The sequence below is a fragment of the Acartia tonsa genome, chromosome 4, assembly GCF_053477335.1.
Source record: "Acartia tonsa isolate MP-2025a chromosome 4, ASM5347733v1, whole genome shotgun sequence".
Lineage (NCBI taxonomy): Eukaryota > Metazoa > Arthropoda > Copepoda > Calanoida > Acartiidae > Acartia > Acartia tonsa.
The window spans coordinates 9643084-9748810 of NC_137263.1; the positions used below are offsets into that span (position 1 = coordinate 9643084).

Consider the following 105727-nt stretch of genomic DNA (forward strand, 5'->3'; position numbering starts at 1 on the left):
TTTCTTAATTTTTTTCTTCAAATTCAAGCTCCCTGAATCTTACATTATGACGTCAAAGAAAAATATTAAAAATAATTATGCTTCCTCCTCCCCCTCCTCTTCCTCTTTCCCCCTAACAATGCATCTAGTGCAATTGCAACAAGAGTATGTACAAAGGGGGAAGCGGTGTCAATCGTTTACGCGTATTCACGTAAATGGGAAACATTAGTGTGTGTGTTGATGTAAGTACCATGCGTGTATTTGCGCGAGTTTCAAAATTTCCAATTCTAGAAAGCAAGTAATTGTTGGAAAATAAACTTTTGGGTCTTTTAGTTCCAATCGGGAAGTCGCGATGAAAAGTCATTTTTTAAGCAACATCCTCCAAAGCCCTGTTCTAACAGAGTATCCAAAGAAGTCGCCACTTGATAGGATAAATCAGTGTATGACTGTTTCAGATTCACAAGAAAATATAGTACAGGCAGAAACAATGAACGAGACTACTACTGGGAGCAAGAATCCTGCCTACAAAGATGATGAGCCGGTAATTATTGAAGTGAACAGCAACCACCCAAAGCCCGGCATACCTGTAATTTCAATTGATATTGAAGAAGATCCAGTCTTTCCACCAGAACTTCAGGCAGAACTCGACAAAAAAGATGACAGTGGCAATACAGATTTTCTTTCAGTGCCGGAACATGGCCACAAAAGAAGTTCATCTCGATCCTCAAGTAGACTTTCATCAGCTTCAAGCAGACTTTCATCCACAATCTCAGTTATTTCCTTAGCCTCGTCAAATATTTCAAGTCGGGTGGACTTTGAGGCAACAAGAAGTCTGTGTATGCGATCCCTTGGACTCTTATTGGCTTTCATGTCTGGGGTGCTAATGACTGCGTACTCCAGCATGATTAAGATGCTGGACGAGATGGACAGTTTGCAAGTTGTTGTCATGCGTGGTGCTTTACAAATAGCTGTTATGCTTGTTGTTGCCATGTACAAGAATTTAAGTTTTTGTGGTGACAAGAAACGGATGACTTTGATATTCTTATTCCTTGTCGCCGTCACTGGTGGACTTAGATTGGTTTTCATTTTTTCATCATTTTCTCGCCTACCACTGGGAGATTCAACAACTATCATCTTTTCCTCACCCGTGTTGGTTATGCTCTTTTCTATATGTATTTTAAAGGTAAGTCAAGAAGATATGAGACTTAGAGTTTATATATAAAGATACAAAAATATAAAAAGTTTAGACAAAACAAGATGCTTTGAACAACATCCATAACCATCAACCAATAATTGAGTGTAAAAGCAAAGTTGTTGAATTTTGAATAAAATAAGAAACAAGGAAGTTCGGATCATGGAAAGAAAAAGAAGTAGTGGGTCTCGTCGTATTTTCTCCTATTTTCTCCTGCGGGGCAATCCTTAACATTTACCTAACCTAAAATAACGTATCAAAAGCTAATTTGAAAATACGATGAAACCTGCTACTTCGTTTTCTTTCCATAATCCGAAAGTTCTTCCATTATCTTATCCAAATAATGGAAATGTCTACCTATGTTTAACCACACATATTGAAATAGGTTTATCGCTTCTAATAAGTGTTTCTGAGCTATCTTAGTATTCCTTATTTATGTTCTAATTACAAATAATAACTAGCATACAAGACAAAAAATTATGACCAATTTGGTGGAAAATTTTCCCTTCTATGTCCAAAAGTCTATACCAAGCTTAGCTTTAATTTCAAATGAAAGCTGAAAGCATTACATAAGGTTTTATTTGATTGTTGAAAATATAAAAAAAATTTAAAAATATTATCATACATCATTCATCTAAAGTTTCATAAGCACGTTCTCTCGTTTGTTGACATAGAAACTTTTATTAATCCCTGATTAGTAGGTATACTCTAGCAGTGTCCAACTTTTGCACCAATAATTTCAATTTACAGAAAATACCATTTGTTTAAAATTGGTGGTGTGCAATATATCAACTTATGGTTCATTGTATTATCCCTTAAGATTCATGTTAATTGCAATAAGTGAATTAACGTACAGAAAGTGCAGCAGTTCTATAGTCATAGCAAAGATGTCAGCACGTCCATTTAAAATAATTTTATTCATTACCTTTCTTGATAAAAAAAATTTAAGTTGACATAATTATCCCATTATTTGATTTTGAAATGTTGAATACTAGGTCAATAAGAATAATGTTAAAAGCGTAGCAATTCTATAATTATGTCTTAAAATGTAAGTACTTATATTTTATATATCCTGTATTCAAACAGTTCACGACTACAGATTTCTGTAGAATTTTTGTCCATACTTGTTTAATTATATATATAATAATTGGATTTGACCCCCGACCCTTTTTTTTTGTTTTGAAATATTGTTTTGGTTTTAAGGCAGGTTTTTTTTCTTAGGGAGTCAACACACCTCCCCCTTCCCTCAATCGTTAAAACTAAAAGTGTGTGCAATCGACTAATTTCCCTTAATTTTCTATTTTATTCAATCACAATAAACAGAAAAGACTTATAAGTATATTCACAAAAACATGTACTGTACATATAACTTCTAGATTTTTGGTGAATGATTAACAAATCTAGATTAATAAGTTTTACTTTCACTTCAAGTTAAAAGGAATAATTAAATTTAGTTAGACAAGACCATCTGATGACACATTAACCTCTCAAATTTGATATTTTAAAGCATACTTATTACTTATATGGTTTTTAAAAGCGAAGCTTTTCTTTAATTAGGGTCGGTCCGTCCGTACGTCCGTCCGAGATAGATAGCTTTTATTCGTTAATTTAGGCATGTTAGAATTGTCCTATCGATTTTAAACTTTGCATGATGATTCCTGTAGTAGTTAGGTACGATTTAGAAAGCGTAGCAACTCTATAATCATTACCAGAATGTCCATACGTCCATTTTAAACATGTTTATTTTTCTACTTTTTAAACAACAAATTTTTATGTGAACTATTTATCCGTTTGATCTGATTTTTGGTATATTGATTCCTGGAACAACAAAGAACAATATTATAAGCGAAGCAATTCTATAATAAAGTCCTAAAAATGTAAGTATGTCCATAAATATTATCCTATATCAAGCAGTTTTTCAACAAATTTACTTACAATTTTGCTTTGACTCTTATACTTTTATATTCTGATTATTCAGTTCAGACACTATACAAGTGTTAATGTCCGTTTGTCCTACCGTTTCAGTGCTTCGCTTTTATGGATGTTGTCATCCTTGTTTTTTTAAATTCTGTGAGGAAATAAGAAGGCATGACTGCCAATTTTTGACATAAAAAAATAAAAGACGTCTGGATGACCAACTTTTTAATTTGATCAATAATAACAAGTAAAAAAAGTCCCACTCTCCTCACTTTCAATTTTAGTTGTCGGCACCCTTTTAGGAAGGGAAAACCAGTAAGTCATACAGTGTCGCCGCCTGTAAATATTTTTTGGCTTGAGGGTGCAGTGGTGTTTCCTTTCCCCAAAATATCTATAAACCTGCTAAGGACCTATGAGAAGCTACACTGTAAAGGAGAACCATATCTGCTCAGCAGTATTAGAGAGATCCTTCAGTACAGACAGACAAATAGAAAATCTGTTACATGTATATAATATTATGTTTCTAGGAACCATGCGGACTGTTCCGTATTTGTGCTGGTGCCAGTTTGTTGACCGGTGTAGTTCTGATCGCCAAGCCACCATTCATTTTTGGTTCAGCCGACACCACTTATGACTTCATAGGTAAGAGTTATTTGGTTAATGTCTGCAAAATGTCCAGGAGGTGATGTGCATGAGTCTCAGTGCCAACCATTCCTTTACAAATGACGTATAACAGAGTTTGCTACTACAATATGCTTGTCAATCCTTCTAATAAAGTAACAGTATGTCTGTTTGTCTGTGTGTTTGTGAGTATGTTTGTACCGAAGGATCTCGCTAACCGCCGAACCGATCGGGTTTTCCTTAAAAGGGTAGAGACTTGAACGCAACATAGACAATTCCCCCCCCCCCCTAAAATTAGATATTTGAAATAAAAAACAAACATTTAAAGTGCCACTATAGGCCTCTAGGAGCGTAGCTGCTAGTAATATATATAGTAAAAGGAATGCCTAAAAGTGTTCCAATTTTTTACATTCATAGTTAGGACTTGCAAACAAATGTTGTGCAATCTAGGGAATGGTTTTCTAAAATTCTACGCTTAGGATGTATCAAGTCTAAGAAACAAGATTATTTCTAATAAATGTAAAAAAAAATATAAAAAAACGGGTAAAAGAAGCAAAACAAGTAGTAAACAGTAATGTATTCGTGGAACTAACTGATAAATAATTCTAGGTTACACAATGGTTTGCCTTGCCTGCTTCATGTCTGCACTCGGCATCGTCCTCACCAAGAAGATCTCCAAGAAGGTTGAGAAGACTGTCATCCTCTTCTACATGGGCATTGCTTATGTCATCTGCGGATGTGCCGGACTGTTCAGCGTTGGAACCCCGAGCAACCCCGCCCTGTGGGAGTGGGGCCTGGCCTCTGCCATCTCAGTGCTGGGTGTTATCCAGCAGTACTGCCTCATCTATGCCGTCACTCTGGAGTCTCCTGCCAGAGTCACTATCATCAGACAACTTCAAATTGTTCTGGCTTACGTTGTTCAGGTAATTTTATGCATTCTTTAAGCAGAAAATCTCGTTGCTATGCTCTCTAATTTTTAAAAGCGAAGCTTTTCTATAATTAGGGTCGGTCCGTACGTCCGTACGTCCGTCCGTACGTCCGTTCGAGATAGATAGCTTTTATTCGTTAATTTAGGCATGTTAGAATTGTCTTATCGATTTCAAACTTTGCATGATGGTTCCTGTAGTAGTTGGGTACGATTAAGAAAGCGTAGCAACTCTATAATCATTACCAGAATGTCCGTACGTCCATTTTAAACATGTCGATTTTTCTACTTTTTAACAACAAATTTTTAAGTGATCTAATTATCCGTTTGATCTGATTTTTGGTATATTGATTCCTGGAACAACAAATAACAATATTATAAGCGAAGCAACTCTATAATAAAGTCCTAAAAATGTAAGTATGTCCATAAACATTATCCTGTATCAAGCAGCTTTTCAACAAATATACTTACAATTTTCCTTCGACCCTTATACTTTTATGTTCAGATTATTCAATTCAGACACTATACAAGTGTTAATGTCCGTTTGTCCCACCGTTTCGGTGCGTCGCTTTTATGGATGTTGTCATCCTTGTTTTAGCCAAATTTTGTTAATAGTAACAAAAAGTTGTTTTAGACGTTATGAAATCTTCTAGTCTGAAAATGTCAAATGATATTGGGAATTTCTAGGGACGTGTTGGATGGTTCTTCTAAATAAAAACTATAAAACTTTACTCTACCCCCCCCCCTTAAATTTAAAATTGGCTGTTCCAGACTATCTTTCAAAAAAATTTTTAGTTTCTCTCAAAATATTAATATATGTTGCCTAAGTCACTTATGTACCCCCCTCTATTTTTTGTATCGTCTAAAATTGGATTCTGGACAATTTTTTCAAATGTCAGGAATTTCAAGTTAAACGTTTTGTTTTGATTTTGTACATAAATTATAATTTAAATTTACTTTTTTTTGGCATATTTATACTTAATTTTATGATAGGTTTTGGATGTTTTTGGTTTAAATTTTAATATATCGGCCAATGTCATAAGTATCTATAAGAATTGCATTTTATTTGTATTTGGGTGTGTTCGCTATAGATGTACTTGTACACAAAAATAAACTTTCTTTTTGGGGTTCGAGAAATTTTGGGGGGAGGGGGGTTGTTGACCTTGTGTACGCACTTATACACAGCTTACACTGCTTTTAAAAGATGCGTTATGCTTCCCATAAGTTTCTTTTATGCTTTCCCTCGACTGTCCCCTCCCTCCCTTCTCCTTCTTTGTGCATGAAAAACCATTGATGTTTAATTGAAGATGCGTAACAATGCGTATACCACATATCACCCTTCGGCCACCTACTCCCCTCTACCCCTACACACACACACACACACACACACACACACACACACACACATACATGATACCATATGATATCGGCCAATAATTTTTCCTGTTCTTTGTGGAACAGAACTAGTTTCTAACGCCGGGATCTTCTATAATTTTCTTATTTTTATGCTGCTTTCCTTATGGGTACTTGAACAATTTTGTGGATGTTTGTAGGGTCAATAAACCAAAATTAATGTTAAATAATTTCAAAATAAATTTACAATCTTCAAATAAGAAGACGTTAAAGATTTAATCTTTATACATTATACAGTGATCATAATATTATATCTTAATTAAAATCCTGATGGATTCGAAAAAAGAGTATTTTTATATCTCTTAAGTCATCGAATTTTTTACTAGGCAGAAGTACATTAATCCCTTGGTCATATAATTACAAATTGCCATCCCTTTAGCTAAATACTTGACATTTTTCACATATTGTTGATTTTGTGTCTAAGCATTTGATGATTTTTAATGTCAACTATTTAACATTTCTTATTTTTTTTTACAAGACTGTAGTAGAAGTATATTATTTTTGTTCCTTTCACAATATTTAACAGAATTTAGAATTTAACAACAAGGATGACAACATCAATAAGTAGCGAAGCACAAAAAATTGTGGATGGGAATACGTAGAAGTAGATTTAAAGTGTATTTATTAAATCAAGAATAGATTTATTGGAGAAAATAAACACGAAACCTTGTTTTATTTTGTATGATGAAGACGGTTAAAGTAAATTACATACTAGATGCACATAACAATGGAAAAAATATTTTAAAACTGTTAATGCAAAAAAGTTTTAAATTTTTGGAATTTTCCAGATATATCTGGTTTTGAGGATATTGAGTTAAAACTCTAAAATTGAATTAATTGCCCATTGTCCCCTCCCTTCCTCCCTGCAGTCTGACCGTCATTGTTGTTTTCTTCAAATGACGGAAAATTTAATTTTGATATCTTAATTTGAAAAAAATTTTAAAATTGGACCTTAAACACCAAAGATATGGGGAAAATTTTGAAAATATAAAAAATAGCCTAAAACCTCCTAAAAAGCAGTCCGACCGCCATTTATATATATTTTATAGTTAATTGTGCTCCTTAATGATGGGAATGTTGTCAAAAAATCAGCTCTCTATCTTTTATAGGAGCCGAGAAAATCACGTTTCCCCCAATTCATTAATTACGGACGGAAGGACATTGTGAATTATAGAGTAGCTTCGCTACTAAATAGAGTAGCTTCGCTACTAATAAGAAGCCTGAAAATCAATTGTTCTCATATACGTGCATAGACCCCTCTAAATCTAATCTCAAAATTTTATTTTTATGTTAATAATGTATTCTTTTTATAGATCTTCATGTTTGATGTGATGCCCATGTGGACAGATGTGATGGGGGCTGGACTCGTACTCATAACCGTCATTACCATCACCTTTGAGAAGAAAATCGTCAACATGAGAATCTTCAGATGCTTCAACAGAAACTCTGATAAAACTGTCAAGGAAGAGAAAGAGAAAACTGAACATAATGTTGATACAGACATTGAAAAGGAGAAAGAGTGTATTACTGAAAAGCCCGAAAAAATATAGGCTGTTATTTAGTATATTTAAAAAGCAAATTCTTTGTTGTTATTATTTCACTAGAGGCATTTTTAGCATTAAGTAATGTACATTTTATCTAAAACTCATGAAGATAAAATAATTATGTATTTTTATTTCTTGACTAATATTATTTGTTGTTTTTGTGATACTTCATTATGAATATTAGATTGTTTAGATACAGTAAAAACTAGGGTTGGGCCGGATATCCGGTTTGGCCGGATATCCGGCCATTTTCGATATCCGGCCGGTTACTGGATATTAAATATCAGGATACCGGATATCCGGCTGATTTTTACTGCCGGATATTCGTTTATCCGGTAATTTGCCGGATATCGAGCGTTGGCCAGATATCCGGCCGGATACCGGATATTGAAACTATCCGGATACCGGATATCCGATATCCGGCCAAAAAGTTTACGGCCCAACCCTAGTAAAAACATCACTGCTATCTTTATAAAGAAAAATTTTCTCCTTACCATCCAAGCGAAATTTGTGTCTGAGGGAAATGAGAAATTTTTTCTTTATTTCACAAATGTGTATATTATTTATTAAAATTAGTCTTTCTTTTTTGTAAGTTATGTAATTATTTATGTATTTATTTGGTATTTAAACCATAGTCCTCATATCAATCAAAAATAATTTTATTTATCTTTGACCAAAGCTTTAATACCTGGCTTTCAAAATATTTTTAAAATATATTTTTATTCCTTATAGGAATTTACACAAATTGACAATAATTGTTAACTTCTTCACTACTTATATATTTTTTACTTAAAAAGTTTATTTTATTTATATGTAACATTATGGCCGCACCCTGTATATAAGTGTTCACATTCTTTCAGTAGTCATGGATTTCATACAGTATAATATTTATATGTATTTATTCTAAAAAAAACTTTATAATTTTAAATCAATAAAAAATAAAAAAGTATTAAATCTTTGTTATGAACCATTTATTATTTCGTACACAAACATGAATATAACATATTATTGTAGCGTAGTTTTAAACTAAATTTAAAGCAATAATATTATAATTACGACAATTACAAAAAAATAATGAAAATTTTAAATAAAAAGCTTTAGTTTGTGATCTCTTGCTGTAGTTCTCCCTAATAAAGCTACCAGAAAAGCGTTATAAAAAAGTGATGTAATTGTAAATTTAGGGAGTCTTACAAACTTTCTTTAAAATAATATATAATATATATATAAAGTGAGCTTATTTTTAAAAATCCACAGATGTGGCTAGTTAACGCAAATTGGACTTAACTTATAAATTATGAGACCGGTCAAATATTCAGTTCTTATCAGTAAAAAATGTTGGGTGATGGTTTTTCTCACTAAATGTGCCATAATTATTTCAAATAATATTGATTACTTACACAATAACACTTAAATTTTGCTGATTATTCAAATAGAATGTCATATACATGCAAAACTATTTTTATGATTCAAATCCAATCTAGCAAGAAAATCATTTGGTATACCTATAGTGAGAAATACCATCTCCTCCAATGTATTATTATTGTAGCAGTGCTGCTACTCTAAATATCTTTCTTCAACCCTTCGAAGAATCTTATTATTTGGTGGCTCTTCTTAAAAAATAATGTGTTCCCCACACAAAAAATCTGTATAGTCTAAAAAAGAATCTTGAAAATTGGCCAAGTACCCAATTTTTCAAAATTTTCAGTTGTCTTTGAAATCGATTGATAACGGCTGTATTAGAACCAGTTCTCATTCATACTGAAAAAAATACGACGCGATAAATAACTTTAATACGGTCGAAGCCATTAAGATTGAATTAAAAACTTGCTTGCTGCGCTACTAAGTAATACTGCAAGTCCTTGTGTTTGTATTTTTCCTTATTTCACAAACCTATCTTATTTCTGACTACATAAAATATAAATTATACATATTGATGGGAAAATGTGTGATACTAGAGATAAGAAAATTATTACAATTATTTGTTTAAAGCCAAAATATAAAAAATACATGATAACTATTTTCTTCATGATGGTTTTGTTACTAAAGCTGTCATGTTGAGATATATTGATTATCTAATATTTTTGGGGAGGTCATTGGTTCGAGTCTCAGACCAAAACGCATCTTAAATTGCTTAAGATGATTTATATTTTTAAAAGTTCGGCGTGTGATGTAAATTATTATTAAAGAGGAAAGAAAAGTATTGGCCTATTACTATGGAGCACGTTTGGAACTTCAAGACAAAAGTAATGCCACCAAAGGTTTGAAAAACGTTGACCACATGATCATATTCTTCATTAACAGATCATACAGGTTGTATAATTTAATGAATTTTAGAGAAAATTTTTTTTTTTCATTCATTCTCTGTGTAATTTCTAAAAATATTATTAAAACAGGAGAAACATTGACCCATTTTAGAATAGTTTGTCTAAAAATCCCATGAATTCTGAATTAATGTTTGTTTGAAATGGTCCACTGGTTCATATGTGAACTATGTATGAAGGTTTATGAAGATAGTATAGCAAAGTCATTCTAATTCAATGAATGCTTTATTTCTGTCTACACGAGACCTAGAAACTATATAAAATTTGTACTTTGTATAGTTAGGTTACAATTTAACCTTTCTATTTTCTATTTTAACTTTTTTCGTCTGACAGTTTAAAGTAGAACAAAAGTTTTTTAAAATGGGGATTTTAGAGTTCATTTTTTGAAATTATTGTTGAGAAAAATCGTTGAAAGTATTTGAAAAATCTTCGTAAATAATAAAAATTTACATATTTCTCAATATTTTTAGTTTTAAATTTCAATGTTTCGACACTTCGATATTTTTGTATCAACTCTTTGTTAACTTTTGAAATAAAAATCCCATCTCCTATGGCCTTTCTAAAAATTAGGAAAGTACGTGTCTATTTATGAAAAAAGAGCATCTTTCTAATTGTCCAAAAAATCCCTATAATTTTAAGTGTTAGAGACCCAATTGATTTTTAAATTGTAATGATTTTTTGCTTTAACTTAACTACGTTTTAATAAAATTAGAAAATCAATATATCTTTAAGGAAGACATCAAAGATTTTTGGTTAAAAAATTCTCATATGAAATGTCTTTATACTAAAAAAAGTACAGAAGTAAAAGATATGTCCAAAAAGTTTTTTAACCTGGAATGTTTGGTTCTAAAAAAGGTATGAGGGGCAGCTTAATGATTTTCTTTATATCTTTTTTGTTGAAATAAATCAAAAACTGCTTATTTAAAAAAAAAAATAAATATGTTTTAATAATTTTGAATAACTAAAACTATATAAGCTGCACCTTCTTGCTCCTAAATTTGATTATGTTTATGACATTTTCATATGAGAATAAAGTATAATAATGATAAAAATGCACACATATATATCAACATAATGTTTGCAAAAATTTAAGTTCGCAGACTTTAAAATTATAGTGAATTTATACACATAAAGGAAAGCTAAAACATTATTTACTAACTATAATATCATTTATTGCCCTTCTGAAAATTTTCAAAATTATACAAAAAATATAAGTTGTTAGAAAATTTTAAAAATACAGTTTAATCTAATAAATTGAAATTGACTTTTTAAAGACATAAAGGGCAGAAATATTTATTATCCTAACCGTTCAGTAGAAAAGAACAAATTTTATAAATAAATTATGTATAAGTCTTTAATTATGTTAATATTTTTGATTCTAAGCATACCTTGTATAATTTCAATAAACTCGTTATAACTTTATCTATTTTATAAAGATTTTTTGCGCATTTTTAATAAATTCTAAATATTAAGTCTTTATAAAAAGATAAAGTATTTTCAATTAAACCTAAATATTTGTTCTTTTCTACTTAAGTAGATTAGCTAGTGATACAATATTTTTATACCATCCAGTTGTACTAGTAAGAATATTCATAATAATAATAATGTAATAATAATTAAAAATCACAAAATATTTGGGGAAGCCGAGCATTTTTATTTCACATTATGTATGTTGTAAAGCATTTTAAAACTAATTCTATCTATCTTTACTTTGAGTTCATGAGATCGAATTCCAGCACTAATTCAACTACAATTTTTCCATATATTTACACAACAAATTTTAATATTTAGTCTTAAACAAACTCTTTTTCTATGTAGCAATATTAACAAAATATTTTAAATAAGTTTTAAGTTGAGTATTGTTTAGACCATTATATAATTTACAAAAAAAAGTTGTCTATTTACATACCATTGAATAATCTAAGTAGTTATGAAATATATTAAGTACTATAAAAGAAGAATACAATAAGAGTGAGTCTGTGTGTGTGTATGAGCGCTGGGAGAGTTGCACACAGTGCACGCGCGCGTCCTTGTTCAGAGCACATATCATGGCGATAAATTACTGTCACTGTGCCGCCCTTTAAATTGTTTTAAATTTGTATAAAATTAAATTTAAACGCCAGTAAACGGTGTATCGCCGAAGCTGGGCCGTTGATCCGCAGAATGGATCCCGTGCAGCTGGCGGATTGTTTGTTCAAGCTTGTAACGGCTAAAGATGTCTGCCCCGGCGGCCTGGTGATAGGCGGTAGTTGAGGCGGGAGGCGTCTCCGAGGCTGGCGGATGGTGCTCCTGCTGGCCCTGGAAGCTTTGCTCAGCTGAATATTTTGTCTCCTGTCCGTTTCCAAAACCGTTCATTCCCTGATAAAAAAAAATTTAGATTGTATATCTATGATACAAAGTAGCTTGATGTCTGTCCGTCCGTCCGTCTAAAGCTTAAGATCTCAGTAACCACTGAACCGATCGGATTCTACTCTTCAGGGAATATACCTACTGGTCCTGTGGTGATTTTAGGCTATTTTCTTGGGGGTGGGGCACCCCCAACCCCCCAAAAAACAAAAAAAAATCCCCCCCAATTTTTTTTTGTAGGAGATATCCTTGGTCCTTTTTTATTTACGAATTTCACCTTAACTTTTTTTTATCATCTCTTGGGGCAAAGCCCCTAGAGGCTAGGGGCGAAGCCGCTAGTATGAATAATTGAATATAATTTATCGTATTTAGTATGTTGTCAATGTCATTATTGTTAATTTACATAGCCAGTAAAAATTATATCCTTAATCCATTCATAGTCGCGGGGACATTCATAATTACAGTAAGGGAGATGCCTTTGTCTTAAACAGGCACAAAAACTTCATAACTTCCAGACAAAATTTGTGCTACCTCCCCTCCCCCAAAACATTTTCCAAGATGGATGAAACACTTTTGACACTTTTATCCTCCCTTAAGCAAAAAAGTCTTAAGACAATGGAGGTATTAATCAGATTCAGGGTTTCTTTAAATTCAAAAAGAGCTAAATTGGTTGGTGAAATAAGGAATTTTAGCAATAAAGTTTACCTGTTTAAAAATATTATTCTCCCCAGCTGTGTGATGTCTAGTCTCATGTCCCCCCTCCTCACCTCCCTCCCCAGCGATGGGTCTAATTGTGGTCTCCGGATGATTTCTCAGGGCCAGGTAGGCAGCGTTGTTGGGGTCCATGCTGTTTGCTGCTGCAGCCGCGGCCGTTGGCGAGTCTGATACACCTTCCCTGGCGTCAGACACGGCTGATGGCGCGGAACCAGGTGCTCCCATCTCACCGTTTACAACCCTGATGTAATACAGGCATTGGAATATTTAAGTTTCACCAAAAAAATCAGATAAGATAGAATAAAAAAAACTTGTTTTTAATGTACATTTTTGTTTCATTTTTTTTATCCCTATAACAGTTAGGGAGTTGAATCCATTTTTATAGAAGCAGAAATATAATCTATGATTATGGTTTGGACCCTCTAAAACTGTAATCTACCCTTCCACTTTCCCCTCTCTTGGTGAAGATATCTTCAACGGCGATACGATTTTTGAAATATAAGATTCCACTTTTGTCTCTCTTGTTGAAGATATCTTCACTAAGAGAGGCAAATGTGGAATCTTAAATTTCAAAAATCGTATCGGCGTTAAAGATATCTTCACCAAGAGAGGGGAAAGTGGAATCTTACATTTCAAAAATCGTATCGGTGTTGAAGATATCTTCACCAAGAGAAGGGAAAGTAGAATCTTACATTTCAAAAATCGTATCGGCGTTGAAGATATCTTCACCAAGAGAGGGGAAAGTGGAAAGGTAGATTACAGTTTTAGAGGGTCCAAACCATAATCGTAGATTATATTTCTGCTTCTATAAAAATGGATTCAACTCCCTAACTGTATAATGTATAATTAACCAATAACAATGTATTTACTTGCACATAGTAACATCATTACATCAATTTAAAAATATAATATTATTGATATGAGTGGGAAACATTTTTGTATGTCGTCGTGAGTATTAGAAAATATTTCAGAAATGATAATTTTTCAGTAGCTAAGTATAGATTAGACACAATTCAATACAATAGAGCCTTAAGATTTCGTCATCTCTTTTTTATATTCTTATTTTTTGTGGTGCTAAACTTAAATATTGATAGCAAATTAAAGTGATGCATACCTATTTTCTTGTGGATTTCTAGCATGTTCCTGTCCTGGACTCATCAAGTGGCCAGCCATGTTGGCCGCGCTCTGCTGGATATCAGCCTCCCCGCTGTTCAATCTGTTAAGGTTGTCGCGGTTTTGAGCTGCAGGCTCCTGCTGCGGATGGGGATGCCCGGCTGCCTGGCCACCAGCTAATCCGCTAAAATAGACAGATAGTTATAGCAGGTTTATAATGTAGAAAACAGGCAATATATCCTTTAGATCAATTGGTATACCATTTAAGAACTCAAATGTCATTATACGTCAATTCAAGTACTTTTTCCCATCAAATTTACGTTATCAGTGTTATTTTTGAACAAATGCAATAAAATAGATTTGACTTCCAAACGAACGTTCTGGCATAATTAAAAAGCAGCTGAGGTACAATTTTGATACATAAAGTAAGTATTAATACATGAAATTTAAATTGCAAATAAATCTCTAAATTAATATTTAAGATTAAAATTGTAACAAATTTGCATTGATCCTGTCTTCATTGCAAATGTAATAAGATTGTGCCCGGACTATTTAAACGTTTATTTATTGAACATCTATTTAAATTAATTGCATTGAGAGTGCATACATGTGTATATACAACATCATTTACACACACACACACACACACACACACACACACACAAACACACACACACTCACTCACACACACACACAAGATTAAACACCCATTAAAACCCACCAGTCAATGCGATGTTAACATATTTGTATCCAACCATAATTAAAGCAATTACTTTTAAAGACATGATATTTTTCAAAACATTAAATTTAGGGTAGTTAAATATTCATTGTCTATACCTTGAATGATTTTGCATGGAGTGAAAGCCGGAAAATGGCATCCTGGCCATGTATCCATCCATGTTGGACTGGTGGTGGGTCAGCGGAGACCTCAGCGACGGCGGCGCGTTCTCCATCTTCATCTCCTGTGGCGTTGAGATTCGCGTGGACGCGTCTGAGTGAATGGGACTGCCAGTCATTCCCATTCCCCCCATTCCGCCCATTCCACCCATTCCTCCCATGCCACCCATGCCCCAGGCAGACATTCCGGCCGACATTGCGGCGGCCAACAAGGCTTCGCGGTCCCGACGCTCTGCGGCTGCCCGCTGCAACACGTACTGTGCTGCAAACTGATGTTTTGGGTCCATTCGCATTTGGTCCATATGTGCCAGTAAACCTATAAATAAAAAAATAAATGTAATTCAAAGCAAAAAATTTAAGTATTTATTATATTTTAAAACTTTAGGGGGGAGGGGTAATATTGATTCTTATATAATCTTAATGAACACTGCACAGTACAGTGTATCAGTGTATAAATTTTTCCACCAATAATTATCATCTACATAAATGTAATTTGGTTATCAAAATTTGGGGGTATATTAATTAATCGACAATAGATTATCCCTCTCTTAAAGTCTATGTTATTACAGTAAGTTGGAGTATGTTTCAGTATAGGTCTTTTAGAATACCATCATAAAAGTTCAGATAAAATAAGTTAATAATAACCGTTTTCATGAGTGAATACAGCAGTGCAGACCGTGCAGGGCCACATCCTGAGGCTGGATGCCAGCTGGCTGGTCATCTCGGGGTGGCAGGCCAGATGTTTCCTCAGACTGCCCTCGTTAACATAGAATTTTCCACACACCGGACACGGATGGTTTGCACTGCGCCTCTTTGCTGAAATTAAATGTCGTCTTTTATATTAAAAATTAATTTTCTGGAAATGAATATTCTCAAAAATATCACATTCAAATTCAAAAGAAAATGAAAAAAATGCATAACAATATTTTTTGTCTATCTACACTTTCATGATGATTTTAATAAAAAAAAACCTGACAGATATGATTTTGTGAAAGGTTTCGTGATTTTTCATAAAAAGGAAAAAATTGTTCGTTACCTGGAACACCAGAGGCATTCGGATCCTTATGAACATACTTCATATGCTCCATCAAGAGCTCACCACTCATACACAATTTGTTACACAGAGGACAACAGCTGGGATTCGGACCACCAACCAGAGACTGATGCTAAACATTTCATTATTATATTTTATTTCATTATATAAAAAATCAAAAGATAAAATGTCATTCTTTGAAGCGAAATGAATAATTAAATCTAACAAATAGAAAAAAAAGAAATCTTTTTCCAGTATGGCTCCGAAACCAATTAATATCCGCTGAATTATAACTGGTTCTTATCCACACTGAAAAATCATGTATAGCATCGTTTTACAGACAATTTTCCACGAATAATAAAATAAAAATTTAGTTTTGTTAGCCCGAGACTTTGGCATCTCGAGTCTAACAAAACTGGTTTTAATGTTTTAGTTTTTTTTTATATCCGCGGAAAGTTGTCCATAATTCGATTCGATAAATGACTATGATCTGTTTATAATGTTAAAATAAAAATGTATGTACTTTTTCGATTACTTGTCTTACACTTTATGGCAATTTTTTTGCGGTTGCTTTTATTTCACAAGTAAAATATCTTTGCATGTTATTGGAGCGCGACTTATTTATATAACTGTCCTTGTTGCAAAACTTTCATAATGTAAATTTCATTTTTCTAAAAAGTTGAAAGATAATTTAACTATACACGGTTGGACCCTCAGATGTCAAAACTTTATTTTAGTGTTTGGCCAAAATGACTTAGCAATTGTATCTGTAAGTACGTCTAATAACACCCTTTGCTATTTTTAAAATCCTAGAAAATTTTTTTTGCAAGAAAATTTCATAAATTCGCAACCTATTTTAGAACCACTACATAACTCGAGTTTTAAAACTTTTTATATAAAATCCTTTTTACAAAAAATATCAATAATTACTTAAAATTAAACCTGAAAGAAAAAAAATCTCATTACACATGTTAATTTGCATGTTTTAGGTCTTTTTTTGAGGAAAGTATAACTTCCACATTTTTGACAATAATATATTTTTTTAACATTTCAAAGTAAAATATAATAAAACTTAAACGATTTTTCTTGAATTATCAGTTGAAAATTTCATCAAACATGCAATTTAAGTGATGAAAATTTAATAAAATCATTTTTTGAATGTTTAGAATTACCAAATTTCTACATTTAAAACAAAATGTTAACAAAATTTAAAAACATTCTAATATATAACTTTAAAAATCAATAACATTTTATAAAATGATGTTTTAAAAAATAAATCATTAAAAGGTATTAAAATGCATTTTAAGTTGCTTAAAATTAAAACGAGAATATCTTTTTACACTTTATTCTTTGTAATAGAGATTAATCGTCATTTGCTGAAAATGAAACATTTAATAAACTAATTGAATCTTTTTGTGACCATGTTTAAACTTTTTAATTTTTACACTAAGGTGTTTTTTAATGAAAATCTTTGTTGAATTCTCTTTTGCGACAAAAAAAGAAAGGGAATTTTTTACTATTTCTAGGTTATCTTATGTACTTTAAACTATATAATATGAAATAATTTTTAATTGTCTTTCTTTTGAGCCACAAAACACTGTAAAATGTAACATATATGCAAAAATAACAATTTTTTTAATGAATATTATAATATCCTTATATGACATTGCGTCAGAGCTTATTCTTTAGATCATATGTTCATGAAAAGTAGTCATAAACTTGGAGGGTTGCGCTATTTATTAGAATATTAAATAAACTTGAATGGTAAAAATATTAGCATAGCCTTTGTCAATTCAAATGCTTTAGGTATATTATTCGGAAAGTTAGTTAAAAAAGAGAGAATTTGTTGTGTATACTGTTAAAAGACTTTCAAAAATGTAAATTACAAAGCAATCCTAAAAGATCGGGTCGTAGGCAAGTCTTAGTCGGGGGTTTTCTGATAGCAAATATTGCGTTATTGGTATACAATGTAAAAAAAAAACATTTTTAAGAAATTCTTTAAATAAAACCCAACGAGTATTGGCAGTACAAACATCTTAATGCTAGCAGACATATGTTTATCAACATTTGCAGAAAACTATTTCCACAAGAAAAATTATTCAGGTTTCTACTTCACAATTTTAAATATTTCTTTTTGATAAAATGTTTGACATATATCGTATAATCATTTACCAAAAAAAATATTTTGATAATTTAGATTTCAGAGAAGATTAATCCTTTCAAAAAACTAAGACGACATTTTGCATCTTCTGTCATGACATTTTAGAAAAAATATAAAAAACCAAAATTTAGTATGAAAACTATTTTCATCGATTTTTCTGAAGGTATTATCGTATTCTGTGGCTTTGTTATTATCATTTACTTATATCGAAAGTGCCAAACATTGTACCCTAACTTATTCATTTAATAAAAAATCAACCGTGTATAATAAAAATCATTTCAAAAAGCGAAATTGTAATAAATAAAATAAAATATGCAATTAACCATGCTTTAATTTTAAATATTTAGATTATACTTGGTATATATTAGATTTTACTCTTCCTCATAACAAATTTGTCTCCAATATCTCTGAAACCCACCGATGCTTTTATTTTAAAAAAATATGCTGGACGCTTCGCGCGTTATTTACTTTAACAGGAGTGACAAACGTCGGAGTGGACAAAAAGTGTCTGAAATATTAAATCAATTAAACATTTCTATAAAGGTTAGTTAGGTTAGGTTAAGTATCCACTCCGACGTTTGTCACTCCTGCGTTTAAATAATTCAGAAATAAATATTAAAATCTTTTTTTTTTCAGACATAATAGAATTTAAAAGAGCCCTTTCATAGTTTGGACAAAAGTGTCCGAATTTAAACACACAAGTTTAATCATCTCCCCCCAAAATTGTTTAATTTGTTTTAAAAGCTTGCTGCGCCTAAAAGCTGACAAAATGTAATTATAATTTGATGAATAGTTGTGCATAGTTAATACACTTTTAAACTTAATATGTCCTTCTCAATTTAGTCACACCACCACCACCAAGGGAAAATATGGACATAGAGTAAATACTTTCAGAGGGGAAATACACAAAAAGACTTTTTTTAAGTTTCTAAAATTAAAACAATTTTTTTTAGAGATATATAAAAAGGAACATTTTTTTATCAATAAGTAATCATAATTCAATTATGTTAATGTAAATAATTATGTAAGATTATTCTTATTTTATTTTGTCGAGAATGTTATGTTATAGTCAAATGTTTAAAATTTGATACAAGAAAGCAATATTATATTTCTTTAGCCTAAGAAAAAAATTATTTTTAAAATAATTTTAGTTCAAAAGATTAAAATTTTTAAAAGAAATAAATTTTTATTTTTATATACATATTTAAATCTAAGCTAAAGTATCAATTATAATACACCATCTTAAAAAGAATAAATTATTACTATTAAGCTACTTAAAAAAATAAATTCTATAGTAAAATGCAAAAATAAAAAATAATGCTATTTAAATTGCATGCTATTAAACTTAAACTCAAGGCCTAAGAGTATTTATAAATAAAAGAAAAAATCGCGCAACCTCTCTCCAGAAATTGCCGCTACATAATGATAATAAACTATCCACTACAAGAACATTTAATAATATGGAAGAAAGAGAAATATGAATAAAAAAACATAAATGTAGCAAGCCTAGACTGATTCTTCCCCTCTTTGGTTGAAGTTGTTCTATTCTTTTAATTAATAGCATTATTTTATAGTGAAAAATTATCACTTTGTCTTTGGATTTAAATTTTTCATGTGAAATGTAGTAATTATATATAGCATGGGTTGACTACGAAAAATTGTATGAAAAACCTATTTTTCTAAAAGTGTAAATGATTAATATTATGGTTGTAATAAGAAGACTGAATAGATCTGCCTAGGCTTACTTTTGATGAAGAGAAACCAAAGCCATCGTTCACCTTTATCGCGGTACAATTCTGAAATATAAATAACAATTATATGATATAACACAAATATTTCCGCTTTAAACTTTTTGAAATTTTGAGAAAAATATGTTTGTAGCCCCTGGAAATGTTTTAACCCTTCAGGACCTATCCTTATGGGGTACTATTTCATAAAGGTTCTTTACCAAACCTAAAATAAGCATAAAAAACATACGATCTATACGGGAAACCGCCAATAAAAAAAGACACATATAAAACTTGTCATTATTTAAAAACAAATCTAGACTTAGAAAATAAAGTACATTTTAAAAAAAATTTTATGCCGAAGGTTGTAAAAAGATTGACTTTAATGCTAATTAGTTTAAAGTAAAAAAAAATCAAGGCGACAAAAAAAAACTGTTAAAAATGAGGGAATTTTTGATAGAAGCATTTTTTCGTCACTTGCCGCCACTGCACAGTGTGGTTTCAACACACACACACAGATCCCCTCACACACACACACACACACACACACACATACACACACACACAGAAAAAAAAGTTTTTCTAACCAACTTGAAATTTGTTTGCCTCGGATTGGAAAGGATAACATTTGCTGGAGAAACTTTCATATTTACAATTCATTTTTGCAAAAAAAATATTATTAATGGTATGACATCAATAACTTCAATTAAATGGAGGGTTTATTAGCATGTTTTTTTTTGTATTGACAGACGAAAACTATTTCAAAAATAAAAAAATAAAAGATTTGTTATAATGACTGCAAAAATATGGAAGACTGGTTTAATTTAATTTAAGTTCTTTTCGCCGCCTTGGAAAATATAATTTTTAGTTTTTTATATACAATTACATATGTTAATCTTGATATTTAACATGTTATTCATATTAAAAGCCAAAAACAAATATATATATATATATATATATAGTTAATTTCATTACATAATTAGTATGATATCATATTTTCATCTCAGTAATAACCATATGAAGTGATTCTAAAAACATGACATTACATTTTTTTCCTCATTAAACAACGAAAAATACCACAGGGGAGAAGACAATGACGGTTGATTTAATTAATTCATTCCTGTCTATCCTATTTGCAAGCTACCAAAGGCATAATATACCCATACATGGTAAAAAAACTAATAAGTTCTTTATTTATCCATTTAAAATTGATGGAACGGAGAATTTTACATTTATTGAAGATTGATTTATTCGCTTTTTTTTCTATGCGTACAAGATTGCCATTGGAAAATATAAAAATAAATCTAAAAGTTACCTTGCCAGTATGTGTTCTCAGACTAGACTCTGTGGCAAATCCTTTACCACAAATATTACAATGAAATGGCCGATTCTTGAGCCGCTCTATCTGGGACTCGTGGTTTCTCAGGTGTTGTTGCAGATTTGACAGCTGGATGAAGGCGCGCCCGCACTCAGGAATGTGACATTTGTATGGTCGCTCACCTGACATACACACACACATACAATGCTTTATAATTGTAATTGACTGGATGCACTTTAGTCGTGAAGAAACTTTTAAATGTTTTTTTTTATAGTTTGGTGGTGAGGCAATTTACGACTTTTACATTTATACACATATTATATGTTAATTTGATCAATAAAACGTAAAATGCTAGGAAAATATAAGACAAAACCATTGATGGGTTGCTTATAAAGAAGATACATTATATATAATACACTTTTATTGGGCGAGCCTTAAACTTTCCCTACTTTTAAATTTTAGCAAAAGAATAAGCTTTTATGAATATGTTTTTTAGAGACACAATCTTTTTCATTCAATCAGGAAAGCTATCAAATCAAATAACCCGCATAATAAAGAATCAGATAAGACAAAATTTTAATGTTTATACAGGACTCCGATTTTCTCTTCGTTCAGGGGTTAAAATGGATATCTTATTACTTTTATCTTACACCAGATTTTCATGTTCTCTTTTAAAGCAGAACACACAGCAGGCTAAAACGACGTTTCACCCTTCCCCTTCCTTTACCCTATCCTTTACTCTCCCACTGAATAACCGACTTGACATATAAATGATAGGGGAAATAGCAACCTAAATTGGCGAAAAATTTTCCTCTGTCATAATATCCACATATATTCTGTATCAAGAGCTTGCTATGGAATAAAATTTACCTGTATGGAGTCTTGTATGCTGTTGTACATGAGATAATTGTTTGAACCTTCTGTCGCAGTACGAACACTTGTACGGTTTCTCCCCGGTGTGAACCCTATAGTAATATAAACATTATTATTTGAACCCTGTGTCGCAGTACGAGCACTTGTACGGTTTCTCCCCAGTGTGAACCCTATAGTAATATAAACATTATTATTTGAACCCTATGTCACAGTACGAGCACTTGTACGGTTTCTCCCCAGTGTGAACCCTATAGTAATATAAACATTATTATTTGAACCCTATGTCACAGTACGAGCACTTGTACGGTTTCTCCCCAGTGTGAACCCTATAGTAATATAAACATTATTATTTGAACCCTATGTCGCAGTACGAGCACTTGTACGGTTTCTCCCCAGTGTGAACCCTATAGTAATATAAATATTATTATTTGAACCTTCTGTCGCAGTACGAGCACTTGTACGGTTTCTCCCCGGTGTGAACCCTATAGTAATATAAATATTATTATTTTAACCCTATATTGCAGTCCGGACACTTGTACGGTTTCTCCCCAATGTGAACCCTATAGTAATATAAACAGTATTATTTGAACACTATGTCGTAGTACGAGCACTTGTACGGTTTCTCCCCAGTGTGAACCCTATAGTAATATAAACATTATTATTTGAACCCTATGTTCTGAATCATTTTATAAGCTCAACCAATGGTTGATTTCAAACCTATTTGACCAAATTACAACATTAAATAATTAAATTTTAAATCAATGAAAAAAAAGTCCAGGCAAATTATTGAGAGAAAAAATTATTTTGCATAAGGCTGGCAAACGGCCTGTACTTAGTAATACTAGTGAAAGATTTATGCGCTGCCAAAATTAATAAAATTTGGCTCTCTTTCTCTGAATTTACGCTTGGGCACACAATTATGCAGCAGGCTAGTGGCTACACCATCTTATTGTCATCTTTAATTCATATTAAATATCAAATATGTAATTGCATTTATAGACAGGGGTTGCAACGATATTTCATAATTTAAATTGAATGTCAAGCTTTCTCTATTTAAAAAATAAAAATTCGGTATTTTAAGCATTTTTTTCGGTAAATTGTTAAATCAAAATAACCCTCCTTCTAACAAAAAAATAAAATTCCCAGTACGGCTACGAACCGCTGGATTAGAACTAGTTCTCTGCCATACTAAAAAATTAAGTATACTAACAATCTCCATGAGTATTCAAATAAAAATCATAAAATTAATACCAGTTTTGTTTTAATTTTAATATCTGCGAAAAGCTATCTATTACAATGCGATTAATAACTATTAAAAGATCAATTCAAATCGTCCCCAAAGAGTGAGGATTAATCTGTATAAATTGTTATAAAGATGATTGATAAATGAAACAAACTTCCAACTACACTATTATTCAAGAATATTTGAATATTTTGATAATATCGACACAAGCCTGATAACATATGTGTAGCAAATGTATCAATGAACGAGAAATGCATTTTTTCAACAGAATTTTAAGTCACACTTGAAATCATTTTTTTTAAAATCGGGGTTGGACAATTCAGAATTTTATTGTATTCATAATATTTTAATACTGAACCTTTTTGTTTTTCTTTTCTCTCGATTTTGTAAATTTATTTCAAGTATGGATTCGAAAACGATTAATGCCTTTTAATTAGAACTAGTTCTTATTCCTACTTAAAAATCATATATTGTATCGTTTACTACGATTAATTAATTAATCTAAGGGACTTGAGCCCCTTAATTTTAAAAAAATAAAGAATGAGCTTACAGTCTGTCAATCCGTCCGTCTATTTCCGGAGCCTTTTCCTGCAGGGCTCCCCTGTACTGAATATAACCTAACCTATCAATACTTAAAGTAAAAAAAAAAAAAACACGAGTAACTACCCAATAATTTTAAATTGATGCGTTGATGGAAACCACTAATAAATAATTTGTTTAATACCCTATTAATCCTTATTTATTAAAACTAGTGCGCTACGTATGGACATATAATTGTCCTTGTATGCAAATGCATAGAAGAGAAATTGAATTGTGTGGGAATCATATAAAATACATATTATAGTACATATATATACATACATGTGTATTTACTTGTTGCTTAATGACACATAAACCTAATAGCTTCATTACAAGTCACGTATCACAATTCCTTCCCTTCACTAATTTGGTCCCTAACTAGACCCATGTTAAACTTTGGAGGTTTTATTATATCAACATAAGAATATGTTGACGGCAGCCGATTACTGGTTTAAGGTAAGTAATAGAATTACAGATATATTTAGGTGCTTTAACTCAAATGTAATTCTTTACCACCAAACCATCCCACCCCATTTCCTTTAAAAGCCATAGATTTTTAGGTGTGTGCCGAGGGGGTTGGGGTAGGGTTCTACTCTGACGGTGTACTATCCCTGAGGGGTTCTTTTAACCTTTACTTAACCTAACCTAACATAAGTATCAAATGTGGTCCAGTTATAATATGAGTGAAAGCGCCCAGATTGATCTTTCTTAAAATATTGCCAATTTTTTTACATTTGTAGTCGACTTTTTGAAAGGCAATTTGATCTTTTATTGAAAATGTTAATATTTTTCTCCCTTACAACTTCAATATATAACATTAAGTCGACATAAACCCATGAAATTGAAGGTCAACCCAATGCTTCTTGGCTTAACAGGGATGAGATGGTATCTTTGTTATATTTGTGCCCCCACTGAAAATAATATTCCAGTGTTGTATTCCATACTTGTACAAATCTTTCATCAAACTATTATGTATATTCTGTATAACCCAGGCATCTAAAGGGATAAAACAATGGCAGAAAAATTGATGTACATCCCCAGTTATGTTACACAAAATTAATCCTGCTGTAGATTAAAAATTGTGGTTGAAACGTTTGAACAATAAACTTGATAAATCAACCATTCAAATTCACAAAATTCCCCAAAGTTGTTAGCAAACCAATACGACTTATAAAACTTTGGGGACAGCCCATCGTCCCTCTCTCTGGTATAACTATACTCATACTATATAACTACAGTGAAGAGTATGAAAATATGTAAGTACACTTAAGCAGTGTATTGTGAAAATACAATTGTTTTGTGCCTACTATGGTTTTTTCATTATACCGCTTCATTTCAATTAAAATATAAAAATTAATTCTGCCTAAATGTCTTAATAGCTAAATGGGAAATGTAAAATATCCGCTTAAGTATGTACTAGACAACTAAAATTCCCCACTAAAGGCAAAGTATTGTGTATACTTTATTATTTTCTAACTGCAATTATTTTATTCACGTACAAATTTTCAGATTCCCACGTCTCTACTCATGATGGGAGTAGGAAAGGATTTGCTATGAGTTATCAGTGTCAACTTACTACATGGAATTTATTTTCCAGTATGGCTTAGAAACTAATTAATATCTGCTGGATTAAAACCGGTTCTCCGGCCATACTGAAATATTATGTAGAGCATCGTATTACAGATAATTTGTCATGAATATTAGAATAAAAATCATAAAATTAATACCAGTTTTGTTATCCTGAGCCTTCGGCCCCTCGGGGTTAATAAAACTGGTTTTAATCTTATAATATTTCATTTAATGTCCGCGGAAAGCTGTTTATAATACGATTCCATTTATATCTATTCAAAGGTCATGAATAACATTATAACCATTATTCAGCTTTTGTATTTTAATAAATATGAATTTTTAAAAAATAAATCAAGTATATTTTAGAAAACTTTAGAAAAAATACCAAGATAGTCTAATGCAGATTAAATTCCTTATTAATTAACAATATAATCAAACCATAAAAATGCACGTAATTTGCCAAAATACGGCATTAGAGGTAAAAGCCATAAAATGACCCTCCCCCCTCCCCACCAACTGTAATACCATGGGAAGTTTTTTATATGTGCATAAAAAAGTGCATACCAATATAAAGTCTGGTTTATTTCTTCATTTCAAAATTCTTTAGTGTCTGTCATTTTTTTTTAAATTATAGAAAAATTTGATGCTTTAAATTTTAAATGCTTTATTTCTCAATAATTTATTAGTGTCTTGACCTGCTCTAAATGAATCATATCATCCTTGTTTTATGAATATGGTAACAAGAATGACTTTGTCCCAACATTTATAGAAATGAGTAAAAAAAAGGACAACCTATACAATCCTATAATATAAAGAAGTAAGTTTTTTTTTGGCTGAAGCTTAAGATCTCGGAAAATACTGTTCCAAAGTGGTTGTAATTTTCAGGGAAGCTTTATATATATATATCTTGGGATGGTTTTAAGCCATTTTTTCTAAACTGTTTTGCCCTCTCCTGGAGGCCAGGTGCAAATCAACTAGTGATTATGTGTATAGTACATAAAGTAATTTGTGGAGTAGCGCAGCTAACATACAATCAGCACAACTAACCTTATATGTTGAACAAGTTGATGGTTGCTTGAGAATGACTTGAGACATTGCTGGCATTGGTGTGGCTTCACTTCTGGCCGCCCCAGTCCTTCCCGGCCAAGCTGCATGGCTGTCTTCGTCATCAAGTACTAAAAATAAAAGACAAATCAGTTTCAAAGAAATTTATCTAAATTAGATTTAATAGAATTTTCCGTAAGTTACTTCAACATTGCTTTAAAATACTTTTTATTAGTTAGTTATCGCAGTTTTCGGCGGATATCAAAATGTAAAATTATAAGTTTAAAACCAGTTTTGTTAGACCTGAGATGCCAAAGACATGGGCTATCAAAACTGGTTATAATATTATGATTAGAACTAGTTTTAATCCAGCGGATATTAATCGGTTTCGAAAAAAATCTTGAAACAAACAAGCTTCTTTGAAAGCAAGGTATAAACACACCCTGTCAGTTATCAGTTTAAAAGACAAACATACTAAATGATTATTTAAATTGATACAAAAATTTAGGTTTTCTTTCAAAATAATCCATTTGTTTTGATTTTAAAATAAATCTTTTACTTGATACTTTAATCTGCTTTATTTGTGCTTTTACTCATTTCTAGATTAAAACAATACAAGTGCTTTTAACCAAACTACGAATAAACAGTGGGAAATTTGTGGAATTATAAAGATAAATATAAGAAATATCAAATGCTAATTTTTTTGCTTGACATTATTGAATAAGAATCTTTATTTACAAATTTTCAAATCTCGATATCTAAAATATCTTTTAAAAGTCCATTTTTTTATTATTTCCCACTTCTGCCCTTTTTTAGAAACTTAAAACCTTTTTTTGTGATGCTTTGTTCTATTCATTTGAGAAAAGATTTAATTTTCAGCATGAACATATGTATATATGTTTATGTTTTTAATGTTAAGCCCGCAGTAGTAAGCAGTGCACGTATGAAAAAGGGGCAGACAATGCTTAAGTGAAAATTCATCCACCTGCAACCTTCATTTTTATCCCCCCCTCCCCAACTTCACCCAAAAAATCCCCATTAACACTTTTTTACCCACCACTGCACCATGCTACAAAAAACAGTCTAAAATAAACATTTCATTTTGAAAGTTTCAATGTAGCTAATAAGTAAATTATTATAAACTAGCGGCTGCGCCTCTAGCATCTCGTTTTCCTCTGTCCGAAGGCAGAAAAATAGCCCGAAAGTATCACTGACTCATATTAAATAAAATGGCTTAAAACCATTTCATGAACTACATCTTCCTGAATATAGAAAACTCAATTAGTTCAGTGGTTTGTAAGATCTAAATGGACAAACCAAAAATCCTTATTTCTTCATATAGTAGAATGAAAATTTGTTTTAAAAGTTGCATTTTTTATGAAAAATACTCCTCAGCTTCTAAAAATTTCTATTTTAACAAAAATGAGAAGATCATAATAAGATTTAGTTTAATAATACTTCATGGACACAGTAATAGTGTCTGACTGATTATGACGTAACAAAAAAAAATTAGCCAATGAGAGGCCGTTATTGACCAATGGTAAAATTTATAGTGGCCTCTCATTGGCTAATTTTTTTTTGTTACGTCATAATCAGTCAGACACTATTACTGTGTTCATACTTCATGTCTATTCTATATCAAAATAATTGTGGCTTTAAGATCATTAAACCCTTGACTATTGCATATGGCGTGCACGCACACACACACACACACACACACACTTTTTTGCATCCACTGATACTATACTAGCCTTTTGGGAACCCTTTATTGTACATATACAACATACTTCCCTTCTTTCAACCATAAAAAAATTTCACTTGCTTGTATAATTTGGTTTGGGAGTTTTATTATTTTGTGTCAATTTTTAAGTATTAAATTTTTAAAATAAATAGCTATCTGATTACTTTTTTAGTAGCGAAGCTACTCTATAATTTGAAATGTCCGTCTGTCCGTCTGTCCGTATGTCCGTATGTCCGTCTGTCCGTATGTCCGTCTGTCCGTCTGTCCGTCTTAGTTTGGGGGAAACGTGATTTTCTCGGCTCCTATAAAAGATAAAAGGCTGAAATTTTTTGACAACATTCCCATTATCAAGGAGCACAATTAACTATAAAACATCAATGGCGATAGGACCGCTTTTTAGCAGGTTTTAGGCTATTTTTGTATTTTTCACATTTTTCTCCATATCTTTGGTGTTTATGGTCCGATTTCCAAAGTTTTTTCAGTTATAGAATCAAAATTAAATTTCCTGTCGTTTCAAGAAAACAACTATGACGGTCAGACTGTCTTTAAGCAGGTTTTAGGCTATTTTTGTATTTTTCACATTTTTATCCATACCTTTGGTGTTTAAGGCCCAATTTCCAAAGTTTTTCAGTTATAGATATCAAAATTAAATTTTCTTTCGTTTCAAGAACACATCAATGGCGGTCAGACTGCCTTTTTGCAGGTTTTTGGCTATTTTTTTATATTTTTCACATTTTTCTTCATATCTTTATTGTTTATGGTCCGTTTTTTTTTTAATTTTTGTAGTTAAAAATATCAAAATTAAATTTCCCGTTGTTCTGAGCATGCAGTATGTAATTTACTTTGACCGTCAGTCTGTTAGTCATAGTACTGAAATATAAATAAATATTAAGAAATTAAAAACAAATGTTGATAAGGTTTCGTGATTTTTTCCTAATATACATGCTTTTGTCAACTAATTCTAAATTCTTATTTAATTGTTTATGCTTCGCTACTTATGGATGTTGTCATCCTTGTTTAGTAGTAAATTAATTAATTTTTAGCTGTAGTAAAACGTTGCGAATTGTGAGGAACACTGTTTTTTTTATTAGTCTAGTAAAAATGAGAAAAGGGAGAGGTGTGAAGCTAGAGGGGTAAATCTCAGACAGTATTTGCATCTTTAAGTATGAAGCGTCTATACCTGTTCTAGACTAAGCCATAATCTTTATATTACTACTTGACACACACACATACACACACACACTCGCGCGCACACACATACAATCACGAAAACGCTGCATTTAATCTAGTTGTTCATATCTTTCGCCCAACTAAAATTATTATTGTTTTTTGAAGTACCAATTATGATAATGGTAAAGTTTTTTTTGTTAATGATCAAAGAAAATTGTTTTTGTTTGTTTTATAGCTACTCTATAACTGTGTTTTCCCGGCAATCTACCGTCTACCCGTTAACAACCTTTGAAAAAATAAGAGCTATGATTATTTAGTTATTTTTTTAAAGCTAAACTGTTGATAATTATATTATTCTATTTTTTTCCTGCGCTTTTTATAGTTGCTGTTATACCTAAAATTTTTAGTTAAAGGTTTTACAAAAAAAAATATTAAAAAGTTTCTTATTCTTAAATAAAAACTCAAATAATTCAAGTTTATTAAAGGTAAATGTAATTTTGTTCAGTTACTTTTAGTAAAATTTTTTTATGCATTTCTGTCAATCCAAGACAGACTTTGAAAGAGTAATTACATATTACAACAAAAATTTTACTCAAAAAATTCTTAAAGTTCAATTAGAGCTTATTCCGTTTTTAATTAAATAACAAATATCTTTTCAATATTTTAGTCATAAGTCGAGTTTAAATGTTTGTAAAATTTAGTTAATATTAAAATAATTTTTATATTTTTTTTACTAATTTAAGGGAACACTGTGTAAAAATGAGATTAAAAAACTGCATAAAGTTGAATCACCTGGTCTTGATTACATGTTTTTAAATTTCAAAACTTAAACTAGACCATTTTAAGTTGGATTAGATCATAATTGAACAAAATTGCTTTAAGAGCATAAAGAGGGAGCGAAGAAGGAGAAAAGTGTAAATAAAAAGAAATACATATATCAATTGATAATTTTAAAATCATATGTTAACGACATTTTACAGATTTAAGGGGGAAAAATTAAAGAGATGGCCTTTTAAAGTTAAAGACTTGAAGAATTTCATCAATTTTCTACTTATTTAATTTTGATCAACTTACAAGAATTTATGACAAATAGGAAATTTTATAACAAGTTTGCATACAACTATTTTATCAACATGTTTCACCCCCCTTCCCTGCTTGCCCTTCGTCCATTCTTCTGCGAAAATATTTTCATACATCCCGCCCAATTTGTTTGTATGGAATTTGCTAAAACTGTGTAATTAAAATAGTTCTACAAATTCAAGACATTATATTCTCTTTACTAAGCTCACTGTTATCCTAACTTCACAAAAATGAAGACATATTAGAATAAATAATGAAATATAAATAAAAGCGAAACACTGTCTAATCGTATACAAACCTTCCTAGTCAATAATTGAATTATATGACGTGGATCAAGTAGGCCAGCCTCGTCAAGAAACGGCGGAGTTCCACCGAGGCCACGAAACGGCGAGGGCAACAACGGCGGCGGAAGAAGCAAGTCATCGGCAGCTGGCGACATTCCTTTGTCGTGATGGAATGACTGGCTCGAATCCGGTCGTTCTACCACTTCTTGCTTTGGCACTTTGGGCAGGGCTAACGGCGGATGAAAATACGACGGTGTCGGCGGGAAAAGAGCCATAATGTCCGGCGTTGATTTATCATTGCTTGCATCATGGTCTTTCTCAATGGGCTCAACCAAGCTATCCTCTTCTTCAATACTCTCTCTACGAGCATGTTTGGGAGCTGATCTGTCGGCGTTGGAACCATCGTTACAACTAGCACTGTCCTCTTTACCTTCACCTGACTTTCTTGTTGCTTCCGTGGCTTCATTATTATCCTTATTTGCCTGTCTATCCTCCCTAAGTTGTTGATGTAGACTAGCATGATCTTTTCTTGAGGCTGGATCAAAAAAGTTGTGGTTTTTAGAATGAAATGCCCACGGATGGTATCTTTCATGATGGTATGGAATATCATGTGCACTATTGTTGGGGTGTCCAGGGGAGGAACTACTCACCTCAGGCTTCTCATGAGCTTTCTAATTTCAAATAAATAATAGAAATGTTTAGATTTGTTTCATAAATTCTATAATAATTTTGATAATAAATGTTAATTGTTGGCTTTTATAGTTAAAACACACATAATCACAGACAATTTAGTTGTAGTAGAATCATTTATTTTTTTTCTACTGAAATGATAATGACCAGTCTTAATAGGTAATTGCGGGCAGTTAAAGAACATTAAACGACAATCCGGTTAGATTTACACGAGGTAGTTAATGCCTCTAATTTGTGGTAATTACAGATTAGTTGATGAGAAGTTGTGGCGGACCAACAACAACACAACAACAAACCATTCTAGGCAACCAATGGTATTTTATACCGCAAAACTTTTTTTTCCACAATTAGGGTAGCTTTAGCTTGTTTTTATCTTATTTTAAATGAGTAGAATATCTTTACACCGAATATTAGTTTGTATATTTATCATATAAAGAAACCAAAACATCAAACTTTTAGATTTTAGTTCAGAATTGATAAGAAGCAAGAAGCAAATAATTTTTCGGGTAAAAAGACCGACAAGTCGTTTCTACTTCTATTTCTAGATTGCACTAAGCATTTTAATTCAAGGGGAGGGGCAGTTTTAGGCGTTTGGGGATGGGGTTAATTGCCTCAAATTCGCACGCCCATGTAGCTTATCTTAATCCCATACATCCTATTAGGATAATTTAGTTTAAAAATATACAAAGAAAATGTCTTTTTACACAAAATATAGGAATTTCATTTTAAACTATTTAAACCAAAGTTAACGAAGACTTAAAGAGTAAAAAAAATTTAAAAAATATCTCAGTTTTGACTTTTAAGTAATTCCAGAGAAACAAATGTGCATTTAAATATATTTTCATAAAAAATCCGGAGGTCACTTACAAAATACTTAATCTTTTTCACCAAAAAAAAGCATCTAAACGTTTAAAAGAAAAATGAGCGAACTTGATATAGTTGATTTAAAAAACGTGAATTTTCATAATAATTAAATAATCTAAAGTAAATCCCACACCTTTTTTTTATCTACTATATACAAGAGGTATCTCATTTTATTTAAAATTTGATATATTTACATACAGTTTTGTTTTCCTATCCGCGGACAACTGTCTGAGTCTAAATTACTATACTAATTTATATTACCCTCATTTAAAATTAGAAATGTAATTAAAAAATTGACCATAATTTTTTTGTACAAAAAAGGACATTTGATATGGAAAGTTAAGACAGGCCAAGTATTTGCATTTCAGCGCAATCATTCTACACTTTACAACATACACAAAAATGTACAATAGACAGGTACAAAATGCATACTTTTTCAAGGCTTAAAAAACACTTTAGCACCTATAATATAAAAATCTATTATAAAATTTACACTCTATTGTCAAAGAAGATATTGAACATTTTTTATGCCAAGAATTCAATATTTTTAAATTGACTTACTCACACTTAATTAGTTTTGTTGAAGTCGAAATCCAAAATACGTTTTTTTTATTTGCATAAGATAGTTTAGAATGTATTCATGTCTTTTTTTACCAGGACCTGTATAAAAAATATCTTTCTGTCTTTTATAAACATAGTTTGTATTATAAATATTAGAATCATTAATAAGAAAAATAAAATTAAATTTTGCACCGCTAGTATAACACAGAAAAACTAAAAATGAATCATATTGAACAGGGCTAACATACATAGAAAGAATTGCAGCAAAGCAATGCAATACAAGAAAAAAGTTGCAGAGGCAGAAGAAAAAGGGTATAAATGTAAATATTGGGACTTTCTTTTACAGAATTTTACCTTAGTACCTGATATAGTGTCATTGTACAATAGCTACTCTGTAACTTACTTTTAGCTAAGGCGAAACATCAAGATTTAATCAAACTTAAGGAAATATTGAGCTTAGAATGGTATAATAATATCAATCTGAATTTTGTATATATAACAATGGGGACAAAATCCATATTTAGCCTAGCACCAAAAAAATCTTGGAATGATGAATTGGCAAAGCGAATTATAGAGCAGATGCTCAGCGGGTTTATGGAAACCTTTACAAGTATGTAAAAATCAGACGTCTATCTAAAATTGATTTTTATAGTTTCGAGTAGCTTTGCTATTAAAAAGAACAATAATATGAATTTTCAACAATCATGTTGTTATATTTTACAATCCGTCAATAATTAATTTAAATAAAGGATAAAATAGCAAACTATTATTATAGAGTTGCTTCTTAAAACATAAAAATTAAAATTTTCTTTCTGTTTGCAAGTATAGTTATTTCTCGCATCGTACTATAAACGGCTTTCCGCGGATATAGAATGTACAATTATGAGATTAAAACTAGTTTTTTTAGCCCCGTGGTGCCGCAGGCACCGGCTAAAAAAACTGGTTTTAATCTTGTGATTGTACATTTCTATATTCGTAGAAAACTGGATATAATACGATGCTAGACATAGTTTTTTTCGTATGGATGAGAACCGGTTCCTGTCCACCGGATTCGAATGAATACGAGTAACCCTCATTCCCTACTTTTGTTTATCCATAAATTTTATTTGTCCAGGTCAAGATCAAGATTCTAAAAGCTTCATGCAAAATCTAATAAAACATTCTTTTTCAAATTCTTCTCTAAAATTTCTTTTATTTTCTCTGTGTGTTTGTGTGTATGTGTACTTGAATGTGAATGTGTGTGAGTGTGAGTGTGTGTATGTTTGTGTGTGTGTGTGTGTGTGTGTGTGTGTGTGTGTGTACTTGAATGTGAATATGTGTGAGTGTGTGTATGTTTGTGTGTGTGTGTGTGTGTGTGTGTGTGTGAGTGTGTGTGTGTGTGTGTGTGTGTGTGTGTGTGTGTGTGTGTGTGTACTTGAATGTATATATGTGTATGTGTGTGTGAATGTATGAAAAGTGAGGGTAAGTAAAAAGAAAGAGGGAAACAATTAAAGAATTTCAAAGCTCGAGTTAAAATTTTAATTAATTTTTCTCTTTATACACGAAAAAGGTTAGCCACGGAGCTGAATATACAAAGTAAAAATTTCTTATAATACATTTCTTTCTCATTTCTTGATGAGAAATTTGCTAACTTTCATGGAAAAAAAGTAAAACCCACTTCACTTTGATAATGAATATATACTATTTCTAAGAATTTAATATTAGAAAGGTAAGGGAGAAGAAATTTTATGTTGTATAAAATAAAAGAAAAGTAATTTCTATTTCATTCTAATATTATTTTTAGTGGTGTTACTTCTATACAATTAGTCTATTTTGAACGTTCTACCGTCTGTACGTCACTTATAACGCATTTGTAAGGTCCTAGTTGACTTTGTGATTATTGATTGTTATTATTATTATATGTATTTAACCATGCTAAAATTGAATAAATGTTACACCACCAAAAAATTAAAAATAAATTTCCCTAAAATTAGCCTAGGGTATATGTTAAGAATGGAGAACTCAATCGGTTCAGTAATTATCAAAATCCTAAGCTTAAGACAAAAAACCTTACTACTTTAAATATATATGTCGTCAAATACTAAACGATAGAATCTTGCATTAAAATAATATTCAAAGATTCTTTTTATCTATTTTATTTCATACAAACAGACTATTTCAAACATTTATAATTTATCTTTATAAATACATATATTTATATTAAGACTTTTCAACCACACATAAACCGCCATTTAAAACTCGCCCGGACAAAATTTAATCTTTCTTGGAGACATTCATTGCCAATAAACATCCAAAATATTTTTAATTATTGATAAATTTAATGTAGATAAATAATTCTAGTGACAATTTTGCAAATTAAATCTTGCTATAAATAACCCACACCCTACTAAATTCAGGAATAATGAATCTGGTAAAAAACTTTTTCCCTTCATATCTACTTTTTGATTTTTACTAATTTCTTAATGCATAAAATTTCAACGCGTCCAAAAAATCCGGGAAATAGTAGATATTACGCCAAAGTTAACATACGCCCTTTTTTCCTCTCACTATTCACCTTCACATATAAATATTAGATAGGGGAAATGTGGGAAGATTAGTTCATATTCACCTATCGTATATCCCTGATTAATAAAAAATAAGGAGAACAAAGTAAAGTATAACTGCCAAAACAAACCAACATTGCCAAATGGACTAATTTACTCAAACATAGATTACAGTCACAAAAAAATCTTTCTTTATCTAGATGCAAAAAAAAGTTTAAGATTACTTTTTAACATTCAAATACTTTTCTTTTTTGTAGTTAAAAATCTCTGATTGTTTTATCAATAATTAAGTCAATAAAAAAATAATCTTAAAATCTTTTGGCGTGTAATGCAAAGAATTTTTCTTCTTTTATGATAATATTAAGCCACCTCTTTTAAAAATAAAATATTTCATAGATGAAAGGAAGGTGGCTGAAGTTTAGGAACTCTGATTATTAAAAAAAATAAATATTGTCTAAATCATAAAAAGAAATTTAAAGCTTATAAATTTTAATTTTATTCTTTCATTGGCCTTTACCTGCATTTTTATATACAAAAACATTTAAATTTAAGATAAAACCAAAAAAATTAATTCTAGACTATCAGTTTGTAACCAAAATACATTTTGTATAAAATAGTGTAATGTGTATAATTGGGTGGAAATTATAGTTGTATTAATTAAAGTAATAATTTTATATATTTGCGCACAAGTACTGTATACCAGATGTCATTTATGCATTGGAAATTAGGGAAGGACGATTAAGTCCAATAGTTGCATAACAGTACAGACAAATAAGTCAAAATATTATATTCAGTTTTAGTATATAAAAAGCAACAGCAATATTTGTGTAAAAAGTTAAAAATCAGCATGTTTTGAAAGTATGTACTGACATTTTGGTAACGTTTATAGAGTTGCTATGCTTTCTAAATCGTACCTAACTGTTAAAGGAATCATCATGAGAAATTTACAATCGATAGGATAATTCGAACATGTCTCAATTAACAAAAACAGCTAACTGTTACGGAGGAACGGACCGACCCTAATTAAAGAAAAGCTTCGCTTTTAAAAAGTAATTACACAATTAAAGTCTTCTTCAGGACAAATGAAGAAGACGGTTTAGAACTGGTTTTATTCATATGGAAAATATGGATTCTGGTGCTAAAAATAAAAAAAAGCTATTATGGAGTTTACCTTTATTATTTTATTGTATTATTTTCATATAAGTTAAGTTATTTCATTTTCCACTGAAGAATTTTGAATATTACCGTGGAAAACAATTGGTAAATAATATTGCATTTAATGGCTATTTTTTTTGCCTGTACCAAGTGTTATGCAAATAAAATTGATTGTGGAAATTTGCAATACATTTTTTTAGGCGCGTAACTCATGTATAAATTTCTCATTCCGTCAGTCAGCTATTTTTCTAATTTCTTTACTTTAATTACTTAAAAAATCTTAGTTTGTCTTAATTGTTTTAATTTGAGTTGTGACTTACCCCTGATTGTCTTAATTCATATACTTACAATGGATGTATGAATCCTTGTTCTCTAAATATTTCTTAATATGTCAACAAATCATTCATTTAATAAAAAAAATCATACTTTTGTATTATAAATTTATTAAGGGACTCTATCAATTATCCAAAACCAACAGAATCATTAAAGCCTATAAACTAAAATTTGAAAGATTTAGGCGAACCAAAAGAAGTATCTCATTGTGTATCATTAATGAATTAATAAACATATGTACTTGTATAAAAATGAATATGGTTTCGATCGAAGGTTTGTTTATGCTAAAACAAAATTTAGCCTATCGCATTTTTACATCCCAAGGTATTAAATGATGGAGCGATAGCGCATCATTTAATAGCATATAACCATTTAAAATAAAACATAATAAGCGGCATTATTAGTAAGCCAAGCGCATTAACTTACATACATGTCAGCCAATTTAAGATTTAACTTTATGAAAACTAAGATTTTCCTAGTGCAATAATACACTGATCTAAAGAGACAATGGCCGTTAAATTGACATACATCCCCAATAAGGACTTACAAAATAACCCCCCTCTTTAGATTAGATTAAATTCAGTAGATGAAACGTTTGAATACTTAATTAACCAACCAATCAATATCCAATATCCAAAAAGTTCTTTAGCCAACGAAAAAGAAAACGTTATTATAAAACTTTGGGGACTAGTGTTATAAACAGCCCATTGTCCCCTCTCTCTCTGACAATAATATCATTAGGTTTAATATTGTGAAATTAATTTATTATTAAGGTTGTCAGTTAGGGCGCCTTTGATTTCTAACCTCTGAAGACAAAGACCTAATTGATGTGAAAGAGAACAGATTAAATTTTGGGTTCCCATTCAACAAATTTTTTTTCATATTATTTTCAAGTTACATCATGAGTTTAGAGCATTAAAATGAATGGTATTCATTAACCACAAAGCGATCATACAATAGATATTTTACTTTAGATTCCTATCCAAAGAAAATAATAACCTATGAAAAGGGAATATTTTACCTTTTTTATATCTGATTTTATAAGATGCAAAATACGATGTAGGTTTGACTTACAGAAAAAAATTAGGGCTAAAAAGCTTTTCAAGCTACCACATTTTAGCTCGTGCTTGTCTCCCCCCCCCCAAAAAAAAAAAATTATTATTAAGTTTAGTATATTAAAATTTCATATTTTAGCTCTCTAGAAGATGGCCTGTTTTTTTTTAGTTTTACCCTCCCCTTTCCCCACATTTTACTATAGTAAAACATTTTTTTATGCCCAATGGTTGAGTATTTGAAGGAAATAATTGGATCTTATTCCATGCGTAACGACCACATTATTTAATTTGTACACCTTAAGAATTTGTATTAGAACTTTAGAAGATATGCAAATATTGATTTTTTTCCTTTTTAACAAATATCTCAAGTTGGGATAATTTTTAAAAAAAGTATGTTATATAAGAATAGAAAAATTTTAGCTTATAATATGAACATTTTTTAACAATTTAACTTTCCAAACTTGGAAAGACAGACAAAAAGAAATCTGCTCTAAACGGAGGACATGATAAAGGGGGGATAGATGGAGGTCTAAGAAAGGGGGACTAATTTGTTGCAGCATGGGCTAATAGGATTTAACCAAGCCTAATTCAAGTGTCCAACTGAGCAAGGAAAAGCAAAGAAGAAACTAGAAAAAATGCTTCAAATCTGCTTAAAATATAAAAGTAAAGAAATGCCTAGGCCTAGATTTTGCAGAATGATAGTTAGTGCATATATGTGCATACAGCATATGTAGATGTGTATATAGAGTACTATGTGCATATGTCCGGCCAATCCCCCCCCCCTTCCCCCACTCACTATACACCCAAATAAGTAGCCCCTTTGTACTGACAGATCCTCTCCCCGCCTCCCCTAAGAATGAGGTGGCCGCCCTCCTATGCAACACTTTATGCAGCAGAATATATGCAAACAATGACAACCGGTTAAACGGATTAGATTTCATAAGGCAGGCCACAGCAGCGTAATCAGGAGAGGTTTATAATCACATTCGCCTAATTTTCGCCTCTTCCATTTAGTTTAATTTTGTAATTCCTAATATATTTCTCGGTTTCAAAAATATATTTCTATATTTCATCAAATTATATTTTTTTGAGTCTTTTAATATGCATTAAGCATGTACTTTAAATATAAAAATAACATATTACACATTATCACATGATGTCAATAAGCTCATTTTTTTCCTATTCGCTTACACAAATCAATCAATCAAGCAAAAGTAATAAAACTTTTGTTTAAATTAAGTTTTATATTATACCATTTCGAATCCACGCATCAGAATAGAGTTCTACTATAAAATGAATTAAATAACTAAATAGATTATAAATAAAACATGTAAAAAAAACTACACATAAATCACTCTTCCATGTTTGCTTTATAAAAAAATGCTTGCAAACAAAGATTAAAATTAGAAAATGGCCATCTCTTTTTTTCAAGTGAAATATTACTTTTTAAGGGTACGTCAAGATTATAGCTGATAAAATCCTTTACATACAGCTGCAGCTTACACATTGTTTTTTTTTCTCATAATTATTGCATGTACAATAATTTAAACACATTAAAAATAAATACCAAGCAAATTCAAAGATTATAAAACTTACTTTCCTGAAAATCTAAATTCTCTAATACTTATAGATAAACTTTTTTTTGATACCACTGAAATCAGTTTTCCTGTAACAAATCCTTTTTGTTCCTTGATAAATTCTAACCTGTAGTTCTGTCATTAATTTCTCCGCCATCTTTGGATCAGACGAACTGGAAGTTGGAATATGATGTCCAGCAGCCGCCACTGCCGCCTGATTCGGCCAGCCAGTGTGGCGGGAGGCGCCCCAAAAGGCTGCTGCCGGATTTGTTCCCATATCCATCATGTTGGCCCCCTGAACTTGCATCATTGTGGCAGCAAAATAGTTTTCCTGGTCCAGATTATTCTTTCCAGGTATGACTGGCCAACCGCTTGCAAATTCTTGAAAATATCTCAAAGATTTTATCCGGAAAACAAACTAATTGGCTTGAAATTTTTCTACACGCACCCGAATGTTTTGACTATTTGTCAGTCCATTATTTTTCCGGCTTTAATTTCTGTTTTGTTTTGAATATGTATGTTCTTTAATAACTTGACTTGTGTAGCAAATCTTCAATTTTCCAGATTGGCAAATTTGCAAAATTGGAGCAATTTGTTTTCTCTAGGCCAGAACTAGATACAAATAGAAGAACTATCTTTCTATTCAGAGAAGAAGGTTTCTTAATTTTCAGGTTTGCAGTTTAAAAACACTTTTATCTGAGTTTCTCATTTATCTTCAAGTCTCTCTATTTAATTATTTCTCTTTTAATAGCCTGGCTCAGCACTTCCACAAATAATATTACATTTTTTACAAAAGTAAATGATTCAATTTATTGGCTGCAATCAATTCATTTGAGTTAAATTGTGCATGTATCTGTGTATGAGTGTGTATGTGTATGTATGTATGTATGTAGGTATACCACCAGAATATAACAAAACAGAAAACAAAATTCTTTCTCTCTCAACTTCTTTCTGATAAAGAGTACGGCCAGAAATAAGGACGTGCGGTGAAAAGTGTCATCTTGAAATAGGGAATTATAAGAAGATGCCGGAGGAGTCCAGAGGTCCTCCCCTCCATCTGTCCAGCCCTCCAGCAGTACCTCCGTTGTCTTATTTACCTTACGATGGTTATGTCCAGAAGGAAGTAAAAAGGGAGGGGGAGTAACATTCATAATTTTTTTCTTCTGATTGTGGGGAAGTCAGGAAAGGGAACCTTGTTCCCCCCAAGTTATTGTTCTGTGTCGTATTCCCAGTTTGCTTGACTCCTTATCCTTTCCATAACAACGGAAGACCTTAGCCTGCGCATGGTAGTTTATCCAGACAATTTTTCTGCAGTATCGGAGACGTTCCTTTCTCTTGCTCCGTTGGGGGTGCTGGGGCTTCTCTTCAACAATTTTGTGTCTCCCTCCACTTTTCTTCTTTTTAAGTGCACCACACTTTCCTTAAAAAATTGCCTTCCCTTTTGTGTCCAGTTTAAATGGACACAAACCAATTGTTCTTTTCTACCATCTCCTCCATATTTGTTACCCCACATGATCACTGTAGAGAAGGGAATGGTACAGAATAGAACCATGTAATAATATACATACACAATTATCATTACTTTACTTTTTGCACATTTTTTATGACTTTTTAGTACACCATACAAAGCCATTTACAGCCTGTTTTAAAGCACTATATGAATGAACTTTGGTAGGCTATTTTTTTGGCAGATTTTTAATGTAATGATGTCTGTATGAAGACAAGTAGTAAACTGTGCACCCAACACATTTTAATCAAGTATATTTTAACTTAAATATGCTTTAATTCAACGCAGTATTTTGCTCGTTAAAATTTGGTTTTATGTCCTAGACTCAATAGAATTAGGGTTGAAAAAGAAAGAACTTTACGTGCTTTGGTTTATTAATTACATGACCTATAATACTTTTTTTTCTCTCGGTCTACTTTTGTCTCTCCTCCCCTCCCCTCCCCTCCCCCACCCCACTCTCTCTCTCTCTCTCTCTCTCTCTCTCTCTCTCTCTCTCTCTCTCTCTCTCCTTCTGATTTTAGCGTTAAAAGCGCTTGTTCGACTTTTTAAATACAAAAAAATTAAGATTAAACGAAATATATGATATAAGTAGGATTTATTTTGGTTTTAACAAGAGGTTGCAATATAAATTACTTAATAGTTTAATTGTATTTAAAATTTCTTATTTCGTCAAACCGTTTTTATATTCCCTATTTAAAATATAGGTAATTTAGGCGAATGTATTTAGGACAGTGAGAGGAATATGTCAACTGAAGAAAAAATATCATTTATTTCACTATTTGTTTCATCAAGCATTAGCGGCTTTGCCCCTAGCATCTAGGGGCTCTGCATTAACAGCGTTAGGAAAAGGCAGGCAAATAGACTAAAACCATCCTAAGACTTAAATCTTAAATATTCTAAAACCATACCGGGACCAATATGAAGCTTCCCTTGGAGAACTCGATCGTTTGAGTAGTTATCAAATATTCAGCTACAGACAAAAGAACCTTACTACTTAATATAATTTTTTTATAGTAATCATCTTAAATGGGCAGACAAGTTTGGGGCTTATAAGTTTTCTTCTAGGTACCATATCCCTGTCCTAAAAATGTAATTTTGGCTTCTTGGTAATTATTTGTGCTAAATTCTAAACCCATTTTTTTGTTCAATTTTTTTGGCATTAGTAATTTACATTACATTTGTGGTGCCATTTTAATTCACAATGGCTTCGATTAAAAACAGTTTTGATATTTAAATTAACAAATTTACTCCACAATTCGAAATATTGGTCAGTCTGTCATTATGTCATATACGTTATAGAGAAAACGAGAATATCTCGATAATAGTACACATAATCTACCCCCACCATCCAAATACGTTTTTGTTTATATAAACTGTAGATAAAAGTTTTGCTACGCTTTTATTTTTGCCTTCAGTGTAAATTATTGTACCATTGTGAGTTTTATCAAACCTTTATTTTGTCTGATTTCACAAAAGGTTACAATTTAGTTCAAATTTGCATAAACCCCCCCCTTCTGCTTCCTTTGACCCCCTCCCCTCCTCTCTTGAGGTAAGCAGTGTCCATTCAGCACATGTTTCCGCAAAAATCTATTTGATAAGAAATTTGCAAAACCCTAACAATTATGAAAATAACTTGATAGTGCAAATAAACTTAGCTAAATATTTTTTTTGAGAACGAATAAAGAAATAAGAATTATGGTTCATAGCTAAGTCGAAAATCCATTTAATAACCTAAGCCATATTTTTAAGAAAACCATCGTATTTATTTTTTTTCGTTATCCCATTCTATTACACTTACACTACATTTAATATATGTGTAATAATATTTTCATAAAATTAGAAACCAAAAATACTCTTTTGTAGGTAAATGAACTGTATTAAACAATAAAAGAATAAAAGATCTAAAAATATAATATTCGTTTCTGTTTAATAATCTTACTGAAGTATTGAGTATTTAATTGCTTTTGAGGGATTGGTTTCGTGATTTTTTTATGTGACAGAACAAAGAAAATCTCATATGTTTTATGAAAAGCGAAGCTTTTTTTATATTCAGGGTCAGTTCGTCCGTAATTAAGATTGATCTGTTAGAATTGTTCTATAGATTTTTAAAGTGGCATGATGTTTCATGAAACAGGTAGGTAGAATTTAGGAAGCCTATCGACTCAATAATCATATCAATAAAGTCTGCATGCCTTTGTAAACAGTATGATTGACATTTTATTAAAATTTGTAATTATCCTATTTACTTCATACTTATTTCTAAGATGCTCAGACATAACGATATAAGAAAAGTATTATTATAAACAAGTCTTAAAATGTAATTATCATGTTTAATTTATTTATGATTTGTCTAATAAGAAGAATAAATCATTTAAAACACAACACACGTTTAGACTTCTAAATAATGTTGAATATTAAATGTTTTGTTACTCTATATTTATTGATGTTAGTTTGTCTTTGAATGTTAGAGATTTGCTCTTATGGATGTTGAAATCCTTGTTTTATTAAGCAATACCCTCTTTCATACTTGTAATCAAATTATTAACAAGAATAAAAGTTCAAGAAACAAGATTTAGTCAATGTTTGTAAGATTGATTAAACGCAAGGCAATTTTTCTTAATCGTCTCAGTATTCGTCATTAAAAACTGTGATATCCAAATAGTTGAAAGTATGATGATTCAGGCAATGATTAGGTATAATAACAAAAGCAACTCATCGATGACGGTCATTCTGATATAATTTGTTAAATAGGGTACGACGTTAGATAACTATAATCATTCAGTAGCTTTTGTTATAATACCTAACTATTACGGGAATCATCAATGATATATCTAAGATTCCTAATTAAACCATATGCACTATCCGTTACGGATATGTCAGACGTATAAATGTAGATAAGCTTTGCAGCTCAGAACTGCATAATTAAACAATTTTTATATTATTTTTTTCTCCGGTTATTATATAATCTGCTCTCATTAACTCGAGGTGTGTAAAGTATGCTCATTTTTTTGGAGTTTTTTTTTAAAGTAGTGATGCAACTCTACAATTTTCTGACATGGTTGGTCCGTCTGTCCGTGACGAACACACACACACACTAACTATACCTTATTTGAAAAGAAACAATATGAAACTGATTCCTAGTGGGAAAAGGAAATGCTATAATTTTTTGTCCGTGTCTTAATTGCTTACATGCCTGTTTTTATCCTTTTTATCCTGTTTTTATTCCTTTTCATCCTTGATAAACCTTTATTGATTCGACTTTGTAAGGATAAAATAAAATATGATTATTAAACAAATAAATTAAAATACCTAAGCTTATTATGAAAATTATCCTTATTTCTTAATGGAACAAAACCTTATTGTAGAGAAACTTTGTTTTAAAAAGTTATATGCTATTAACAATAATTTTGCTGTTTTCCCCATAACAACCCCCTCCCTTCCTTTACAGACTTTCTTTTATTTAAAAATCATCTTCTAGACATTTAAAAAGTATTGATCATTATAATATTGATTTTTTTAAAACAAAACAGAAAAAAAATCGTCCAATGAGAGGTTATCCGCGCACAGGATGTAGAAAAATGGCAAAACTTATTGATCTTTTTGGTTTGAAGCATTATTAACGCAAATACATTCGACATGCATTTATAATATGAAGCAATGAAGCTTTAATTCTTTTGTTGATATCATAACAGCACAAACAATTAACATGGGATAAAGGGTAGGGAATGGTTAGTACATTCATGAAGGGAGGGGATATTGGGCTGTTTATTACACTAGCCCCCAAAGTTTTATTTCTTATTCGTTGGCTTAACAACTTTTGGACTTTTATTAAATTTTGATTTTTTTTTCATTAGTTGAGGGTCCAGACGTTTTAACAAATTATTGTAATCTATAGAAGGGGTAATTTGTGTATCATCATAGGGGATGTACATCAATTTATAGGCCATTGTCTTATCCCTTTAGATCCCTGGGTACACCAAAAGTTGGGATATTTCTTTTTATCTGCGTAAAATATATTGAAATTTTATGGCAGGTACAGAGTATACAATACATACAGATTGTCAGGGATCTAAAGGGATAAGAAAATGACTAAGAAATTTATGTACATCCCTTATGATGATACACAAAATTCCCACCCCTCTGTAGAATAAAATAAGTGATTGAAATTATTGAACACTTAACTTAATCAACCAATCAAAATTCCCCAAAGTTGTTAAGCAGAATAAGAAAACGTTATCATAAAACTTTGGGGACAAGTGGAATAAACAGCCCATTGTCTACTCTCTCTCTCTCTCTGGTATATTGAATACAATGTTTATTCATCATGTATAAAAAAGGGTTTATTCATTCACTTTTCGTCTTTTGTTGTGCCTAAAAAAAACTTTCCATTGCCATGTTTGTTCCCTTTTCTACGTGCATTAAAAATCCCCCCTTTTTTCTTTTTTATAAAATATTTATTTTCTTTCCCTTTTTATAGCTTACCCTTTGGACATTTTTAAACCTTCCTTTCCTCTAATAACACAAGTGTAACCAAATTTCCCCCTCTTTTATTTTTTTTTGTTAAAAAGTTCTATTATTAAAATTTGTATAAAAACACTCATTGTTTATCCTATTTAGAAAGGTCATATGTTTAAATTTAAATACAAAATTATTATTGTACATTTTTAGAAGAATACCTAGCTTTTCTATATTTAAGTTTTGTCCGTATATTCTATTATTCTATGCAGGATAGCTTTAAGCTGCAAATTAGGCTTATAATCGATTTAAAACTAACCATCAAGATTCATTTTACAATAGCAATTCTATCAGTATTTTTAGAAGTTGTAACTATTTATTCAATGCCTTTAAAAAAAATACAAAAAGACTTGTATTTCAATATTTGAAAAATACCTTCTATCCTTAATAATAATTTTTACTCATTTCATAACTTTTTTGATCTAAAACACTAAATCTAAAAGACTTCAGAAATAAATTTACTTTAAATGTATGTGTGATTTAGTTATTTTGAAGAAAAAAATTAAAGTCAGCTTGTTGAAAAATCCACCAAAAATGTCAGTTAATGTCCGCTAAAAGTTTTTCCCTGTCCCCCTTTCTTTCTACCCCCCCCCCCCCCCCCTCTTCCCCAGAAGAAGTAAGATTAATATAAAAAGTCCTCCTCCCATTGGTCGCCACACCACACCCAAACAAAAATCAATATTTTCTGTCTTGGCTTCTGGGGGTTCTAATGTGTGTATGTGTGTGTGTGTGTGTGTTTGTTTGTATTTTTCTGTCTACTTTATTCATAAAATATTTTACACTATTGCTTCAAAACCGATTAATATCCGCTGGATTAGAACCTGTTCTTAGCAATACTGAAAAATCATGTATTGTATTATATTGTTGACAATTTTCTACGAATAGTAAAATAAAAAAATCATAGTATTAATACCTGTTTTGTTAGCCCGTGTCTTCGGCACCTCGAGGCTATCAATACTGAATTAATATTTTGATTTTATTTTACTATCCGCAGAAAATTGTCTATAATACGATGCGATAAAAAATAATTAATTTTAACTGCTAAAGAAAAAATAACCTTACTTTAGAAAAAAAATATGGAGGTCAACCACAATAAAGATTTCAATAAAAAATATCTATTTTAATAGATATAAAGTTAAATTTTCCTAACATATTTCTAAAAACATTACAACTTAAATTTAATACTCAAGGCTAGATAGAAAGATAATTGATGATTAATGACATAACTTATTGAGAAATATTTTATCTTTTTTAAAGATCTAATTGTCGCGCTAACACAAAAGGGTTTTGATGTGATTAATTTGATTAAAGTTCTGTCCTAAGATATATTATCGTGGATAAAAGGCTTTTCCCACCCACCAAAACATATTAGCCAAAGAAAATAAATTACACAAAATTATAATTAGAAATTACAGAAATTGCTTTTTACATGTGCTTTAGTTTAATCTTTTAAAGTTTTCCTATTCTTTTTGAATGTTTTTAAAGCATTTTGATTCCTTATATTCTACTAAATCAATGTAATCTAAATTATATAAAATAAGAATACTAAGACCTTTTTTATTTAGATTATTTATTAAAACATTTATTAGACAATATAAAACATTAAAAGATTCTTGAAATCCTTTAAATTAATACTTGAATTAAGTTTTATTTTTAAAGAAAAATATTTGTCAATTCTCTGATCTCATATGTATGTGTCTCCTGCCTCTTTCATCACATACACACACTCACACACACACATGCTCAAAACTACACGCAAACACACGCACACACTCATTCTCAAACTTTTCTTGGCACAAATGGAAAGAGTGTGGAAGAATTCTTATTGGACAAGAAATTCTTTTTCTCTTCTTCTATTGGTGGAATATTTTCTTTGTTGACAGAAAATGTTTGTTGTTGCTGGCGTATTTTGTATTTATAATTTTGTGGGGCATTATGTAGAATAGCTGGTAGCATAAAAGTCTTCTGTAAGTGTGGGTATACTTGTTATATTGCTGGTAGCATAATAGTCTTCTGTAGGTGTGGTATTAGTTATATAGCTGGTAGCATACTAGTCTTCTGTAGGTGTGGGTATACTAGTTATATAGCTGGTAGCATACTAGTCTTCTGTAGGTGTGGGTATACTAGTTATATAGCTGGTAGCATACAGGTCTTCTGTAGGTGTGGGTATACTAGTTATATTGTTGGTAGCATACAGGTCTTCTGTAGGTGTGGGTATATTAGTTATATAGCTGGTAGCATAAAAGTCTTTTGTAGGTGTTGGTAAAGTAGTTATATAGCTCGTACCATAATAGTCTTCTGAAGGTGTGGGTATACTAATTATATAGCTGGTAGCATAATAGTCTTCTGTAGGTGTGGGTATACTAGTTGTGTAGCTGGTAGCATACTAGTCTTCTGTAGGTGTGGGTATACTAGTTATATAGCTGGTAGCATACTAGTCTTCTGTAGGTGTGGGTATACTAGTTGTATAGCTAGTAGCATACTAGTCTTCTGTAGGTGTGGGTATACTAGTTATATAGCTGGTAGCATACTAGTCTTCTGTAGGTTTGGGTATACTAGTTATATAGCTGGTAGCATACTAGTCTTCTGTAGGTGTGGGTATACTAGTTATATAGCTGGTAGCATACTAGTCTTCTGTAGGTGTGGGTATACTAGTTATATAGCTGGTAACATAGTCTTCTGTAGGTGTGGGTATACTAGTTATATAGCTGGTAGCATACTAGTCTTCTGTAGGTGTGGGTATACTAGTTATATAGCTGGTAGCATACTAGTCTTCTGTAGGTGTGGGTATACTAGTTATATAGCTGGTAGCATACTAGTCTTCTGTAGGTGTGGGTATACTAGTTATATAGCTGGTAGCATACAGGTCTTCTGTAGGTGTGGGTATACTAGTTATATTGTTGGTAGCATACAGGTCTTCTGTAGGTGTGGGTATGTTAGTTATATAGCTGGTAGCATAAAAGTCTTTTGTAGGTGTGGGTAAAGTAGTTATATAGCTCGTACCATAATAGTCTTCTGTAGGTGTGGGTATACTAATTAAATAGCTGGTAGCATAATAGTCTTCTGTAGGTGTGGGTATACTAGTTGTGTAGCTGGTAGCATACTAGTCTTCTGTAGGTGTGGGTATACTAGTTATATAGCTGGTAGCATACTAGTCTTCTGTAGGTGTGGGTATACTAGTTATATAGCTAGTAGCATACTAGTCTTCTGTAGGTGTGGGTATACTAGTTATATAGCTGGTAGCATACTAGTTTTCTGTAGGTGTGGGTATACCAGTTATATAGCTGGTAACATAGTCTTCTGTAGGTGTGGGTATACTAGTTATATAGCTGTTAGCATACTAGTCTTCTGTAGGTGTGGGTATACTAGTTATATAGCTGGTAGCATACTAAACTTCTGTAGGTGTGGGTATGCTAGTTATATAGCTGGTAGCATACTAAACTTCTGTAGGTGTGGGTATACTAGTTATATAGCTGGTAACATAGTCTTCTGTAGGTGTGGGTATACTAGTTATATTGCTGTTAGTATAGTCTTCTGTAGGTGTGGGTATACTAGTTATATAGCTGGTAGCATACTAAACTTCTGTAGGTGTGGGTATGCTAGTTATATAGCTGTAGCATACTAAACTTCTGTAGGTGTTGGTATACTAGTTATAAAGCTGGTAGCAAACTGGTCTTCTGTGGTTCTTCTAGTAGTACTTCTTTAGTACATCAACCAAAAATTTACAACTATGGTTTTGATTTTATGTCTTCCCCATCTAACTAATAAATTAAAACTGATGCAAACAAAACAACATCAATACCACATAGGAGGGCTTTTTCTATTCATTACAAACCCATTGCTTTTATTTACACTTTGGGAAGGGGTCATTTGAATAGAACAGAGTGGGGATAGGGGTAGAATAGAGGTCAACTTTGGAGTACAGCAGATTGCAAACATTATAACAAGAGCAGATGCCCAAAAAAATACACTTGCACACACACACAAACACACACCAACCAAAAATACAAAGCTATAAGTAAAGTAAAAATTATCTAATTGGATCTAAAAACTCATTACATGTACACTGCTTTTTTAAAAAAATTTAAACCTAGTTAAATAGGTATTAAAGTTATTATGAATTTTAGGTAAAGAAATGGTTTATTTTGCAATATAAAAGTAAAGATTTATATATCTATATATAGCCAAAAAAGCAAGAGCCTAGGTCAGAGGGCTACTCTATAAAATAGTGTTGAGGGACAGGTGCCCCTTAAAACCAGGGTTGTCCAAACATTAAATACTTTGGATGCTATATTGTAACAAATACTAATTTGTTCTATTAGATTCTAAAATTATTGAAAGGCTAGTTTAAAGCTTCACTAAAACTAAAAAACTTAAATTTCCAAATGTTTTAAAATACAATGAAAGAAAGTTATATGGAAACCAACTTATCCTTACATAAAAGTAAAAGGATGTCTGTTTATAGCGGAATATCTTGCTAACTACTGGACCGATAAGCTCTACTTTACAATGAAGCTTGCTTTAGGTTTCTAGAAGTATAATACCTATTTCAATCTCCCAAAAAAAATTACTTTAATAAAAAATATTTCTTTAACTAACCTCTATTCTATAATATAAGATTGTCTCTATTCTATAATATAAAATTGACCAAATTAGTTTGATTATTGCATGTTAAACATAAAAAAAATAAACAACTTATAAAAATGGAGATACTTAATCCAAAAATCTGAAGAAAGCAGTGAAACTAAAGAAATGAGTGTAGACAACTTGTATGATATTGAAAGTGTATCGGACAACTCTTTTCTTCTTTTGTCTTTTACTTGCAATACTAACAACCAAAATCCACAGTGGGGTAAATCTACACAAAAAGCAGGAATTGTCAAATGTGTTTTTTATGAGGTATTATTGAGCAAAAGTCCAAAATCCCCAAATCCTACAGCTTTGATTAAGGGATAATTAAAGTTAGACTGAGCCTAGAGGATCCGAACCCAAGGGGTATTCAAAAATTATTTTATAGTAAACAATTTTTTAGATTTTTGTGCGTTTTATTCCATTGTGATTAAGATCCACACATAGTAAACAAAACAAAGGGTTTCCCCTCTTTTTACATTTTACAAACTGAAACAATACAAAAAAAGAGGATTGCAATTTGAATCCGAAGCAAAGCGTTGTTGTAAAGGCAGTGCATTTGTACATATATGTATTATCAGTAGCGCTGATACTCTACTACTAGCCTATGTCAGTACGTCCATTTTTTAAAACATGCATTATTTCTAACACACACTCAATATTATATAATTAATATAATTCCTTTCAATTCAATAAAGTTTAGTCTTAAGCTTGATTTGTATATGATTTTCATAGCTGTAATACAGTTTATAAAAACTACTTAGAATATATTTAAGTAGTTTTTACTGCGCTTGTCATGGACAATGAGGAAAGAAATGATAAAGATTTTACAGGTGACATGTGTCACCCATATAAATCTCATATTAGAAATAGATAACAACTAGAGAAAAAAGATGAAATTTTGATGTAAAATCATCATTATATGATAAAAAAAATCCTTTAATTATAGCATTCAAGGGCAGTCCAATAGCCTAAAACCATTCAGAGACTTAACTTAACCTAATATAAATAGCCTAAAACCACCCATTCCAGTGATGCTGAACTAAATGGTTGTATTATAGCCCCTAAAATTCCATAAAATGAAAAAAATAGAAGTAGAATTATAGCCTTCTTAAAAAGTATCTGACTGTTCATAGCTTTCCTGAAAAGGAAAGAGCCAATAATCTTAGCGCTTTAAATATCTTCGTGGAAATATAGACAAACATTTCATATTTAGGACTTAAAAAACATAAAAGCTGAAATCTAACTAAATATGTATGTTATAATTTAAAATAAGCATTTATACGGGAACAATTTGTATTTTACATACATACCCTCCACTCCCCCCCCCCTTACCCCCACTCGTTGAATATTAAGAAATCTAGTTTGTTTAATTAGAAATATAATGAGTATAGCAAATTTAATTTATGAAAGCTCTCTTTATAATCATCTAAAGCTAAAATACCTATTTATACAATAAAGAGTGTTTTCCCTAAAATAGACAATGGAAACAAATAAATTTGCTTATCTTAGGCTAGGTTAGGCTAAGGTTGGAAGAATACCACAGAGGCTGATAAATTAAAAAAATCTGTTAGAACGCTAGATTTAGTAAATTGTATGAATATGTCACAAATCTAGGACAATTACGTCCATAAGTAGCGCAGCAATACAGTAATTTTTGTAATTTTTTACTTCAATTTTATATATCTTTAATTTAAAGTTTCATCTTTTACAACATCAGAATGATACTTTTTGTAAAGGTGTTTTCGGTCAGACGGTATGTCGAACAAATACTCTGCAGCATGTTTAAATAAACATCTAAAAACTCTTTAACTTTTAGAAGCGCTCTATTCCTGTTTTAATTGTAGATGAATAAGAGAGAATATTTGGAGTAAAATTCAAGATTAAAGGAAACTTGAAAAGTTGAAATATTTACATCATGTGGAACTGTAATACAAATATTTTTAGAGCAATGATTAATATATATTCATCGCATCCCATTATAGACAATTGACCGCGGATATGAAAATTACTCCTATGATTTTATTATTTCAGTGTGGCTAAGAATCGGTTTTAATCCAGTGAATATGAAAATTGAATTTAGAACCAAAATAGAAAAAGTTTTGGGCAGGTTTTAAGCTATTATAACCTATAGCTAGGGATACCGCCGCTAGTAGTGTATTTAAAAAATACAGCTTTAAGATTTATTATTTTTCAACACTTTAATTGAGTTAAAATTGTAATTTCAAGTTTTATTTAAAATATTATTAATGATTAATTTTTTCTGACTTAATATGAAAGTTTAGATGAGTTCCCCCCCTCTCTTGAATATAAGAAATCAACCCCCCCGCACCCCGCCAAAGATTTGCCTTTAGCTATTTGAAGACTTACAACCCCCTCCCCCCGCCCCCTCATCCATAAAATTTAGCATCAAACTTGCGGAGTTTGTGAAACATTATTAAAACTGAGTGTGAAGTAAATTTTGTTAAATGTAAATATGGCAAAATCTAAGAGAAACTTTGAACCAAAACTGACAGCCCTATTTTCATATTTCCATCTCCCCATTTATATTTTATCTATCTATCATTTATCTCTTAATAAACATTGTTTGCTTTTGTTACTCTAACCACAAAACATTGCAGCCATCAACTTATTTTGCTTACAATATCTATCATGTCAAATATGTGGGTTATATCATTCCATCAAAATAGATATACCTTACTTTTATATAACTTCATTTGTTTGTCAAATATGTTAGATTTTAAAAGTCATGCTTTTATTTTATTTGATATTAATCATTAAATTGATCTAATTTTATTAAAATTATCTCCATATACATCCAACCTAATCATATAAATTGTCATTCTCCTTTGATAATTTAAAATTCCAGAAGTTTGTTATAAAATGTGGAGCCTTAGCCTCGCTTCTCTGGTCCTTCACAGAAAGATTTAAAATTCCCCAAAGATAGATAGCATTAAGATTAAAAGTAGGGAGAAAGAAAAGTTAGAATGAGGGGAGCTTCAAGAAATGGTTGAAATAAGCTGGGGGTGGGGGGGGGGGGAGATGGTATCTTAAGGAAGAAGGAGAAGGAGGCCAATACACACTTTTATAGATAAAGGCAAAAAAAAAATTTTATTTTTTTTTATAAATCAAAAAATTGCATAATTTAAAAAAAAGATGAAACAATTTAATAAGGCGTAAAAATGTATTTAAGCAAATAAAAAATTAATTGTCCAAATTTTAATTACATTCTCTAAGTGACCAAAAAAAATCAACGTACAATTTCATCTTAACTTATATTACATTATTATCTTAAAGCAATTAATTATTTTGAAATATTTAATGTAAGGTTTTCTTTCAAGTTTGTCAATGCATGATTTGGCAAAACTGAAGCTTCAATTAGGTCTGGAGTTATTTTAGACTATTTATTAGCCTAAGGATGAGGCAACATGTAGTAAATAAAAAAAATGAAATTTTTTTATTATGCTCCATTTTTTTATTGAAAAAAAACTAAGCTCATTGTGAAGGTATAAAAGAACAGGGAGGAATAAAATAGTCAGAGCTGGCTAAGGGAGGGGGGGATGGGGGAGGTATGGAACAGAAAGTTCCCCCTCAGAGTTTTAAAGAATATTTTATAAAAACTTTTCTTCCAGAGCTGAGGCCCTTTCTCCGTCTTTGAAAGTCTTTCAACAAATTTTAATTAAACTCAAGAGAGAATAAGAAAGGAGGCGGGGGAATGTAGGGGGTGACAGGGGTCCCAAGGGCTTGTCAAAGGTGAAAGGGAAGATAAAAGAATGAGGGAAAGAATAGAAATAGAGTTAATGGCTAAAGCTGAATTTTAAAGGGTAAAAGAGGTTGGGGATAAAATTCGGGGGGGGGGGAGTCTTTCTAAAAGCTGTAGAATGTATAGGTATGTATATAATATATATTTCTAGATGGCTTCACATTTTTATAAAAGAAAAATTCTAGCGGAAGGAAGAAAATGAAATGGAGAAGTGGGGGGGGGGGGGATGGGGTGAGGTCGGGGTTGGTAGGAGGGAATATAAACTTTTTGGAAGATATATAGATCTAATTTCGAATTTTTTATAAAAACTTCTTTTATTAGCTAATATCATGGTAGAATTTAGATAGGAATATTTTAATTATTAGAAATTATATAAAAAGTGCCCATTCTTTTTACAACTTAGGTATATCTTTATTGTAGATAAGTATTCTTTTATAGAAGAGACCTTTAATTAAATCATTTATAAATTAATTTCAAAGAATGCATTGAAATGATTAAAAAGAAGTAATTATAATTAGGTTTTGTTGTTGAAATTAAAAAAGTTTAGTGGGACAGAACTATTGATTATAGAATATCTATACTTGGAACATGCATATTTTGTCATGTATAATGTACACAGTGTGCCACTAAACTAAACAGGTTCGAGGTAGTTTAAGGTAATTTTGGAAGCAAAGCTACTCTGTAATTTAATTTGTCTGACTGTCCGTTTGTCCGTAACAATATGGTCCCTTATTGAATAAAAGTATTAATAAATTTGACCCACCTACCTCAGCATGAAATTTTATATCTCATTTTATTTCATTAGATTTGAAAGGTTTTTTTATAACTCAAAAAACTTATTTGCATAAGAAGGTAATCTTTTGGAAAAAAATATCAAGAAAAGAAGAAGGGGCCTGTGCCCAACCCAATCAGGTGGTCATAAAACAGCGGGGCCATTACAACCCAACCTAACCTGACCTAAAGTATAAACAAACTTTTCTTTTCTTCTAGTACAATCACATAGAATGTATACATATTTATAACATTTTAAAGTAATTTAATGCATTGATAATATAATAGAGTTTTAATCAACAGAACAGGAAAAGATTTTCCTCACAACTGTGTATGCTGACAGCTGGAAATATAAACTGACTGCGGCCAAACGGCTGGATGTATAAACTAACAACGTCCATACAAATTGGCATAAGAACTAATAGCGTCTAATTAGCTATGTGTGCGGGCTAAAAGAAGCCAAACAGCTAGATTTCAATACTAACAGCAGCGGCTGGACGACTGGCCGTTCACTTTAACAGCAATACACCGCGAGCGACTAGAAAGTCTTTTTTTTTGGAATAACCGACTTAATCCCAAATCTACCCAAATTAAAATCAGAATCAAAATAGAAATGAATCCTTTAGTATGTTGGCTGATTCTATCAATACATTTTATAAACAATAAATGGAATGTGTATTAGTGTAATTCATAATTGAATTTGTTGTAATAATCTCTGGTTATAAGAAGATGGAACATCATTCAAAGAAAGGGAACGCTATCATTAAAAGCAATTCTGCGAGTTGAAATGTCATATAATAAATAAACCGAATTAGATAAAAAGAAAATTAACTTTGAACCTCCTTGATTTTCTCAGATTTAAAATTTTGATAAAAAGTATATAAAAATTATCGAATTGTAATATTCTGTCTTTTTAGTCAATACTTTTATAATTTAACATATATATTGCTGTTCTACTTGGTTAAACGAGTTTCCTTGATTTTTTTTGTTTCCAATTAGACAAATATATGATCAACCAACTATAGTTTGAATTGAATGAATAATTATTAAGAAAGTGTATCTGGTATCTGTGAAACCATCCGGCCAATAATTGTTACGCAAGACCAACTCGATGCTGTAATAATAATAATCCTTGCCAGGGCGTAGCAACATTTTTTATTCCATGGAAAATATCTTACATCCAACATAGAGAAGATTTATAGCCAAGGAGGGAAAGATTAATGAAAGAATATTGATCTACAACACTTTCCTCCCACTATTACCATTGTCACTAGATAATCAAGGCAGTACTTATAATAAGAATTAGGGCAAGAATTGTCTCATCCTTGAATTCCAGATATTAACAATGTAAACAAGGATGACAACATCCATAAAAACTAAGCTCTGAAACGGTAGGACAAACAAATATTAACGCTTGAAGAGTGTCAGAACTGAATAAGCAGAATATAAATGTATAAGTTTAAACAAAGTTGTAAGAAAATTTGTTGCAAAACTGCTTAATTACAGGATATTGTTTAAAGCCATACTTACATTTTTAGGACTTGATTATAAAGATGCTTCGCTTTTAACATTTTACCTTGTTGTAATAGGAATCAGTTATTCAAAGAGGCCCTGTCGTCAAACAAGATTTTGTATTTTGTAGCTTTAAAATATTTGCGTCTTTATTTCTTTTGGCTATCAGTTTTACAAGAAAAACACATTTTATATATTTATAATCATTTTGCTTTTTCAAAGTCTCTCCTAGTTACGCTATCGTATAATCGTGCAAAGCTAAATTAACTTTTAAGAAGGGATTTCCTACCTAATTTTAAAACAATATAATTTCAAAAAATTCAAATTTGTTAATTATATAACTCATTTTACATAAGAGTATTAAGCATTTAAAATGCATTAAACCGTTTTTGTTTATTATACAAAAATAAATGAAATTAATAAAGAGAGGTTATTGTTAGGATGGATTAAAATCATGCCAGTACAGCCGTTTCAGATACCTTAAGTAACATATAAACATTGAACACATAAATAAGAAATAAGAAAACAGCACCAAATTATTTTTAGATAAATATTGCATATTTAAAACATCATTAGTGGACATATGCATCACAATGAGCTGAAAAACTATTTTAGGAAATATAACAGTTTTAAAGCCTTTACAAATTGACAATTTGTCTATTTTCTGACGTTTTTAGATGACTGTATTAAATGATAATTAAACAAATAACCTCATCTATTTTGGTGCCGTTGATATTTTTTATAATCTAATATTGTAACTTTACAATTTTTTGTGAATTGGGTATTTTTTTTATATTTTTTGAAGTATTGGTGTAACTCTAGGAAACAAGTCAATTTTTCTTTGTAGAGTCTTGACACGAAATTTTCTGCTTCAACAATTTTTCAAACCTAATTTGCTACAGACAGACTGCAAGACAGGGGGTAGGGGGGGGGGGGAGGCATTATGCAGTCTGCAAGATTGACAGAGGATAATTATTGTATGCAGCAGAAAAAGAGGAGAAAATGCCATATCAATATCTAACACTAAATATCTGTTGTAAATACATTTCTAGGATTTGTTTAACAATATAATTTTGATTTAAGAACTTTTGCTTAAATATTGATTGCCTTTTGCCTTTTAACCGATTTTTTATTTGACTTTTAAGTGTTTAGATGATTTCTGTATATGATTCTTATTTTTGCGCTACTACTTGACATAATCTTGCTTTTTATACATTTCTAAACACTCAAATGAAAATAAAATTAGTAAAGTTCATTTATTTCAATAGTTAGAAACCACTATTAAAAACCAATAAAAAGAATGATAAAAATCATAAAAAATGCATAATGTGATTGTGCATCAATATCTCTTTATACTTTCTTTATGGACAAGACAGGCTCATTATGCCAATTAAAGAAATCTGCTATTGTCTCTTTCTCTCTTTGTCACAATTATTGAATAAAAATCAAGCTTCGACAGCCGCCAACTTTTTCCAACCACCGCACTGCAGGCTGCAGAATGGCCGAAGTAAAGACGGCTGGGTTAAATCTGCAATTTTTCTTGCAGCTGTAGCATGCTAAAAAAAGCTGCTAAATACGACTACTGATGCCAGAAAAAAATACCCACTTTAGAATCTTATTGACGAAAAAAATGTACAAAGAAAATGCTCTTTTTACAATTATTTTCAATGGTTGAACTATATTTCTTTAGCCCAAAAAATTGTGTGCAATAATTGTCACCTTGAATTTGTATTGATGTTCTGATAAAAAAGGGGCCACACCCAAATTCTTGTCCTTTTCTCACTTCTTTTCCTTTCATCCATTTCACTGAGATATAGAAACCTAGATTTATACTCCCCTCCCCTCTTCAGTAAGAATTTATAAGTATTTTTTTTTATCAGGGAGGGAGAGGACAATGAAATATTTATTATACTAGTCCCTAAAGTTTTATAATAACGTTTTCTTATTCATTGGCTTAATAACTTTGGGGACCTTATTGAATTTTTCCTAAGTTGATTGAACCAATAATTGAAATCTACAAAAAAAGGTATTTCTGTGTATTATTATTGGGGATGTATATCGATTTATCGGCCATTGTCTTATCCCTTTAAACCCCTAATCTTTTTATATCCTTTTTACCCCTTCCCACTCCTAAGATAATTTTAATTTAAGGATAAAAAACATACTATTAAATTGATCTAAGTAAATGGAACTTTTTAATATAACAACGTTTAATTTCCCCCTTCTTTTAAGTTATACATACAATAAAAGTTCTATAAGTTGAATATTTTGAAACCAAATATAAAACATTTTATATAAATGGCATTTCCAAATAACCAACTACTGTAGAAAAAAGTCCTTTCTAGGAATCGATAAAATCAAATGTCAATTGAAATTTTTCTCCGCTGAAGTTTAATTTTTTTGTTTCTATTACACGACTTTTATATTTTATAAGCAGATCAGCTACTATAAAGAGAAGATATATTCGAAATAAACTTCCCTCATTCCAAAATTAAAAAAAAACTTTATAGCTAAATGTCTTATTCAGCGATTTATTTTTATCAACAACCAAAAACTCTCATGGATTAAATACTTTTGATTAGAATTAGAAATGATTAAATTCTTATTTTAAATTTGATTGGTTTATGTTTACTTTAGTTACTTAATAATTGCAAAAAAAATATTTTTTTCTCAGTTGCTTTAATTTTTTCATTAAATTACTGTAACTTTTAAGAACTCATTAACTTACAAAATAAACTGACCAATAAATGAGAGGACAAGGCAAGCAAGTTGATCCCTAAATGTACTTGATGCTATTTGTCTTGAATTTTTGTTTGTGTATATCAATCATGGACTCTGGTAATCCTTCTTGGCAGAGCTATGCACTTGTAACATGTACATGCATTTAAACAAAATCCACAAAATTGCCAAAAGACCCTTCTGAACCACCCACCCCAATTACTTTTTAAAACATACTTGTGAGACTTTTTAGATTATGTAGGTTTAGGAAAGTCCCATAGGTGCTAAAAGTAAGTTTTCATAAAAAAATATGTTAGAGTGGTTATTAGGGATCTACTTGTTTTTCTAAAGAATTTTTCATTTCTGTACATGTACACTATACTATAAGTACATCAGGAATGTAACAAAAGTAAATGTGTTTAAAAAAACAACAATGTTTACACACTTCAATAATTATCCAGGCGAATTTTTAGTCCTGAAATAAAGGCAAAAAGATTATTTTCTCCCGAAGAAGAATGGAATATTCTAATTTTAGGCCATGGGGCAATTAATAGTCCTATAAGCGAGAAATTGTTTGATAAATTATGCGCTACATGATACCCTTAAAAATTATGCTATATTTACAGGGTGAAGTCAGAAATTATATTTTAAAGCCATACAGCAATAATTTTAATAATTACAATTTTACACATTCCTATATCCATTTAGAAACATACATTCCTATGTGGATTTATTCATATAGATGCATTAGTTTGGACCTTACAATGAACGAAAAACTCTATAGTTAATTATTTTTAAATCATGTCCTTCTAAAACTATTTAAGTATGTCTAATCATCATATTTTTTCCATTTGAAAATAAGATTAACACATAAAAGTTATAAGATACAAGATTTTAGGTTCTATAGAAATACTTATTCAAGAGTATAGATACCTCTCGAAATAAGTATAATTTTTTATAGCATTGCAGTAACAAAAGATTAAGACAATAACTTATTAGATTAGTAAACTTTTTTTTTTTTTATGGTATTCCAAGAAGGACCTAATGCAAAATACTTTCATGTATTTTTTTAGACTCACTCATCAAGAAAGGACTTCGTGTGCTTAAAGTTTACTTTTTTAAACCTCCATTCATGGACTAAAAATACCACAAAAAGAAATAAATGTCCAGCTAAAATCATCTAGGATATCTATTTGTTGTTTGGCTTCTAGAGCAAAGAAAATTAAAATTTAAGATTAATTCCCAACGTCCTAAAATGGGAATTATTACTATGATTTTTATTTGCGTATCCGTGGCCAATTTCTATGAAACCATTAGTCCCCATGGATCAAAACCAGTTTGTATCCAGCGGAAATGAAGCAGATTCTGAGCTGTAAAGGAATATTATTTACCCTTTTGATTAAATATATAATTTTTGTAATGTATATTTTAAACCATTATATCAAAAAAGAGTTTTAGGGGGGTTGGGGGCTTAGAGAAAGGGAAGAAAAAGTCAAAAAGAAGATTTATTAAAAGGGAAAGGTTTTGTATGGAAGACATTGATTTCTTTTCCCTCTTGCAATATAAATTTTATATTGTCTACTACAACTACTCTTTTTCTTTCCTTTTAGACTGAACCCTCCCCCCCCCTCCTTAAAACTTTTAATTAAACCAAGAACTATTTCTTTCCCTTTTTTCTTTTCTTATTTTAACTACCCCATGTAATTTTTACATACTCTTACAGCTTTTAAGAGCCTGTACATAATATTCCCCCTGTATATTTTTTTCCTAATTTAAAATTTATTCTTTCTTTGATATTAAATCCCCCCTTAGAAAAAGTTCTTCCTACATCTGACTACCAAGATATTCATTTCATTTCAAGGATTCTTAAAAGATTATTTTGTTATCAAATAATTAAAATATTATTAAAATTATATGTATGTCAAATTAAAAAATATGATATCAAACCAGTTTTGTTAGCCCATAGTCGCCGAAGGTCCGGGCTAACATAACTGGTATTAATTCTATTATCTTTATTTTAATTCGTGGAAAATTGTTTGTAATACCATACTATACATGATTTTTCAGTATAGCTTAGAACCGGTTCTTTACCACTGGATATTAATCGGTTTCGAAGCCATACTAGAAATTTTTTTCTATCTCCCCATTAAATAGTAGCTGCGCCCCTGGTTTGGCTGTCACTTGAAAAGGACATATATGCATTCCAATTGACTTATTGGACAATATGTAGTATGTAAAGAAAATATATACATATGTATATATTTTAACAAACATTGTGTAACTAAAGATAATTTGCAAACCCAAACCATACAAAGATATATAAATTCTATGTCCTATTTTTTTCAAACTACAGGGTCACTAAAAAGTACATACAAACAGATGTCAAACCTAATAAAGATTTTTTGCTCCTTCTTTTCTGCCAGTCAAAATTACCAATAATTTGTACAAATCTTTCTATTTTCTTCGTAACAATTATAACTTTATCAATAAAATATTTAAAATGTCGCTGTGTGTAAAAACAGGCAGCACCCTGTATTTTTTACATTTAAGAGTGCATTTTGCCTTAGATTTGGATTTTACCAGTAAATACATTTGCAAATTTCTTTGTTTAAATCTTTTGTTTTTTTTATAAGAAATAAAATGTCCTATATAGCTTAAGAATTAAAGATTTAAACTTATGAATATTATAAAATTTATATTAAAATTGAAGAATTTAGCTAATTTAGTTCTTATGGAACCTTTGTATAGGGCCTGGTCAGCAAGTAAATATCTAATACCCCACAAGCCCCCTCCAAAAAAATGTAAAAAGTATCCTTCAAAGTTCAATCCCACTTTCCTCTTTTCTTTACATAAAAGGAACCAAGAAAGTGTTCATAATTGGGCAGAAAATTGTCATAAATAACTCCCTTTGTCCTGGCTTGAATTACATCTAACATTTTAATCTCAAATCTATGATATTTTTGGCTTTACTTTGTACTGTAAGAAAGCAAAGGCTTTTCAATCTTTGTTATCTCAATCGATAAGTTAAATGGAGAGCTAAAGAAACAATAAGCAGAATACAACTTAAATTTTTTATATGAATTAATAAAATTTAAAGTAAAGCAAAATGTATATGTCAAAAACTTATAAACATATCACAGTATATTATAAACAGTTGTCCACGGATAGGAAAATAAAATAAGATTAATTCCTGTTTTGTTTGGGAAAGGTTCGGGTCATCCTAAATATCATTTTTATTTTTAAGTAGCTGACTACAAAACAAAACGATACATGGTTTTTCAGTACGGCTTAAAACCGTTTTAATCCGGCGGAATCGGGGTCATTTATGACAATCATTTTGTATCTAAACAGCAAGAATATTCGCCAGTTAATTTTGTCCAAAACTTAAAGGCTATGGGAAAAGTGAGGCAGAACATTGAATAACTCAACCGGCTTTTCTAAAGTTTAGGTAGTGTCCGTCCGTCGTTACGACGTAACAGATATCTATTAACAGTTGAATAGGAACTCTATTGTATGTACAAACATATCAATTTCATAACATTTGAAAAGATAGAATAATTTCAATCATTTGACTCTGGAAATAGTGATTTCTAGGAAGATTAGACATAAATTTTGTATAAAAAGTAAATTTCTTTATTAAAAGAACTCTATTCTGCTAATCTTTTTAAAATTGATAATTGTCGTTAGTAGGATTTGAAAAGCTTCAAATAACGTTGTCCTTGCTTTTCTTGCATATAAACAAATATGTACTTTTGCCAAATATATGCATTAAAACATATAACAATAATACTCAAAAGATTAGATAATCTGTTCAAAAGTAAAAAAATACAAGATATATGGGCTCAAATAATATTAATGTGTTTTGTTTTATAGTCTGATTATTAAAGATAGTTTTGTCTGAGACCTTGCATGTTAATAAATGCATTCGAACCCGCCACCCCCAAAACCCCCACTCCCCACTTTCTTCTCAGATTTTAACTTCTTTTCTTACTTTTAACAAAGTCCCTTTTTTTCTACCCTCTTTTGCTCTAGAAGGACTGTGCTTATAAAACTTTTTTTTGTTGTAATTGATATGATATATAAACTAATTTGAATACAAACTATATAAAAAAAATATCTTAATTTTGCAGCATTATTTGATTAAATCTTATCTCTAAATTAAACTTTTTTGACCTTTAAAAATGTTTTTAGAAATAATTTTTGTATAAGCATAAATGTACTGACAATATTTTTTAGTTTGATTCAGTCCTTTTTTACTGCATGAACTACCGTCTGTATTGCTTGGGCCAGAGTGCACCCCATTGTCCCCCCCCTCCTGGTTAACAACCCCCTGATTGTGGAGTGTAGTGTCTACCCCCTTGTCTGGTCGAATGCGCGACTATATCAAATGCAACATCAAAACGAAACCATTCTGCAAACCTAAGAAGATTCATAAAGGGCAATAATGATTTCGCAAACTTAAAAAAATATTTTTTTTCGAAAAAAATAAAATAGTCAATCATCATATGATAATTAGGTTAAGTTTTTGAGACAAAAAAAAGTAACATGCAGTTTCAAAAAGTGGTTGTGATACATAATTTAAATAATTTTTATTTTAGTATTATTAATGTTTTATTTTTTATTTAAAGTTATTTAGTGAATAAGTCACCTACAAACAACAAAATGCATTTTCCCATACACAATATTCCTAAAGAGAATAAGGTCTGGCTGCGCGCGCGCACACACCACACAATCAGACACATGGACACATCCAACGCGCACAATTCAAATTTGAATTTAATACTTTTCCCACTGCAAATTATTTGGCATATGTAAACACACACACACATACAGACACACACATACAAACAATGATATAAAAACAAACAAATAAAATTATGCATAAATACTTATTGTATTATTGTATGTACAACTGTGTGCAAATAAACCATTATTGCATTCACTTTGCAGGACAATTATAAATTATATCTTTGACAAAGATTTTACCAATGGATGTAAAATATACGTGGATATTATGACAAATGAAAAATTGTCGTAATTTATTGGTCAGTTCTTTCATCCAGTAGGAGGGGAGAGGATGAGGTAAAGGGAGTGGAAGGGGTGAAATCATTATTTTAGCCTGCTGCGCGTTTCACTTTATGACAGAACATGAATATCTGGTGTAAGATCCAAGTAAAAATATTTCCATTATTTTGCCAGACGCAGGAAAAATTAGAATTTTCCTATCAATTGGTAATTATGCTTTTTTTGTATAGTTTAAATCTGAATCATTTTAAAAATCCACATTTCCTACATAATACTTTGTCTTATAGAAAAAAGAGAGAAAACACTCTTTAAAAAGTAATTATCTTTTTTATAAATAAAATTACTAATTTGCTTGTAGGATGATAAGGTATTTTTTTGGGTGATTTGCAGGGCAAAAAAGAATGGATTTACAATTTCTATTATTTCAATTAATGGTCACATTCAATGCTTTTAATTAAAAGGACGATTCTATCACACAACTTTACAGCAAATAAGAAGAAAATAGATATAATTATCTTGCATTATGATTACCAGTTGCTTTGCCCCTAGCCTCAAGGTGGTGAAAGGAGTCAGATAAATAGACGAAAACCAAACACAAAAGACAAAATTAAAGCTTCCCTGAAAAATGCAATACATTTCAACTAGCAAGTTAATAGATATTTAGCTTCGGACAAAAAAAAAACTTTTCTTCTTTATGTTATAGGATAGGATAGGGTAGAAAAGTTTCGTTTGTTGGTAATGAGTATGTGCTAGATACCATGGAGGCAGGGGACATTGGACTCTAATTTACAATGGTACCCAAGCTTTTATAACCCTGTTACCTTATTAGTTGGATCAAAAACTTTGGGTAATTTTTTTAAATTGATTGGTTGGTTCCAAACTATTAGCAACAGAACTTTAAAATAAAAATTTAAATCCTGAGATACAATAATCTTGTTTATCATAATTGGGTATACATAACAATTTGTCGTCCATTATCTTATCCCTTGAGGTCCCTGGCTAGATACGCAAAACAATATTGAATACATAGCCCCTACAGAACAAAAGTATCGGGCAGATGGCAGGGTCAAATCCCCCCTCCGTAATACGTGACTGTAATACAAATGAAAAAAAAATGGACAAAACAAATAATCTCTTCCTACAAATTTTATTCTGCTATTGATAAAATGTTTAAATGGTAACTAGCACAGCTGTTTTATTTATACATTTGTTTTTGAATTTACTTCATTTAATTGAAATCGTCATATGCAATTATATTGATCGGCCATATTTGCTGAAGCAAGCTGCAATCGGATGCCTAACCTATATAGATAAAGTCAAAAGCTCACTACCGAATTATGCACGTCAGCCGTAAAAAGCCTAATAATTTTTTTAGCCGCAAACAAGTCGCCTTCTTTAAAATTTGCCCAAGCCTATACATTTCACAGCTGGCATTAAATACAACAGCGGACGTTATGCCAACAATCAACGGAACCCGTATAATCAGACGACACTACTTAAAAGTGATCGGCTGCCGAGCCCTGGTAAAATCATGTGATATTTTTTATCAATACTTCAGTTTTGTGCATACAAAATTATTTTATCAAAGAAATATTTGCGATAATTTTTATCAAGCAATAAAAGTTATTTGTTTAATAATAAAAATGCAAAGCATTATTTTTGTTCGTTTAAAATCTTTTTTAAAATTTTCTCCCATCTTTAAGAATATTTATTTTCTTTTATGAAATCATTTTAATAGAACTATTTAAATGGTGACATAATGGACAATGGACAATGATCAATGGATATCAATAAATATCTTTTTTTACATATCTTTCTTGACCTTTCAACTCTCAGAGGTCATCATTCAATTAAATCCGACAACTATATTGTTTTAGAAATCCATGAAGGCTTTGGTTATAAGATTTAAGATTGGGTAAAGCTTCAATGAATACAAATATAAGACAGCAGTGTTCTAATGAAACACGAAGCTTTTATTGTCATAAACCTAAAACTTGATAAATACGAAAAAGCTGGCGCAACTGGACTCCTTTATCCTTCCTTACCTCTTTATCATCAACAGGTTCCTGGAAGCTCTGTCTTTGTTTATCCGACAGCGGATAGTGATAATTCCTATCCTCATAGCGTTCGTCGGCGGCGGAGCCGGGGATGCCGAGGCCGCCGGTCGGCCCCGGCACCCCGCCTGCACCCGACAGCTTAAAGTTGTCGTACGGGTGCATGCCGTTAAACGCGGACGTTGTGGCAAACAGCTTGACTAATTTTATTTAACTAGATAATATCACAAGTTCTGTTGATTAAGAAGCATTTGGTTCTTTATGAGTTGTACATTATGTACATGTACAACCACTCTAGTTTGTTTAACTATTTCTAGTTTATGTGTAAAGAATGTACAAACTGTACAAATCTAGAAATATAATAGTCGGTATAACTCAGAAAGATCCTGCAGGACTACCTATCATGAAAGATTGTTAATGGTACACTAAATCTATGCAGTAAGGTTCACCACAGCTACAACAAACAATTATTCACTAGCCCCCACTTTTACAACTAGATTTTCACTATACAACTTCAGCTTAATGAATAATCAATAATATAATTTGAGTAAAGTTAATTTTGCAATAAACAATATTTCATTTGCACAGGGTGTTGTAAGTGTTTAAGTGTTGGTGTGCAAATTAACTTTACAACTCTTGCAGCAAGTATAAGGCTATGGAGTGGAGGTGAGCTGCAGATATAACAAGCAAAGGAGAGGTTCTTGGAGCTTGCAATTTCCTTATCATTTGTTTGCTCAGGTATCCTTCACAATCTACAGATATATTATTCACTTGTTTTAACAATATCTTTACTATGACTATGTTTATATCTCTCACAGTATTACAATAAACAAGGGTTCATGGATTTGCAAAGATTAGCACAATTTTTTCACTTGAAACTTTATTATTAGAAATATCTATTTTTATTAAAATGTTGATTTTTGCTAATGATAACTACACATGACTACATTATTCAATATCAACTTTGGTGCAAATTTAGAAGAAAAAACTAGTTTAAACAGTTCATTTGATCATTGAATAAAGAAAATAAATCTCAACAGATGATTTTTGCACATTTCAATTCATTTGATTTTTGTGGAAACTGGAATTTTTGTTCATTGGGTTCATTTGAATTTGTAACTTGTTGATTTTATGGTTTGTTAAATTACTAAATTTGTTTGTTAAAAGTATACTATGTGTTTGAAATAATATTTGCCGCGTATTTGGAAGGTATGGGAACACATGCAAAATGTAAACTGCAGTAGACTTGCACTCTGCACTAAACCCTGCAAATTTTTCTTCATTTCCCCATCCCCTATTTTCCTTCTTTTTTTCTTAAGAAAATTCAATCTTCCCCCTTCCCTTTTACTCACGGATCCTAACCCACTCCTTCGCCTCAAGAAAGTGCCCCCCCCCTCTCCTTATTTTGATTCCCCTGCCCTTTGAAGGCAGATAGTTGCGTCACTTCTTAGACCTCAGGCAAGGCAGTGAGAGAGAGACAGGAGGGGGGGGGGGGAGGGAGATAGCAACTCCTTACTCTTTTCTCTCCGGCTTTCTTTACAGGGGCTTTTTCATAAAGTACTTCACTATACGCAACTCCTTAAGTTTTAACAAATAATAATTAAAACAAATTCACATAAATCTATTTTATCTTAAATAGAGTTTTTTAGTAATAATCTGTGTGTGTAATGTATAACTTGGCAAACCATCAACAATATTTAAGGAAAAATAATCTTCAATTGACCTATCTTTGTATGTTTACATTAATGCACGGGAGACCACTGTAAAGTAAAGTAGATGCTTCACATTTAACCTCTTTTAATTTAAAATCTTATACTTTTGACCCCACAGAAGTTAGCTTGGAATTAAATTTAATCAAAACAAACATGTTGCTTATATTTCAGTAGAGCTGCAATTTCATTTTGTATTTTATTTAGTTTTAGAAATATTATTAGCATTTTAAAAAATTATCTTGATAAGTTTGCAAGAGAGTGTGAATTGAATGCTGTAGTTGTCACTAACTCATTTAAATATTCGTGCATAAATCCAGAAACTCAGCCGTGAATTCCATAATATCAAATTTTAAAAAAGTAGGTGTACCTAGGGGCTGCGCCCCTAACAAATTCAATCTTTAAATATGTAACAAATAAAGCAATTAAACTAGAATTAAGGTAACGTGAATTCCCTTTACCACTTGTCCAAAAATTCTTTACATGCAATTTTTAGTTGGCCTGAATTTTCCAAATACCCCCACCCATCAAAATTTTTACCATTTTTCCGGACAAATTCATAGAATTTCTGTTCTGATTGAAAATAAATTTGCATATTCAGGTTAGAGCACTTAAAGCTACAACACTTTTACCTAATTGTAATTACAAAAAAAAAAAAACGCGAAATTTGTTTAATACAAACCAGACCCCTTACTTGGCATACGGTCATAACACGTAGATTCGCTACATCAATTCTGCATGTATTAAAAACACCATATGCACAAACAGGTTTTGATATTAAAATGTCTTATTTTTTCAATAGAATTATTATCAGAGTACCTTTAATATTTTTTCCTACAGATATCCTCAATAAAGATGAGGGGAATCTAAGTGTTTTATAATATACTTTAATAAAAACAATTAAAATCAGAGCAAGCCGCGCAAGTATGGTTAATAATATTGTCCAGAATACATAAAAAATACAAAGGCAGATCTCAGATAGCATTCAATTGTCAAAGCGAATTGCGTTCAAAGTAGTGAGAACCTTATTTTTTTAAGTGAAATCTAAATTTAGTGCTTTTATTGGTGATTCATTAATACTTAAAACGTTAAAAATCTTCAGATTTTATTCATAACGAAACTATTAATGATGCCTAATAAAAAAGTTGTGGGTACTAATTACTACTTTAATAATAATATTCTTACAACCTGTATATTTGAAATAGGTAATATTGTTGTGAAGATTAAAAAAAACAATTAGCAAAATATATAGTTTAAAGTATTAAATAATATATATTCTTTTTCTTTTATGGCAGCAAATTGGAGGTAAAATACTTTTTCTTAGATTTTTTTTAGATTAAACATCCCTCCCTAGCTGAGTTGGACACAATTGATTGTTTGGTGCTTTATAGGATGCACTTTTGGTTGTCCATCCATATTTGTCTGTGATACACTACACAGTGTCCAACTAGGAATACATGCACAGAGACAACAGGGATAGGCACCAGCAAGAGGACCTAGTTAGGAGGGATAGCCAACAGCAAGATGACCCTGTGGAAAGAGATGGACACCAGCAAGTAAACCTCGTTAAGAGGAATGGACACCTGCAAGTGGACCTAGTTAAGAGGGATGGACACCAGCGAGAGGACCTAGTGAAGAAGGGTAGACACCAGCAAGGGGACCTAGTTAAGAGGGATGACCACCAGCAAGAATACCTAATTAAGAGGGATGTACACCAGCAAGTGGACCTAGTTAAGATTGATGGACACCAGCAAGAGGACCTAGTTAAGATTGATGGACACCAGCAAGAGGACCTAGTTAAGAGGGATGGCCACCAGCAAGGGGACCTAGTTAAGAGGGATGTACACCAGCAAGGGGACCTACTTAAAAGGGATAACACCAGCAAGGGGAGCCAGATAAGAGGGATGGCCACCAGCAAGGGGTCTAGTTAAGAGGGATGACCACCAGCAAGGGTACCTAGTGAAGAATGGTAGACACCAGCAAGGGGACCTACTTAAAAGGGATAAACACCAGCAAGGGGAGCTAAATAAGAGGGATGGCCACCAGCAAGAGGACCCAGTTAAGAGGGATTGATATTAGCAAGACACCAAGTAGGAGGAATGGACTTTCTAAAAACTAGGGCTACCCAGTGGCACACAGAGTGAGAGGGTATTACAACTAGTGCATCCCTGTCAGTCATGTAATTCTTGCATCAGTCCAGCCGTATATGGACACTACCATGCTGCAAAAATTCTTTGTCCAATACAATCATAAGATCTCATTCTTTCAGGCATGTTAAGCATATTTAGAAATTCTTCTGCATACAATCACAAAGTCAAAGAAAGAAGTTTGAAAGAAAATAAAAAGTTAGAAGAAACCTTGTTACTTCTTTATTAATATTATCAACATTATAAATCGTCAAAAACTATTTTAATACACTAATAAAGCATAAGCATAATAGCATAAGCACGATCAGACCAGCAGTTGGCAGGTTCTTTTGCTTCCAATAGAGAGCATAACTCAATAGAAAATCTATTTTCATGATATATTTCAAAAATTCCTGACTGCTACATCACATAATATAATAATAATAAATTAATTCAAACTGTTTATGGATATTTCTTCAAAAAAAATATTTTTGAACTATTAACATGACTGGCGACCATACAGATATAATCAATCATATATTTAGAAAAGGTTTGTTTTGAGAGCATAAATTTATGTTTGAGTATATTTCAGCCAATCCCCACCCTCGGCTATTAATTTATTCCGAGAACGTGGCACAATTTTATTTCTAGTTTTCCTATTGGCCCTCCCACCCCACGGGGGATATTATTCAACAACAATATATGTATTTCCCTACCCAAGGGACGGAGAAGGAAAGGAGAAGGTTGGAGAGGGAGAGAGGAGTGAAATTTGAGGAAGACCCCCAGGCTCTTATAAACACACACACACAGAAAGAAAGAATAATTGATTTTTTGTCCAATCCCGTGTCTGGGAGCTAGACAAGCACACACACACACACATACTCACACACACACACACACACAAACACCTACACATAATAATCAAAATATAGCATCAAAAAATCTAAAATTTTATAGTTTTTTTTATGTTTAATAACAATTAAAAAAATTCTTATTTTTCTAACAAAATATACTTAAAAACATGAAAATAACGCGCGTTTTATCAACTAATGTTTGACTTGTTGTGAATTGGTTATAAAAATTGAATGAAAAAACCAGTACATGACAAATATCAAAAGTAAATAAGCAACTAACTCACACAGCATATAAAGGGGGAAACAAGAACAATTAAAACCATAAGTAGCTCAGAAATGTGCAAAAAGAGCAGTAAATTGTACAAGAAACATGAGTGTTTTTTTCTCAAAAAGCTGAGAACTGAACATGCCAGGTTAGGTTAAATTGGGTATTGCTGTAGCCCTGCATAGTTAGTGTACCACAGATATAGGACTCGTTGGGTTAGCCCCCCCCCCCCCCCATCCTGTAGTGAGATAGCTAATTGTTTTTAAATTTGTTAAACACACTGAATTAAAGGACAGAAGATAAAGACAATTAAAATACTGACAAGTGTGTCGTGTATAGAGTATCTACGCTGCTAGTGAGGAGGGACATTATGAAAGACGAGGTAATAGCGTAGATAATGAGTTAAAAGTGACTCAACAAAATAAAACTAATCACCCAGAGCATAAAATAAACGGACAAAATATTTTGGAAATTATAAAACATTAACAAATTCCAAAGTAAAGTAAATAAAAACTTAAGCCATTAACGTATCGTGTATAAACTATTTAACGAATATTCGTTAGATACTAGCAGATGCGTCCTTAGCACCTAGAGACTCTGTATTCGAACAGGAAGGCATTGGACAGAAAAATAGCCAAAAGCCACCGAAGAACTAGTATAAAAACATCTTGGGATATATGTGAAGCTTCCAAAAAATAGATAGTAAGATTTTCAAAGTGAAACAAAAAAAACCTAATTTAATAGGATATCTTGAAAAGAAACATAAAAGCTATAATTTGTTTGCTGTAAGGATAAAGTTATTAAACAAAAATGATAATTTTTTAATTAAAAAATAACAAGAACTCATATTTTACCTCATTAACTCGCCATTAAAGCTAAAATATCATAAACTTTCTCGTAAAGAAATGCATAAAAAAAATGCAAATCTTTTCTGTTTTTGCAAATTGTTTAGTCTGATTTGGGTGTTTGTATTATATGTATTAGGTACATGCATATATGGAAAACATTTCTGGTAGCATAGCTACTCTATAACTCTTTATATGTCCGAACGTCAATACATCATCTAATTAGGTATAGAAAAAGGACCATGGCTTCTATATTTACAAAGTATATTGATTTTAACTATTCTCATGCTAATCACCACTAACTATCCCATATGCTGAGCTAAACCCACCTTTACAGACCAGTACTTAGACACACACACAGACACAGACACACATATATATATATTCTTACTTACAATGGTTGCTCTATTCCATAAAGGTCATTTAATTCATGTATAAATAAGAAAATATATTTTTGTTCTTTTTGAATTCTATAATTGCTGTCTAAACTTCAGACTTGTTTTTCCTTGTTTTTTGCCATTGTTAGATATATTTAGTTTAAGGTCTATTTATCATTTTAAATGGCAAATAAATTAATTCCATAATTTTTAAAAATTAAAAAATTTAAAATAGATGATTAAGGCATCGTACTATAGACAGCTTTTAGCGAATATCAATATAAAAATTATAAGATTAAAAGCTTTTTTGTTAGCCCCGAGAGGCCCAAGGCCCAGGCTACTGGTATTAATTTTATATATATATTTTTTAAATATTCGTACAAATTACCTGTAATACTATGCTATACATGATTTTTCAGTATTGCTGAGAACCGGTTCTAATCCATCGGATATTAATCGGTTTCAAAGCTATACTGGAAAAAAAATTATATTATTTTCAATCCAAAAGTAGAAATCAAATTATATGCTCGCAAGAGAATGATAAAATAACATTTATTAATTATAAGAATAAAATTTAAATATGATCAATCAGGACTTACTCTTCAAATAAAAACTCTCCCAAAATATTTCAGGGGAGGGGGAGCGTGGGAGAGGGGGGACTTTTTAGGGCTTGACAACAAAAAAGAATAAAAATTCTGTAAACTTTTTAGATTTTAAAAGACATATTTCTTAGAACAAAATATTAAAAACTGCACTACAAATAATCAATCATTTTAAGCTTTAATTTATTTAAATTTTTTATGAAATTTTTAATTTTTTCATATTACAGATCCTTATCTTTTTTCCTTATTCCTCTTTTCTCATACTTTTAGTGCATTTCCAGCTCTCTTTTTACCTTCCCTATCCTATACACTCCTCCCCTTTTCTACACATTTTCCCCTTTTTTGCCTGGTAGATGCCCAAGGTTAATTTTTAACTTTTCTCCTTATTTAAGAGATGTCCCTCTGATTTGCCTTCTTGTAAAAAAATGCTATAGGCCCAAATATTACTCTCTCTCTCTCTCTGCCCAATTGTTGTTAATCTGCCCCCCCCCCCCCCCCCCCAACTGCACCAGTTTAGTGCCTGGGGTGTGTTGTAAATGCATTTGAAAGCAACACAAGAATTACTCAGATTTTAAGGGGCGTATATTAACATTATTATTCAACAATTAACATAAAAATCATAAATAAAGAAGTTACATCTTTGTAGATATTGGAAAAAAGTACAAAAATGTTTTTTTTCTATTGACATATATAAGAACAGGTTTTGCTATTTTTCTGTCCCAGTTCGAATGCATTTTTGGCTCGCCCAAGGCCACAGTGAAGAAAATGCGGCGAGTTCTTGAACTAGATTTTTTTAGAAAATAATTTCACTTCATGTAATTAAAAGTTATGTTAGGTCACAGATCATCAATTAATGACTTAATTCCATTGAACATTAAATTAAAATATTGATATTAATAGGTAGAAATAGTTTTAAATTTTTAATAATAAAATCTTTGTCTGAAATTTTATGCAAAAACAACTTGTGCAGAAATGAAAAAATTCGCGACAGTTGTGTATGTACATTAAGGTGGGGTGTGTTTGTGTGTCTTGTGTTGGTCGATAGTTTGCATTGGGAGCTGGCGAGTAGCCAAAATATGCAATTACACAAATGTAAAACAAAATTTTATTCCATTGATATCTTAATACACTTTGTTCTCATGCTGACGGCCATGAAAGCAAATACTTCTTATATTACCAGGTCCTATTCCTCTATATATTTATCCAATTTTGAGCATACGTGTTTTGATTATATAATTTATCATTTTCTAAAGCAACTTGAATTGTATCTTTTTTGTTAGTTACTACTTGTTTGGCTTACAAACTAAGTACTATGTCTTATATGGATATTTAAGAAAATATTTAATAATTTATTTTATTTATGCTTTAAACTTTATATTATTTAATGATCAGATCAATTAGGATTATTTAAACTTTTCTTTAAAGCTGATATATTAATTTTGAAAAAAATACAGATTACTATTTTGCAAGTATTTGAATGGTGGTTTGGTAACTGGAAGCTTATTATTCTGTCCATGCATGCCTGTCTTCTTATATAGGATGTAGTCCATATAACAGTTAGGGATTACAAATAATTTCATTCTACATAAATCATAATGTATTCAATTTAGTTCACTTCATATTAAGGATTTTTGCGAATTTTCTAAATTCAAATACAAATCATCTCAGCCGCTGTGTAATTTACAGCTAAAATTGCTAGGAAGTTAACAATACTAAGCCAGCCAAAAACCGCTTGTTTTTAGTATTAATTTCAAACCGTAAAACAAGGCGCAGCCCAAAATGAGCGCAGCTTTTACATTTAATAGTAATCTGAGATTATCTTTAAATAAATAATAATTATTTCTTTGTTCCAACTGTATAATTGTGCGAATGCAGTTTTATTGAGTGTACACACATTTATTCTCATGACAATTTACATTGCAAATTTAATTCTTTCCAACTGACTGTGTATACAGGGTGCCTGCCTAGCTGTATAACATAGAGTGTGTCTGCCTAGCTGTGCAATATACAGGGTGCCTGCCTTATGCCTAGCTGTATAACATAGAGTGTGTCTGCCTAGCTGTATAATGAACATTGTGTCTGCCTAGCTGTGTACTATACAGTGTGTCTGCCTAGCTGTGTACTATACAGTGTGTCTGCCTAGCTGTATAATGAACATTGTGTCTGCCTAGCTGTGTACTATACAGGGTGTCTGTCTATCTGTATATTATACAGGGTGTTTGTATAATTGTGTACTATTATACAGGGTAACTGTCTGTCTAGCTGTGTTCTGTACAGGGTGGCCGCCTAGTTGTGTACTATACAATGTGTCATAAAGCTATTATATACAGGACGTTTGACAAGCATTGCAAACAAAGTATTTTATAATATCTTGATAGGTTTTTGATATATGTTTTGATAAAACGATTGTTATTTAACCTTTTAAAAAGCTGTACAAAACTTCTATTATTATGGTTATTACTTAAATATATTATTTTTTTTATAAATTAATCACAATTTTGACAATAGCTCAAAACTAGAATTTTACCAATCAAAAGATTAGATGGTAGATATACTTTTTTACACATAAGTCGTCCAACTTTTTAAAATATTAGGTCTAATAATATAAATGCATTTATTTAAATTCAATTTAACCATGGTTGAAAATGAAACTAGGCAACTGGCCATTTAAACGTTTAAAATTTAATCATTTCTTAATTTTTCTTTGCATTTTATTCATCTAAAGTTTCCCGGTGAGGACTTAAATAAGCTCATTAACAATTTTTTTTATAAAAAAAATGTTGAAAGGACCTGCAGCGTTTAGAATTACTTCATAATTTTCATGGTATGTTCTATAATTTTTTTGCATGAACTTCTTTGTATAATTATAGTAAAAAAAACGAGGGACCTCCTTAAAATATCTAACATAATTTGCTTTAAAATAAATGGTCCATTTTTCATATCATAAGAAAAGAATTAGGTTCTCCTGAAAAGCTAAATTATAGGTCTAGAATTTCTATGACTTTTTATTCTGCCAATTGTTATTATTTCTTATTTCTTTTTGTATAAAAAATATAAGTTTAAGTACATATGACTGCATGTATAAGGTCAACTAAGTAAGATTGGTCTTAGTTTCTAATTTTATGAGTGTAATAGGTTGCTGGTAATTGTGTATCCTAAAACCAAGGAAACCTCTGCCTTTGCATTGCAGTGTTGTAAACTTAGCCCAATGGTAAAAATAAAACTTCACATTGTTCCAAATTTAAAACTTTTGAAATTATATTTAAAGCATAGGAAAAGTTATTTATCGCATCGTATTATAGATAGATTTCCGTGAATGTTAAAAAAAAATAAAACCTTGTTATCCCCGAGTGGCCGTAGGCCCGGGTTCACAAAACTGTTATTAATCTTATGATTTTTACTTAAGTAGTGGAAAATTGTCTGTAATTCGATGCTATACATGATTTTTCAGTATGGCTGAGAACCGATTCTAATCCACCGAATTGGTTTCGAAGCCATAGTGGATAATTAATACTAAACAATTAGGTATGAAAACATACAATAACTAGAATTACATACTTCGAAAGTATACTTATCTATGGATATTCGGCTGATATGTTACACATAGGTAAACCTATATAAGCATATCTTTTATGTTGGTTTCTTAAATGCAAATTTTAAAATATATATATATATTTGTAATAAATGGACCATTGTGAACCTTTATGCATTTTTGAAATCTGTCCGACGAATGCGAACGCAATTGCGACGACTCTTTGTATGCACTTGTGTGCAGCCTAGCCGTGCGCCAGCCATACAGACCAGCCAGACTGCGCGCATAACAACCATCAGCCATACAGACCAGTGCAGCCAGACTGCGCGCATAACAACCATCAACCAACTGGATAGATATTGTATAGGTGCCCAGACTACTTGAAAATCCCACACTCTTAAAAATTTTGACAAATATGAGAATTTCAGGGATCTAACGGGATAAGACAATGACCGATAAAATGATGTACATCCCCAATTATGATACACAACACTACCCCTTTTGTAGATTAAAATTAGTGGTTTGAACTTAATGAACGAATTAATCAAAATTCACTGAAGTCGCCAAAGTTGTTAAGTCAACAAATAAGGAAACGTTATTATAAACTAGTGTAATAAACAGCAAATTGCCCTCACTCTCTTTAGAGATTTTACTTCAAAGTTTTACATATGTCATAAATTAAAAGTTGAAATATAAAATGGTCTTAGTGGTCATCTATATTGTTTTTAACAAAATAAGCAAGTAAATGAAAAATACATGTTCTAACCCCCCGCTTATAACACCAACCAATAAAATATAACCAATTTTGGCTATCTATAGTTTAAAGTCTTGCTGGAATTTATTTTAAAATACAAAAGACACACTAAACTGAACTAAGGATTTGAACTTTTCTTAGCAATTTAGTAAAAATAAAATGGATTATAGCTTTTATATATGTAAATAAAAAATAGTTTTAAGAGTGTAAAAGCATAAAATGCTGTTTTCTTTTTATGTATTCCTATAACGTATACTGGCCGCAGTTTTAACAGTTGAAAATTTTATCATAAATGAGCAAAGCTACCTATTTATTTAAAAAAAGAAATAACTAAATCCTAAATAAGGACAATTATGTTCACAAGATGCGCAACAATAAAGAGCTAACAAGAGAAAAAAGATCAGTAGACTTTAGTACAGTTTAAATAGAATCCAGTATACTGTAAGTAGAAATGTAGAAAGATATGCTCCTAATAAATAAATAAATTTTACTTATTTCTGATATATTTATTGAACTTCATGGTAAAAAAAAAAACATTAATAGGTTACACTTTTTTTATACTTGTGAAGGCAGGCAAAAGTGTAGACATGAGCAAATTAATATTAATGTCCAAATATATAGCTCATTTTTTATTTAATAAACTCAAAAAATGTAATTTTTGTTTAAACCTTTTTGAGAAAATTAATGATAGTAAAATCACCTTTTTAAACCACATTTAACAATGAAATAGTAATTATATTACAAATTTGTTTTGGGAAAGGTTGCGTGGTTTTACAAATTCTAACTTTATTTTCCCATAATGTTTTGGATATATTTTTAGAAATGGGTAATTTCAAAAATATCTTAGGTAAATTAAATAGAATTAAATTCTTTGAACAAGTCTTGACAAATGAGTAGTTACGGAAAGTGTCATGTGTGACGTCATAAAAATACATCTATCTTTTAGGGGTTCTCATTATTCCTTTTTAGATGTATATTTATGACGTCACACATGACACTTTCCGTATCTCTCACAAATGAGGTTGAGTTTATTTCTTATCCCTGTATCCCTGATTGGCAAGATGTGAGTTCTTTCAATTCCATACAAAGTACTTTTTATCTTTTTTATATAAGAATGTTACAATATTTTAAGAGGGTTGGATTTTTCAATCATATCAGTTCAACTGTTAGCGAGATCCTACAAACACAGACAGATGTACAATGTACATTCTGTTACTTTTCTAGTATAAGGATATACCTTCCTTATGATTTTTCTGCTCAGTTATTTGCGAATAAGAAACATCACGTATTTAATTATATGCGGATGTGAATGCACACTGGGTTGTAAGCACTTGTCTGATATGATTTTGTGGCTCAACTTCAAACTTAACATCATGTGGGTCCTAAGGACAATTCGTAAACTACAATCACAGTTTAAAAATGTGCTTAACATGACAGGTACCTTACCAGTTAAAGAGTATAGTCAATCTAGTCGGGATAGAAATATCTGCTCCCCCCCCCCCCCACACTAGAAATAATCAAAGTAAAAATATATACAGTAATATTTTGGAATCCTCTCTTATTAATGTTTTTTAGGTCGAGGTTATGTTGAATGGTCCCCGTAAGATTAGAGCCGTTGAATAAGAACTACTGCATCAATATCAAATGATTAATAAAATAAATAAGGATAGGCATTGATGACATTTTACCGACATAATAATAACGATATTCTAATGAAATTCCGACTTTAAACTGATGAGGATAAAATAGCTATGCAAAATTTTGACAGGTTGGGATTGTTATTTATTAATTTACTCATTAAAAGTTTTATGAGTGACTATAGGGTTTAGAATGACTGTAGACCCCAACCTTGGTTCTTGCAATTGTCAAAAGAGTTTATCTTCGTTGTTATGCTGTCGACCAGCTAAACAACATAACAAGGATGAATTCACGCATAAGTTACAAAGTTTAAAAAAAAACATTTTCCAAAACATTTTTTTGTATAATTTACAGTTAGTTATTGGGTATAAATTTCACAATAAAATTTATAAAACTATCCTTCCAACGAAATTTTATATCCAACAAAGCCTTACAGTCCACAGAAAAATTATCTTAAAGAACTTTCATGTGTTCTCAAAGAAAAATTACAGATAGACCAATGGACCAAGTAAACTATAAAGTTGAAGCTGACTTTACACAGAAAATCTCTATCTTATATAGCGGCTGACAATATCGCGTTTCCAATAGAATTTTTCAGACAGAAAGGTTGGCATTAAGTATAAAAGAGTTGCTTCGCTTCTTTAAAAAGAGAGTTTTTTATTATAAGGAGAAAGCGGTGTGGAAGACACAGAGAAAATGAAAAAGCTATAAAAATGATCGATTTAGAGAGAAAAAAAAGAAAAGAAAAAACAATTTTACTTATACCAATAACCAAAAAAAGCTTTCGTTTTATAACAAGGGGTGACAATTGACCCCCCCCCCCACCCTCCTCAACCACTCTCAAAAAGGTGTAACAAAGATTTATTACAGGAGCACTTGATATTTTTTTAACGAATAGGTTTAGTGAATAAAAGTAGTATAAATTTAATTTTTTTTGATAAAATCACATTGTAGCTAACCAGTGGTGTGCACATGGACTTATTGTAGATTTTGTCCCTTGTGGGGTTTAGAGAAGGCAACCTTATCAATTTCTTAACTTAGGGGGGTTGTTGACTCCCCCATACAACCCTCAAAAACCTTTCATGAACCTATAGGAAGCTTCAAGGTTAAGGAAACACTTATTAAACAAGAGTTCTTTTGGTGCAATTAGACAGATAGACAGATACGATGATAGACAGACAGATGAATAGGCTGACAGACAGACAGCCGAACATCCTACACAACCTTCATGTATTGGATTCATGTTGATAGGTTTAGTGATTTTTTAAGTAAGGAGGTTTCGTGATTTTTGTTGATATAGTTTGTTAAAATGAACGTTTTAAACAAGGAAAATTGTCAAGGGAATTTAAATTTGAATTAAGTTTGAAATTACTTTTCTATATGACGACATTCTAATACTCTGATACAAGTTAATTGATGTAATTAACACTTCAAATTATTTACAATTAAAGCAATTTGTAAATATTGCTGTAAGATCAAAAAGATCTAAATATTAAGTAAAATGTGATTTGTGCTTTTTTTTGAAAAAAAAGATTTAAAGCGTTATAAATTTGAAAAAGTCGTAGTGTAAGAATAATCTTGCTGAAAATATCCCAAAACACAAAATAGTTTTATCTTAAATGATTTTTGTAACGTCCAAACTGAAGGGCAACAATAAAGCAGCTAAAAGTCGTCCGGAACAGTTTAAATGTCTTAAAATAAAAAGCGATGTTTAGCCGCCTTTTTTGGATAGCTCCGTTCCAGCTTCGGCTCTAGCTCCGAATTAACATCACTATAAATAAAACTAAGGAAACCCCAGAAAACTATTTTCTATAGCAGCTGAGATACAGTCTCTTTTTTGTAAATTGTCCAACAGGCGGACAGATAAAGGGGCGCTAGTTATAGAGTAGCTTAAATCCATATATAAGTGAACATGATGTCTATTTGTCGGTCTGTCTCTGTGTACTGAAGTAACTCCCTAATTGCTGAACTCTTCTTTATTGTGAAGCTTCTTATATGTTTATAACTATTTCGAGGGAATGTTTTATTTAAATTAAATAAAGTTAGTTTGTGCCCAACTCCCCTCCACTTCCTGCAAGTGCCCCTAGAGGACATTCCCCTTACACTTATGTTAAATCAAATTCAAATAACATTATTTTTTTATTCTGATATATGAAGCAATATGAGCCTGACTTAAACCAAACAACTGTGTTTTGTTTTGCTTTGCAAATAGTAATGATATGAACTTTTGATTATAGTTTCGCGATTAATCATAAAACAAGGATGTAAATGTCAATAGACGCGCAATAAATAAAATTACAAAATCAATTCAGTAAAACAATTAGTTGCAAGTTGGAGTATATTGTAATAAAAATGTGACTAATAAAGTAATAATTCTGCTGTAACATTTTTTTTAATTTTTTGATAAAGTTGTTTGTTTGCAAGAAATATCTATTTAATAATTCTTAAATACTGACTTTCAAACTCGTCTTGTAAATTCTATGTATCAGAAAGACAGATGAAAATTGTATAATTTCATATTTATATTTATTTTTTTATTCAAAGTTTTTAAAAATCAAATATATATTTTAAGTTTTCAGAGAAAAATCACAAAACCTTTCAAAATGTTATGAAAGTTTTTCTGGCTAAAGATATTTCAAGCAAATGCTATTCATGCCTCTTGGGACAAGAAAATAACATAAAACCACCCTAAGATATATATAAGGACTGAAAAAAACCTGACTCTATTAGATGGACCATTTACGAGATTTTGTTTCAAAAAATGAACACAGTAATAGTGTCTGACTGATTATGACGTAACAAAAAAAATTAGCCAATGAGAGGCCACTCTAAATTTTACCATTGGTCAATAACGGCCTCTCATTGGCTAATTTTTTTTGTTACGTCATAATCAGTCAGACACTATTACTGTGTTCCAAAAAATTCCTTGCTATTATGTGTCATAGAAGGATAAAAAGTTTTTAACAAAAACAATTCTGGTAATTTTAAGATCGTATATCCGACTTTAGTTAGTAAAAATTGGCCTCTAGTTTTCTTTAAAAATGGTCAGTATAATAATAACAAGGACAACATCAACAAAAAGCGGAGTTCAAAAATCTTAAATCAGACAGTTAGACAAACGAACATTAACACTTTTAGAATATCAAAACTTAAAAAATAGAATGTAAATTTATAAGTAAAAACTATAAAGCATACTGTTTAAGCCCAGCATATACTTTTATCGCATTATTTTAAGAAACATGTCGCATTAATACGTCCTTAATGACGTAACTTTTTTATTACTATACAAATGACGTTTCATATTTTTTAATTTTTTTTTAAAGGACGTGTTGTGTACCAAAAACACGTCGTTATCTTTAAAAAAACGTCACCAAAAAAAATATAAATAATAACAATATTTTGAATTTAATTAATGACATTTTATCTTAAATAACGGCGCATTAAAACGTCAATTTTTCCTTTAAAACGTCCAGAAAAACAAGATGGCCGCCAAACTTTCAAAATTGTATTATAATTTTTTATTATTTGTGGTAAATAAAATGATTAAATTTAATTCAATTTAAATCATTTAAGGCTGTATTAAGACGTCAAATTTTTATAAAACGTCAAAAAAAACAATATGGCTACCAAATTTGGTAATGTATTATTTACTTACAAACAAAATAGTAGAAATAATTCAGGGTTAAAATTAATCTAACAATTTTGAATCAAACACATAATATGTTTCTATAATTTCATTGCTTACTGAAAAGTTTCATGACCTATATATATGGTTCTATTCTTTCTAGAAGGTCTCACCAAAAAAATTAGTTTTCATAATATACATGCATAAAGGAACTAAAATATAAATTCATAGTGGTGTCTGTAGTACTAATATCCTTCATTTCATTAAAAAATAATAATTGTCAAACTAAAAATAAGGTCAAAACATTGAGAAAACAAAGCTAAACAATTAGTGATTTCAACTGCCATCTAGTGTCAAAATCAGTAACTATTTGATCCATTTCCTTATTAAATTTAGATAAGATCATTTTAATGCGTCCTTATTTATCAATACGTCATTTAAATTATTTAATTAATAAAGATGACTTATTACAAATAAAGGACGTTTTGAATCCACATTATTTATTTTATTTACTGTCACATTGATATGTATTCCATAACATATATATTAATATGTGGAAAAAATAGAATATGACGTATTGAAACAACCTTAAATTTATATTTAATCAGGCATTAATTTGTAATTTCTTTTTTTAAGAAAAATAATGGCAAATAAAAAACAATTAAGACCATATTAATAAGTCATTTTCTTTAAATATGTCACAAAAAAGACGTATTGAAAATTAACGACATGTCAATGCAACATTTCTAAAGAAACAAAACCACTTTAGTAGATGCTGGGAGGACATGCCTAAATTTTTAGAACCTAATTATAGAGATGCGTCACTTAAAACATTGTACCTTGTTGTCCAAGAAATGATAATTCCAAAAATCAGATAAATAGGATAAGTATAATATATATAAAAAAATATTGTCAAAAAGAAATTAAAAATCATCATGTTTTAAATGGACCTACGGAATTTCTGGTAACGATTATAGAGTTATGATTTCTATATTGTTCATAATTGTTACAGAATTCATAATGACAAGTTGAAATCGATCTCACAATTAAAAATATCCGTTATGGACGTACGGATCGATCCTATTTATAAAAGCTTCGAATTTAAAAAGTATTAAAAATTCACGAAACCTCAAAAATCATTTATATTTTTGCACTACAGGACTTCAAAAAGTAAAGTAGACCTATGTATTTTCTGATCCGTCGACTTGTCTCCTTTTTAATTTTAAAATGGACATTAGGGGGGGGGGGGGTTAGCCTAGGGGGTAAAACAGATTATCCAAAAAGGTAACGAAATAAATTTTTGTCAATGTGTCACAGGGGTGGATACACCCCCAAGGAGTCAACCCTCCTAAAACCCTATTTATTGGAATCAATACCTTCACGTTACAACCCCCTAAAACAGCCAAGAGGGTTTATGTTCTAAAGGTCACAAACCCTTCAAATTTGAAATGGACATATAGTTTGATAAAAAATTGCTTGAGTAAGGTAATCAGTAGGGGAGTTTAGCGGAATGTAATCACCCCCCTCACAATAAAATTACACCTCTATTGTTATCTGTATTACATCCCCCTTGATTTTGGTTTAAGGGGATTGTCAACATTTTCGCATGCACCCCTGTCAAAAACCTGTGCACGACAAGGAATTAAACTGTGTATATAACTTTTTTTTAATTTTAGGGCTTGACCCCTACAAAGGGACACAATTAAGACATTTGTGAGATCTTATTTGACAAACAGACACTTATTCAAAAAAGACATACAAATACATCGAACTACTTAAACATCTTTAAAGTTTTGTTAAAGAAAATGTTGAATTTTTATACAGGAATCTTTAAATTTAAAGAGAAAAAAAACTGTCTTACCCCTCCCTCCCCCCCCCCCCTCCATAACCTTCATTATGTTCTAAAAGAAATATTCCCCCAACCCCCCTGCAATGTAAAAGTTGGTTTTATTGTTGAATCAAGTCGCTAGGTGTCTATAGTGTTCCTAATGGAAAATATAAATTTACCGCCAAACTAGAAAATTTTCTCCGCCAAGATTACAAATCCTAGACTCTACGCAACATCACACACACACACACACACTCTTACACAAAATATTTGGTTTTTGTACAATTTTTAAAAACTATAACACTGACTTTTTCTTGCCAATTAATTTTACTATCAAGCAATTTGTAAAAAAAAAGAAATAAGAAAGTGAAAATGCCATTTTTTATGTAAGAAAAATTATTACTTTTAGTTTAGGGGGCTTTTTAATAAAATTTAGTTTTTTTAAAGTTATTACTAAAATTATTATCTTTTTTTATAATATAAGAAAAACTAAGCTCAATTTCAATACACCTAATTGTAATTATGGACTTTTTTCAAAAAAAAGTTAAATGAACAAAATAATTAAGAAATATCAGACAGAATGAATGTAAACATGAAAAAATTATACATTTTTTGATTTATTGACCTTTTTCATTCAATCCCCCACCTCCATCCCGGAGTAGATTCAAACATCTTCGATACAATTTTCCAAAAAAAAAGAAGAATTGAAGTAATAAATGTTTAAAAGCTTATTATTTATATATCTTGTTTTTAATAAATACTCAAATTTTTACAAATATAAAATAAAAGTATGGAATGATAATGGATTTATTATATCTTGGATCCTACCAAAAATTATCATGTACTCTAACAAAGTAAAACTTATAGCTTGCTAAAATAACAATCATCCCCATCAACCCCACCCGCTTCCCTCCTACTAGATGAATGATCTGACCAATAAGTGATATCCATGATAGCAACCTTTATATTGACCACAATTTTTCCCCTGCCATAATATCCACGTAGTTTCTACATCCATTGGAATGGTAAACCTCAACAAGTATTTCTCTATAATTTTTATAATATTTCTTTTCTTTACATGTATGTCCCCCACTCCAGTATGAAAAGAAACCGCACTCTTTGTGGCACACAAAATTTTCTACATTTTTTTCTGTAAAAAAAAAACGTACGTGCATTCATAATTTGGTATTGTAAATTGTTTTGGGGCATGCAATATTATTGCAATAATATTGCGGACACAACATATTATCAATATTTGCACAATACCTCACAAAAACACTTATAGCGCCAGTGGACCACCCATAATGCCACCCTCAAAATGTTGTAATCAATGAACTGATTGAGTTCTTCATTTAGCCGAAAGTTCACATAGGTTTCGGGAGGTTTTAGGCTATTAAGTTTTAAATTTAAGTCGTGTGTTGGATTAGGGTCATTTTACTGTTCTTTCTACTATATGCTAAGGCGCAGCTGAAAGTTTTTAGGCTTTTCTCAAAGCCTAAAAATAAGAGGTAATTACCACTAAGTTTAAATTATAAAAAATATAAAGATATAGAGAAATGTGGACATAATAAAATATTAGAATAAAAATATTAGACCTGTAAAGGTTGAAAATACAGACTAAGGTTGTATTATCAAAGGGCTATATCATCTTAATAGTAATTCTTTATATCTAACAGTTCTAGTTAATGTAAATTTTGTCTTATTTCTAAAAAGCTTATAGAAGGAAAAAGTTATTTTTGTAAACCAGTTATTTTCTTGTTAATTAGATTATCTATCAATGAAAGAGTATTTGAATTGACCAAAATAATAAGTACAGATGCTGTATAAATTAATTTAAATAAAACTGCTGTACTTCAATAAAACATTCAAATGTGAAACAAGGATTATAACATCCATGAGCAGCGAAAAAAAGACACGAAAACAAATAAAATAAAAAAATCCAGGGAAATCTCCACAAGAAATTGTAAAAGTCTAAAATTAAATAACCCTCAAAAAAATCCCATTTTCACATTTCGCACATACAGACAGACAGACGGACAAAGTGAGATAAAGAATAGCTTTGCCACTACATTTGAGTTTTTTTATTGCAGATGGTCAAACATTTGTAAATACATATTGATTCTCTCTCTCTGGCCTTATGGTCAAACTAAAATACAAAGAACAAATGGCGGCCAACAATTTTTTATGAACATTTCGTCGAATTACTTCCAAACATTTACAGCTACTTTACAACCTTTGTCTTTTCGTTGCATACCTCCGTTATTGTCTCTTATAATGAACGTGTCTGTCATATGATTTTAATTAATTTTTATCCTAGTAAAAACCTTCCAAAAAATTACGAAATAATATTTCTAATTATATCATCTTGATTATCTAATTTTAGTTTAATGGACAACAGTATCAAGAAAAATAATGTTTTCTAATATTTGAAGATTTAAAGAATAATAGCTATTTTTTAGACAATTTACATCTTAGGGACAACAGTATATAGCAAAATAATGTTTTCTAATATTTTTAAAAAGAAAATTTTGATTTAAAGACAATTTTAGAAAATGGTGTTGGTTTTGACAAATTGTCCTTGATTTGAATGTAGCTGAGTGTGGCAAATCTTTCAAAGATAGGGTTGCATACATAAAGGGATATAAGGATTCAACAATAAACCATAAAATAATCTTTCTTATGGAAAGACAATCATTGATAAAAAAATCTCTTTTTCTCATTATAATAATGTATCTTAACTATTCATCGTTGAAAGAAAATAAATTTCCATTGTACCTTTCAAAGACAGATTTTTTATACAAATAATAATACAGACAAATACTAAATAATGCATTGTCCATAATCCTATGCCTTGATCCCAGCATACACTATATACTACATATTTGATATATATGTGAGAATTATTCAGCTTGGGTTTACATTCAAACAAAAAGAATAAACAAAGGGCAAACTCATTACAAAAATGAGGCATCTATACATATATATTATATATTGGTCAAACTCTAACCCCTCTTCCAACATCCCCTTCCATTCTCCCCTATCTATTTCTAAAAAGCCAATAACTGTGTAATCTGGTAGAATATAAAAAAAAACTATGGTCGCTGCAAAATTCTTTACTAGCAAATATTGAACTTCTAGATCCTATCCTCCCCCCCCCCCCTCCTACTCGCAAAAACTTTTCCGTGCTTTCAAAATTTATCAATTCTGAGCCACAAATGTATACTAAACAAGGACAGTTAGGTCCATTGGATAACATTTTATATAAAAAAAGAATAGTAAAATAATAGTATAAGTAAAAGAAGACTATTGTTTAGTGTATTGATGATTTAAATTTTTTAAATAAATAAATAACGAAATATTTTACTTTTTGGTATAGAAAAATAAATGTAATTCAAACAATGCATTTTAAAAAAGGTACTAATTTATTAAACAAGGATTTTTTAGAGACGTAGTAACAACCGCAAGAACCTGCTTATAGAGTATCTGCTCTTCTAAAAATTGTGTATGTATTAAAGTAAGAACCATATCATATAAAATATATAGAGGGAACCGTCGCTAAATATTGGTTTATGTTCTAAAAACTTTGCTTAGCTTCTTTTTAGAAGCAAAGGCAAACAAATGTTAGAATAAATATTAAAATATTTTATACAACTTATAAGTCTGTGTTCATGTGTGCTTTAAAAGAAAGACTAAATTTTATAATGAAAAAAAATAACAATTGACGAATATAAAAAGAAACAAATAATTAATTAAAATTATCCTGCACAAATCCTCAAAATCATCAGTAAATATTCATAATAACAAGGATGACAACATCCATAAAAGCGAAGCACTAAAACGGTAGGACAAACGGACATTAACACTTGTATAGTGTCAGAACTGAATAATCATAATATAAATGTATAAGGGTCAAAGCAAAATTGTAAGTAAATTTGTTAAAAAAAATTGCTTGATTCGGGATAATGTTTTTGGACATACTTACATTTTAGGACTTGATTATAGAGTTGCTTCGCTTATTACATTATACTTTGTTGTTTCAGGAATCAATATACCAAAAATTAGATTAATCAGATGATTAGTTCACATAAAAATTTGTTGTTAAAAAAGTAAAAAAAATCAACATGTTTAAAATGGACGTACGGACATTTTGGTAATGATTATAGAGTTGCTACGCTTTCTAAATCGTACCTAACTACTAAAGGAATCACCATGCAAAATTTGAAATCGATAGAACAATTCTAACATGCCTAAATTAATGAAATAAGCTATCCGTTACGGACGGACGTACGGACGGACGGACGGACCGACCCTAATTATAGAAAAGCTTCGCTTTTAAAAAGGTTCTATAAAAGCCAACAATTATTAGAAAACAAAACAGAAAAATTATTTATGCTCATATCATTTTTAAAACTTTAAAAAGTTGTAATTTTTTCTGTTAAGTTTTTTAGAAGATGAAAAAAAGTGCCTACCTTAATTGCTGAGTTTTCCAATAAGGGCAGGATTTCTTTGAAAGGCAATGGCGGAAACAACCCAGTTGAAAACCGGGACATACCGTTATTTTGATCGTGTTTAGCACCACCATTATTAACATGATGGAAGTCGTAGCGGTGTTGGGAGAACGGGGAGAAAATATCATGCTTGGGATCAGATTGACGATCAGCCGACAGGCAGTCGTCCTGGCTGTTCCTTTCTCTGCCAGCCCCAAACCGGAATAGTAGATCTCTATTGTGTTCTTCCTTGCTTGGTGTGTCACCAGCACCCTCTTCTAGCTCATCCTTTTCAAGCTCTTCATCAAGCATCTCTTCGTCTTCCTCAATATCCTCTTCTTCAATATCCTCCTCAAGTTCCTCAATATTGTGGATATCATCACTATCCTCCTCCATGTGTTGATGCATGGCCTGACCCTGCCCGGCACTGGCACTACCATCTGACCCACTGTGGCCTTCATCATGGTGACGCTGATGGAACATAAGTTCAGGTTTATGCAGAAGCTGCAAAGCTTGTAGCTTGCGAAGCTCGTCCAGGCCTTTGTCATGCTGTAGGGGTGAACGTAACGAATGAAGTCTTTGAATTAACCAATCAAATTTTTGCAATCGCTCCAGCGCACCGAACGATGCCATTTTTTGACAATGAACACAATCAAATGCTTTTAAAAGTCTATGCAGATTTTTCTTGAATTAGTTTTATAAAAATTTTGTTGACAAAATACTTTTGTGAAGTTGTTGCCGCGTAGACTCTGTGTGACAACAAGAGCTAGACAACATCCAGGATGATAAGAAGAATCCACCTTATCATGGGTAACTCATTGATAGAGGATATCTAAGAAACTATGTATGATCCTTGAGAGCCTAGACTCCAAGTGTTGAAGAGGCCGACTCTTATACAGAATTAGAGAGAGAACAATAATCTCAGCCCCCCCCCCCTCCTCCGCCCTCACCACCTCCTCGTTTCTTCTTGACAAAATTTTTGAAAAAATTTACATCTTGGCCTCCGAATTTTGGGCGGCTTGGTAGAATCCCTTGGCTGTATGAGTGTAGTGTCTTCAAAGCTCTCCTATTTCTTTTCTAGCACCTCTCACACACAATATTTTCTTCTCCATTTTTAATACCCATCTCCCTTATTTAGCCCATTCACCCCACCCCCATTCTTTTTACCCCTTTCTTGAGATATAAGACAGAATTTTTATTAAATTTCACATCACTTTAGAAAAAAATTATGATTATTTTTTAAAAGATGTTTTGTTTAAATTTTTAAGTTTCACTAAAAATGGTTTCACTTGACTAAAATTTTCTATTTTAAAAATGTACATATATTCTATTGTCTAACCTCCAAGAAGAAAAATAGAAGCGTAAGACCCCCCAAAAATCCCCACCCTAAAATTCAATCCATTGAAAATCTCTCTCCCCCCCCCCCTCCCTTTACTAAATTGTTCCCCTTCTCCGTCCCCTCTGACAATGCCGTGTAAGTTGTCTCCCGGAGAATGCTCCTAGCCTTTCGGAAACATTTCCAGAATATTGACGGACATTTGCGTTTTATCCTTCCCCTCTACCTTCCAAATATCAGCCAAAACCATTTCTCCATTTTTCTTGTTACCCTCCTTGAGTTTAAAATCTAACCATTCTTTCTTGTTTGGTTGGTATAACAAGGAAAGAATGTATTTTATATTAATCAAATCTAGTTTAGGGCTTCATCTTCAAATTATATTTTAGAACTACAATCTATGGTCCCTTTTTATATCAATTATAACAATGGGCGAAAATTTATGTTTATTAATTTTGCCCCTAGCAGCATATAATGTGTTTTTTTTGTTTTTTTGAATGTTCGACTTTATTAAGCAGCTTGTAGTAACGACGTCATTTTTATAGGCACTATAGGCTGCTTCCGACTTTAGCAATCAAATCCAAAATTCTTTTCTCATTTTGTATCATAAAGCTTCATTTTTTAGATAAAGCTTGAATTGAAATTGTTTAAAATGTAATATTTATATTAATAAAGTTAAACAATCAACTGGAATTTTTAACTTAATTTTGTTAAGTTATTTTATTTATGGAGTAATAAAAAATAATTTATACTGTGAAATATTTTTTTGGTACAAAACTCTATTAGGCTATAAAAAAAATAAGATATTAAAATAGATGTATATGTAATAGATGTAATAGATGTCAGTTCATTCATCCAATAGGAGGTGAGGGGATGGGGTAAAGCTGTTGGATGGGGGAGATCGTTATTTTAGCCATCTACAAGTTCCACTTTAATAGAGTATATGATAATCTGGTGTAAGGTCCAAGTAACAATAAATCAATTGATTTTAATGAATAATTTTTGTTTATGGTTATTATGATAATCAATCAATACTTTACTTTATTGAAAAAATAACAAATATAACAAAACATTACATTTGTTTGGCTTAAAAATCATAACTTTGAAATATGTCGTAGACGGAACTTGGTCCAAAACCCCCAAGTGTATTATTTCCCTTTTCCTCACTATTTCACCAATCTTCCCTTTCTTTCTTGAGTCCCCCTCTTATTCTCTCCTAAATAGTCCATCCCTCCATTTTCTCATTTTCTTAATTAAATGCAAGAATAGTTTGAACAGAATATAAGTACGTACCCCTGACCAAAAAAAATCAAGATTTATTTCTCCTTTTATAAAAACAAAATCTATAAAAAATCTTTAAAACAGCTGTATCCTAGGTTTACCATTTATAATATATTTAAGGAAGATTTGGTGAACTATTTGGAATTGCTTGATATAACAACCCTAATCCATGCCACATAATTATTTTAACTTTTATGCTAAAACAGCTAAATGTTAAGCTCCTTGAGTTAGAGGCGGAGCAACTTTTAAAGTACAACAACAACAAAATACTAAACCTGGGTAGAATAGTTATTTATCGCATCGTATCATAGACAGCTTTCCACAGATAATAAAATAAAAAAATATTAAAACTGGTTTTGCTAGCCCCGAGAAGCGGAAGGCCGGGATTACAAAACTAGTATTAATTTTATAATTTATTTTATATTTGTGGAAAATTGTCTGTAATACGATGCTGTACAGGATTTTTCAGGATGGCTAGGAACCGGTTCTAATCCAGCGGATATTATGGTTTTGAAGCCATTCTGGAAAAAGTTATTTTCTTCTTTTTTTACTTACCTAAAATACAAATAAATCTTATTTTTAGACTTTTAATTTTTACAAAATATTTTATGCACCAAATTTTGAATGTGTTCAGGAGTATCGTACACTTAAAATTCCCCCATTTTCTTTCAACCAATAGATGAAGAACATTTTTTTTCAAAAGCACACATTTACACACACACACCCACTCACACACAGACACATACATTTACGGAAAAAATCACTCCACCCCCCCCCCCCCTTGGAACAGTCTTACCCCCCTTTCTAAACATTTTTCTATTTCGTTTCTACATATCAAATCCGATTCCATTGATTTTTTTCAAGAGTTGAAATACATTTTTAAAATCAATATTTTTTTTCTTCTGAATTGTTTTGACCATTAACAATGGATGGCGTTGGTCAAACAGTTTCTACGCATTCACTGCGTAAACTTTTTTTTGGTTCCATATATACATGTTAGTATATAAGTTTTAATAGATAGTAAACAATGTTTTTTTTATTAAAATATTACTTGCTCATTTTAATCATATAATGATTTTTGTAATGTTGAATTTTTTTTTATAAAAGATTTGTTATTTATCACATCGGACAAACAAAACAAAGATAAATTCTAATATTTTCATTTTATTATCTAAATACATTATTTTTTAGTATAGTACAGAACCAGTTTATATCCAGCGGAAATGTTCTGGATTCGGAGCCATACGTAAAACTAGATTATCCTAAGGTTGTACAAAAATTAAGATTAAATTCGGCGTCATTATAATAGTTAATCATGATAATATTATATGTACACTGTTTGTTTTATTTTTAACATTTTTATATATTTTAGAAAAATTATATAGAGTATGACAAAATTAAAATGCAAAGCAGCGAAGCAAAGAAATCAACGAATGGACAAACGGACACAGTGAATAAAAGAGCAGATGTTCAGTTGTTATAAAAGAAAAAGAAAAATTATGCAAAAACATTTCCTCCATGACTGACGGAATGTCGGACAGACAAAGTGATTTATAGATTATATTAAATCACATTACTGTATTTTAGAAATTATAACGATTTTATTAGATAATAGACAAAAAATAAATTTTTAATTTTAATAATGGTTGTTTTGTATCTTTTTAAAAGTGGAGCATTTCTAGAATCGTTACCAGAAAGTCCGTCCGTCCATTTAAAACATGCTGATTGAAAATATTTTAATAAACGGATTCCTGTATTTACACTACTTTGCAACAAAGTTATATACAATTTAGTTAAGACTTATAAATAACACAATGCTTTTTAAGTTGTGATACTCTATAAATGTTTGTGTTCGTTTGTCCTACCGTCTGTTAAGAAGTGTAATTTTAAAATAAAAAATTCCAATAACATCTATTAATCCTAAATGTAGTTTATTAGTTTAAAGAAATTTTTATATCAAATCGGGCTAGACTTTGTAAAATGCATAACTTGGATTAAACCACCAAAAAGTAATTAAACTAAAATAGACATTTTTTTTATATTTGAACCAAAAATTGGTTTTGGACCATTCCTAAGCATTACGAAAAAAAATTTATACAATTATAATAGACAATTTTCCGCGAATAACAATAATATAAAAATCATAAAATTTATACTAGTTTTGTTAGGGGTTCTAATCCCCTGGATATTAATTTGTTTCGGTCTAATAATTCAATATTCGTAAATCCATGCACCATGACTTATGGGTGTTCCTGTCCTTGTTAATACTTAAAATATTAACCTACTTAATGTTTTTACCCTAGCCTCTAGGGAAAGGCGGAATAGGTAAGGAAAATAGCATAAAACCACATATAAAAAGTTTTCCTGAAGATAATAACTAATTCGGACCAGTATTTTTCGATATCTTTAACATAAGACAAAAATAACTTATTCTTTATATTATAGGATTACGTTTATTATCAATATAATGTATATTCTTTTACCAGCTTCTCTTTGAGTGCATGCTGTAATAGTTATTTCTCGTATCGTATTATAAACGGCTTTCCGCGGATATAGAATGTACAATTGTAAGATTAAAACTAGTTTTTTTTAGCCCCGTGGTGCAAAGGCACCGGCTAAAAAAAACTAGTTTTAATCTTATGATTGTACATTTCTATATTCGTAGAAAACTGGATATAATACGATGCTAGACATAGTTTTCTCGTATGGATGAGAACCGGTTCCTGTCCACCGGATTCGAATGAATACGAGAAATAATAATATACATATTTATAATATATAATATACAAAATGTATATACAGGGTTATCCCATAAAATTGTTAACAACTAATAATTTTCTAAATATACTAGGGAAATAATTAATTAAAAAATAGAATAAAATACTTTTGTATAATAATTCATAAAAACATTGATCTATTTGTTTCACAGGGCTGTTGATTACACTGGTCCCCAAAGTTTTACATAACGTTTACTTATTCGTTGGCTTTACAACGTTGAAGACATTTATTTTGATTGGTTAGTTCACTGAAATGAGTGTCCAAACGTTTCCAATACTAATTGTAAGTTACAAAATGGGGTAATATTGGGGATGTGCATCAATTTATCACCCATCGTCTTATCCCTTTAGATCCCTACAAGTACTGCATATAAACGGACCAACATACCTTCAATTGCTACACTATTAAAAACTAGCGGCTACGCCCCTAGAGGCCTCTAGTGGCACTTTAAATGTTGTTGTTTGTTAAAGTTAATTTTTTATGTACGATACCACCTCTTTTGACGTTGAAGTCTCCTCTAAATTTGAAAAATTTTTGATTTTTTTGTCATTTCTCTTGGGAGGGTGTTGGTACCCTCCCCCAAAATAGTTATAAACCTTCCCGGGACTTATGAGAAGCTACCCTGTTAAGGAGAACCCGATCGGTTCAGCGGTTAGCGAGATCCTTTGGTACAGACACACACACAGACACACAGACATCCTGTTACTTTAGTATAAGGATAACTAATTTTGTACTGCATAAAGTAATTTTTCATTCTTGAGGAAAATTGTTTGACAACCCTGTATATATAAATTATACATACATACATATACCATTTCCTATTTTCTGTCATTGGACTTGACGTTCTCAAATTAGAGCTAAATTTCTTGGAATAAATGCATCTCAAACTGTTTTACACCAAAAATGAGACAAAAGCAAACATGCAGAAGTTGCAAAATAAAACAAAATAATAAAACTTACTGAATTTTTAGAATAACTTAGAAACAATTAATGATTTTCCAGTATGGCTTCCAAACCGATTAACATCTGCTGGATTAGAACCGGTTCTCAGCTATACTGAAAAATCATGTGTAATATCGAAGACAGACAATTTTCCAGGATTATTCAGATAAAGATTTATATTAATATCAATTTTGTTAGTCTGGGTCTTTAGCCAATAGGGCTAACAAAACTGGTTTTAATCTTATGATTTTTATGTCAGCCACGACCACTTTTTATTATAGCCATAAAGTCGAGGTAAATATGTATACTTATTAACTTTTTTTAAAAGCGAAGCTTTTCTATAATTAGGGTCGGTCCGTACGTCCGTCCGTACGTCCGTCCGTCCGAGATAGATAGCTTTTATTCGTTAATTTAGGCATGTTAGAATTGTCCTATCGATTTTAAACTTTGCTTGATGATTCCTGTAGTAGTTAGGTACGATTTAGAAAGCGTAGCAACTCTATAATCATTACCAGAATGTCCGTACGTCCATTTTAAACATGTTGATTTTTTTACTTTTTTAACAACAAATTTTCAAGTGTTCTATTTATCCGTTTGATCTGATTTTTGGTATATTGATTCCTGGGACAACAAAGAACAATATTATAAGCGAAGCAACTCTATAATCAAGTCCAAAATGTAAGTATGTCCATAAACAATATCGTATTTTTAAGCAGTTTTTCAACAAATTTACTTACAATTTTGATTCGACATTTATACATTTATGTTCCGATTTTTCAGTTCAGATACTATACAAGTGTTAATGTCCGTTTGTCCTACCGTTTCAGTGCTTTGCTTTTATGGATGTTGTCATCCTTGTTTTTTAAAAAAGGCATTTAGTATTTAATTCTTCAATCAATTAAAAAAAAAATTATTATTTTTTACAGACTATTTCGAATATTATAAAAAAAAGATTTTTTTACCCCTATCAAATAAAAGAGAGGGACATGACATGTAGAATATAATTTAATGAATTCAATAATTCTGGTGGTTAAAATCAAATTTCTGGGTGAAAAATACTTTTATGCTAATTTCCATCACTATAATGTAATTTTTACAATATTTATCTTCAATTTTCATCTGAGAATTAATGAAAATTAGTATTCAAATTTATACTTTACACTGGCAACTCCAGGGGAAATTTTAATTTCACTTTTCAAAAGAAATTTAGGAATAATAAAAACAAGGACAATTATGGCAAAAAGTAGCGCAGCAATTAAATCTAAAAACTGCTTTGTTTATAAAGATACTTTGATAAGTTTTACCCTTAAAGGTAGAGGCAAAACTATTTAGAAAATGCAGACTTGCCTATCATTGGTCATTTGTATTGTATGACGTCATTTTTATAGGCAATACAAGCTGTTTCATATGTAATGAACTTATTTACTAACATACATCAGATGATTCTAGTTTTTGTGTATATGTTTGTGTGTCTGTTATTGTATGAATAAATATTTTCATAACAATTGTATATGTACAATATTGTATGTATGTATGTAGAATCTATCTAAAACTCTGACAGCAGAATAGATAAAGTTTCAGCACAAAACTAAATTCTAATTTTAAATTCATATCAAAACTAATATTTTCATAGCGGGCAAAATTGAAAAGTTGGTGAAATTCAAATATGCCAGGATTTTGGTATTATATGTTATACATATCAAATATGTGAATTTTCATATAGGATCACATTTTACTCACAAATAGAACACACACACACACACACACACACACCCACATACTCACAAAAGTATTATTTTAGCTAACCCATGGGCTGAGTATCAAATCACAAAAGTTGACTTTTTTCTGATTATTCAATTGGAATATTTTCAATTATTTAAAAGTTACGTTTAATTCTTTAGCTTATATTTGGCTTATGGATAATTTTGACAGACAAGGATTTCTATTTTGAAGTGCAGAATTTTAAAACTAGGTCCGTCCATCAAACAACTTATCAAAGTAAAATAAATAGGTTTTAAAAATTAAATAGTTTTAGATTAATTTTCCACAAAAATCTAATGTTCTATTTTATAAAAAAAAAAATTTTACCATTTTTATAGATACGTTACTTATTTCTTATATTTTCTTTTTAAAAGACACACCCCAATCTGTACCGATTTTGTATCACTTTGAAAAGTGCGATTCCAGTTACGTCATATACGTTTAGGGAAAGAAAAAGGGAAGGGGGGACGAAAATCTCTTCAAAAGAGACGGGAGAAAAGGGAAGAGATTTCCTTCCCCCCCTTCCCTTTTTATATGACGTCACAGGAATCACACTTTTCAAAAGTGATACAAAATCGGGACAGATTGGGATGTGTCTTTTTAAGATATCTCTAAAAATATTTCCCTAATTTTTGAAATATTTTTTAAACATATGATTCCCAGCCAAATAAAATCAGAACTGAAATAAATGTAGGACAAATTGTTCATTTGAAGATGGATAAATTGTAAAATAATTTGATTACATGTACATGGGTTCATATTGTCAATGTATCCAAATATTCTGTTTATTTCATTTTATTATACACTTGGCAATTAAGCATTTCATTTCCTTGAATTTTTAACAAATTACAAATCAGTTTTGTGAGCTCAAAGGGGCCAAAGGCCTAGGCTAACAAAACTGATAAATAATACAATCTTTACTTTGGCTTTAATGTAATACGATTTATGATTTTTCAGTATTGCTTAGAACAGGTTCTAATCCAGCGGATATTAATCGGTTTCACAGTCATACTGGAAAAATGTTTAATAAAACAGATTTTATTATCATTTTGTATTTGTAAAATAAATATATGTTAAACTTACATAAATACACATAAAATTTGTAAAATATACATTACAATAAAGAAATACTTTAAATTAGAAAGTTCTTCTTCTTACAGTTGACCCATAATATTTCTAGCCCAACAACAACCAGCCCCATAATGAGACCAAGTAGCAGCACCAGAAATATACCACCCAGATTCTTCAGACTCAGAGTGCTGACACCATCACTTGACTGCTCCTCCTCCTCACAGGATCCTCCACCCCTTTCCTCCTTCCACCATTTCTTCTTGAGTCTGTCCAGAACTCCCTCTTGTCTCAGTTTTATAATAGCACTTGTTATGTATTGTCTGAGAACTGATCCCTTTTTCATTGCAATTCCATAGCTTTTTGAGTCCAGGTTTTCTCCAATTTTAGATAGTTTACAATTTCTTTCAATGTGATATTCAATGGTTACAGATTCCATGAAGAAGGCATATTGACCACTTTCCTGCATAACCTTGTCTATTCCTTTTCCATTTGATTCAGTCAAGCAGTCATCACACTGGGTCATTTTATTAAACATTTTCTTATAGAATGGATCTGAGCTGTCCCTGAAGAATCCAAGTGTAGATCCAGATTGGATAGATCCATATTTGATATCAGACCTAGCCAGATCTTGCACAGAAGAAATTGGAGATTCCATTCTTTCTATGGTTAAAAATGCGGCAAGATTAGCTGTATATGAGCTTATCATGATTAAGGTAAAGAACCACCAGAAGCTGGCAATAATTCTGGTAGAAAAGGCACGAGGTAGAAAATCACACCCCTGCTGGACCCAGCTAGCAACTGAGAACCATAAACAGTGCCTCAGTGACATAAAAGGACTTTCTCCTTCTTCTGTATCCAATTCAGCTGTTTCAAATGGGGAAATTTTGGCAATCAGAAACAATACCAAGGACACAGCCAACCCACTTACAAGCATCATTCCCCAGACCATAGGAGAAAGTGGGGTCATGAAAGAAAACAAGTTGATTGATTTTGATGTGTCTGATGTAAATAAAATTGAAATTCCAAGATCCAAAAATGGCATAGAAAAGTCAACCACCTTCTCTCTTTCAGAATTGATTGTCAAATCTGCAATAGCCAGGTCTGCTCCTCCAGACACAACCTCACCAATTATTCCTGACCAATTACCATTGGCATCTTTAGCACCATATTCATCAACAATTAATAGGGAATATTTAAATCCAACCAGTTTTGCAACTTCTGCAATAAGATCCATAGCATAACCCTCATATCTTGTGCCATTTTGATTTGATGAGGTTTGTGATTTCATTGCATATGGCGCACTAAGGATTGTTGCAACTATAAGGTTATCCTTTTCTGTATCATGACTAACTTCTTTCAATACATTGTCCTTCACATGGAGCTGCCTAAATAATAAGTTGTACAATACAAAGTAAAGATTTAAAAAATAAACCAAGTTGATAAATCTGTAATGTTTTTATTTGATATATCTTACCTTGCTTGGAAGAGACCTTCATCATGAGTCCACAGTCCTTCTAGCACCCTAACTCCAAGCTTATATTGAATGACTTCAAGGTCAAAATTTGATCTTCTGCCAAATTTGTCAAGCTCCACCTTACCAGTCTTTCCAAGAAAGGAGGAATTGATCATCTTACTCACAAATTTGAAACTATCCCCCCAATATTGTGGAGACTTGCATGTGTTAGGAAGGGGTGGTTGCAGCTGATTGATCATCAGCAGAGCGGCAAGGTTTGTTGATATGTGGTTGAAAGTATCCAAGATCAGCATTGGAGCCAGAGTTTTATTTTCATCAAATTTAAGTTTAAGGATATAAATATCTGCACCAAGTTTGAAATACCTTGATAAATCTGATTCTTGCAAATCAAGACATGGTAGTATTATTGAATTTTTTGGAGCCAATAAACCTAAAAAAAAAGCACAATTATATTTTAGATAAAACAGATTTGGTTATTTGTTTTGAAGCTTAACTAATTTCATTTTATTTAGAACTATTTGAGCAAGTAAATAAACTGTTTGTAAAAATTAAAATAATTGTGCTAATTTTCCTTTGAGCATGGCTTCTTCTAGAAACATCACACCACTTTCTCTATCACAATTACTTAGAATTATAGTTTTTGTTTTCATGTATTCTGTTGGCTGTATTGAAATGTTACTAGCTTGCTGAAAACTGATCTGCCCATAATTTCCATTGTTGTTCAAGTAATCAAGATAAGGATATATATCTGATGATTCATAGTAATAAATCATCTTGACATCAGAGTCTGTGTCAACTAATGCCATTGCAGCTTCTGTTACAGATTGTTGACTTGGGGTCAGGCTTAATATGTTGTTATTTTCTTTAAGTTGATCATGATTCCCAGGGTTTAACACAAACAAGGGCAGGCCAAATTTTGACACTAAAAACAAATGTTATCTATAATACAAAGTAGCTTGATGTCTGTCTGTCCGTCCGTCCGTCTAAAGCTTAAGATCTCGGTAACCACTGAACCGATCGGAATCTACTCTTCAGGGTATATTCCTATTGGTCCTGTGGTGGATTCAAGCTATTTTCTTAGGGGGTGGGACACCCCCAACCCCCCAAAAAACAAAAAAAATCCCCCCCCCCCATTTTTTTTATATTTTTTTTTTGCTGAAGATTTCCTTGGTCCTTTAACGAATTTCGCCTTAATTTTTTTTATCACCTATTGGGGTAAAGCCCCTAGAGGCTAGGGGCGAAGCCGCTAGTTTATTATAAAGTATTATTATTTTCTGTAAGACTTGAAGTGGTTATTTTTTAAAATTGAATATTATACAAGAAAGATTTCAGAACACGAAAAAAAAGGATAAGAGATAGAAATAAGATAGAAAAAAATGATCGATTTCAAAATTAAATCTCCAACAAAAACCTGATGCAGAGTATGAGAGACTGAGATACAGAGTCAGTGAGTGAGGGAAAAGGATAATTGAAGATATTTCCAGTATGGCTTCGAAACCGATTAATATCCGGTAGATAAGACTCGATTCTCAGCCACATTGAAAAATCAAGTATCATATCGTATTACATGCAGTTTTCTAAGAATATGAAAATGTACAATCATAATATTAAAACCAGTTTTATTAGACCGTGCCAACAAAACTGGGTTCAATCTTATAATTGTACATTTTTATCCGCGGAAAGCTGTTTATAAGACAATTAAAATTAGAGATGCATATACATTAAGAGATATAAGTTTTCCGGAATTTTAATGTAGGGAGTAGATTTGAAATCTGCATCAAATTTTAAGGATTTTTTATAAAATTCATTTTTTGTATAATTCTTTATTTAAAAGCGGAAATGCAAATTAAGTTAATTAATTTTGGCATCCGTGATTGGTGGATTTAAAAAATCTGCGCTCTGATTGGATGTCGTACATCATTCAACCAATTAGAGCGCAGGTAGTTTAAAATCCAACTATCCTATTGGTCAAAATTAATTAACTTAAAATGTATTTCCGCTTTTAGATAAAGAATTATACAAAAAACGAATTTTATAAAAAAAATCCTTAAAATTTGATGCAGATTTCAAATCTACTCCCTACATTAAAATTCCGGAAAACTTATATCTCTTAATATACATGCAAAACAGTTATTTTAGAACAAGAAATATTTTTATGTGCTGACCTATTGATTGAACAGGTTTATTATCCTGTAGTGTGGAGAGTATTGCAACAGATCCAGCTTCTATGAGCTGGCACACTGATTTGGTTAGACCAAGAATATCATCCTGACGTACTTCAACAAGAACAAACTCTAACTGTAGCCAGCTTTCTACCTAAAATTGTAGAACTATTATATGGATAATTAGATAATTGAGAAATTTTCTTATGTACAAAAACAGCTTATCACACTAAATAATAAAAAAATAAACAAGGATGACAACATCCATAAGTAGCAAACCACAAAATCTATTATTAAATAAACAATTGACAAACTTGAGTTATAGAGCAGATTATCTGTTATCATAGCAAAGAAAAGACAGAGAGAGAATATGCAAAAGCTTAAAAATTAAGGTTTTTGACTTTGAAGAACCCAGTAAAAGTGTCTGACTATGACGTCAGAAAAAATTAACAATTAACCAATGAGAGACCGCTATATATTTTACAATTGGTCAATTACACTGGATACTGGCTTCTCATTGGTTAATTGTTATTTTTTTCTGACGTCATAGTTCGACACTTTTACGAGGTTCACTTTCAAAGTTGTAAAAAGAAAAGCAGCTGAAAGCAGTCAAACTACCTTAGATTTGTATACCTAATTATGGGGCATAATGAAGGGAATATTGTCAAGAAGTTTCAACCGTGTATCTTTTGTAGGAGCCAAAAAATCTGTTGTAAAAAGTAAAAGCGGTTAAAAAGATGCTTCAAAGCAGTCGTACTGCTATGGATGTTATATACTTAAATATACCCCATAATGATGAGAATGTTGACAAAAAAATCAGAGTTCTAGATTTAAATCTCATTTTTCCCATAGCGTTATGGACGGACCGAATGACATGAAAGCATAAATTACCTCATTGAAAGCTGCCACCGATTCTTTTACATCTAATTTCATAAGTGAGTCTTTCTGATCAACTAAAATACCAACAGGATACACTCCAGTAACCTACAATATAATCATTAAAATATTAATAACTAGCGGCTACGCCCCTAGAGGCCTCTAGGGGCACTTGAGGAGGAGAGAGTCGAATTTGATAATTCAATTTCTTATTTTAGATTTTAAAAGAAAAAGTTAAAAAAATTTACGTTTGACGTTTATTTTTCGTTGAACTCTCTTTCTAAAATTGGTAAATTTTAAAAAAATTTAATTTCTCTAGGGAGGGAGGTGGTACCATCCCCCAAAATAGTTATAAACCTTCCCGGGACATATGAGAATCTACCCTGTTAAGGAGAACCCAATCAGTTCAGCGGTTAGCGAGATCCTTCGGTACACACAGACAGACAGACACACAGACAAACATCCTGTTACTTTAGTATAAGGATTGGAAAGGTCCGTCTGTATGTGCACATGTCCATCTATCCGTCAGAAACATTTAGGGGGAACTGTAAATTTCTCTGCATCTATTCAAGATAAATGCCTTAATTTTGGTGAAGATTCCCTATAACAATATGCTTCTATAATAGTTATTACTATTATTGGTCTGTCAATCATACAACAAAAGTACATTATAAATACATATGTATATAAAGTTAGCAATAGTTTCTACCACTGAACATCTGCTTTGTAATTCACTTTGTCCGTTTGTTCTTCGTTACTTGTGTATGTTGTCGTCCTTGTTTATTTACAATTCTCTGTCTGAGCAGTGTAAATCTAGTTTAACTTATGATTCTAAATTATCTTTTAGATCTAATGAAACTAGAAAGTCTACGTCCATAAAAGTGTAGCAGATTAATGTCTAACAATATCGTTTATGAAACTGTAATATCATTTGAGAATTTATTAAACCGTAGCTTTAACGTGTTCTACGTGTGTTTATCTTTGTGGGTTAACAAGCCCAACACGTTGCTAGTCAGGAATAAGGTAAAACCAAAAAGCGAAATAAATCTTAAATGATATTTTGGGGGCAGAAGGAGAGTTCGTCAATTCTAAAATGTGTTGCCCCCCAACGACGAATGAAAAGCACGTATAGGCTTTTTTAATATTTTTTCTAATTAATTTCGTTGTTGGTATAAGCTGATTGCTTGTTCTTGTCTATCAATATCAAAAACTACTCAAAAGTGAAAATTTTGAGATTGTTAACGGATGATACAGATCCTAATTATGGAATAGCTACGGTGTAACTAAAAATAACCTGTGACTTGTTTGTGTGTGTGTTTGTGTGTGTGAGACTGTACACTGCTGGACGAACTGCACTCACCTCTCTTCTCAGTCTCAAATATCCTGGACACAGAAAAAAAGTTTTCAATTATTTCACCACTGGCCCAACAGCGGGTTAAAAATAACGACAATGGCCCAACACGTAGCGTTTCCATTCGTCGTCGGGGAGGTGATAGGTTCGAATCTCGGCTTAATAACTAAAGACGTTAAAATGGTTCCTACTGCTGCGATGTCAGGTGCGCGACATAAATATTAATTAGGTAGAGTAAAAGGGAATATCTTGGGTCAAAAACTGGCGCAACTCATTACAATGCACAGTAAAGACTTCTAAGACAAAGGTTTTGTAATTAAATGTTTGATTATGTAAAGTTTACGTTAAAATAAGATCTCGTGGGGCATACCGTCCTTAAAGTTAACAGCAGATTAAAATCATATGTTACTTATTGTTGCTTCATTCTCAAGATTCTAGAGGTCAATTAATAAATAAACCCGACAGTAAGAATTCAGAAAATAGCTTAAACCCAACACAAGACCAAACAAGCAACAACATGAAATAAAATGTTACCTACCGTACCGATAGGTTGACGTGAACAAATAAAGATATTAATTCAGAAAAAAAGAAAATCAAAACTGCACGTGTTACCTTAAAATCTTGAAAATGAATTGAACGCTTCGTCTAAGCTTAGCATTCGACAGGTTTTAGTTTATTTTATATAAGGATAAACATTTTCAATTTTACCATTTATAACAAAGGCCCATAGTGATATTCCCCTCTAATCTCTGAAAAATCAGACTTTTTCAAATAAAACTGGGGAAAAGTTTCACAAAGTTGGTTTACCTTTTGATATCTGTACAACAGTCAAAACCAGAAACATCAGAATTTTATTTTTGTCTGCAAACATTTTTATTTTCTAAATTATAATTTTATTCATCTGAAATCGTTCTAAAATAATTTTGATGTAGTAAAATATTCGCTAAACCGAGGACGTCAAAGCTTTACCTATGTTTGGGGTAACAAAATTTTAATATAGTACAAGTTTAGGAAGAGCAAAATTTACATGAGGGGGGTGGGGGTAATAACCCCTTAAAACTATTTTCAGTCAAAAATTTACCGGATTTGTAAAAAAACATTCATTTTTCTTGGCAACATAGTTAAAATCAACTTTTACGTGTTTATTTTAAACGTATTTAACGTATTTTGCTTACTTTGAATCTTTGACTTTCATGATTTAATTCTTGCATTAATAATAAATATTTTATGTATTCACAGAAACGTGATCAGGGTTGACTATATATAAAGTAACAAGGATAAACTACATCCATAACCTAAGGCATATTTGATTAAAAGACAATCTATAATGCCTTTTCTGCATTGTATTGCCCTTCCCTTAAGCAAAATTATTAAAAAATTACATCAAAATTTAATATTTTTTAACACATCGAATTATAGACAGATTTTTGCGTATATTAAAATTTCATGATTTTTATTTTGATATTTTTGAAAAATTATCTGTGATTAGTTGCTATACATGATTTTTCAGTATGGCTGGGAACAGATTCTAATCCAGCGGATATTAATCGGTGTCGAATTCATACTGAAAATAAAAATCAGCAGCAAAAATTCACATGTACAGGATATTCCATCTGTCGTTGATGTACATCTTTAACTGTAGGGGAGATTCTTTTCTTTAAAAATGCGTAACCACTGTTGAATTGTTCACTAAATTATATTCTTAGAAATATAAGATACACATTCTGATTGAATTGATTTCAAAGCTTCCTAAATTATAAACATTTCTCTATGTACACTATTAGAGCTGTTCATTTTTTTGTGTTTGACTAAACTTCACGGTTTGAGAAAAAGATATAAATTTGGCTTTTGAATTTCAACTGGGTCTAGAGAAACTTTGTACCTTTTTTAAAAACTTAAGTCAAATGAAGCCTGTATTTTTAGTCGCGCAGTCTGTTTTTTTTTCTGTCGGTAATGATAGAAAAATCCTTCTTATATTTA

The 105727-nt window shown here is 31.1% G+C and overlaps 4 protein-coding genes across 6 annotated transcripts; 1 reads left to right on the forward strand and 3 right to left on the reverse strand.

Moving 5' to 3' along the window:
* Window positions 1–301: 301 nt before the first annotated feature.
* LOC145316000 (solute carrier family 35 member G1-like) lies at window positions 302–8549 on the forward strand. Of its 2 annotated transcripts, XR_013878213.1 has the most exons (5): window positions 302–1162; window positions 3616–3730; window positions 4319–4632; window positions 7361–7801; window positions 8041–8549. XR_013878213.1 is itself a non-coding variant. In XM_080156259.1 (4 exons), exons 1-4 carry the CDS (start codon window positions 332–334, stop codon window positions 7595–7597), a joined length of 1497 nt encoding a protein of 498 aa, XP_080012385.1. In that variant the 5' UTR covers window positions 302–331; the 3' UTR covers window positions 7598–8549. The 2 variants fall into 2 exon arrangements, 1 of the variants encoding a protein (XP_080012385.1); XM_080156259.1 differs by having other exon boundaries at window positions 7361–8549.
* On the reverse strand, window positions 8546–89588 carry dati (zinc finger protein datilografo). 2 transcript variants are annotated; one of them, XM_080156255.1, is made up of 13 exons: window positions 88701–89588; window positions 30819–31475; window positions 26533–26660; window positions 22529–22576; window positions 22092–22138; window positions 21219–21403; window positions 19922–19972; window positions 16019–16148; window positions 15628–15798; window positions 14923–15298; window positions 14087–14269; window positions 12964–13213; window positions 8546–12270 (listed from the first exon to the last, which is right to left on the reverse strand). In XM_080156255.1, exons 1-13 carry the CDS (start codon window positions 89349–89351, stop codon window positions 12025–12027), a joined length of 3123 nt encoding a protein of 1040 aa, XP_080012381.1. In that variant the 5' UTR covers window positions 89352–89588; the 3' UTR covers window positions 8546–12024. The 2 variants fall into 2 exon arrangements, with proteins under 2 accessions (XP_080012381.1, XP_080012382.1); XM_080156256.1 differs by lacking the exon at window positions 22529–22576 and having other exon boundaries at window positions 22092–22186.
* An 8261-nt stretch (window positions 89589–97849) lies between these two features.
* LOC145318217 (glutamate receptor 1-like) lies at window positions 97850–99784 on the reverse strand. The gene is made up of 2 exons (XM_080159554.1): window positions 99359–99784; window positions 97850–99269 (listed from the first exon to the last, which is right to left on the reverse strand). The coding sequence occupies exons 1-2, from the start codon at window positions 99649–99651 to the stop codon at window positions 97946–97948; spliced, it is 1617 nt and encodes a 538-aa protein (XP_080015680.1). The 5' UTR covers window positions 99652–99784; the 3' UTR covers window positions 97850–97945.
* A 122-nt stretch (window positions 99785–99906) lies between these two features.
* On the reverse strand, window positions 99907–104650 carry LOC145317949 (uncharacterized). The gene is made up of 5 exons (XM_080159238.1): window positions 104555–104650; window positions 103691–103779; window positions 102412–102504; window positions 101524–101674; window positions 99907–100280 (listed from the first exon to the last, which is right to left on the reverse strand). The coding sequence occupies exons 1-5, from the start codon at window positions 104616–104618 to the stop codon at window positions 99907–99909; spliced, it is 771 nt and encodes a 256-aa protein (XP_080015364.1). The 5' UTR covers window positions 104619–104650.
* Between the last annotated feature and the right edge of the window lie 1077 nt (window positions 104651–105727).

Bases quoted from the DNA above. Each gene is read 5' to 3' on its own strand.
- LOC145316000 (XM_080156259.1), top strand. From the start codon at position 332: ATGAAAAGTCATTTTTTAAGCAACATCCTCCAAAGCCCTGTTCTAACA. The intron at 3,731-4,318 runs GTAAGAGTTATT...AAATAATTCTAG, and splicing joins CACCACTTATGACTTCATAG to GTTACACAATGGTTTGCCTT. The intron at 4,633-7,360 runs GTAATTTTATGC...TTCTTTTTATAG, and splicing joins TTCTGGCTTACGTTGTTCAG to ATCTTCATGTTTGATGTGAT.
- dati (XM_080156256.1), bottom strand. From the start codon at position 89,351: ATGGCATCGTTCGGTGCGCTGGAGCGATTGCAAAAATTTGATTGGTTA. The intron at 31,476-88,700 runs GTAGGCACTTTT...ATTTGAAATTAG, and splicing joins TGGAAAACTCAGCAATTAAG to AAAGCTCATGAGAAGCCTGA. The intron at 13,214-14,086 runs GTATGCATCACT...GTATTACATCAG, and splicing joins AGAAATCCACAAGAAAATAG to GGTTGTAAACGGTGAGATGG.
- LOC145318217 (XM_080159554.1), bottom strand. From the start codon at position 99,651: ATGCTGATCTTGGATACTTTCAACCACATATCAACAAACCTTGCCGCT. The intron at 99,270-99,358 runs GTAAGATATATC...CTTATTATTTAG, and splicing joins GAAGGTCTCTTCCAAGCAAG to GCAGCTCCATGTGAAGGACA.
- LOC145317949 (XM_080159238.1), bottom strand. From the start codon at position 104,618: ATGTTTGCAGACAAAAATAAAATTCTGATGTTTCTGGTTTTGACTGTT. The intron at 102,505-103,690 runs GTTATTTTTAGT...ATTATATTGTAG, and splicing joins CACACACAAACAAGTCACAG to GTTACTGGAGTGTATCCTGT. The intron at 100,281-101,523 runs GTCAGCACATAA...ATTTGTTTTTAG, and splicing joins TAAACCTGTTCAATCAATAG to TGTCAAAATTTGGCCTGCCC.